Raw genomic sequence first — 110,955 nt, 5'->3', positions numbered from 1 at the left:
TGGAAAGGCATCTTAAAGGCTGAAGTGTATCCTTGAACTATACTGTAGCACTGTCCCATTGTTCATCGATTTGCTCGAGCGGGCACCAATATCGTCTCCATTGTGAGACTTGTTACTGTTTTTGGCATATTGCCAGGCTCTGCCATGCGGGCGGGATACTCTCAGTAGCTTGCTGGGCTCTCCAAGACAGAGGAATGGAACCCAGGTCGGTCATGTGCAAGGCAAACGCCCTACCCGCTGTGCTATCAAAAGAAATATTATTTAAATAGATTGTAGGGCCAGGCAGCAGGTAGGATGCTTGCCTTGCACATGGCCTACCTTGGTTAGATCCCTGGCACCCAACGGTCTCCTGAGCACTACCAGGAGTAAGTCCTGGGAACAGCCAGGTACAGCCCAAAAACTGAAGAAAAAAAAAAGATTGTAAATATCTTTCTGTTTTAGAACATGCAGGTATTTTTCCAGGTGAAAACAGAAGAACTTGAATCTGTTCATGAAATTTGCAGGGAATTGTCATGACATTTTTAGTAATGGTTTTGAACACGATAGTGGTTTTAAGTCATAAATGTCAAATACTAGAGTATGGAATATAGACCAACTTTAATGACAAACCTAAAATTTAATATTAGCCAAGATTTCTAACAGGGTTGAAGGACTACCTGGTTAATTTCTAGGTTTTACGGATGCCAAATGTATAAATTGTATGGATTTGCATATGAGGTTTGTTACTGGGTGACGAAAGGGCTGTGAGTTAACCACCTATGAAGAAATAATCATCCCTGTGAGAGGCACTGTAGCATGTAGGGTGCCTTGCGCGTGGCTGACCTGGGTTCAGTCCCTGGGATTCTGTATGGAGTCCCGCCAAGAGAGATCTCTGAGCACCGCTGGGTATGACCCTCAAAACAAAAGTTGTGAAGTGAAAAGTGCAAAATTTTCTGAAAGTAAAACCTCAAGGGAGAAACTAGGAAGATAGGCCAGTTCATTTCATGCTGCTGGATTCTACACCAGGAACTTACTGGTACTTACGGTAAGAGTTCTTTATGTGAAAATAATTGTAGGGGTCTGAAAGTCCTTAAAGCAACTTTTGAAAAACAGTCTACTAGGGGCTTAGTTCTAATCTTTTTTTCTCTATCCTGTCTATTGATTAAAACCAAAAATAGACCAAATAGGCTTTTGGTCGTGTTGGGATCAAATAGCAGTTTTCCTTTGCTGTAACTTTGGGTTAGTACTTCTTGGGAACTATGCTCATTTAGTAACACAAAGGTATTAGGTGTTGCTTAAGCTGTTTATTGGGGTGGAGGGATGAAGGGGTGGGGCGGGGGAGTTTTCGGGCTACACCCAGTGATGCTTAGGGGTTACTCCTGGCTCTGCCCTCAGGAATCACTCCTGGTAGTGCTCAGGGGACCATATGGGATGCCAGGGATTGAAGTCCAGTTTGGCATATGCAAGGCAAGTGCCTGACCCTCTGTACTCTCTCTCCATCCTTTAATTTCAGAAATTTCAGTTATCTAAAGACTAGAATATCTTCATCAGTTTGTCCTTTTATTACCTGAATGATGGTTCTCATAACCCACATTGTGGAAGTTGCCCTGTTACTGGAAGTGGAGGAAATGTCCACTTTTTCTGACCAATTCCCTGTGTTTTTTCTGGAGCTTGTGAGAACTCTTGAAACACAGCCACACTTTTCCAGGCAGGTGATTTCTAGTACTTTTTTTTGCAAAAATAACATCCTTGGGTCAAAGGTTGTGTTTGTGGTCAAGGATTATCCATATATAATCCTCCTCTAGGCCTCTCTTGACAATCTGTTGCATTTCCTCAACTTCTTTTAGTGACCTCCCCTTATCTTATCCTCAACTCTTTGAGCCTTTCTCCAAACTAGCATCCTGCTGTGGCCCGTACCACCACCATCACCATTTGGACACCCCTGGGTAAACTTTTCCAGGTCAAAGAATCGTGGATTCCTGTTCTGTCTCCCTAACGTCCTTAATTCCACATACCGCACTGAAGGGAAGTCACTGAGTGTGCCACCCTTTGGAGGACATTTGATTTTTTCTTCTTAGGTATTTCTTCTCAGGCATTTCTCGTCAGTGAGTCTTGGAATCTATTGGACTAGGCCTATAAATATTGTTCTCCAGTCAGGACTCTTTCAAGTTCCTATTTCAAATTGCCTTATTTTCTTTTTTTTTTTTAATTGCCTTATTTTCTGACCTCACTAGAGGACATTTAACCCCATATTTTTCAGATTATGTATTTGGGATCTCATCTATAAGATGGAAATGAAGATTGCTAAATATCAAGGAATTGAGACCTGGAGATACTGTGATTAAAAAAAAATTTTGCGGGGGCTGGAGTGATAGCACAGCGGGTAGGGCACTTGCGTTGCATGCGGCCGACCCGGGTTCAATTCCCAGCATCCCATATGGTCCCCTGAGTACCGCCAGGGGTAATTCCTGAGTGCAGAGCCAGGAGTGACCCCTGTGCATCGCTGGGTGTGACCCAAAAAGAAAAAAAAAAAAGAGAGAACTACCATAAAAAAAAAATTTTGCTTTCCTATGTAGTGACTCTTTAATTTTTGTTTTCTGGCCACACCCATTTGTGCTCAGGCTTCACTCCTGTCTTCACGTGCCTTACCCACTTATCTCTCCAGACCCTCTTGGTTTTATTTTATTTTTTTTTAAGCCTAGATGACTCCCACCCCAAAATAATAACGTGCTATCAAATAGTGATGTCATATCAGCTTAAATTCTGTGGGCTTATTGTTGGATTATCCAGTTAGGACAAAGTGAATTCACACACCTAATCATACTCATATTTCATCATCACCACTAGGCCTGGAGATAAACTTGTTAGCTCCATTTTGCAAAGAAGCAAGTTGAGCTTCAGAATTTAACTGCTTTGGGGACTGGAGAGACAGTACAACGGGTAAGGTGCTTGCCTTGCATGTGGCCCACCCAGGTTCGAGCTCCCGCATCTGATATGGTTCCCTAAACACCACCAGGAGTCATAGCCAGGAGTTACCCCTGAGCATCGTCAGGTGTGGCCCAAAAACAAAACAAATTTAACTGACCTGGTAAAAATTAAAATCTTCCAATCAGAATATTTTCAGAAAGATTTCAAGGGAAACATCTCTAAATTGCTTAGAAGTGAGCTGCTTTATTTCACTGGGTTTGAATTCCTAGGCATGCTGATAAGATTTCCAGGGGCCAGGTCAGTAGTACAGCAGGTACAACGCTTGTCTGCACAGAACTAACCGGAATTTGGTCCCCGGCACCCCAGATGGTCCAGTCAGCACCACCAGGAGTGATCCCCGAGTGCAGAGCCAGGCGTAGCCCCGAGCACTGCTAATTGTGACCCCAAAACAAAACAGAAAAATATTTCCAGAGCACCTCTTGGTGTTTATTGCTTATTTCTGTGTCACGCCAGGCAGTGCCCAGAGCTTATTCCTAAACCCCTTGAGAGAAAGACTCTCTTTCTCTGGTTTGTTTCTGGTTTTGAGGTCAGACACAGGAGCTACTCCCAGTTAGGTGCTCAGGATCATTGCTGGCAGTGCTTGGGGGGTTGCTGGGTTGCTGGGGGTCAGCTTAAAAGCTATCTCCCGGGGGCTGGAGCGATAGCACAGCGGGTAGGGCGTTTGCCTTGCACGCAGCTGACCCGGGTTCGATTCCCAGCATCCCATATGGTCCCCTGAGCACCGCCAGGAGTAATTCCTGAGTGCAGAGCCAGGAGTAACCCCTGTGCATCGCCAGGTGTGACCCAAAAAGAATAATAAAAAGCTATCTCCCCAACCTTAAGAGAGCAGATGACCATACTGGGCACCAGAGTGCTCTGCCAAGCAACTGAAATGCTTAACTTGGTTGAAACTGCACAAAATGGGATTTTTAACTTGTTTTAAATGTTTCATCTTTGTGATCATAGCCATGTGCAGATACTGGCCCAAGCTGATAACTTTGTGGACTTTCTGAGGAATTGGTCTTTTTAGAATCAAGGAGTCTTCCCTTCGTTTAGCACTTAGAGTCTCTGATATGTCGTTTTCCTTATGTTGAAAAAAAAAGGGGGGGGTTGGAGCTGCTGTGTTTGGCTGCTAGGTGTCCTTTCTTCTCACCCCAAACCCGCATCTGCTTTCCCACTTTGTCTTATTCTTATTGTTTTCTCACCACTTACCAAACGGTGAAATCTGTCAGCTGACCGTGGCGGTGACTTCTGAATCCCAGGTCTCTGACACCCTGCGAGTTCTCACTGCTGAGATGAGGGTTCCCTTGCCGGGATCTTTCACGCAGTGCCAGGTTCCAGGCTCGCCAGCCTGTTTGCTCCCTCCCATCCCTCATCCGGGCAGCCTGTGCCAGCCTCTCTGCTGCAGAGGGCTTCAGTCTCAGGCCGTTGGTGTTTGGGACTGCATCCTCCGTTTGTGGGTGAGTGCTTGCACATGTCTCTCAGCATCCCTACCTGCCTCCAATTCTGCACTAGCTGTGACAATTCAAGAAGCTTCGGGCATTGCCTAAAATTTTCATCTTATTTTTTGGGGGGTCAGGGGATGGGAACCACACCCAGTGGTGCTCAGGGCTTGCTCTGGGCTCTGCTTAGGGATTACTCCTGGTGGGCTCAGGGGACCATATGGGATGCCGGGGGTTGAACCCGGATCAGCTGCATGCAAGGCAGGTGCCTTTCCTGATGTGCTATCTCTCTGCTCCCCTGCCCCCACTGAGAAACATTTGGGTGCCATTAGATTAGCATTGGCCAAATCCTATAGCCAGTCAACAGCAAGGCATGAATGCCAGACAGTCTAGGAGCAAGAGCTAGAAAAAATGTGTTTTCAAGGCCAAAACAGCCATCATATGTGACCTAAGCCCTACTCAAGCCTGCTACTAAAAAATTTTGTGTCCTCTCCTTTAATTCTTAAACTCTACCGTGAAAGTAGTATTCCTGTGTATTCCATCTGGTGGGGCACTTGCCTTGCACGCAGCTAACCTGAATTTGAACCCCAGAACTCCACGTGGTCCCCAGAACCCTGCCAAGCATGACCCCTGAGCGCCACCAGGTATGGCCCAGAAAACAAAAATAAGTAAATCTGGCCACAGGGGAGGCACACTCTGGCCCAAGGCCATAGGAAGGGAAGGACTGGCATTCAACTCAGCCGGGTCACCCCGCCAGGCCACGGGGGCGGGGGTGGGGTGGGGTTGGAGCCCTGTTCTGCACCTGCCCTCTGCCCAGCCTTGCCCAGCCTTGCCCGCCAACCACTGACACCCTAATCGAGATGCCACAGTCCGCTGCTAAGCCCCGACCCCTTTTGCCCAGCTGTCTCCTGCCATTTCCGGCGGACACTCCCCAGAAAAGCCGGCTGCCAAGTGCAGGATGACTGTGCCCTGGCACCTCCCAGCACTGTCCCCACAGCTACTGAGCCACTTTTTCCATGGCACCTCCATCTTGGGCCACAGACTGACCAGACGCCTGGAAACACCTCCGCCAGGTGGCCTTCATCTGCGTGGTGACAGATACTACCTTGTCTGTGGAATAAACGGGAGCAAAGTTAACAGCCCCAGCTCTGAGAACCAAGCTTTTATTTGAAAACTCAGGCACACCCACATCGTTCTGGGAGTGTCCCTGGCCTTCCCAAGGACCGGGGTTCTTTTTTTTTTGAGGAGGGGGAGAAGAATTTTCTTTAAGAATTGTCGGGGCTGGAGCGATAGCACAGTGGGTAGGGCGTTTGCCTTGCACTCGGCCGACCCAGATTCGATTCCCAGCATCCCATATGGTCCCCTGAGCACCGCCAGGAGTAATTCCTGAGTGCTGAGCCAGGAGTAACCCCTGGGCATTGCCGGGTGTGACCTAAAAAGCCAAAAAAAAAATTGTCAAATTGGGGGGAGGGTGATCACACCTGTAGGTGCTCAGGGCTTGTTTTTGGCTCTGTGGTCAGGGGTCACTTCTATGAGGACCCGGGTTCTTAAAGGCGCCAGAGGCCTGGGAGAGCTTGGGCTGGGGCATGGGGGCGCTTTGCCGGGACCATCTTTGCCTGCTCCCAAGGACAGTGGCTCGGGACAGGCTGTGCCACACCGAGGTGCGTCGAGGCTGACCGCACTGGAGTTCCCATCCCCCGGGCTGGATTTCCCGTGGGGTGAGACCCAGCAGAGCGCCCCGGAGGAGCTGTCACCCTGTCCGTCCGTCCCTAGTGACAAAGTCGTCAGTACGTGGGCGTGCCGGGAAACAGGGCCAAGGGGAGGCAGCCACGGGCCTTTCCCGCAGCCCAAGTCTCAGGGCAAACACTCCGTCGTGTGCACTGCTGGCTTCTGCCTGGACCCGAGCATCCCCCGGGACCCTCCAGGTGAGCTGCAGCCGCTCAGGCCGAGCTCAGCCAGGAGGGAGGGGGCCCAGCTGGCCACCCCGCTCAGCTGCGAGTGGTTGGTCCTGTTCAACTCTGTGCGTTTTCCCTCTCGGCAGGTGTCAGCTCATTGCAGGCCCTCCCCCGAGTAGGGCCGGCTGCGTGCCACTTTTCCGTCACCCCATACCTCTGTCACCGTCTCCCCGCTCCTCCGGGAAATGCTGCGGCATCACGGCACCGGGGCTTTTCCTTGGGCTGCTGGGGACCCCTTTCTCGATTCTGTCAACACGAGGGTTTCCCCGCGAGGTACTGCAGGAGGTCGCAGGGAGTGAGCGGAGTTGGCGTCACTTCAAGTACAAGAGGAACAGGAAGCCCTGCCAGAGGAACCTACGTGGGGTGGGAAATAGGGGGTCAACTGCCCCCCCAAACACAAGGGGCTCCAGGAGAGAAGCTCCTTGGTCTTCCGAGGCTGAGGACCCTCCCTCAGAATCCCTGTGACTTCTTTCTGCCAGCCCTGGGAGGCACATCAGGGGACCCTGCAACCCAGGGGCCCAAGGACTAGTGGCAGTGCCAGAGGCGGAACCCAGGACACGCCGTGACCACGGCTGCTACAGCGGGGAGAACCTGCTCTTCTCGGAAAGTTTGCCGCTTTGCAGGGTCTCAGGGTTCACAGCTTCTGTCCCAGCGGGCGGAGAAGCCTCCGGGTGAAGGGTTCCATCCACTGGAAGCCCCTGTCTCCACGTGGTGGGCGCATCTGCCTGCCGGGCCCAGACGGTGTGGACCAGACAGAAACAGAGGTGGCACCAGTCGGACCCTGCAAGGCCAGCCGGGATCTCCATCCTTGGCAGGTACAAAGTGGTGATGGGCGGGGGGAGGCAGGTAGAGAGGTGCTTGCCTTGCCCCACGCTGACTTGAGTGTGATCCCCAGCACCCCATAAAGTCCTCCGAGCACTGCCAGAAGTGATCCCTGAGTGCACCTAGGAGTTGCCTCTGAGCACTGGCAGGTGTACACCAAAAAACACTCTTTCGGGGTGAACTTTCTCCCTCTCCGACCCCAGGCCCCGTGCTTGGACAAGGCCCAGCCAGCCCAGCCCTGCGCGCCCCAGGACTCTGCAGGAGAGAAAGATCTCCCGGGGTGGGGGGGTGGAGGGGGGCAGAGGGAAGGGCATGAGAAAGGGATCTTCCCACCTGTACCCAGATGTTCACTAGTGGGTCCAGTAAGGAAGGTGGTTTGTTTCCAGATGTTTGCCCCTCTGGGTGGGGCTTCCTGTCAGGACAATGAGCATGGTCCCGCCTGCACACCTTTCTGCCAAGGCCAGTTGCACCTGGGTGAGTAGGAGGACGGGGTTCTGGGCTGCAGCTGAAAACAGCCAGGATGGATTCCAGGAAGCCCCCCAGCCCCTCCAGGTCGGTCCCCCAGAGCCCCTCCCACTCAGGGGTCCGGGGAACATGCATGGACTCCCCGCACTGTCCCCAGGTCTCCCCTGGAGCTTAGGAAACTTGACTTCTCTGATGCGGATTGAATTCCTTCCTCCGGAGCAGATTCCTGTGGCCTTGGCACAAAGGAGAAAGGGCGCGGGGCGGGTTTTAAATAGCAGCCACCGGGCAATCTGCAGCCGGCTCGGGGCTGGCTACCCTAAACAAAGTAATCCAGGTGATGCAATTTGTTGCAACTGTATCTGGCGTGGGCTGGGGTGTGGGTTTGCATTTTTCAGAGCTCACAAGTTCCATTCCTAGGCTAGAAAGAAACGCACCACGTGCAAATCCTGCTGCATGCCAGAGACGCCGGACAGGGCGTGGCCGTCCACACTGGCAACGTGCTTCGGGGTGCACTTGAAAGGTGCTTGCCCTCCAGTCCCGTCCCCTGCCCCATTCAGGTGACTTGTGGACATCAGGTGGTGCTGGACTCAGCAATTTCTAGGAACCAGAAACAGATTGCCGTAAAAGGAAGTCACTTCCTGGAATTGCCCTTAGTGGCCCTCACAGGCCGGAGTCTCCTGATAGCGAATAAATACTTCGCTGTAGAATCATCATCCAGGGGCAGATCATGCTGAAAAATAGAGCATTTCGTTACACAGGACATTTTTAATGACCGCTTTATTTAATCTTGTCAAAGGTAGCACAGGGGCTGTTTGTCTTACCTGGGTGCTTGTCTTACCCGGGTCCCATCCCTGGCACGGTATGGCCCCTTGAGCCAGAGGTGCCCCTGAACGCCACCAGGCGTGGCCGAACCCCCTTAGAGTGAGCGGTGCGGGAGGTGGGTGCTGGGCCGGCACAGGGCTCACTCCGTGGTAAATGAGTAACAAACTCTGCCCCAGCAAAATGACAGATGTCCCCATCAGGAGCCTCCCAGGCGGCCTGTGAATGACTGAAATGTTAGTTGCGCAAAAGCCAAGGGCCTCTAATCATCTGTCAAAGCACCAAAGGTCTTGACCAAAGGTGAGAACAGGGTCACCAACACCTGTTGGCATTGGCCTTCACCTGCCTCAAGGGGGCCCAGTGGACCTTCCATTCGGCTGAAGTTCCAGGAAGGTCGGTGGGGGCCGAGGCCGACAACCCCCACCCCAGGCCCAGAGCAAGAGGGAGCCGGCCACCCCGCCAGCCCCAGGCCTGACAGCCGGGGTGGGGTCTTCTGCCCTGGATGGGGTCTCCGGCGGCGGCCAGCACACACCGTCCAGGCTGCCGATTTCTGGAAACTCCGTCTCTTCCGGGTTCCAGCTCCGGCGGGCCAGATCCTTCTGTGACAAAGCACAGGGGAACAATAGTACTGTGGGACTGTGCGGGAGGGAGGGGGAGATGCGGGGGCTCCCATCCCCACCCCCACCCCAGGACCTTTGCCAGCAGACGGGGTGTGAGGGGAGCATCCTAGTGCTCACAGCTTCCTTCCCAATGTCCCCCGTGCCGATAGCATCTCTTTCCTCCCCCATCCCCCGTTCCCATGTGCCCAGTCCTGCCACCAGCCTTGGCACCCCCAGCCTTGCACACTGCCCCCTCGATGAGCCGCGCAGACCTGAGCCCGCAGCTGCGGGGACACCCCCTTCCTCCGAAGGCAGTGAGGGGATGAGAAGGAGTAAGAGGGCTTTGTGCTGGCACTGAGGGGTGTGGGGGACCCCAGGCCTCAGCTCTCACCCCGGGTCTCGGCTGCCAGCGTATCCTGGGCCTGGGGGTCCAGGTCATTGCACACGTCCTGCCCATGGGCTGTGGCCATTTCTCCAGACTCACATCCTGGAGGGAATCTGTCGGCCCCCAGGACCCTCTCATGTCCCAGCCAGACCTCTGACAGGGGGAACCCAGCGACCCGTGTTTGGACAGACCCCCGGAATGCTGAGGCTCACACACCCTGCATCTGGACCCCCAGTCTCACCTCCTGCACCCGCCCCAATTCCAACGAGGCACCCAGTGGGTGAGGCACCATGGTGTCCCAAGCACTCAGAAAGGCACAGCGGGTGAGTGGGACGACTGAAGGTGGCCGCTGGATGACCCGCTGCTCTTGGGCCCCCGTATCCAGCAGGACTCCCCGAGTCGCTTCATCTCTTGGTTTAATGGATGGTGTCCATGTGGGCCAGCTCGTCGGCAGAGCTGCTGGCCACACTGTCGTCTCCCCAGCACTGCCCAATAATCGTGGAGGGCTGGGAGGAGGGCTGGGAGGTGTGCGGGGAGGAGGGCTGGGAGGTGTGCAGGGAGGAGGGCTGGGAGGTGTGTGGGGAGGAGGACTGGGAGGTGTGCGGGGAGGAGGGCTCGGCTCTGTCCTGGGGGCTGTCCTGCTCTTAGCCTAAGCCTGGACACTCACCTGCAGCCTATTTCGGTATTGCTGGACCATATGGGAGCTAATGTTCTAGTTTTTTTTTTTCGGGAATATTCATATTGTTTTCCAAAAAGGTTGGACCAGTCAGCAGGGTGAACTCAGCGACCAGAAAGGCCCAAAGCATGGGCGGGACGGCCTGAAGGAGGTCGCCGGATGAACGAGAGTTCCTGTCTCCCCACATCTGTGCCAGCACTGGTTGTTCTTGTTCTTTCGGATGTGTGCCGTTTCTGGGGTGTGAGATGACCTCTCACGGCTGTTGTGGTTTGCTGATGATTAGTGAGGGAGAGCACTTTTTCATGTGGACTGCTTGACTTTAAAACAAATGATGGGCCACAGATAGTTCAAGGGGGCCGGACATGCCTTGCATGCACGAGGCCCTGGGTTCCGTTTGCTCCCTGTACACAGTCCCGTACCCCCAGCTCTGCTGCGTGTGGCCCTGGTGGGCTGCAATCAGGCAAGCCCCACCCCCCAGCACCGCCAGAAAGGCTTCCCCACCCCACACAGAGTCATGGAGCGAGGGAGGAGCTCAGAGGTCAGGGCCACACGCCTTGCAAATGCAAGGACCCGCCTGGCACTGCCGTCGTCCTGAGCACCCCCAAGTGCCGCCTCAGTGGCCCTCAGCACCACCAGGCCCAGATCAGGGTGTACCACCAAGAGTGACCCCCGGACCCAAAGAGCACTGACTAGGAGTTCCTGCACCCCTTCCCCCCCAGCCTCCTGAACCTCTCAGCGCTCCATCGGGCAGTTGCCAGCAAGCAGCCCACGCCCTCCCCGAGCGCCCTCGGCCCCAGTGCCATCCGCCGCCTCGCTCTGGAAGGAAAATGTGGTCCCACAACGGGCTGTTGGCGGCTTTCTCTCCTTGAGCCTCTGCACCCCTGGCCCCGGGCTGGACACAAGCCCCTCTGCTTCTGTGCCAGGCTCGAAGGCAGGCAATGAGCCGAGAGGACTGGCCACTAGCTGCCCTTCCACCCCGGGGAAGCTCCATCTGGTGGGTACTAGGAACCCCCTCGACCCAGGAGCCTGCGGGGGGTGGGTGCAGGACTCAGTAGCTCAGCATCCTTGATCCCAGACCTAGAGGGGCCTGGGGCTGGGAGCAGCCCCCAACCCCACCCCAGGAGAACCAGCTGGGGGCTGGCGGGGGGCGCTGCAACCTGCCGGTGGCGTTTCTGAGACGGCATTTCCGGTGTCGTCCGAGCAGGAGTATGCACGAGAAGACGCCGCGGTGGTTCCCGTCGAGGCTCTGGCTTTGCCCATGGAGACCCGCTATTGTCCCTCGGCAGCAGGCCAGCAGGCCCTGGCCAGGGTCAGCAGGTGGCGGGGCCCCTGCCTGGGCGACTGCTGGGGAGACTGGGGAAACGCCGTGAGTACCAGGACAGCTCAGCAGAGTGGGGAGCACTCCCTGGGGCTGCAAAACCACCCTCGGGGGCTGCATGAAATCGCGTCAGTAATGGGAACATGGCCCCACCCAGGAAAAGTCGCACAGAAATGAGGCAGACACAGGCCCCGCACTCACCTCCTGCAGGAGCCCGCGGTCAGGGTCAAGGCAGAGGGCCTGGCACGTGAATGCTGGGCCCTCAAATTCAGGAATGCTAAAGCTGGGGTCTCTGAGCACCCCCAAGAAGGACCAGATCCATTCTGAAGGTCTGGGGCCCCTCTAAGAGAACTTTTTCATTTTGATCTGAATGAAAACCTTAGCTCAGAGAAGTATGTATGTCCTACAATGTATGAGAGATTTTCGGAGCTGCTCTAGACATTTTTCTTTTCTTTTTGGGTCGCACCTGGCGATGCACAGGGATTACTCCTGGCTGTGCACTCAGGAGCCACCCCTGGCAGTGCTCAGGGGGCCATATGGGATGCTGGGATTCAAATCCAGGTTGGCAGGGTGCAAGGCAAACGCCCTACCCGCTGTGCTGTCACTCCAGCCCCTGCTGTAGACATTTTACTGATTTTGTGGACAGTGGGGAGAGCGAGGATCCCCTGATAATCAGCCTCCTGGAGCCCCGTGGGAGTCCGGCAGAGGAAGTGCAGGGACCACCTACCACATCTACACTGGGTGGGGTCCCTGAGCACCATCTTCACTGAAAACAGACAGGCAAATCCCACGAGAGGACGTGGACGCCAATCTCACCACTCGAAACTCAGACTCTAGGGCCGCGTGGTTCTCCGAGCACCTCGGCGGCAGGAGCCCCTGCACCCCCGAACAAAGATCAAACTTACACAGTGTTCATTATCAATTCCATGTCAGTTGCTTTTTTCTTAGAATCACTGTAAAGAAATTAGATGTGGAGAAACCGAGAAGGTGATGCCTGGCACTTCTGTGGCTTAGTATTACACTTCCGGGAGCTTGGTGTTATAGTCTCTGGATGTTGGCCGTTGATCGTGGATGGGATTACACAGGGGCGTGGGGGGTCATAGGGCAGGCGGGGGGCAGTTTCTGGGTGTGACCACCTAGCTACTGGAAAATGGGGGATCTGGGGGGAAGAGGCCCAGTCCTGATCCAAGCAGGCTTGGAGATCTCAGCCCTGGGTTCCGCACACCTGTGTTCCTCTGCTGGTTCCTTCATGCATGAGGCTCATCCAAGCAAGTGGAGAGGGGCCTTGCGCATGGCTGTGACTGGGTTCCAGAGGTCTTCGACTGCTGGGGCTCTGCTCGAGGGAGTGAGACTCAACCCATCCCCTCCGAAGACAGCCAGGCACGAGAGCAAGAGACTCTGCCGACATCTTATAGCCTAGTTCTCCCTCTCGGAGAACCTGACAAGCCACCGAGAGCTTCCTGCCCACCTGGGAGAGCCGGGTAAGCTCCCCATGACGTATTCATATGCCAAATACAGTAACAATGCTGGGTCTCATTCTCCTGACCCTGAAAGAGCCTCCAATGCAGCACCATTGGGAAGGACGAGTAAAGAGGGGCTGTTAAAATCTCAGGGCTAGGATGAATGGAGACATTACTGGGCCTGCTTGAGCAAATCGATGATCAATGGGATGATAGTGATAGTGACTGTAAAGAAAGGTAAGTGCTGTGCTGGAGGGGCCAAGTCCGTGCTTGTGTCCTGCCAGCCCTGGTTCAAATCCCTGCACCCCCCCCCCCCGCCCCGCCCAAGCGCTGCCAGTGGTCACTTGGGAGTACAGAGCCAGGAATAGCCCCTGAGCACTGCCAGCGGAGTCTAAACCATTCACCCTGCCCCACCCCCAAATATGCCACCTTGTTTTTGAACGATGTTATAAGGACTTTATAAATCATATGTACACTGGTCTGGATCTTAGGTTTATGCAAGAGCTGTAAGTGTACCCTGTTTAAACAACCTGTGCTCGGCCTGACGCAAGTGATCATATAAGCCAAATAAGTTGTCAGCCCAGGGGGATCATGAGACATTGAGTCTCCTTGGTTTTCTTCATTTTTTTAATTTGATTTTTGTGGGTTTGGGGTGGCAGTGCTCAGGGCTTACTCCTGGTTCAGGGGACTGTATGTGACACTGGGGAGCGAAACCTGGTCGGCCACTAGCGAGGCAAACGCCCCTTCCTGGCTGTCCCATAGCTCCAGCCGCTCCTAACCGGGGTCGGTGGCCAGTATCACCGTCTGTGCCCCGAGCCTCTGTCTCTAGATCTTCGGGGGCCGGTAGGGAGAGAGTGAAGTTCATGCCTTGCCTAAAGGAAACAGGATTAGAAACCAGGGCCTCGGGGAGCAGCCTGTGGTGATGGCCTCCTCAGGGGGGTGTGGCCGAATCCCAGCCTCCGCCGTTTGGTTGGGGTCTGTCTGGGCTGTCACGGTCCCCGGGGCCACAGCTTGGCGTTGCAGGAGCCGCAGTGTGTTTCAAAGAAAGAGCAGGGCAGCCCCGAGAGAAGGCAAGAGCACCAGACGCTGAGTCCATGCGGCTCGGAGATCGGGCTGGGATGCAGAGAGCTGTCCCGCTCCCCAAAGGGTGAGGACCGGCCCCCTGCCTCCCGCCTACAGGGGACCAAGTGCCCTCAGGATGGGACAACCAGTGCCTCCGCCTTCCCAGACGGAAACCTGCTAGAACCTTCTCACTAGGAAGGAAGAGGCATTGGTTGAAGAAGAGTTCAGACGGGGCCAGGGTGGACGGCAAGGGGGCGGCAGGTGGGAGGGGGGGTGTCCAGGAACCAAAGGTTCTCCCCATTGTCACCTACCCGGGGGTGCGCCGGGCACCCGAGCTGCCCCCGTCTGCTGCTGTGAGCCACACCCGCCTTTGCTCAGTGGGCACATCCCGGGGTGCCCTGCCTGGCGCCCCGCCACACATCAGCCCCTTTGGTTACACACCTCCAGGTGGCTTCAGTCACGCTTGTGCCCGCTTCTCACTCAGAGGGGGCTTACGCCTGTGAGGCCAAGGGACGCACAGCAGACCTCATGTGGCCCACGCGCGCACCCCACTGGGTCTCCGATCCCCGCCGGCAGTGACTCCTGAGCACAGAGCCCGGAGGACGCCCTGAGCGTCTCCAGGACCCCCACCACCCCGCAAATAAAGAAGACTGACAAACGAATCGAGGACACGCTTGAGTCCCCGGTGCCAAGACACCGACATTCGGGGGAGGCCACGGAACTGCAGGGCACAGCTGAGCCCTCACGTGACCCCAGCCGGCCCTGGCAGCTGCCGGCACAGCCTCACCTTCCCCAGCTGGCTCTGACCCCCCGACCTCTGACCTCTGACCCACACGCCCACCCCTGGCAGCAGCTGCAGCAGCACCAGGCGCCGCCTTCTACCTAGGCGAGGCGGAACAGAGGATTTTCTCAGCGCCAACCTGGGCAGCCGGGCAGGGCCCCTGGCCCTGGGCCCTGGCACGCAGCCCGCGTGTGCTCGGGACACGCAGCCACCTCAGGTGCCCTCGGGACCGTGTTGACTCAGACGGTGAAGCAATCCGTCAGCTCCCGCCCGGCCCAGCACTGCCGAGGCCCCGTGCCAGGCCTGCAGGATGCCACCCCTCCAGGGCAGGGGGCCCCTGACAGGGGGCCCCACAGGGCTCCGCCGTGGCCAGGGAGAGCAGGTGACAGGCCGGCGGGAAGGGTCCGGGCAGTTGCTGGACACAGAGAGGGCCGAGCTCGCCGGCTCCCAGGGGTGCTCGGCCACCCCAGAGACGCAGGACAGAGGCTTTCAGTGCCCACCCGGCAAGCAGGCGGTCCCAGGTTCAAACCCTGGCTCCCCATTCTCCCGGCACCATCACTGAAGAGTCTGGACAGCCGGACTATTGGACTCAGTCCCCAGCACCTGCAGTGATTCTGGCCAAGCCGCAGCCGAGCATGTGTGAGCACCTCACAGCGGGGCGTGGGTCCCAGGGAGCAACTGAAAACAAACAGGCCACGGAGATGTGTGAGTGCCCTGGCCGGGAGGGCTGACCCTGCACCCCCAGGGTTCAGGGGTCTCAACCAAGAGCCAGACAGCTACGAAGAGGCTGTGTGCAACCACCAAAGCAAAAGACTCCGTGAGCACTGTGGTCACGTGTATGAGCACTACAGGCTGGAGTGTGAGCCCCGGCCATCACAATGGGAAGGGACCTGGGGGAAAGAAAAGTTAAAAATTAAAATAAAATTATTTGGGTGTTTTGGAAGGTGGGTGGGAGGGAGAAACACACCCAGTGGTGCTCAGGGACTCTCCTGTCAGTGCTCGGAGACCTTATGTGGCGCTGGCCATTGAGCCTGGGTTGTCCAGCTACTCTACTATCTCCCAGCTCCCCCAAAGTGATTTTTATTTTATTTTATTCTGATTTACCTGCATTTTTTAAGTTTTTTAAATTATTATTATTATTATTATTATTAGTGAATCACCGTGAGATACAGTTACATACTTACAAACTTTCGTGCTTGCGTTTCAGTCATACAATGATCGCGTGCCCATCCCTCCACCAGTGCCCATTCTCCACCACCAGTGTTTCCAGTATCCCTCCCACCACCCCTACCCGATCCCCCCCCACCCCGCCTCTGTGGAGGGCATTCCCTTTTGCTCTCTCTCTCCTTTTGGGTGTTGTGGTTTGCAATAGAGGTATTAAGTGGCTATCATGTTCGGTCTGTAGTCTACTTTCCACACGCATCTCCCATCCCGAGCGGGTCCTCCAAACACCCTTTATTTATTCCCTTCTCTATCTGAGCTGCCTTTTCCCCCAGCATGCAAGGCCGGCTTCCAAGCCACGGAGCAAACCTCCTGGTACTTATCTCTACAATTCTTGGTTGTTAGTGTCCGATTCTGCTACTTTATATTCCACAGATGAGCTCAATCTAAAGTAATTTTTTAATGTTAAAAAAATAAAGACACGAAAACAGGGAACAATGGTTTTTCTAAGCCTCTTCTAAGAAGAGGTGAAAGTACTAATTTCTTTTCAAGTTTTGTAACTTGAAGTATAATCTACAAGTTTGCACACCAAAAAATAGGGGGGTTTTGTTTTTTTTTTTGTTTGTTTGTTTTTAAGAAAAAGGATCACTGTTGAAGAAACTTTTTGAATGAAGTCACTTAAAGAGAAGTGAAGAAGGTGGCTGGAGCAAGTGTGCAGCGGGCAGGGCTCTGGCCAGGCACGCAGCCGACCTGGCTTCAGCCCCCAGCAGCCCTTCTGGTCCTCTGAGCCCTGCCAGGAGTAAGCCCCGATGTGGCCTGTAAAAAGAAAAAAAAAAAAGGAAATGAAAACAGATAAATTAGGAACCCAGTGCAAATAATACTTAAGCTTAAGTGATACTTAGTATTCATATGTTGATTCAAGTGAATCATTAATTATAGTCAATGTAAATGGACTAAATATCCCCGTTAAAAGATAGTCCAGGCCTGGGGCTGGAGTGATAGCACAGCGGGTAGGGCATTTGCCTTGCACGCGGCCAACCCAGGTTCGATTCCCAGCATCCCATATGGTCCCCTGAGCACTGCCAGGGGTGATTCCTGAGTTCAGAGCCAGGAGTAACCCCTGTCCATCACCAGGTGTGACCCAAAAAGCAAAAAAAAAAAGATAGTCCAGGCCTTTCCGCTGCTGCACGAGCATGATCCCAGAGGCCAACTGAACTACTTTGTGCACCAGCAGCTCGCAGAAATGTCTCTAGACGGTGAACTGAGCCACTGCCCCATGAGGTGCCAGGGGGGTAGGGTTTTTCTCTCTCGGCTTTTCCATTTTATGAGCACCACAAAAGGGAAGTAAAAGCTTGCAGTGATGCAATTTCTGGCAGAAATTTCCCTGGACTTTGTTACTAATATATAGAAATCCAAAACCGCGCGACCTCATATCTCTTAATTGTCAGCAATGGAAAACATCATCAAATGGTTCCTTTTCAACAGGTCTGACTTTGGGGGGAAACTCCAAACAATAATAGTGAGTTTTTTGTTGACATATTGAAGGTAATCAAAGTAAAGTGAAATCTGTCAGCTACACAGGCGGGGATGGGGTGGGGTCGGGGGAGGTATACTGGGGCTCCTGGTGGTGGGAAATGTGCACTGATGATAGGATGGGTGTTGAGCATTGTATAACTAGCGGAGACTTAAGACTGAAAGCTCTGTAACTTTCCACATGGTGATTCAATAAAAAAAAAAAAAGATAGTCCAAACTGATAAGAACAAATCCCAATTATAAGGGCTTACTAGAAGCGCACCTTATGTACAAAGATGCAGGAAGGTCAGATGTGGCAGTTAAAGATTTCAGTAAAGTTGGAGCCGCCTTCACTGACACTGGGAAATGCACACTGGTGGAGGGACAGAGTTAGGATTCTGTACGACCAAAATCCAATCACGAACAGCTTTGTCAGTGTCTGTCTCACAGTGATTCAATAAAAAACTTTTTAGGGGCAGGAGTGATAGCTCAGTGCATAGGGCGTTTGCCTTGCACGCGGCTGACCCAGGTTTGATTCTAAGCATCCCATATGGTCCCCTGAGCACTGCCAGGAGTAACTGATTTGAGTGCAGAGCCAGGAGTGACCCCTGTGCATCGCTGGGTGTGACCCAAAAAGCAAAAAAAAAAAGTTTTTAAAAAAGATGGAGTCACCTTATAATAGCAGTAAAAAGTAGATTTCAAATTAAAAAAAAAAAACTTGACAAGTGGTAAAGAGGCATTTTGTCATAATGAAGAGTTGATCCAGCAAATCTAGATTTGTATGTACATAATAAAATAGCTCAAACCGTGTAGAAAGCAAAATGTTGACAGTTGAAAAAGTAAGGACTCCGTAAGAATCGTTAGAAGATTGTGACAATCTTCTCCCAGAACTTTGATGAAAACAAAATGCCTGAAAAATAACTGAAAGGCACATCATTCATTCACACAGAATGACCAAGAGTTAACATGATGGGGAGGGGGGATGGGGACAGGGAAAGTAAGGGGGAAAGAAAGGGCAGAGGGAAGGAGGGAGGGAGGGAGGGAGGGAGGGAGGGAGGGAGGGAGGGAGGGAGGGAGGGAGGGAGGGAGGGAGGGAGGGAGGGAGGGAGGGAGAGGGAGAGGGGGAGAAAGAGTGAGAGAGAGTGAGAGTAAGAAAGAGTGAGAGGGCTGGAGTGATAGCACAGCGGGTAGGGCATTTGCCTTGCAAGCGGCCGACTCGGGTTCGAATCCCAGTATCCCATATGGTCCCCTGAGCACCGCCAGGGGTAATTCCTGAGTGCATGAGCCAGGAATGACCCCTGTGCATTGCCAGGTGTGACCCAAAAAAAGCCAAAAAAAAAAAAAAAGAATGAGTGAGAGAGAGTGAGAGTAAGAGAGAGAATGAGAGAGCAAGAGAGAGTGAGAGATAAAGAGAGCGAGAAAGCAGAGAGAGTAAAAGAGTGAGAAAGAGCAAGAGTGGGGGAGAGCAAGAGAGAGAGAGAGAGAGAGAGAAAGGGAGAGAGAGACCCGCACTGAGCAAGTTCCTGGCTGTGAGCAGGGGTTTGTCACTGCAGGGCTGGCCAAGGCCCCTGGACCTGGGTCCCCTGCTGAGGGCGGAGGTCTGAGGGCTGACTGGGAGGCCAGAGGGAAGGCCCGGCCCAGGAGCGAGACACAGGCTTCCTCTGGGCTCCCTGCAGTGTTCTGACTTGTTCCTTTGGTTTGTGACGTATTGAACTCATTAAACCCGCTTAAGGGTCCAGTTGGGTGAACAAGAAAACTAAGAATTCGGGGCCCGAGTGAGAGCTCAGTGAGTAGGGCGCTGGCCTTGCGGGAGACCCCCAGGGCTTGATCCCTGGCACCCCAGCTGATCCCCCAAGCCTGCCTGGAGTCATCTCTGAGCGCAGAGCCAGGAGTGATCCCTGAGCACTGCCGGGTGTGTCCAAAAACACAACAAGACTAAACCAAGGATTCTTAGCAAATGATTGTACTTCCTTACGAATGCATCTGCTCCCGTGTCTTTTCCAGCTTCCGTGTTTATTTGGGCCATTTATCAATCGCCATAAAGCTGAGTTCTCTCCGGGGAGCCCCGGGCCAGCTGCTGCCCACTGGCACCGACACCCCTGCAGGGCACCAGGTGATGCATCTCTGCCTCCTGCCTGTTTCCAGACGCCAGAGAAGCCCTTGATGTCGCTGTGGATGGCAAGAGTAAGGCTGGAAAACGTTTGGACAGGTTTTATTAGTCATTCACAAATCTGAACAAAGTGGTAAAAACATTCTTTTGTTCAAAATAAGACTTTGAAGATGGATAAAGAATAAAATCTGTAGCAACATTGTCACTGTGTTACCTAAAGTATAATAATAATAATAATAATAATACCTGGTGTATAAGAAATTGGTATTAAATGATTTAAATATAGTATAAATGGACAAATGGTAGAGCTGAAAAAAAAATAGAAAAAATGTGCCGGGGAACAGGAAATCTAAAACCCTGTTTCCTTGTATGTACAGGTATGCATGCCAGTGTAGATGCATGTCCATATGTGTGCCTGTGTGTCATGCATGTGTGCATGTGTACATGCATGGCTGTATGTCCATGTGTATGTTATACAAAATGCCCTAGGCATGCGTCATGTATGTGTGTCCATGTGCATGTATATATGCCTTGTGTACATGAATGTCCATGTACGTGTGCCTGAGCGCTCATGTGTGTGAGAGACACTCAAGCGTATGGCAGAGGTGTCGTTAGCAGCCACAGCTGGAGTGGTGCTGATCAATGACTGTCCACACTGCCGGCAACCCAGTTCCATATAAGCAAGATTAAGTCACCGCCGTGTAGACTGCGAGACAGACACACCTGAGCATCAGATACAGAGCAGTATCCTGGGAGCCACGTAGGTGGGAGGGGGGTGCTGCTTCTTGGGGCTCGGGTGGGCAGCGTCCGGCTCTGCTCCAAGCAGCAACTGTGGGCCCAGCTCTTATTTCCACGGGCGCGTGCCATCCACCCCAGCTCCAGCTTGCTTTTTCTTTTCTCCTTTAACTTTTGGGGTCACAACCAGCAGTGCTCAGGGGTGTCTCTGGCTCTGCACTCAGGAATCACTCCTGGCAGTGCTCGGGGGACCCTATGGAATGCTGGGAATCGAACCCGGGTCTGCCGCTTGTCAGCAGGTGGGCCGAGGAAGCTTCAGAAGTGGCCGGAAGCGCTCTGTCCCTTTGCTGTTCCTGGGCTCCCTGGCCAGGTCGGGAGGGAGTCAGGGAGCAGACCCAAGGATGAGAACGGTCACCTCACTGCCCCGCTTGGCTGTCCCCGCCTTGTCGCACAGTGGGGACCCTGGATTTGGCTGAGTGTCCATGGCACCCCGCAGCTGCCACCACCCAGATCCTGAGTGTCCCAGCTCAGCAGCCGGCGAGGGCTGGTCACCAGCGTCCCTCCCTGCAGGCCCGTCTCTGCAGATCTGTGAAAGGCCCGCACCCAGGATGTCTTGTAAAAAATGCAGCGGGCACAGCTGGGACGAAACGACAAGCTCAGCACGAGAGGGGGCAGGGGGCCACGGGGAGACTGCGGGGGTCTCGGGCGGGTTCAGCGTCTCCCTCTGGGGCACGTGTGGGTGCGAAGCCAGGGCGGCCTGTCTCCATGGGCCGAACGGCAGGACTTGGGTGACCGTTCCCAGGGGAAATGGTGCGGCGTGCACCAGGGTAGGGACCCCAGCCCGGACCGCAGGCCCCCAGCCAGTGACTGTGTGTGCCCTTCGCTCAGCTGGTCCCGGGGATGACGGCCCTGCTGTGCTGACTCCCTTCCAGAGGGCTGACGGTCACCCAGAGCTGCCGCCTTACTCAGGGCCTGAGTGGAGTCTCAAGGCCCTGCTGGCCTCAGCGTGAGGTGCAGCCCAGGGGAGGGCGGGCGGATGGGGCCGGGCCCAGCGCTGCCCGGGGCCCAGGGCTGGCTCAGAAACCAGCTCCGAGGGGTCTGTAGGACAGACGGTATCGCACTTGCCTGGGGTCCTGTTGGCCTGGGTTCAAGTTTCTGGGCACTGCCTACGGTCCCCGAGCACCCATAGGGGGCTCTGCTCTGTTCTGAGCACAGACACCCCGAGCACCTCGAGGTGTGCCCCCAAAGCAAAAGGGATCTGCTGAGATCTTCCGGAGCTGGCCGCGACGCCTGGCCCCAGCGGGCTCCGGGGGAGTCTGGTCACTGGCGGAAAACTGCCATCGTGGAAATTTTCATACGGGACCAAAAGAAAATGGTATATTGAACCCCCCCCAGGTAACCAATCTAGCTTTAACAACTGTCAACAGTCACACATGTCTGCTCCCAAACACACATACAGACACACACCCACAGGCACACACACACACACACACACACACACACACACACACACAAACACACTTTGTTTTTGCTGGAATACTTGGAATCCTTTCAGGAAACGAAAATAGCGGAGTTTCCTGAAGAGTAACCCAGGCTGGTGGAATGATCCGAGTCTTCCAAATTTTGTTGCAATGGGAAGTTTTGATTTCCCCTGAGCTGCTCAGGCCTGGGGGCTGCTGAGTGTGTCGGGCTCCCAGCTGCCTCTGGCTCCATCGGAATGGGGGGGGAACCAGTTCTCGCATGCACCCCCAGTCATGACAGGGGGCGGGCCAGTGGGAATACAGCTTCGAGGCTTTTCTCTCCCGGAAGCCAGAGAGAAAGCCCCCACTTCGCTTTCACGATTTTTTAAACGTTGAATAATGTATTATTTTTTATTGATTTTTTAAATTTTTAATTCTTTTCATGAATTGCCATGAGATACAGCTACAGACTTACAAACTTTTGTGATTACGTTTCAGTCGTACAATGTTCCAGTACCCAACCTTCTACCCCATTCTCCACCACCAACGGTCCCGGTATCCCTCCCGCCAGCCACCCCCACGCACCCCCCCCTCACCTCCCCCCACCTCCATGGAAGGCACAGTCCCTTTTACTTTCTATCTCCTTTTGGGAGTTTTGGTTTGCAATACAGGTAGTAAGCGGCCATCCTGTTTGATCCATCGCCTACTTTCCTCCGCCTCTCCCATCCCGAGCGGGCCCTCCAACCAGCATGTACTGACTGCTCCTTTCTCCATCCCAGCTGCCTTGCCCCCACCTTTCACGATTTTTACTTGAAGATGTTTACTTCATTTTTCGGTTTGTTTTCTTTGGAGGTCGCACTGGGCGTTGCTCAAGAGCTTCCCCCTGGCTCTGCGCTCAGCGATCACTCCTGGTGGGGTTGGGGGACCTTATGGCAGATCGAACCCTGGTTGGCTCCAGCATCCTAAGATAATTCTTTCTTTCTTTTCTTTCCTTTCTTTTTTTGCTTTTTGGGTCACACTCAGCGATGCACAGGAGTTACTCCTGGCTTTGCACTCAGGAATTACCCCCTGGCGGTGCTCAGGGGACCATATGGGATGCTGGGAATCGAACCCGGGTCAACCGAGAGTGCAAGGCAAACCCCCCCCCCCCCCCCCCACTGTGCTGTTGCTCCAGCCCCCTTAGACACTTCTTATCTGAAAGTAATTATAGATGCCCCTAGCAGCTTCAAAAACATCCGCAGACACCTCAGGTCCCCTCCCCCCAGGCCCTCCCTCCCCCAATTGTGTTTTAAGACTTTGAAATCCTCTGTCAAAGCCAGGCCTGGGGCAGGAACTCGCTGCAGGACACGTACCTGCACCACCACCACCACCAGCAGAGGGCGCCATTCCAGCCTGCGGCGTATTTCCCTTCTCTCCCCGGGGCCCCTAAATCAGAACTTCAATTACCCGGGTTAATGGGAGAGGCGAGCATGAGGACCCCCACCAATAACGCTGCTGCAAGCGCTCCTGTGCCGGGGTGGGAATGGAGGAGGGGGTTGTTTGGGGGCCACCCCCGACGGTGGATGCTCAGGGGTCATTCCTGCTGGGGCCCGGGGACCCTATGGGATGGCGGGGATCCAACCCGGGTGGGCGTTGTGCAGGGCACGCGCCCTCCCTGCTGCCCTACGGCTCCGGGCCAGTTTTGCGAGGGTCCGAGCTCCACGTGTTTGGGCCCGCGGCCCTGACTGGGTCCCGTGGCCCTGGACACCGGCCTGTCTTTGTGGTCCTTGTTTGACACTGCCCCGCTGGGCTGGGGAGGCAGGTGGGCACCGCCGCGGTGTGGGCACTCTGGCCGTGGACCCCAGGCCCAGCTCCCACTCCCAGGTCCACTGGCGGCGCGGAGGGAGCCGCGGTCCTCACAGCGGCCGCGAGCAGCGAGTCCTCCTCCTCCTGCTGCATCCAGGAGGATGCTCTGGCCGGCCTGATGCTCGCGCCAGGAGGAGCCAAGCCCTGGAATCCGGGGGCAACCCCCTTTCCCCGTGCAAACTCACCAGCCCCGCCGTGCCCCCCCCCCCCCCGTCTCCTCTCTACGGGGGGCCTTATTGCCCAGCACGGTCACCCCCAGGTCCGGAAGCAGACCGACAGGGGCAGCCCCTGAAATGATTCCGAATGCCCTCTCCTGGCGTTCCTGCCCGCGGGGCCTTCCCCCCACTGCTGCCACCCGCCATCCTGTGCTCCCGAAGGCCCCTCACCTGGGAGCAGGGTGGCCAGCTGTTGGCCTCACCCGAGGGTAGGGTGGACGTGGAGACTCTAAGCCCAGGGCCGTGTGGGTATTTATAGCCATGGCCAGGGATCCCCCCGGCAGCCAGTAAGAAGCATCTGTGTCTGTCCCATCGTGCACCGGGCCCTGTGATGTGCGGGGTGATGGTGGGGGGGATGGTGCCCATCTCTACCCTATGGGTAGAACAGCAAAGCCTACACTTTGGGGTGGGGCATCCCCCCTTGGTACTCAGCGCTTACTGCTGGTGGTACTTGGGGGACCACATGCAGTGCCTGAGATCAAATTGGGGGTTTAGGGGTCAAAGAGATAGTATAGGGTTTAGTTAAAGCACATTTGCCTCGCACAGGGTTCAATCCCTGGCCCCCGAAATGGTCCTGTGCACTCCCCCCCCCACACACACATACACATACACGCAGAAGTGGTCCCTGAGCACTGCCAGGTGTGGCCCCAAAACAAAACAAATAAAAAACAAACCAGAGGCTGGAGCAATAATATAGCAGAAAGAGCATTTGCTTGGTACACGGCTGACAGGGGTTCAATCCCTGGCATCCCACATGAGTCCCCCAAGTACTGCCAGGAGTGATTCCTGAGTACGGAGCCAGGAGTAACCCCTGAGCATCTTCGGGTGTGGCCCAAAAAGCCAACGTAAAAGGAAAAACAAACGAGTCCTCAGATACCCTCAAGTCAAGCGCCTTACCCACGGCTGTCTCTCTGTCCTATAAGCATGAGGACGATGTCAGCTGTTCATTGCTGACGTTCTTCCCCCCTTCCACGCCCCCAACTAACTAACCAAGGGAGGTGCACCCCTAGTCGTGTCTGAAAAGCACCCTGACTTCTGCAGGACAGGGAGTATGACGTTTGCCCAAAAATGTTCAGTTAGGCTCTATTTTTTTTTTAAAACTTGGTTTGGGTTGGGGGCTACTCCCAGTTTGCTGCTTAAGGATCTTTCTGGCATTGACCCCGGGGGCGCCCCGGGGCCTTTGAGCTGCCTCCCGGGCCTGAAATGGGTCGAGTTTTCTGAGTGAGGCACATCCTGACTGAGGCACAGACGCCCCTGAGCCAGGAAGGAAGGGGCCGGCGGGGGCGGCGGGGGCTGCAGCGCCCTGAGGGGCGGCCTCCCTGCAGAGGGTGCTGGTGGGGGGGAGGGGGGAGAGGGGCAGGGGCCTCCCAGCCGACCCGCATCCGCCCCCTTCCCAGGCTCCCTCCAGCTTCCCGCATGACCCTCCCCCTGCATTGCGCGCTGGACACCCCCAGCTTCGTTCTGGGGCCCGTCTGCGCCCACCGCAGCCGCCAGGACCAAGCCTGGGGCCAGCTGGAGCCGGGAGGAGCAGAGCGGGCGGCTCCCCTGGGACAAGGCAGGAGGCCTGGGGACCCCTGGGTGGAAAGTCCTTTCATCTCCCGGATGCCCCGCCCCCTGTGCCACCTCCACTGTGTTAGGAAGCTCCCGCTTCCGCCCAGGCCCCACTTCAAAGCCCCAGTTCCTTTTACGACCCTCAGTCTGCGCCCCCCATCCCCACCCCAATGAATGGCCCAGTTTGGGGCCCCCCCGGGAGGGTGGGGGCTGGCCACAAACAGCTTCTGGATGAGATCAAGGTGGGGGTGTTGCGGGGGTGATGCTTTGTAGGGGGGAGGCATGCTTCGAGACCCCCAGTGTCAGAGCAGCCCTTTCCACGGGTCCCCCCTAGGCCAGGCTCAACGGGTGAGCCTTGAACCTGTTCCCAGGGGCGTCCCCTTTTCCAGGAGAAACGCACCCCCAGTCTACCGTCAAGCCGCTGGCACATCACTCAGACGCCCACCTGCACCTCCTCCCGCTGCCCCAGGGGTCCCGGCCTGACACCCCCAGGTCCTCAGAAGTGCCTGCTGAACCCATGGGTCCTGGGCAGCGCCACTCCCCTATGGACCCGGGGCTCTGAGCGGGGGGGGGGGGGGGGGAGGGGTGGGTGAGAGGAGTGGGAGGGCGTACAAAAGTAGACCTAGGGGCCAGAGCGATGCAAAGTGCTCAGGGTGCCTGCTTGAGCACTTTGAGTCAAACCGGGCCACCTGGTTTGGCTCCCCCAGCGCCCGCAGGAGTGCTCCCTGCGCGCGCCCCGAGCACCGCTGGTGTGGTCCCAAGCCCAAAATAATGATATTCATCGGGACCCTAATTGGGCCGGAGAGCTTGGTCCCTCCTTCAGACCCGCTAAGCCACGCCCACCTCCACCGATTCCCAGGGCACCACCTGTCCGGAGCGGCCCGCACGGATGGCCAGTGGGAGTGGCAGGTGAGTGACCCGTCCGGCTGGCCCGCGCTGCACCGTCGGGCCCTGCAAGGACCAAGAACCAGCGAAGCCGCGACAGGTGGGCCGCCTTGCGCGCTCTTCTCGCCAGGGGGCGCTCTGAGAGGATAAACGCTCTCGGGGCGGATCAGAAAGACCCAGGATCGCCCGCAAAGCGTCTACTGCGCTGCCATGGCAGTGAGAGGCAGCCGGAAAGATGCATCTTGGACTCGCGGCGCTGTTCAAGGTCTGGAAGTAACCCAAGTACCCAAGGAAGAATGAGAGGATAAAGAAGCTGGTACCTCCCCCCCCCCAAAAAAAAACACACACATACTCTCTCACACACATTCATGCACATACATACACACACAAGCACTGTCACACGCACACACACACACTCATGGACATACACACACTCACATACACATGCACATACACCAAAACACATACACACACTCAGATGCACATCCACTCACACACTTACACTCACATACACACACATACACTTATGCATACACATACACTCACACGGGCTGGAGCAATAGCACAGCGGTTGGGTGTTCGCCTTTCACACGGCCGACCCGTGTTCGATTCCTCCGCCCCTCTCGGAGAGCCCGGCAAGCTACTGAGAGTATAAAGCACGCACAGCAGAGCCTGGCAAGCTACCCGTGCATATTGGATCTGCCAAAAACAGTAACAATGTCTCTCAATGAGAGACGTTACTGGTGCCCGCTCGAACAAATTGATGAGCAACGGGATGACAGTGACAATGATACACTCACACATACACATTCACACAGTCACAGATATACACTCACACATACGGACACACACACAGACTACAACTCAGTTGACAGGTGCAAACACGGAGGAAAGCGGAGGGGATTAAACTGAGTGACGTCAGAGGGACAGACTCAGAATGCCCTCGCTTGTATGTGGAGCGCACATGTAGCAAGGAGGTAACTAATGGCCGGTGGTCAGAGGGTTGGCCTGGGAGCACAGTACACCCAAGCACTAATATTAACACTGCTGTGAATCACAGAAGTGAAATAAAAACGGGGAGGTAAAATAGATGTCATGGGACCAGAGGGACAGGACATGGGCAGGACTTGCCTCGCATGTGGCCAACTCCAGTTCGATCCCCAGTGCCGCATCTGGTCCCCTGAGCAGACACCACCCCCAGCGCCTGGTCCTCTCAAAGCCCTTTCTCATCTCACCCCTCCGTGTCACCACTTACCCACCACGAAACCCCCTGTCACCCGCTTGCTCTCTGTTGCCCTGCTTTTCCCGCTCTCATTAATTAAGCCTGTGTTCTGTTTTGAGATTCTCTCAAATCTAAGTATATTTCATTCGATGAAAACTGTCTAGCTTTGAGGCTGGAGCAATAGCACAGCGGGTAGGGCATTTGCCTTGCACGCGGCCAACCCAGGTTCAATTCCCAGCATCCCATATTGTCCCCTGAGCACTGCCAGGAGTTAATTCCTGAGTGCAGAGCCAGGAGTAACCCCTGTGCATTGCCGGGTGTGACCTAAAAATATATATAAATAAATAAAAAATAAAAAACCCTATCTTGCTTCATTGAGGGGGAAAAAACCCAACTTGCTATCTCAGTGAACCAGCGTCTGTCGAACGTGGTGGGATGTTTTCCCTCCAAACGGCCGAGTTTGCAGAAAGAGCTTCCTTCCCTCGCCCGGCAATCACTGAAACTCCCCTGTAAAGCTTTTGTGAGGACTGTGCGTCCTTAATGACAAGGGCCCAAAGGCCGTGCCTAGACCAATGGCCAGTCATCACCACGTTCTTTTTCAAGCCTGTAGACTCTTCTCTCCGGCTTATTCAGAGGGGACCTGGGCTGGTGACAAAGTTTCCCGGGTGGAGGGCGGGCACTGAGAGCCAAGTCACTGCATGGCGGGGCTTAGGACACCTGCAGGCCTGCAAGGCAGAGAGCGCCCGGCCAGGCCGCCCCGCCAACTCCACGCAAGGTCGCAGCTTCCGAAGCTGATTCTGCACCTTCACGTCCCGGCACGGAAACTGGCAGCTGTCCCGGTCCAGATCCCAGGCCGGACTCGCTGCCCATCGAAATCCAAGAACCAGGTGTCAGGCACATCGGTGCGGGTCTTGGCTGGGGCGTGTCTGGAGACGCAGCCCGCCCTCCACCGCAGCCCCCCACATCCAGCCCCTTCCCAGATCTGCAGAGCGGAGGCTGGAAGCTGCGACCCCGGGGGCCCAGCCTCACTCAGGACCGATGCGCTCAGAGCGCGGCCTCCGCGGGGCAACGGCGACACCTGGTGGCCATCTCGGGATAAAGCTCGCCGGGAGAGGCCGCCGCGGGCCGTCCCTGGGGAGGACCGCTCGCTCCGCGCTTCCTGCTTCCCAGCGCAAAGCTGGCCCAGTCTTGGGGTACACAGCTCGGTTCCAGGGTTCCAGCAGCCGGCAGAGTACCCCAAACTCTCTACATTCTTAGACTTCAGTGCTGGAGATGGTGAGGGTGGTGCTGGTGTGAGGATGATAAAGATGATGCCGAGGTCCTGAGCATCACTCAGGGACCACTCCTGGTGATGCTCAGTGGACCATAGGGGGTGTTGGGGATCAATCCCCTGCCAGCTGGCCACTAGACAAATGGGTTTTTTTTTTCTTTTTGGGTCACACCTGGCGATGCACAGGGGTTACTCCTGGCTCTTCACTCAGGAATCACTCCTGGCGGTGCTCAGGGGACCGTATGGGATGCTGGGAATCGAACCCAGGTCAACCGCGTGCAAGGCAAATGCCCTACCCACTGTGTTATCACTCCAGCCCCCTAGACAAATGTTTTAAAACAGTATTTTCTCCACTGTACTATCTCTTTAGCCCCACTTGTTCTAACTTGCCCTGTGTGTAATTATGTATTCCACAACAAACAGTAAGTGTACAGGTGCTCGCCTCCCAGGACAGATGCCCCCTCAAATCCTTCATGATAGCACTAAAGGCTAGGAACATCTTCCCCCAAAACACTGATCAAGGAAAGCAAAGGGGAGAGATTTTCTCTAGAAGGCATTCCAGCACAAAGTTGGAAGAAGGGAACTGGTCCGACAAGGGACCCTGGGTGGATGGATCGCATCGACTGCATGCAATGACTGACCCAGACTAAACACATTTCTTCTTTTTGGGTCACACCCGCCGATGCACAGGGGTTACTCCTGGCTCTGCACTCAGGAATTACCCCTGACGGTGCTCAGGGGACCATATGGGATGCTGGGAATCGAAGCCGGGTTGGCCGCGTGCAAGGCAAATGCCCTACCCGCTGTGCTATCGCTCCAGCCCCTAAAAACATTTTAATGACATTTGTGTTCACAACAGATGAGACACATCGAGAAAGAAATCAGTATGGGGCCGGAGCAACAGTCCAGCAGGTAGGGTGTTTGCCTTGCACGCAGCCGACCCGGGTTCAACCCCTGGCATCCCATATGGTCACTCAAGCACCGCCAGGAGTGATTCCTGAGTTCAGAGCCAGGAGTAGCTGGTTAGCATCACTGGGTGTGACCCTTCTCCCCTAAATAATAATAATAAAATAATTAATAATAATAATCAGTAAGCACGTTGCTGCATAATACATGGTGTTGACTCAGCTCCATGGGCATTTGGGAGCATTAGTGAAGCGTCCCGGCCTCATACCCTCCGCAGTTACAGATGGACGAAAGGGCTGAAATGAGCAGGAGCCCGGTCACCACCAGAGCAGGAACTGCAGTGTTCTCAGCGTGCAGCAGGAACGTGGTGGGCCTTGCCCTCAGCAGAACAGCACCCCCCAGGCCTCTGCTGACTGCAGGCACACAACCACCACCCAAAGCCAGCGCCATGTAGGAAGGGGGGCACTGTTCAGACACACCCAGGGAGTGAGGAGCGGAGTGCAGCCTGGAAAAGAGCATGTGGCAGTTAAAGAAGCCCCCGGGATGGTGAGGGCCAGGAAATGCTTCTCACCTTCCTCGCAACACTGTGCTCTCCACGCCCGGGATTCTGTGATCTCCAGAATACCCCGTGCTTGGGTAAGTTGTCGTCTTTGGAGGACTGTGTTATTTCCATCCGCAGCACATGTCTGGGGGCTCATCCAGGGAGCTGCATGTATCAATAGTTTGCTCTTTTTCATTGCTGCATGGTATTTCCATGAAAAGGATCTGGGACAATTTTAGGTTTTAGCCATTACCAGTAAAGCTGGTATGAAACTGAACATGCAGGCACAGATTTTTTTTTTCATTTATTATTATTTTTTTTAATTCTTTTATTGATTCACCATGTGGAAAGTTACAAAGCTTTCAGGTTAAAGTCTCAGTTATACAATGCTCAAACACCCATCCCTTCACCAGAGGCACAGATTTCTTTGCTGATAGCTTTTTTTTTTTTTTTTTTTTTTTTTTTGCTTTTTGGGTCACACCCGGCGATGCACAGGGGTTACTCCTGGCTCTGCACTCAGGAATTACCCCTGGCCGTGCTCAGGGGACCATATGGGATGCTGGGATTTGAACCCGGGTCGGCCGCGTGCAAGGCAAACGCCCTACCCACTGTGCTATCTCTCCAGCCCCATACAGTTTTCATTCTTTAGAAATAACTACCCAAGAATGCATCTAGTGGGCTGTGTGGCAGTAGCCTATTTAGTTCTCCCTCCCTCTTTCCCTCCTGCCCTTCCTCCTTTCTTCCCCGCTCTCTCTGCTCAGGAACAGGCTTGGGGGAACAGCTGGTGCCCGGGGCTGACACCTATTGGCTGCATGCAGGGCAAGAGCCTTACCTGCTGCGTTACCGTCCAGCCTGTGTTTAATGTTCTTCCTGAGAAACTAGGGCCACGGAGACTGCAGACGTCAGGAGTGCATGCTTGACCTGTGCAGGACTCAGACTCCATTCTCGGCACCCCCCGGGGCCCTCATGACCCCCGAAGCAAGCACTGGGCTTATCTCTGGGGGCCCCAAAGCAATGCCAGGGTGGCCCTGTGGTCCCAGCACCAGAGAGCCTCGGGCTGGTGTGCACGGCTGGCTCCAGGAGCAGGGCCTGCCCACCTCACCCCCACTACAGGGGGAAAACGGAGGGGGCACCTGTCCAAGGCTCGCTGGCATGGCTACACTATTTTACAACCCGATGGCAAGTGGCCCACTTTCTCCGCACCCCCACTAATACAGGACGCCGTCTCTAATGCGGCTCTTCCCCCCACCGATACATGATGCTGTCCCTCTTGTCTCACCCACCCCGACAGGTGTCAAGTCCGACCTCATTGTGGTTTTCATTTGCATTTCTCTAACGGCTGATGGTGGACATCTTAAAAATGTGCTTACTTGCCACTGTATAACCTCTTCAGTCAAACGGCTCTTTGGGTGCCTTTTCCATTTTCTAATCGATGTGTTGTTCAGGGGCCACACCCGGCAATGCTCAGGACTTACTCCTGGCTCTGCACTCAGGAATCACTCTTGGTGGGGGTCAGGCCCACATGGTGCCAGGGAACAAAACTCAGCATGGCTGCACGGAAGGCAAGTACCCTGCCTGCTGTATTGTCTCTGCAGTCTCTTGATGAGTTACTTTTTTAATGACTACATTTGATAATTCTTTATACATTTTAGATACTAGTCCAGACAGGACACGACTGGCAACATTTTCTGCCAGTCTTTCTTTCATCCCTTTGATTTGTTTCATTTTGTTTTTTTCCTGGGGCCAGAAGGTGGTGTGGTGCCAGGGATCAAAGCTGGGTCTCCGCCATGCAAAACATGCACACTGGCCCCTCTGAGCTCTCTTCAGCCACAAACAGGATTTTTTTTTTGGTTTGTTTTTTGCTTCTTGGGTCACACCCGGCAATGCACAGGGGTTACTTCTGGCTCTGCACTCAGGAATTACCCCTGGCAGTGCTCAGGGGACCATATGGGATGCTGGGAATCGAACCTGGGTCGGCCACGTGCAAGGCAAACGCCCTACCCGCTGTGCTATCGCTCCAGCACCCCCAAACAGGAATTTTAAACAGGAATCTTCACCAAGCAAATGTTCTAAATTTGGTTTGTTTGGTTTTGGCCCACACCTGAAGGTGCTCAGAAAACTATGTGGAGCTAGGATCAAACAGGGGCCTCCAACGCAAAGCCCGTGTCAAGTCTGTTGCGCTCCCAGTAGGCTGGAGGTTTTGTAGACACTGTACCAAGCAGAGTAGTTGCTTAGCAGGCTAATATTCTCAGAGGAAACCCCACGAGATCATGGTGTCTGATTTTAAACATTTTGTTAAGAATATTTGCATGCACATTCATGAATGATACTGGTGTGTAAGTTTTTTTTTGTATTTTTCTATTTATGTTTTGTAAGGATGGTGCAGTTTGTATTTTCTGCTTGAGAAAATGTGAGGCTGGAAATCTCTCTTTTTGGCAGGGTGTTGGGGGGGGGATGAGGCTGGAGATTTCTTTTTAGTGATTTCTTTTAAAAAAAGTTTTCATTTAGCCATCTGAAATTATAAAGTCTGACCGAGAGGAGGCTTTATCCTAAGTTCCTGCAGTGGGATTCACAGCACTGTTACTGGGAACACTTGACCACCTTTCAGCATCCTCCCCCCACCCCCACCCACCCAGGGGCATGTTTCCTGCTGAAAAACAATTCTCACTGTTTCCATTGTCTGTGGGAATTATTCCACCACTATATTTCTTTTTGTTTGCTTTTTGGGTCACACCCGGCGATGCACAGGGGTTACCCCTGGCTCTGCCCTCAGGAATTACTCCTGGCGGTGCTCAGGGGACCATATGGGATGCTGGGAATCGAACCTGGGTTGGCCGTGTGCAAGGCAAACGCCCTACCCGCTGTGCTATTGCTCCAGCTTCACTATATTTCTTTATACCCGACATATGAGAGAGATCATTCTGTGTTGGTCTCTCTCCCTCTTACTAACTTCACTCAGTATGATCGTCTCCAGGTCCCTAAACGTAGCTGCAGACTACATGGTTTTATCTTTACTTCTGGCTGAGTAATATTCCACCATGGATATGTACCAGTTTCTTTTCCAGTCCTCTGTTCTTGGGACATTTCAGATTTTCTTCCCAGACTTTGGCTTTGGTGGACAGTGCTGCAGGGAACAAAGGGGTACAAATGTCTTTTCTCCATTTGTTTCTGGCCTTGGGGCATATTCAAGAAGTGGAACAGCTGGGTCAAATGGAAACTCAATTTCCAGTTTTTCTAGGAATGTCCATGTTATCTTACACCTCAGTCCCCAGGAGACCCCTTCATAGAGGAGAGGAGACACGGAACTTCCCTTCCCTGGGCAATCTAAGGAGCTCCAGCTTCCAATTTGTCTCTTTTTTAAGCATTTTGGTTTTCAGGCCAGGGAGAGGGCTTGTATGCTCTGTGTGAACGATACCCAAGTTCATTCATTTCACACATGGTCTACGTGTAGCACAGCATGGTCCGATTGCCAGGAATAACGCCAAGCACGGTAGGTGTGGCCCCATAGGTGTGGCCTCGAGACAAAAAGCAACAAAATGAAAAAGTACCTTGATTCTTCTAAGTACCCATCATGTCTTCTTCAACCACCATCACCCCACCTTCATTTTTTTAGAAATAAGGAAACAAAAGGCACTATTCTTCCTTTTTATTTCCATATTATCTTCCAGGATATTTGAAATCTTGTATATCTCATGTCAATGGCCAAAAAACAATGAAGGAAGAGGTTGACCTCAATTTTGAGAATTCTCAAGTGGTTAGGAACCCTTTCCAGATCCCAAACACTGACAGCTTAAGAAAAAGAATGAGCACATCGTGATTTAATTGGCTTTCTCTTTTAATCGAAAACATACTTTGTTACAGAGTTCTTAGGAAAGGTTCAACTATTTTTCGCCACAGACTTCAACCAGGCAAAAATATACAGAGAGCCACAAAGGAACTACCGGAGCTTTAGCTGACCAGTTTTTCCAAAAGCAAAAAAGCTAAGTGTGGCTCTTGACTGGGTTTTGGCATAGTGACATCCCTCTGACTTCAGGGAGGAGACAGAATTGAGAAATACCGTCACCAAACCAGTCCCCCCGCCCCCGCCCCCACATACCTTCCTTCAAATGGCTCTGCACAGCACTAGGCTTTCACCACCTACAAGAGTCCATATACCTTCCGGCACATGGCCGTGGGAACCCAATGTTTGGTGGAGCTTGTCAACTCCCTGTTTATCTTTGACCCGTCCAAGCCATGAGTCCTTCTATCAATGACAAACAGCCAGGGCAACTGCCCCACCTCCCCTCTCCAGCTCTGAGAGCCGGCCTCTACCAGGACTCCCCGGACCCCTTCCCCTTAACCGACCCCTAAAAAGTCTCTCAAGGTCCCTGCAACTGCCAAGTTCATTCTTACTCAACCAAAGACAAGCTGGAAGAGAACCCTAAAAGGAATGCTCCAGCCAAAAGTCTTCTAGTCAAAATGGACCTAAAAACAACCCAGAATAAAGTGAATAATCAGCTCCTGTTTTTGTTTTTGTTTTTTTCCTGTAGTCATGTAAGCCATTCAAACTGAAGCAATTTAGAGGAACTTTCCTGTTTTGAATATAGAAGTGTTAAGAAATTCAAGAAATCAAAGACCCAAAATAATGACTTCTATTATCACTGACCAGTGACAGTAAGTTTTCGATCCATTTTAATTGAAAAAGACATTATCAAGACACATTAAGAGAATGGTGTCGCGCACATACCAACCCAAAGACAGAATTTTATTATGTCATGACACAAAAGCAGCCTTAAGAAACCTTGAACAGAGATGATGGAGAAACAAAATGTAGGCTACCCCCTCAGTTTAGTTTTGCCTTTTTTTTTTTTTTAAGTATTTATTGCAGCCCCCGAGATGGTGCCAGGCCTTTGGTAAATTTAAGCCTTAAGGACATAGTATGTAATATCTTGTCCATATGAGAAGAGTAATAAAACATCAAGCATCAAGCCTAGTCTCATGTGAATAACATGAAGTAAAAAGCCCCCTCAAACAGCAAAGGTAAGGAAGAAATCAAACACTGCTGCAAGGTAGGCAAGGTCACTTGGAACTTCAGAGCTGGAAACTCAACGAGTCCAACTCCCTCATTTTACAGATGAGGCAACTGAGGCCCAGAAAAGGTAAATGACTTGCCCAAGGTCACATATCGATCAGTGGCAGAAGACAAACCAGAGTGCTAATGTCTGGCTCCAGCCCAAAGTCAAGAGTTTTCGGCTGAACAAGAACAATGGCTCTGAGATCTATTGAGAAAACATCTGAAGCATGTAAAAACTATCCACACAGAGAGAAATGATTGTCTTCACCAGAATTCTCACCTCAGTCCTTCCTATATTAAAAAAAGGAAAAGAAGGTGGGGGGAAGGCGTCATTCAATCAAGTCTGATGTTAAAATCCCTGAAAACATCAGCAATACCTTAGTTACTCCTTGGGGCAGGATGTCAGACGCCCATCCTCATAAAGGCACCGATAGGTCAAAAATACCTGTAGACAAGGAAGACCCACAGAGAGGGCTCAAACTGGGACCCCAAAGCAAACCAAAAACGACCCTCCTGTTTTCCCAAGGTCCTTTCTACTGTTGGCTGCCTGCTTGCCGCTGGCGTCAGCTGGCCAGCAGCACTGCCCGCAGCTCATGGTACTAACTCAGTAAGTCCTAGGACCCATTCTGTCTGGATGAACAGTATTCAAGAGGAAACAAGTCAACTCAAGAAGCTTTCCAAGAAGGAAACGGGTGATGACTTCCCTTCTCATTACTTCCAACTCCCTGAAACCCAGAAAGCAATCAGGACGAAGAATCAGACAATTTCAAAAGTCAAAGTACTTATGTCCTTTATAAAACAACACCTTGCAGCAAAGTTTCTTGGGTTCTATCCCAGTTTCTCTTGTGTTCTAAATACAATTCTAATAAAGCTGGGTTATCTGGCTTCTAGCCAAAACAGTATAAAAGAATGAATTTAAAAAAGGAAATGGCAAATACTAAAGGGAGAGATACTAACACACAGGAAGTAGTTATTATCAGAAAGATAAGACTGTGGGAGTAAAAAGAAAAAATTTAAATAATACCAGTCCGTGATCATTTAGTAAAGGCAAAATAGTTGTCAGTCTCAATAGCTCCTGAACTCTAAAAGACATCTAAGTATCCCCCCAAAGTTGTGTAACTTCACACACAAAAAAACAGCTAAAAATGTTTTATGGCTAAACTAAGGCAAGTTTGTTTTATGTGGAACACTGCTTTCCACTGATGTCAGATCAACAACCTACAGCACTGGGATAGTGTGAGGCCAGGGCTGGACCTGAAGGACAGAAAGAGGACCACGAGCTTTCACTCGCTTCCTGACAGCTGAGAGAAAAGAAATTACCTACCTGTGAGAGAGAGGAAGAGAGAGAGAAAAGGAAGGAAGGAGGAAGAGGGGGAGGGAGAAGGGAGGGAGGAAGGAAATAAGATAACCTGGCCTGCTCTTCAAGCGCCTGTTCTCCCTTGGAAATGCATCTAGCTTGCTTGTCTCTTTGCTTGCCTATTTCTGGAGAAGTCTGTATTCTTCTCCCTTTCTCTCCCCTCACAATCTTTCTAAATAAATTTCAATAAAAAAAAACAAAGAAAGAAAAAAAGTATCTCCTTAAACTGTGATCTGATAAGGCTAGTTATCAGCTGACTCTAGGTAATGACTTTCATACACTCATTTACTTCAGTGACAGACAACGTTCACCATTTCCTCACAGTGAAAAAAAGAAAGAGTAAAATGACTTAAATGGAAATAGGAAACTATTAACAAAATACTTTCAAAAAGATCTAATCCAACCTTACACTATAGCGAGTAACTATTAACCACTTACCATCAAACTAATAGAAATAATTCACCTTTTATGCTTTAATCCTCCAGACAGTTAAGGAGCATCATGGGAAAATGGGACATGTTCCTCTCCAGAAGAGCATGGCCAAAAAAAGATAGCTGCAATGAACTTGAAGGAAAAAGGTATTTGTCATCTCAAAGAAAGGACATTTTGCCTTTTTTTCAAAATTTCCTTTACAAGTAGCTCCCCCAAAAACACAAAAAGTGCGTGTCTGACTCCCCCAAAAACACAAAAAGTGCATGTCTGACTTCGAAAGAAAACTCAGCAAATTATGCTCAGCTTACTTGGATGTTCAAATATTGTCCTTCTTAAGCCCAGACTACCCTACCTGCAGATCTGTGATGTTCATGAGAAGAATGGGACAGGCGGCCTACTTAGTGGGTGGGTCGATATAAACGGGTCATGCTTCTGGAAAAACAAGGTGATATGGCAGTGATTTATCATCATTATTTTCTCTGTACAGCAGGGTAGTATATAATATTAATAATAAAGAGACAGACTACAGCCCACTAAAGAACCAACTCCCTGGAAAATAAAGGCAACACCATTAAGGTTTCCCTTTGATAATGCACTGAAAGGCACTGGGCGAGGGGAGTGGGTCTCAGAATGGGCTCTAAAGGTGTGTACTTGGTTCCTCTCACACTCTAAAGTTCAAAGTTATTCAGTCTCTGAAATGTGATCGAGCTGAACCACGTCTTTACATCTAGGGAAGCTATTCTACCCTTAAAGTAGCCATAAAAACTTAAAACTTATTTGCAATTCTCTAGTCCTACCCATCAAACATGAGACTACCTCTAAGAAACGGATTCATTTAAACTCTCAGAAACCATGACACACTGGCCATTTTCTCAAAAGCACATGACTGAATCTCGGTACAAATCTAAAGCAATGAGTACCCAGAAGTACACTTCTCTGTACTTGCAGTACTTTATGGCTCTTAGCATAAAGAAACTAAGACAGGTGGCTTGGCTTCAAAGACTTCTTCATAAGTATCTTTCACATACTTTCCCCAGATGATTAAAAATGAAAATCCTCCTTAACACAGAGAAGGAAGGAACAGCTTATATCATAGCTAGCATGCTTACGGTTCTAATAAAATAATCTGAATTTTTTAAATCTACTATTCTAAAACCCTCCTACTGCTACACTCACATTAAAGAGGACCAAAAATCAGTGATTTCTATAGAGTATCTTTAAAAAAAAAAAAATCCGCCAATAAAACTGCAACCACCAGAGGCTGGATACCTTAATGTCTGAGCACATGCTCTGCTCCACACGTGGGAAGCTGGGCTGATCCCTGGCACCACATGGTCACCGAGGGCTGCCAGGAGCAACCCCCAAGCACTGAGTTGAAGTAGCCCTGAGCACTGCCAGGTGAAACCCCCCCCCACCCACAACCCACCCCACCGATCCAAACAAGCCCTTAAACCACCAGACTTTTTACAAACTAAATTAGGGCTTTTAAACAAAAGCATTGCAAGTACTCAAGGATACAAGTAAGTTGGTAGGGAAGTTAATTTGGAAAGAAAAATAGATAGCTGGGATCAAGATCGTATTTTAAATTTTAGCAATAAGCAAACTATGATGGGCTAATTAAGACCTTCTGAGCAAGGAAGTATATGACTTACTCAGTTAAGCTGGTATAAGGATGACTATCATGCATAAGTGTTTCTTGTATCTCAAATTTGTAAATACACTTTGTAAGTGAATCTACTTACAAAGGCCCTCAAGGAAAAAGTAAAAAAAATTCTGTAAGATAATTCTTGGCTTTACCTCACACTACTTATCCTGTGTATAAATAACCAGGTCTATTTCTGCTACAGTAAAATAAAAGTTAAAAAAAAAAACAAACGAACAATCCAACTCTCCATGATAGCTACTGTCCCTGGAGAAGTCCTGGTAGAGAACGAGGGGGGAGAAAAGAACGGTGAAAGCTGCCCAATAGTGCTGGCTGTTGCCTGCCATTTAGTAGAAGGTGTCTTGCCACTGAGGTTGGACAGAAAAGTGCAGAAGAAAAAAACTTAAAATCAAACCTAGAATTCAACTTTGTATGATGAGACTCAGTTTTATTTAGGCTACTGTCTAAGTAAAAAGCATACATATTGTATCTGTGGTACAGTCAATACATTTGCAATTTTTCTACTTAAATTCTCTATACAAAGTCACTGCCAATTGATATGCTCATAGATGGGCAAAAGGGCTTAGAATAACCAAAAGGTATAAAAAAGTTTGCAGTCTTGCCCCAAGATACAAAAACTTAATTTTAAACAATATCATAACATACATGATTTAAACAGTATACGAAAAAAAAGTCACACATCAAATCAAGTACAAAAATATTTAAACTACCTACTATGAACTGTAATGTTCCATTATTCTGCACAGTATTTAACATGGAATTTAGCAGTTTCCAAAATGCTCATTATTTAGTTTAAGCATTGCCACTTTTGCAGAGCAGAGAGATATTAGGTGGAGTGGCATGCTTTTAGTGTTTCTAAAATACAAAACCTTTCCCTATGCATTAATGAAGGAAAGAAATTCTTCTTCTAGGCTTCTGAGTAACCAACCTTAAGCCTAGAAATAGAGAATACATGTTTAACAGGGCAAAGTATCCAAAGGGATAACAAAATGTAATTTTAAATGATACTTTTGTCAGATCATTTTAAGGAAATCTCACTATACACAGAAATTAGTGTTTTGTCTTGACGAAAATAAAACCAAGGTCGCAAGACAATCTGAATTGAAATCTTCACTAGTTTAACTTGCAAAAAATATTTTGAATAAAAGGTTATAATACATTACTATCTTATTCTTAAAACAGAGAATCAAGTTGCTCTTGGTAAAATTAACTCACCCACATGGCACAATATTTTGGAGGAAAGTATGTTCAACAGTAACAACTTGCACACAAAATAACATAGGTGAATTAACTTTGAGAACTTCTCTGCCTTTAAAATCACCAATATTGAATTTATTCTGTAGAATAACACACGTGTCGATGTTCTGCATATAAAAGACTCTAAGATGTTTGAAAAGGGCTAAAATTTCCAGCATTGGGATGATTCCTTCATTCATAACTGGTGAATATTTTATAAGAATGTGTTTTTCCTGATCTTCAAGCTCTGAACCATGCCTGAAAAAAAGTTCTACATAGGAAAAAAAATTGTTTTAATCCAGTTTCTGTCTGCTAGGAGCAAGGCAGCAAACACATCTTTCAACCCTTTATGAAAAGATAAAGCAGAACCAAAGTGAAATATGTCTTCAGATTACAAACAGGACTGTACTGTGTAGTTCACCATCCTGATACTGAAAGGGCCCAGCAGTAACAGACCTCAGTCTAAAGGCTGCGGGTCGGCAATAGGCATGGTGTGAAGCACTTCGTCGAGGAGCTGGAGGGCCCGGTGCAAGTGAATCTCAATCCAGCACGGGGTTTCTTTAATGCTCTGTCTGGGGTAATCTGGCCCCCAACCTTTCACAAAACTCATCCTGAGTATGCATAAGCGCCGAAGGTCATCAACACCAATCCCGGCTGCAGCTGACAAACCTAAGGAAAAGATTTGAAAGAGGTCAGAGGATAGGCTGGTCTCCTTGCATCCTCCCTAGATTTACATTCAAGTGAGCCGCTTTCTTTATTCCTTCTCCTCAGCATAAAATTTCTGTCAATGTGCCAAGAAGTGCAGATCTAAACTTTTCAACGGGGACTGAAAACTTTTGGTTAAGACAATTTACTTGGGTCTTCTAGCTACCATCAATTATCAATTCAATGAGCACAATCCACCAACACTCCACCAAGTTGCTCTGTTTAGAAGTGGAGATGAGGGGATTTAAAAAAAAAAAATCAGTTACTAAGAGGTAGTGCAAATTCACAGATTGGTTCTAAGAACCTTACTGTCTGTCCAAACACCCTAGATCAGACACGACAGGATTAATAGTCTAGTTCTGCTATGACTTCTTGGAAGACCCATCTGATGTCTGTCTCAGCTTCACAATATAACAGACATAATATGCAACTACTCAATGGGGACAACAGATGAGAATGAGAAATTTAACAACAGTTCTGGATTCTTCATAAAAGTAGGTTTATAACATCGAAACTAGCAAATTAACAGTTTTAGATGCCTGGATTGTAAAAAAAAAAAAAAAAAAAAAATTCTCTAAATGAATATGCCTTATTTGCCTCTAAATTGTCAACTCCTGAACATAAGTCACAATGGAGACGCTGCACTGCATCTAAGTTCCAGTCAGAACATACAGTCATATAGTCGATCTGCATTCATCAATATTACAATGAAGCTAATGGGAGGAATCTGCATGTACTGTAGAGAAACCTGCAGGGCCACTGCAGTTTTCTTAGCCAGTGTGATTTGCTTACCACACTGAAGAGGTTAAGAACAGGGGTTGAATGAATCACTAGTTATGCCTTCAGACGTGGAAGATGGGTGCCACGTGTTTCCATCATAAAAGTCTATAGTCAGGAGTTTAACTCTGCAGTAAAAAATTCCCCATCAGTGTGAAACCTGGCACACAGTTCAATTTTACCCTAAAATTAAAAAAAAGTCTACAAGTTATCAAAATACCACCCTCACTTAATTTTCTCTCCATGCTTAGCATACATTAAAAAAAAAAAAACTGGAAAGGTGCCTAATTCTGAAATTTAAATATACTCTCCTAGAACAAAGCCAAGTACAACGCTGATTATAACCCACCCGGGCTGCTGAGGCAGGAATTAAAAGCATCAATTTGGGGGGAGGGGGACAGGAGAGCAAATGGCCAATATAACAATCACCCCCTTTCTCTGTTACCCCATACTCCCTTTTTGATACAAAACGAATGGAAAACAGGGTCCAAGACAAAGGGCAATTCCTACAGGAACAGTTTTACAAACTCAAGTATGTTAGCATCCCAGTTTAAAACAATTTTCCACTTCTATTATTGCTTAAAATAACTAATCAACTGAGTGAGTCCATATAAAACAACGACTATCGCAGGCACGAACAACGAAAGCATACTTACTGATAGCTGGAGCTATTCCACCTACTGATCCTGGGCCCGGGATGTTTCCGGCCACGGCTGCGGCCTGGGCAGCGGCTGCAGCTTGAGCAGTGGCTGCCTGCTGCTGCATCTGGCGATGACACTGGCGCAAATCAAAGACCTTAAAAAAAATGCATATTTAATGCGATGAGTCCATCGGAAAAGATTCCATACTTTAAAAAGTAATGCGGTTTATTTATAATTCATGGCTTCGATTAGCTCTTGAAGAATTAATTTACAAGCTGAAGTTTGCTGCGAGGAAAGACGTGGCTCAGAGCTCCCCCAGAGGCTCGCTGCTACGGGAACAGCTCTGGTTGTCATACGCTTCTGCATCCTTTATCCAGTTCACTACGGGTCAGCTGTTATTGCCACTGTGAAAAACCCTGCCTCTCTACGGAACAGTCAAATAATATCAGCAATCCAGGGCCAGAGCGATAGTATAGCAGGCAAGGGGCTTGCCTTGCACAAGACTGACCTAGGTTCGATCCCTGGTATCTCATTCAGTCCCTGAAGCCCAGCCAGCAGTTATCCCTGGGTGCAGAGCCAGGAATAAGCCCTGAGCACTGCTGGGTGTGGTAGCCTTCTCCCAAAGAAAGAAAAGAACCAATTCAATGGCTCAGAGTTAAGTACAGTTGATGACTTTGATCATATATCAAATTTTTTTTCTCATTTTAGCTATTTGGAGAAGTATAATACATGGCATTGCCACAATGTAAGAAAAATTATTTGATTTTCTGGAGACATTTACTTCAGTATATAGGACAAAAGCCCCATAATATCTGGACATTGCTATAAAATATTTAAAAAACAATTATCAAGCAAATGTAAAATCTTAACAAGTACTAAATCTACTGGGTATCTGGGTTATCCCTAAACAGATTTTTTTCTTTTTTGTACATTCACAAATGCTTCTATGTTTTTTAGAAATCAACTATTTTAAATCCTATCATTGGTATTTACTAACTAGCCAAGTCTACTTTCACTTGTATCTACAAATGACATCAGTGATGTTCCTTAACTACTCTAGAACTCACAGAAAATTTACAAATGCTTTTCTTACCTATAAAGTGAGAATGCTAAGTGTACTGACTTTTTCACAGGGCTTTTATGAAAACGATTCCATAACAGTTTTCATAAACTACTCAATAAACTATTCCATAATGTAACCGTGGAACAGTACATGGGGAGCTGTGGTCAAGGCTACTGACTGACCCCACCATGGAACAGTACACGGGAAGCTGTGGTCAAGGCTACTGACTGACCCCACCATGGAACAGTACACGGGAAGCTGTGGTCAAGGCTACTGACTGACCCCCCAGCCATCCACCTTTCGGGACCAACAGCCACGTCAAAGGTGGAACAACAAGGAAGGGGCTTGCTACTTTTATCTTTACCTTCGTAAACATATGGGATGTTCTTTCCCATATGTTTCATAAACAACGGATTTCCCATAAACAATAAATTACAGATGAAAAATAACATCACCTTTTTTTTCTTGGAAAAAATACCTTCTTAAATATACAACGCACTTTTGCTTTTTTCTTTCCCCCTTAGTACTGGGAACAGAACCTTGGTCTCATGCGTGCAAGGCATAAACCCTCCCAGTGAGCCATATTCCTGAGCCGAATACTTTTGCATTTTTTAAGCAACCGGAAGCCTACATAGACTGGCCATCCACAAGAGATGTGGGAAGAGTAGAAACAAGACTGTTCGATGAAAACTTAGTATTTCAATTTTCGAATCATGTGACTATGGTCCCTACCCAGAAAGTCAATTTAAAAAATTCTCCTTGGCAACCAGAGACAGTACCAGGGCTAAGGTGTTTGCCTTTCTATGACCGACTCCAGGTCGGAGCCCTTTACTAAAAGGTCCGCCAAGCATCGCTGTGGAGCTGCGGAGGCCCAAGGCACTGCTGGTGCAGCTTAGATCCCTGGCATCACCGAGTCTGAGCAACACTGTATTCTTAGGTTCTCTTTGAACCATTGGCCCTTTTCTACCTTAAAGAAGTTAGTGGAACATCACCAGGAGTAGTCTCTAGGCTCCCCAAAATCCTACGAGGCACAAAACCAAAATATGAGCAAGTGTAGTTATCCTTGACAATACAGATGAGCCCAAGGTGTGGCCGGAAAGGTGGCTCAAAGCTCTAAGAAAGCATATGCTTTGTACGCAAGGGGCCCAGGTTCAATCCCTGGCACTGTAAGTTCCTGCACACCAGTAGGAGCAACCTCCACCCTAGGCCAGCGCTGAGAGCAAGCCCTGAGAACAGAGGGGTGTGCCCACCCCACCCCAAAAATCAAAGACTGCATGGTATACTACTTTATCAAAAAACAAAAGACACACTTTCAAATTAAGACAATTCTAATAATGAAAACATTCTGGTAGTATCTAACTTGGTATTCACACAAACCGTAAGCTCATAGAGCAATTAAAAAAAAAATAAAAAGGCAAATCTTGGGGCCAGGGAGATATTCAAAGGGCTGCTGCACATGCCCGGACATGCACCAAACCCTGGGTTCAATCTCGAGCACTATGTGGCCGTCCCAGCACAGCTGGGGAGACCTCGGGGGCCCCCAGCACCTCTGGGGAAGAACTAAAACAAAAACAAAGCAGCCAAGGGAATTCTCTCCAGACAGCAATGACAGTCCTCTTTGCCGGACTCAGTGTCTGTATCCAAGGTTTTCCTGACTAGCACCAGTCAGGAAAAGAAGGAGTCAGAATTTTGTCAAACATTGATGAAATGTATTACATAACAAACCTATTATTCCTCAAAGTTTTTAGGGCAAAAAGAATTTAAAAAGCTGGATCTGGAAATCAGAAGTTGTCCAATGACAGAAGGAGCCTTTATTTCTCAGGATTTCCCAAAAGTATTAGAGTATATTGGACTATGTCTTATCTTATGAATGTCATTAACTACCACAACACAGAGACTCAAATATCTGAAAAGAAATCGATCTATAACTTCTCCATTTACCCGGTAGGAATAAATTGCTTTTTAAGAGTAGCTTTAACAATAGAAAAAAAAAAAAAACAGAGTAGCTTTAACAGGTGAAACTGAGCAGAAAGCAGAATTAATTCTTTGTCCCTATCCAAGTAACTCTACCAAAAACATCTTACCATGTTGGTACATTTCTTATAATCAAAAAGTGTCGATTTATTAACACTAAAGTCCATAACTTACATTAAGTCTCTCTCTTGGCTTTGCAAGTTCTCTGGATTGGATGAAAGTATAACAATATGTATTCAACATGCAGAACCATATGGAATTATTTCACTGCCTTAAAAACCCTGTGCTGGGATGTAGAGATGCAACAGCGGGTAGGGCATTTGCTTCACATGCAGTCCCCCCAAGCACAGCCAGAAATAATCCTGAGCACTGAGCCAGGAGAAACCTCTGAGCATTGCTGTGTGTTCACTCCCCGCCCCCCATAACCACCACCACCACCACCATCACCTGTGGGTGCTATGCATCCTTCTCTCTTATCCCTGGACATCACTAATCTTAGTAGTCTAATGAATAGACTCTGAGTAAAACCCTGGAGGTTTTATCTTCCCCAGAATGTCAAATAATGTAATTGCATAGAATGTGGCCTTTCAGACTCTTTTTTCACTTTCTATGTGCATTTCAAGATTCCGGTTTGTATGACCTGCTATTTATTTTGTATGTTTGTTTGTGGGCTATACCTGCTGGTGCTCAGGGCTTACTCCTGACTGCACTCAGGGATCACACCTGGTGGACTCAGGGGCCCATATGGGGGTGCCAGAGGTTGAACCTAGGTTGGCTGTGTGCAGGGCAAGTGCCCCAATGATTATACTCTTGCCTCAACTGTTCATTTATATAAATTGGTGCAATTATATTCCATTGTGTGGACAAATCACAGCTTACCCATTCATACCTTCTGAAGAACATATGGGTTCCTTCCAACATTTAGCAATTATCAATAAAGCTACTATAAACATTCACAAGCAGACTTCTGCCGGTCTTAAGTTATTAATTCATTTGGAAGCATGACTGCTAGATTCCATATTACCAACCACTAGTTTTGTTTCTTTGTTCTTGTTTCCCATGTAAGAAACTGCCAGATCTTTCAAAGCAGCTGCAGCCATTTTGTACACCCATCAGCAATGGATCCAAATTCTTGTTGTTCACGTCCTCACCAGTATTTAGTGTTGCTACTGTTTTGAATTTCAGTTATCCTACCAGGTATGTGGTGGTATCTCTTTGTTGTTTTAATTTGTAACTTCATAGTCACATCAACTGTTGAACACTTTTTCCATATATTTACCTGCTAAACACCTACACTTCTTTGCAGAGATATCTGTTAAATTTTTTTTGACCATCTTTAATAAAGTTGTTTTCTTATTACTGATTTTTTTAAGTTTTCTAAATTTTTAGATAATAGTCATATCAAATAAGTCTTTTGCAGTTATTTTTCCCTAATTTGTTACTTTTATTTGCTTTCTTCAATCTTTTGCAGAAACATTTTTAATTTTAATGAAGTCGGGTTGATCATGGCATATGACCTTGGGATATTGTCTAAAGAGTTAAAGAGCCATACATTTTCTGTTATGTCATCTCACACTTTTATAGTTTTATGCTTTACATTTAGGTCTATACAACCACTCTAAAGGAGCTGTTGTTGTTTTTTTCAAAAGCTATCATTAACCAGCATACAAACTTATCATATGTGATTATAAAGATTACATATGGACATATAATCTTATTACATATTACTTTACTCTAGGCAAAGTTAAAAAATGCTCTCAACAATAGCCCATCCCCTGCCTTTACCTATGAGTCATTAAAATAACAAACATCCTCCCAGCAGGTTCCTTACAAAAGATCTTGGAGGGGAGGGTGAGAAAAATCACTTATGATTATCATAATCTAACTGCAAATCAAAACCACCAAATAAACTACACCTTATTTGGATGGTTAAATAAGTAGGATGGTTAAAACTGTGGAGTCAAGATGTACTAATGATGATGTAGAAAAATTTGAAACCATCACATGCTAAGAGAAATGCAGAATGGCACAGCCACTTTGGAAATAATTCGGCAGTCTCAAAAGTTACACACAATGTTACACTTTATGACCCAGTAATTCCATTTCCAGATATGCAATAGAAGTGAAGGTGGCATATGTGTGAATGTTCACAGCAGTATTACTCATAATATAGTCCCCAAATGGAAACCCATGTGTTTACCAAATAATAAATGAATAAAGAAAATGTGGTATTGGAATATTATTACCCATAAAAAGGGATGAAGTGCAGAAAAATGCTACAGTGAAGTTTGAAAACATTACACTGAGTGCAGGAAATCACTGAAAACCACTTTATATGACACTACACAAAATTCACCCAATAGGCAAATATAGAGCAAGAAAATAGAAGTTGTCTAGGGCTGGAAGTTTAGTGGAATGGTAGCTGAAGGACACAGATCTCTTTATTGAGTGATTAAAATAAAGGAGTTTTATAAAATTGTGATGACTGTACAACCTATGCATGTCCTGTGAATTTCCGAACTGCATACTTTCTTTTGTTTTTCTGAGTCACACCTAGCAATTCTCAGGGCTTATTCCCGGTTCTGTTCTCCGAACAGAACCTTTGGTGGGGCATGGGGATGTAATGGGATGCCAGAGAGCAAACAGTGGCCAGCTGCGTGAAAGGCACGTGCCAGAGCCACTGTACAATCTCCCAGCTCCCTCAATATACTTCAGGTGCATGGATCACATAGTTTGTGAGTCATGTCTTAGCATCTCAATATAGCTGTTACAAAGACTGAGTGCTAGGGCTAAGAAACATAAAATAAAATAGATCTTACTTTTGAAAGCCAAAGAACAATACCTCTTATAAAGAATTCACCTGAAACCTGTAAAATGCCATTCCAAATTCATCATATTCTCATGAACATAAGATGAATTTTCATCTCACATGACATAATGGGGAAAAGAAAGTATATTAGAATAAAAACAAAAGCATAATTAAATTTCAGCTTTTTGGTTTAAAAAGCTGAAGGACAGTTCTCCAAACCTGTTTCCCTTGTTTTAATGGGGGTGGGAGAAAGAGCTTTCACTCCTCAGTGCGAGCACTCCTAGCTGCATTCTTCATGTTACCTGAATACAGTTCTCTCACTGGTGAGACCAAATTTTACGACCAAAACAGCACATAAGGAATTAACAAAACAAAAAATTGCCAACAGCTACATTTAGGATATAAGAAGGTTTATCTGAAGAAGAAAAATACTATATTTGGTAACCTGTAATGACGTCTTTGAAATATTTTTGAGGCACTCTGATTTACAATACTGTTTACGACAGGGTTTCTCGAGCATACAACGGTCCAAACACTGTACCTTCCACCCGAGTATCGCTTTCCTCCACTATTATCCGGAGCATTCCAGCCCACCCACATATTTTCAAAATCTGACCATTTAGAGGTCAAGGAGACACAGGGCATACAACCCAGGTCCAATCCCAGGGAGAGCCCTGAAAGCCACCTGGCACTGCAGAGTCCCAAAATACCCAAACCCTCAGCACTCCACCCTATCAGCGCCACGGTGCAGTTGACCAAGTGTACCCAGGAGTACGTCCCAGCTCCCTGAGTATTGCATGGGAACTCCCCACCCCCCAAATAAAACCTTACACACAGCTACTATGACATGATAGGATGCTATTTTTCATCACATTCAAACATTGCTATTACTATTCAAGGCAAAGGCTTGAGATTGTTAATAAAAATCTACTCATGTTCACGGTTTCTTAAGAGATGACTTATCTGAGACCTTGGGTAAAGTTTTTCACAGGCAGTCTACACCAAAACAGAAATGCTACTTGCATTAACCTGATAATGCAAGAAATAAGTTCAATAAGATTACACATTTTAAACACACTACCCTAAATCTGGTACTTTCACAAATAAAACATAGTAGTCCTCTGTCCTTCAAATTACATAATTACACAGACTTCAAATCAAAATGAATGATCAGTATATTCTTTTCTTTGTTCCAATCACAAATGTTAGACAACTATTAAAATTAGCTGTCCTCCAAACCAATCATAAAATTCGCTTGTAAGTACCGGCCCCAGGAATAGGCAGAGAATAAAGTTAGAGAGCTTTTACTTCACAATTTCAAAGCACTGCAAGGCTACAGTAAAGATTTTGCTTCTAAAGGGATAGTTCTAGAGACAGTACTTAATTTTAAGGTAAATCTAATCTTTATAGGGATTTTGGCGGGAGGGGCTGAGGGAGTGAGGGTCTCCAAAATGTTGCTCAGGAGGTCCACAGGCCTCTCCTGGAGATTCTTGGTCATCTGAGTTGGCAGTTCAACCCAAGGGCCCAAGAATGCTTTGCTGTTCAAGACCTGCAAATGCCAGGGATTACCTGGGCCACCCCAGGTTTGCTAGGGGACCCCCCGTGCTACACCGAGGGATGCCTGGTAGACTAAGACGTGCCAGAATCAAACCAGGGTTTGCTCAATAAGGCAAGTACCTTATCTATCTCTCTGCTCCAAGAAGGGCATCATTTTTCAACAAGCAGAAGACTGAATATATATGTAGGAAAATGAAATTGGATCCTTTTCTGTATACCCATACAGAAAAACCCAAAATGGATTAGAGTTCAAATTAAAGTATTTAAACTATAAAATCCTTAGAAGAAAACATAAGAGTAAATCTTCATAACCTTACTATAGGCAATGGATTTTTTAATATCCCTCACAAAGCACAAACAACCCAAGACTAGGACTATACTAAAAATTAAAACCTTATGATTGTAAAACAAAAGTACTTCCAAAGAGTACTTTAAAAAGACAAAACCAAATTAAAAATGGGCAAAGGATCTGAAAAGACATGTATCCTAAGAAGATATGCAAATGACCAACAAACCCATGTAAGAATGCTCAGACTATTAGATAAATGCAAATCAAAATCACATCTATGCTTACATGCACAAACATGGCTTAAAATAACAAAGATATGATAACAATCATTGATAAAGAAATGATAATCCTCACATGCATGAGGAAAAAGTAAAATGGCAAAATCCCTTTGAAAAAGTCTGACAGTACCTCAAAAACCTTAACATCGAGTTAGTCTTTTGATCCAGAAATTCAACTCCAAAGTATATAACCAAGTAAATGAAAGTTTACATTGCCCTAAAAACTTATACATTCATGTTCAATAGCATCATTATTCCTAATAATCAAAACATGGAAACAGTTCAAGTATCCATTAAATGGTGATGGATAAGTAAGATCCATCATGGAGAACAGGAACTAAGAGAAGTCTAAGGAGTACTAAGACCAAAAGCAGCAGCAGAGGATAGAATTCCACTCCTTTGAGTAACTTGGAAAGAGAAACAGTGGGTTTCTCTCAGGGCTACAACTGGACATAACAATGCTATAATATCCCTTGACATACAATTCAGAAGTACACTTAGGATTTAAATTATTGCCCTCAGCAAAGGTAATCATCAGAGAAACCTATGCAACAGGAATTAGGCCCTGAGCATACCTGGGGGTTGAAAATCAATTTCCTCAAGAGACAAAATTCCTCTACCTCCTAAATATAAGAATTGGTTCTGAGATGTGGATCCCAGGATGCCAGACTAAAACAAGATGCCCTATAGGGAGAAGCAATAACAAGGAGGAAAAATAAAATGAAATAAATTTATTCTCTCAATAGAAATATGCAACAATTCAGATTACAAAGCACACGAGGAAATCCAATAGACTTAAAAAATTGTAGCAAAGCATAACTAAAATCTCTTGTAGAAAAAATGAAAAATAAGAATACAAATAAACATGCTTCACATCCCAAAGCAATTCCTAATAAAACATTCTATGTTTGTGGGTACATATAAACATATGTAAGTGTTCATGATATTATGCCGTTAACAAAAATGATATCATTTTCTATATATTAATAACCAGCTTTTCTACACCATGAATAATCTATTTATCATGAAGTTTTTAACAGAAAATTCCTATGAATTCTGGGAAATGTGATACACAGCATAGTGATTACAGTTTTCTAGAAGTTTGGATCAAAGTGATTCTTAGTAAAATATTCTGAGTAAATGAGTATGTTTAGAACTGACTTTAGATTACTCTAGGGGGAAAGGATAGCAAATGGAGAAACCTATCTCTAATGACTGGAAAAATGTTCGAAACTGTCAAAACTAAGTAAAAGGTAAGAGAAGTTTTTTATTTTCTCTATACTTACTACCTGGAAGTCTCATTAAATTTGTTTCCACCTTGGGCTGGGGTAATTGCTAGAACACATGCCTGGCACGCACAGAGCCCTGGGTTCAATCTCCAGGACCACGCTGCCTTCAAGCACCACAGAGGAAAACCCACAACAAAGGAAAGCAGGTTAGGAAATTTTCTATATTCTTTAACTGAACTAAAGAGACTAACAAAGAGATACTGGATTTAATGCTGATACAATCATGCAATTCCATTTTGATAGGCACAATTTATACTGTCTGTATGTATTAAGCAATTTCCTGGAAATAAATACTACGTACAATTAATGCCCTAATTTATAATAGTTAACACTGGGAAGAATATTAAAAAATAAAATTAAAAACATACGTAGGGGGCCAGAGTGGCAGTACAGTGGGTAGGGCATTTGCCTTGCCTGTGGCTGACCGGGATTCAATCTCTGGCACCCAGTACGGTCCTCTGAGCCCATCACACTGATCCTTGAGCACAGAATCAGGATATATCTGATGTGATTGAGTGTGGCCGGTGTGGCCCTCTGGCACACCAAAAAAAAATGTATTTAGGCCACATAAATACAGATCTCCTAAAAGTTTAAGAATAAATTTAATTAAGATAGGTTGATTATGAAGTAATTAATGAAAAATACCTCAGGTTTAATTTGCAAAATAATACAGTACATAAAGCACAAAATAACCTTTACAGTATCTGCTATCAATGGATTTTACATCTGACATTTCTCAAGATCCTTAATTTGAAAAATATTAATTTTAGAATTCCCGAAGATTGGTTGAGATAAATTCTTAAAATTTTAAAGTATTTTATATCAAAATAATACAAGTTTGGAGGTGTCACTCAGTATGCTCAGGAACACTGTTACTCAAAAACAATTTACAAATTTGCTAAAAAAAAAAAAAAAAGGGCTTAAATGCAACCACAAAACCAGATCTTGACAATAACTGCCATAGGCAAACATATTTGATTGCCTGGTAAGAAATTTTTCTAATTCTCTACTTCTAACTCACACCTGAAAAAAAAGGCTTTCTAAATCTAATATATTCAAGTAAAATTGCAACTAACCTTTATATATGCACTTGGGTAGATCTTATGAACCGCATCTCCAGGTGCACGCCCGGCTTCTCTGTCTAAGTAGTAACTCTGTACAAAGACTGCGTGGTCGCTAAGGCACCTGACCCAAACATCACCTTCACCTTTACATTCCAACTGCACACCTTTGCCTATGTGCAACCTTTGAAAGAAAAAATAAAATTGTTTTATTTTTGTTAAGTATTTCAAAATAAATTTTAATCTAAATTACATAGTATACCCAGTATTACACCTAGATAGCAATACATATCTTATCATTATAAAAACGTAATTTTCCTTTGTAGTTACACTATCCAAATTAATAACCATTAATAGCTACATTTAAATTCACTATTTAATTTATTAAAATTAAAGTTTCATTACATCGCCCATACTTTAAATGCTCAAAGCTAGCTTCTACTGTAGCAGACACTGTGTAGTAGCTGACCACCTCCTTCATCACAGAAAATTCTATTAAACTGCGCTGGCTTATAAAGCAAGTAATACAGGGCCCAGGGAGATGGCTCAGAAGCCAGGAGTCCATGCCTTGCACATACAAGGACACTAGTTGAACTTCTGGCACCAAATGGGCCCCTCAGTACTGTCAGGTCTATTCCTGGAGGGCCCTCAAACACCTCCAGGATGAACCTATGTTTTTCTGTAATATTTCATCTAATGCACTCAAAACTCATTATACAAACTTTTTAAATTAACGTTTTAAGGATTACATAAGAAAAGATTATCAATATTTAAGCATTTCCCTTTTATCAGTTTTTCAACATTACAACTTTTAGAAAACTTGCCTTTATTTTCTTTTTCCTTCCAACAAGTTTTAGATATATGACCAAAAAGAGAAAATTTTCATACTAGAATCCAATATATCTAGTTTTAACTCAAATTTCAGAAAGTCCAGTTTTAAAAAAGATTATATTTATCTCTGTAATGTTATTTTAAATAATATCTACAATTAAAATAGAACACTTCTGAATTATTAAGATGATTTATTACTGTATAATAAAACTTTAAAAATTTGCAGTAAAATACTACATTCAACGTGATATGTTCAGTTTTTAAAATAACTATCAAACTATATAGTCAATACCTTGCTCTCTCAATGGCTTCTGTCCTGTGGACATTGGAGAGTTGACCCAAGCAAAATCGATCTCCTCCAGAAGGGTCCACGTATCCATCAACAGTAACAATAGGGCAGCTTGAAGGAACCTTAAATGTCTCTCCTACCTGAACATCCATTTCAAAGTAAGCAATGGAACACCAATATTCAGGAGCTACAGGAGATAAAAGGGAGCGAACATTCATCCAGCTGAAAAAGTTGTAAGGCTTTTTCACATCATTAAAAAAAAAAGGTTTACTTGGCCAGAGAGAGCACTCAAGGGGCTAAGCACATGCTTCCCATACAGGAGGCCTAGGTTCCATCCCTGGCACTGCATGGTCTACCCCTCGCATGGGGCATGGTCCAAAACACCTCTGAACCCCCAAAAAATGCTTTTCCTAAAAAACTGTGAAAAGGAAGAATTATCTTAAAAGCAGCCAAAAGAATTTGATTATAATAAGACTGCATTAAAAGGCAGGCATCTCTCTTTAATTTTTAGCTCAGTACCTATCACTTAGAAGAGTTTTTGAAGCTCTAAAATCATTTTTAATATCTGGAATTTGGTTGTTACCTCATAGGTCCCAGTCAACTGAGAATTTAAAGGACAAAGTAATCAGAATCTATAAGGAATTTTTTAAAGCATGCTTCATTTGATTTTGTAATAGTATTTTCTTAAATATTAATTCCATCAAGCTGCCAAGCTGCCAAACCATGCCAGGTGGATGGCTCTCTGGGCTGAAAACTCAGAATGAAGGCAGGCAGACACCCCTCCTTCCCGGAGAAGCCCAGCCGCCCCACACTCAACACCCTCCACCATGTAAATGGCTCAGCTCCAGAGCTCCTGGAGCGTGTGGCTGCATCATGGCTGCACTGTGCGATATCTCCAAATTTCACAGTATGGACAGCCCAATAGGAGCACAGCACATCTGATGGTAAAGTTGTGCAGAAGCCCACCAAGCTCAGTGAGAAAAAATAATATAGTTCATTTGGGTAAAAGTCAGCTGTTTTTAGTTAATTCATATTAACTACTATAATTGTAATCCTGAGTGTGTATTCAGTGTACAATATGAATAACAATATTTTTATAAATAGCAGGTGAGAGAAGATGCATTACCTAATTTAATCTGCAAATAATGGAGCAGATTAAGTAAATTAAAGAAATTTAATTCTAAATTTCATTTTAAAATAATTATTTACAGTATACATACATGAAAATTATTTGGATTTCCTTCCAAAATAATTTAAGAGATACTTAAAGAATATTTAAAAATCTTCCAGACACTGCATACTCAATAGTAGATAATATCTCTATTCTCCTGAGATACACAATTATATAAATAAAAGCACATGACACTTCAAGTAATGATAAACACTGTGAAGAAAATAAAACAAAGGGTGGGACAGAAAAATGATTGTGAAGACTTCTTCAGACTGGATGGTAGGTATACAACGAATGTGTCTGAAATGTTAGAATAGAAGACTTATCTATGTGCAAAGTACAAACAGAACATTCAAAATGAAAAGCAAAAGCTTAGGTCTGGATACGAATGGGACCTGAAGGGAAAAAAGGGCTAGAACCATTGATTAGAGAATGAAAAAATGGTAGGCTTTTCCACTGAAAAAATCAATTATTTACTTGCATCCCATGTGCAATTTGTGAAACCTGACTCTTCTAGAATTGAAGCAATAAAATTTCAACAATTTGAATACATCTTTTCAAATACCCCCCTCCCAGAATTTAAGAAATATGACTAATGCTTAAAATGTTTTATATTTTTTAAAGCTTCCAGGACTAAGAAATGGTATAGCAGTAGAGTGGGCATATGTCAGGTATGTACCCAATCTCCTGATTCCTAGCACCCTTGGAGGCCCCAAGCACTGCCAGGGTGGCCAAGGTAATCCCCAGCGTCACAGTGCCCTAAGAGCATTTCATTCCAGGGACGCTGCACTGATCCACAGACCTAAAAGACCAAGAATGGTCGGTGGAAGCTTGGGCCTCCTCAGTCTCACTTGGGAGACCACAGCCCCCAGCATCCCCCAATCCTGTGAAGTCTAGTCAGGGAATGTAATTCAATGGTCCATCACAGATTTTGTACATATGAGGCCTTGGGCTCTATCCCAAGCATCAAAATGAAATAAAATAAAATCTTGCAAAGTCTAAGTTACCAAAAAGAACTTTACAGAGAACAAAACATACATGAAGACTGTTCATGTTTGTTCAAGAACATTCAAGTGTCTTTTTTTTGCTTTTTTTTTTGCTTTTTGGGTCACACCTGGCAATGTACAGGGGTTACTCCTGGCTCTGCACTCAGGAATCACTCCTGGCTGTGCTCAGGGAACTATATGGGATGCTGGGAATCGAACCCAGGTCGGCCGCATGCAAGGCCAATGCCCTACCCGCTGTGCTATCGCTCCAGCCCCACATTCAAATGTCTTGCCATGCAGACCAAACCAAATCATAAATACATTCTTTTAAATATATTTGATCATGATTAGAACATGAAATCAGTGATATACTAAAGCACCTTCCTAAAAAGTCAATTCTGAAATATTTATGAAGTTAGTTTTAACAATTATTGACATCACATTATATTATAGACAAAAAGCTTCAGAAAATGTAACTAGCAGATACTGACTGAAGTCAACACCAGAAAGTCTATTTGAGATATCAATTACTCAAGGTCTTGGCAACAGTAACAAAAACAAAATGTGTGGAAGAAATCTTTAAACAAACAGTCCAAATCAGTTACAAATAATGCACTGAATCAACATTGCTAAACAAATCCTGAGTATAAAAAATATATGTATATATCACTACTTAACTTGATGAATGCACCTCAATTTAAATAAAATTTTAAAACAGAATTACAGCCATGAAAAATAAATGATTAATCTTTTCAACAAAAATTGCTCAACTTAGTTATCAAAGCAGAGAAATCATCAAGTAAAGGGGGTGGACCAGCTCCCACCTATCGAAGTCCCAGAAGCTGAACCCACATCCCCAAGCCGCCACCAGGCCTCCAGCCAGACTTTACCACCATAGGACTGAGCTCCATGGAGAACCTAATCTGACAAAAAAATTTCAGGTACACAGATTTTTTGGTTGAAAACTATAGGTCTTCTCAGAGTCAGGATGGGTGACCTTCCCCCACCTCCCTGTACTTCCAGAATTCCCAGCAGTCACACCCAGTTAAATTCTGCCCAATTAAATATTCTGGATTTTCTGGAGCAACATCTTCAAACTCGACAATACTGACATCCCAATAGTAGTACATCCGATTGGATGTGATGTAACATAGAAGCCAACTAATCTCGACTAATAAAAACATTAACACAGAAGGCTGAACTTGCAACAATAGCTCAGTAAACCCTGTTATCAGTATTAGGGGCTACGTTAACCATATAATACTGAAAAATGTTCACTTTCATAACTTTTCTATTCATCTATTCATGAAAAAACTACAGCTGACGTTTAAATAACTAATTTAATGGCAAATTAGAAAGTCCAAACATAAAGTATACAATCTATTGGAAAAGACTTCCCAACAGTGGTATATCTGTGCTGAATCTTTAAAGAGTATGCCAGGGCAAAAGAAATAATATAGCAGGTAGCCAAATAGTACTGCATACAGCCAAAATGGGTTTGATCCCTGGTCCCACCAGGAATGATGCCTGAGCACAGAGCCAGGAGTAAGCACCAAGTACTACTCGGTGAGCATACACACATATACATAGTATGCGACACTTACAAGAGTAATGAGCTACACTATGCATGAGCATCAAGATGGCCTCTAATGATTCCTGCCTCCTAATAATCACAGTCTTGTGTAGTCTTCTCGCCACTGAACAGGACCTTATAAAAATGATGACATGACCTGTAAGGCTAGTTTCAAAGACCGTATTGTTTCTTCTGATCATTCACTCTGGGGAAAGGCAGATGTCAGGTGAAGGAAATCAAGAAGCTCAACAGAGATTTCATGTAGACAAAAACTGGAGTGTGCGGACACTATCTCTCACTGTTCAGCTCTGTAGACTTTCCACTGTGAAAGTGAGTCCGCCAGTCTCAGAAAGCCACCAGATGATGGCAATCCGAGCCAACAACCTGACTATATCCTCAGGAGATTTTGAGCCACAGCAAACCAAATAAGCTACTCACTAATCCCTGACCTGTAGACACTTATTATTTCAACCTCCTATGTCTTAGGACTACTTTGTTGTACACAAATAGTAGAGTACTAGACAGATTACGCTAAGAACAGTGTACACAAAAAGAAAACTATATAGCATACAAAGATAAGTTTGCTAGAATGCCTGGGCTAGTGGTCAGAGACTGCTAGCTACGGAATCTGCACTTTACAGTATATCTAAGCAATGAGTAGGGGGAACCAAAGCAAATTCTTCTGCAGAGAAGTAAAAACTAAACTCAAAATTTTGAAAAAAAATTTACCAAGTAGTGGTAAAGAAATAATAGTGAAGAGGAAGTCACTCATATCTCTTTATAAACAGGGAGGCCAGTTAGAACATTCTTGTAACAGTTTCAGAGAAAAACTGAAACTGTGGGTCCTCTAAGGGACATCAGTACTTATAGTCATCTGGTTCCAACCAGCTAACTGCATTCAAGGGACTAATCTGTCCTGCTATCATTTGGACTGAGACCTTCCTAGAATCATCCTCACCACTAAATCACTTTGTTCAGGGCTGCAGCATTAGAACGACGGGGAAAGTGCTTGCCTTGCATGCGATCCCCAGCACAATATACAGTCCCCTAAATTCTGCCAGCACTGAGTGCAGAGTCAGGGAGTAAGCCCTAAGCACGGCCAGGTATCGCCCAAACCTCTCCTGAAATTGATGAATGCTTCCTTACACAATCTCCTCTAGTAGTTTCTGTTTTTGAAATTATATGAAGTCAAATCATAGAAGGAAACAGATATATACCTGACTAGGAACACCTGTAAAGGCGATTAGAGGCTGCCCCCAAAACCTCCATCCCTCTCAAAGAACCCTGCAAGCTACCAAGAGTATCCTGCCTGCACGGCAGAGCCTGGCAAGCTACCCATGGCTTACTTGATATGCCAAAAACAGTAACAATGATAGTCCTCATTCCTCTGACCCTGAAAGAGCCCCCAATACACCATCGGGCTACACTAGCACACGACAGGGACTACTGGCATCCGCTTGAGCAAATCGATGAACAACGGGATGACAGTGATACAGTGATGAAGTCACTGTATCAGGCTTTTAATGTGTGTGAATCTGTCTCCCAATTTCAAACCTCTCTCAAAAAAGAAAAACCACTTTCTGTTCTACACAAAGACAGGATACAGGGTGCTATTGATGATAGCCTGATAACTAGTTAATACTACTCCCTAACCAACAGGAGCTGTTGGACCCTGAAATCAGTTCTACCTTGAGAAGAATGAACCGAAATTATCAAGAGCGCCAGAGCAATGGTTGAATTCAAGAGGGATTCAGGGATTCAGACAGCTCAGGGATTTGGCTCAGTAGTAGAGCATATGCCTTGAATGTATGGAAACTTGAATTCAATCTCTGGATTTGGAAAAAAAAAAAGTGAGTCTGGATGCCCCTTTAAATGATACCAGTCCCAGCCCAACGTCCCCAGTCCGTTCAGTCTGGGTCTCTCTTCAGAGCCTTGAGCACGCCACCTCCAACACACCACAAAGCCGATGAAAAGAGATCCTCAAGTTGCCAGGAAGCACTACTGACTGTCAATGATGCTTGCTTCCTGAAAGCAAGAAAAATTCTCATTCTCTAGATTCTAGCTCTTCCCTCCTATCACAATATATTCACATATTAAAAGCCTGGTACAATGACTTCGTATCATTTCAAAACCAAAAACTACTAGAGGAGATTGTGTAAAGAAGCATTCATCAATTTCAAAGAGGAAAAAAATCAGTAAAAAGCAGGATATTGGGGAGGTGGAGAGAGAGTACAGCAGGTAGGATGCTTATCTTGCACGTGGGTGATCGGGTTCCCCCCTACCCCGCACCCCGCATCCCTGATGGTCCCCAGAGCACTGCCAGGAGTAATTCCTGAGTGCAGAGCCAGGAGTTACCAATGGGCATAGCTGGGTGCAGCCTCAAAACAAAACAAAAGAGGGTATGGTCGAAAGAGACAGTACATAAGAGGTTAAGGCACTTTCCTTTCTCCCACTGACCCTGGTTCCAGGCACCACACATTGTCCCCCATGCACAGCCGGGGACACGCTTGAGCACTGAGCCATGAATAATTCCTGAGTACTGACCAAAAACATAACATGCAGGATAGTGGGTATCTCTTGAAGGAGAGGAAAGAAGTTTCTTGCTGAGACAAAACGCATGGAGTAGAAAGGTTTGCCTCACCACTTGCTTGCATGCGTGAGGTCCTGAATCTGATGACAGATACCACTGAACAAAAAACATGACCACCAAAAATGATCTCTGAGGGGTCAGAGTGATAGTACAATGGATGGGGTGTCTGCCTTGCATGCAGCAGACCCAGGTTCGATCACCAGCATACCAGAGGATCTCCCCTGAGTCTGGGTGTGACCGCCTAACTAGTGGAAATGGGAAATCTGGGCGGAAGAGGCCCAGTCCCGATCTGAGCAGGCTTGGAGGTCTCAGCCCCGGGACCCACGCACCTGGGTTCCTCTGTCGGTACCTTCATGCATGAGGCTCGTCCGTACGTGTGGAGAGGCACCTTGCGCATGGCTGTGGCTAAGGCTCCAGAGGTCTCTGGCCGCAGGAGCTCTGCTCGGGGCAGGGAGGGAAGCGAAGCTGGAGCCCATCCCCTCCGAGAGGCCCTGAGGAAGACAGCCAGGCGTGCAGGCCAGAGCCTCTCTGAGTGGCTCTCTTCCAGGAGCTTGCTTTTAAGTCTCTGGATATTGGCCATTGATGGGATTACAGGGTACCAGGGGGCAGTACCTGGGTGTGACCGCCTAGCTACTGGAAAATGGGAAATCTGGGCGAAGAGGCATCTTATAGCCTAGTTCTCCCTCTTGGAGAACCTGGCAAACTATAGAGAGTTTCCTGCCTGCATGGGAGAGCCTAGCAAGCTCCCCATGGCATATTCATATGCCGAAACCAGTAACAATAATGGGTCTCATTCCCGTGACCCTGAAAGAGCCTCCAATGCGGCATCATTGGGAAGGACGAGTAGGGAGAGGCTTCTAAAATCTTAAGGATAAGATGAATGGAGACATTACTGAGACCGTTCGAGAAATTCGACGATCAACAGGATGATGATGATGATGAAATACGATAAGCTATAATCATAAGACTTTTTCTTTGATATTTTTAATAGGGCCATACCCAGCAGTGAGGCTGAGGGTCTACCCCCCCACCACCACCACTCCCAGCAATACTGGGGCATACAAAGACAGGGATCAACGGTGCTTTGAACCCATTGGGCACGTGCTCCACCCAAGCCATAAATCCAGCTGCAATGTTGCTGAAAGGTAGAACACTGATCCTAGCACAAATAAACAATAGAAAACTGCTTAAGAACATTATGTAGATCTCTGGACCGGTAAGTTACCCTTTAAAATAACAATTACAGGCCAGGAGATAGTACAGTGGGTTTGGTTCCCAGCACCACACCATATATTTCATTTCCAAACTTTTTGTGCTGCTTGGGCTCAAACTCAAGTCTTCTGCATGCAAGGCATGCACCTTGCCTGAATTACATATCCAGTCCCAGACTTTCCTGCTTCATTACTTCTATAGTTTAAAAATTATATTCAGGGGCTGGAGTGATAGCACAGCGGGTAGGGCATTTGCCTTGCACGCGGCCGACCCGGGTTCTAATCCCAGAATCCCATATGGTCCCCAGAGCACCGCCAGGGGTAATTCCTGAGTGAAGAGCCAGGAGTAACCCCTGTGCATCGCCGGGTGTGACCCAAAAACAAAAACAAAAAAAAATTATATTCAAACTCTGAACTAAAGAAATCTACTTAGCTACTCTTTTCCCACAAAATTTAATCAAATCATTTCTAAATCCCTTCAAGCAGTGCTTCCTAAATCTATTTTTTTGTTTGTTTTGTTTTGTGTTTGGGTCACACTCAGCAGTGATCAAGGCTTACAAAACCTGGCTCAGCCTTGTTCAAAGGAACTCCTGAGGTTCTGGGGACCATACAGAGTGCCAGGAATTGAACCTGGGTCAGCTGTGTGCAACTATCACTACCACGATCACTCCAAGCCCCCAGGAATCCATCTTCTAAGACAGAGACAATGAATTCTTTTTCTTGCAACCATCTACTTGAGATTTTTTTTTTCTTGGCTTTTAAAATTTTAGCTCTAAGTCTATTTTATTTTGAAAGCTAGTTTTTTTCTGTTGTACGTTTTTGTGTCCAATGGTGAAACCAGCATTTTGGTACTTTATACTTTAGCTGAAACACAGTTTCTGTTTTTGACTTTAGGAAAAAAAAAAGAATCAACTTCTATGTGACTATACTGGTTATAATATAAACTACTGATGAACTAATGTCATGATGAGTACACTTATTTGAAAAGTTACTTTTATATTAAAACCTTTGTGTGTGCATGTGTACATCTGCACATTATACAATTAATTACCATAAAGAAAATATAAAAACAGGGAATCAATTTTGAATACACTTACCAGGATGATTGGAAATGGGAGGCTGGAATGCAAGCTCATTGTGAACTGGCCCTGAAGAAAAGATAATAAAACCCCATTTTTATTTATTAAAAGTTTTCCGATGCTAAAACTTTTAATAAACCTCACCAAAAAATTTAACTCTCAAACCTTTAGAGTAGGTTAGAACAACTCTAAAGGTATACAACTCTACACTTATGTAATGTCTAAGAATTTAAAAACTAAGATTACTTTATAATTATAATAAACAAATATTACTGAGTTACTTTTGTAGATGTTTAATAGCCACCATTTCAGTGCTATGTGCCAAGTGCTGTTAAGCAGTTTATAAGTTATACACACATAATTTAATGCAAATTATAAATGAATTATTCATGTAACAGATCATACAGTATAATTTATAATGCAACATACAGTAATTAAAATTGTTAGACCCATTCTAAAAACAAGTACTTATGGTTTATTAAATTAAGGATATTTACATAATAAGAAATACCTAACACGAGAGATTATGTGTTAAAACACTGTGCTAAACACCTCACATGAATTATTATATTTACTTCTTACATTTCTTGAGATGGATACTACTTTTACTACCCTTAAGGCTTAGAAAGATTAAATAACTTGGCAAAAGCCTCAAAGACAGTTAAGGGTTCTACACTGGCCCAGGCAGCCAGTAAAAACTATACCTTTTAAGACATGAAAAAAATAGTAGCATAATTGAAAGAATCAGGACACAATATATGCAGTATAATTTTCCCTGGAATTTATATATATATCCACTTAAATGACTGGAAGGAAAAATATTACAACGTGAAGTGCTTATATATCTCATAAGATTTTGGGCAATTTTAATTATTTATATTTTTCCTTTTTTTCTAAATTTGATTTAAGATGATTCTGAGAGTGGAGGAAAGGAATTAAGTATTTATAAGACTTACAGTATTTTTAAGACTTACAGTATTTTAGTAAGTCAAAGAAACAATGTTTCTATTCCAATGCCTGAAACTATGTAGGTTTCCCTCCTAACAGAGCCTACAAAGAGTACTGACAGATTCGACATCTGAGTGTTATGGAATGCTAATCCACTGTAGTGAGCGAAACTTTGAAATCCTGACACTCAGTGGGTTTCAATCCACATAGGGTGAATATAGACACACATGAGATCTACAAACATATACAAAGCAAACAAACAAATGAATGGAAATTTATGTGGTGTTAATGAAACATTAGGGACAGAGAAATAAATGTATTTAGTAGTAAACAACAATCCTCTAAAACAAAAGTATGATTATGAAAAATAATATTCTTTACAAAAAAATACTGAAAAGCACTAATCATTAAATAAAATGAAACTGTGAAATGAATAAAAGGTTTAAAAGAAAAAAAGCTTTTAAAAAATAGAAAGAAAATAAACTTCTCAAAAAGAAAAGGCTCTTACAACGAAAACAAGAGCTTACAGTAATGTCCGGGATGGGGCGGCATAGGCGGGTGGTGCTGAAGATGGCCGTTTTGGTGGTGAGGCAAATTAGGTGTGTATGGTGCAGTCCTACTTCCAGTCCAGGTAGTAGTGCTGTCTAAAAATTAAGGCCCACATGGATTAATTTGTTTTTATAAAGCCTGCCTACTTTTTTTCTCAACTACAGTAAAGATTTGAAAAAGCAAGTACATACTATGATGGTAAGTAGCTGGCTGGCCAGTAAATCCATTCTGCTGCTGTCCCGGCTGAGGCCCTGAAGCTATCTGCAACAGCCCTTCACTATGGCTGCCTGCCAACAGACTGGCAGGCTGACCTAGAGGAACAAGACGGCATTAATATGGCACATTTATAGATGCAATTCTATGGTTTTACACAGCAAATGAAGAATGAGTTTCATCTGATAATTACAACTAATTAAAAAAAAGAACAAAAAGTCAGACTTACTCAAGGCCTATTAAAGATTAAAAAATAATAAATAAACAACAAAGTCATTCATAAAGGAAAACCTTAACTGGAAGTTCACGTCTATTCCATTTCAAGTATCGAATGACAAGCTCTTTTTAATTGCCCATTTTTTCTACAGTGTTCAAATGCAAACGAAACCCACTGGATGTCCAAGGAGCACATCAGCTCACCCCTGACAAGAGAACCCAAATCTGATCCTTTCTGAAAAGGACTCCAAAAGCACTGGTTCACAAAGCATTAGCAATTGGAAAGTTCATTTTTTTTTTTTTGAAAGTTCACTTTTATCAGCACTAGTACATTTTGGTAACCACAGTATGCTAAAATCTGATAAAACGGAAAACAAGCAAATCTACTGCAAATCAGAGAAATTTCAAAAAGGTCCACTCCAGGTGAGAGAGATGGTACAGTGGATAGGGTACTTGTCTTGCACACACCCAATCCTGATGTGTGGCATGGCATCCCATATGGTCCCTACCAGGAATGATCCATAAATGCAGACCCAAGGAGTAATAAGCCCTGAGCACCGCTGGGTGTGACCCAAAACAAAAAAGAGCAAATACATAAAGTATTGCTCCACTGTCCAATCAATAATGGTAGTTTAAAAAGTATAAATAAAAAATTATCTGACCTACTCATAATTTTTTCATGCACTTTTAAAAGCCAAGGATTAACTCATTCTAAGAACATGATTATAATACTGGTGGGTTTATAAGTTAGTTGCCCTTTCTATACTTAGTGTATCAGGAGGACTAAGCTTTTTCTTCTATTCAAAGTCATTCTGTGATGTTACTGACCTACGTCTTTAAGGCCTTTTATTCCTTAGTGGAAAAAGCTTGATTTCTGAAATCAAGCTTATTTTAATAATTTTTTTCATGATATTGGGCTGGAGTGATAGTACAACCAAGAGGTCGCTTGCCCTGCACACAGTCAAGCTAGGTTCAAACCCTAGCATTCCATGTGGTCCCCCAAGCCTAGTGAGCAGTGAGTAATCCCTGAGTGCAGAGTCAAGAGTAAGCACAGAGCACTGCTGAGTGTGGCCCCCCCAAAAATAACAACTTTTTCATTATAGTTTAGGTAGCACAGTTGCAACAGTGTTAATATTTATGGTATTAATATATAAAATTACTGCACCCTACCAACATCAAACTGCTCAAGACCCTCTACTACTCCCATCACTCTCATCCACCTCTTCAAGCTTTAAGTAAATTTTATCATTTTATGTCACAAATCTTAGGTCATTCTTTTCTCATATCAACAGGAATATGGAAGATAATAAATGATACTGCTGTTCAAAGTATCAAGGAAAAGGAGTATTTCTCTCCTTGCTACAGATCACATTTCCTTAAAGACAAATTAAAAGCTAAAGAGGAAGTTTCAATACTTCCCCAATTTTTCAAAGATGTTTTAATACCTTCTCTCTATTCATCTCAGCATTTTCTGAAATTATTTTTAAAGGTTAATTACACTTTTACTCTTGTTTTTCACATTATATATGCATATATTCTTAGTTAAATTACAAACACTATCTCTACACAAGAGAAATTATTTTAACTCATAGATATGTAGAAAGCCCTGAAGATATTCATGTGCTAGTCAACTCTTTCTCTTAAGCTTGCACAATAGGAGACCGAGATGGTAATTAGAAATATTCTAACAGACTGAGCAGAATTCAGATCATGAGTAAACAAAAGCTTATCTACTAACACATTTTCATAAATATTTTAGAACCCTTGCTAACTACTAAAATATTTCTCTACAGTATATCTAGAAGATTAAGACTTTTACTTTAGCATGTAACAGAAAAGTACAAACTAAATCATAAAGTTCTTAAATTATTATAATTTGATTATAATATTATAATCAAAGTTCTTAAATTCCAAGTGACTGTACACCAATATAAGAACCTTTAAATACGTTACAAATAGGGGCTGGAGTGAAAGCCAAGTGAGTAGCATGCTCCCCAGCCTCATATATTTTCTCGAACCCTGCCAGGAGTGATCCCTGAGTGCAGAGCCAGGCATAAATTCAGCAACGGTGGGCGTGGGGCAAAAAACAAAAACAGAATTACAGATAGCATTTTTTTTTCCAGAACAAATCAAAGCCTAATTAATACTTGTTTTCCTAAGAAAGATATAACAGTACATTTAATTTACTGAGTTGGCGTTTTCCTCCCAACAACTACATATAAATACTCAGTATTTAAGGAAATTCAAGTTGCAAACAACGTCAGTCAGATTCTACAACTCACTTGTGGATGCCACAGGAATGTTGGGGAAGTTGGTGGTACTGGTAGCATTAGACTCAGAAGGGGCTAAGAGAGCTGGGGTGCTGTATGTCTCTGTCGATGCACGGTTACTTGGTGGATGCTGGATGGTTTGAATTGAATGGCCTTCAGTGGATAACGATGGCTGTCCCTCAAAGTCATGAACATATTCATCCTTCACCAACATACTTGGTGGGGCTACAAGGAAAATTAGACAAATTTTAAAACCTTAAAAGTTTCTGTACCAGAAAAAAAAAAATCTTAGCATGTAATGCAACAATACTAACACTAACATAGGGTAAATGATTTAAATATTATTTTAAATATGTGCTTTATCACCAAAAGCTATTTAGAGGTAGTACATTAGATGTATTTTTTCAATATAACTGATAATAAAATTTGAAACTAGATTACATTTTAACAACTTGCAGCAATCACCTTGAAAGGGTATCTGTTTCTTGATTAACCTGCAAGTAATCATTACCTTAAATATATAAGAACCCATGGATAGGGAAAAATATTCTGGAAAGACCAATTATTGAATCTAAATTCAAACTGAATAGTTAGCTCTATTTTTTTCTTTTTTTTGCTAACTTCACATCAAAGAGAAGTAGGATCTGATAATTATCCAAATCCAAGACCTAAAATTATTTTGAAAATGATGTATATAAAATGTCCTCTAAGGGGCTAGAACAAAAACAACAAAAGAATCCTTAATGGAAGTTAAATTTCCTTCTTCAAACCTATCCAAATGTTTGCTAACTATATGGTGTGAAAAAAAAACCAAAAACACTTTTAAATTTGGTGGTTACACCTCAATAAGCAAAGCTAGACATTAGCTGATACAACAAAGTTCCCTGAATAAACTAGGGAAGAGTTTGCTTTGTTGTGAGAAAAAAAGTGAACTGAAACTGCATTATAATGACAATTGTTTTCTGCCAGAAGCCTCCCCGTTTGTTTTGTGGCTGTTTTTGGGTTTTTTTTTTAGTTTTTTTTTTTAGTAAACAAACTTTACTGCTTTGAATTAAACTATGCCACAGTTTTACAATCCATTTAACTCTAATACTAGATTCTCTTCCTAGAGCAGTCAATTAATAGCCTATAAAAAAGTATTCTCTGTCATTAAGAATCAACATCTTAATACAAAAAGGAAAAAAAAGAAAGAAAAATCAACATTTTCAAAGTGCTCGCTATTTTCCCGCTTGTCAATGTTTGGAAAAAATCTACTACACATAAATACCAATCACTTACAAGGCTGCTTTTAATTAAACTGAGAATATTTCAGGGGCTAGAGCAATAGTACAGTGGGTAGGGCATTTGCCTTGAATGCAGCCAACCCAGGTTCGATCCCTGGCATTCCATATGGTCCCCTGAGCCAGCCAAGAGTTATCCCTCAGTGCAGAGCCAGGACTAAGCCCTGAGAACTATTGGGTGTGGACCGAGAACAAAAAAAGCCAGAGATATTTCAAAGCTGTAAAATAAATTCATTGTTTAAATTTCTGTGCATAATCTAGAATAATGAAAATGTTGGTATTTTTAAAACTCTTACACTTACTCTGAAAAATTTCTTTCTAGAAAATGTTCACTGTCACTGTCATCCCCTTGCTCATCGATTTGGTCGAGCAGGCACCAGTAACATCTCTCATTGAGAGACTTATTGTTACTGTTTTTGGAAATGTTATGAAAACAAAAAAATCTTCAACATATTATTGTTAATAAAAATTGGAATTAGGGCTGGAAAGACAGTATAACAGCAGGGCACTTGACTTGCATGTGCTGACCTGGGTTCAATACCTGGCTCCATACAAGGTCTCTTGAGTGCTGCCAGGAGTGATCTCTGAGAGCAGAGCCAGGATAAATCCTGCCAGATGTGGTTCAGAAAAAAAATTAAGGCTTGCTCTTTAAGTCTATATCCTCCCCTGAAGACGTATCTCACTTTTTTGTCTTTCTTTGCTTGCTTATTTCCACTCTGAAGAACGCTGTGTTCTCTTGAACACATTTCCTCGCTTCCTCTCAAGTCTCTAAGCAAGTTTCATTCAATAAAATCTACCTTGCTTCACTTAATAGATAAGCTGCCATACCCAACTGTTTGTTGTCTAACATGTTAACCATAATCTCCTTAACCAAGTATCATAAAATGTTTCTTAGGTAAAACTGTAAAAATTAACAGGATAGGTTTCTGCACTATATTTTTATCAAGAAAAAATGGCAGATTACAAAATACCACTAGGGCTGGAGCGATAGCACAGCGGGTAGGGTGTTTGCCTTGCACGAGGCCAACCCGGGTTCGATTCCCAGCATCCCATATGGTCCCCCTGAGCACTGCCAGGAGTAATTCCTGAGTGCAGAGCCAGGAGTAACCTCTGTGCATTGCCGGGTGTGACCCAAAAAGAAAAAAAAAATACCACTGTACATTGTGATCCTATTCATGTTTTTAAAATAGTTATACTGGGGGCTGGAGTGATAAAACAGCGGGTAGAGCGTTTGCCTTGCACATGGCCGACCCGGGTCCAATTCCCAACATCCTATATGGTCCCCTGAGCACCGCCAGGAGTAATTCCTGAGTGCAGAGCCAGGAGTAACCCCTGTGACCCAAAAAGAAAAAAAAAACCAAAAAACCATAAAATAGTTATACTGTCACTGTCACTGTCATCCCACTGTTCATCAATTTGCTCGAGCAGGCACCAGTAACGTCTCCGTTTTGAGATATGTTGTTATACGCAAAAAAAAAAAAAAAAAGGTCTAGACCAAAGCATAATTTGCTTTTGTGGAAGAAAAGAGGAAACAATACATGTACTTTTGCTAAAAGAACCCCTGGAAGAAAACACCAGAAATGAAAATGGATTACCTACAGCAGGGGAAGCAGGGGAAAATGGCTGGGGAGCACTTTTCACTGTAAAGCTTTTTATGAGTATTCTGACTTAGGGACCATGTGCTGTCTAATCAAAAGAAATGAAACTTATCAAAACACAGAATATAAATTTTAAGTCCAGAAAAGCAGCCCATTAAAGTCAATTTCTCTCTTTGGACTATTTAGTCAAGAAGTTCATTCGATGAAAAGAAAACTTATTGAGCACCCATGTTTTAAGAACTATTCTAATACTTTGTATATAAATTTTTTAAAAAGACGTCTACTCTCATGGATCTTGCTATTTTTCACAGTATTTTTTCTATTGCTTAAATAGTGAGTACCCACTAGTCCAGATGTGCCTCGCATGTACTTTGACCAACAATAGTGTGGACAATCTGACCTTCCACAAAAGCTTTATATGTCAACCACTAGGGGGATCCACAAGGCTGACAACAATTGTAGAATCACTAAAAGTTACTAAACCACAAAAGAGATGTTCAGTATTTTAGAATACAGTGGGAGTGAGATGAGTTAAAAAAAAAAAAAAAAAAACTGGACTATAGCTCTCATGCAAGTCTTCCAATGCCTAACATCCTTTGAGCTAGATATAATAAATAATTCTCCAAAAACCTGGACAAAGAATAGTGGAAATCTGAAGGGACAAGGTATCAACTATGTGGTGAAGACGCAGGCCTTTAACCTCAAAGCTACCCTTTTCAGGGCACCAAAACAGCTCCTGTTACCAAGCCAGTTTTCACAGAAACTTACTAAACACTGATTAACAAGTACCAAGAGGAACTACTCGTCCTATACTATTAGTGACACGGATTTAAGAGGAGAATAAAAACAAGTAAACTTCCATTTCTTCCTAAATCTTGCTAGGTGACATTTCTTACACATCTGCAAGGCTCAAACAAAACAGGAGCACAAGTCACTAATTTCCCCCGAACAGTTAAGTATCTTTCTATGGTGATAGTGGCCCTTTATCAGTTTCTCTGCAGATTAAATAATTCTCAAAGAAATCTCAGTTCATTAACATGTTTTGAGTAAAAGCTAAAGTACTAGCAGATCTGTTCTCAAATATTATGCTAAAAAACAAAATACCTCCCAATTTGTTCCATTTCCCCACTTCTAAATACTTTCTCCTTTTAAAAACAGCCTGAGATCATGTGGTTAGCATACTTTTTGAGGAGTCTTCTTACCCAAAACATAACACAGAAAACTGACACTTTCAAATCATTCTAAATTCTCATAAAAATGTCATGCTAAAACAAAAAATATAAAAATGGAATTTTAAGGTTATATGATTTCAAATTTCTAAACATTGTTATTTACTTGTACTTAATTTTATTTACATATCAATAAGAAATATTCTTAATGTTTTATGGTGCATTTTTCCTATCATAATTTCAGGTTACTAGAATTCATAAACAGCAAAACAGCAGTACAAATCCAAAGTCAATAAACTTGCAATCTAGTTACAAATGCTATGGATGCCCCCCACATACACTCACTTCAAATCAGCATAGTTTTTACTTGCGAATTTTACACTGGTATCCACACAACTCTAGGTCAGTCAACACAACAAAGAACAGAATAAAAACCTAAGTTACAAGAAACAGAATACTTACCATTACTCTGCAGCGTTAATCCTGAGAGATCTTAATTTTTGAAGGAGGAAAGAAAATGAAATACTAATTATTGCCATGAACAGTATTTATCTTAAATTACAGAATTTAAGCCAGATTCAAAATTTATGAGCCATTTTAATTCAAGCATAGCAGTTAAATGCCATCTGACAATAAACTAAATATTCATATTCAATTCAGCAAGGTTTTCTACCTTATTTTTCAAAAATGCTCTAAGTGAGCAAAATACCAACTATATTCCTTAACAGTTAAAATTATACTGGTTTGTTTCCAAGTTCAAATTTTAAAAGTTTTATTCCATTAAAAATGACTGGTTCTTTAACCTTACTGGAATGTTAAAACAACCTCCAATTATAGTTTAACTCATAACAACTGAAACACGGAGATTTTTTTCAACCCTTTGGGCTACTAAGGGGAAAAGTCTACTTACCAATTCCAGGTGAAACAACGCGTTCATAGTGATATGGATTCACACAGACACTATCACATTTTAGGTCAAATGCATACTGACAATATTTAACATGTTTTAGCTCATTTTTGTGAAGATCAGGCCACCTCCAAAGGCGGGCATAAATCACATGAGGGAATCCTTTCCTACCAGCCACCTAGAAAATAAATTAAAAACTGCTTATTGAATATCAGTTGTATGTTATATATTATACAAGCATTTATCTGAAGGAGGGTACACTCAATGGTGCTTAGGGGTCCGTGTTGTACCAGGGGCCAAACCCACAGTTCCCACATGCAAGCAGTACTCCAGTCCTTTCAGCCATCTTTCTGGTCCTATACATGGAAGGCATACAGATGTGTTCTCATTTAGTTCTTAGAATTCAGTCATCAGTATTAAAAAAAACCATTTCGCAAATGAGAAATAGCTTTTTTTTTTTTTTTTGGCTTTTTGGGTCACACCTGGCAATGCTCAGGGGTTACTCCTGGCTCTGCACTCAGGAATTACTCCTGGCGGTGCTCAGGGGACAATATGGGATGCTGGGAATCAAACCCATGTTGGCCACGTGCAAGGCAAACGCCCTACCCGCTGTGCTATTGCTCCAGTCCCGAGAAATAGCTTTCTTGGTCACAGTCACAATGCAGTGAACCTAAGTACAATGTCAAACCCATGCTCAGATTTAAAAAATGCAAAATGTATCAATTTATTGTACTATTATGCCCAAAATCTAGAAATAACAAAATTCTCTTTAAAAATATTAAGCACAAGGTACGGTGGGGTGGGGTGGGGTGGGGATTGGAGCAATAGTACAGTGCTTTTGCCTCGATAGCAGCTGACCCACAATTGGTCGCCAGCATCCCATATAGTCCCCTGAGCAATGCCAGGTGTGATTCCTGAGTGCAGAGCCAAGTGTAAGCCCAGAGCATTGGTGGCCCAACCCACCCAAATCCTCAAAAGAAAAATTAAGCATGGGAAATGTGTTATTTAGTTCTGCATATAAAATACAATGAGTAAAAATAAAAGCAAATAAAAATTTTCAAATACTAGTTTTAACTTTAAAACTATGCATAGGGGTGGGGCTGGAGCGATAGCACAGCGGGTAGGGCGTTTGCCTTGCACGCGGCGGACCCGGGTTCAAATCCCAGCATCCCATATGGTCCCCTGAGCACCGCCAGGAGTAATTTCTGAGTGCAGAGCCAGGAGTAACCCCTGTGCATCGCCAGGTGTGACCCAAAAAGCAAAAAAAAAAAAACAAAAAAAAACTATGCATAGGGGCTACAGAGTTAGTAGCCTCTGAGTACTCCTGAGTTTGGTCCAAAAACAAAAGCTAAGAAACTACCTTAAATTTGCCTAGTTCTTCATACTAATGAAAGTACCAAACATATCATATCAGATATCAAAATTATAAAAGGAAAAATTATAAGTCATGTTTAAGTAAGCACATATACAAAGAAAGGTAAGGGGAAAGGAAGAATACCAAAGAGCTAAAGGTATAGGTTATCTTTTTGTTTGTTTGTTTGTTTGTTTGTTTGTTTGTTTGGCCCCAGTGATGCTCAGGGGTTACTCCTGGCTCTCCACTCAAGAATAATTTCTGGTAGTGCTTGGGGTCAATATGGGAAGCCAGGAATCGAACTGGATCAAGCACATGAAAAAGCAAGCGCCTTACCTGCTGTACTATTTCTCCACCCATTCTTTTGCTTTTACCTGCCAATTTTTCTACATTAACCTTTAAAAGTTCTTTATACATATATATATAAAGCACATTTTAAAATGCTGATATAAAATGCTGATATATATATTTTTTTATTCTGTGGAAATATATAGGTACAGGATATACAGTATCTGAAAATCTGAAGCAGTAAGCTTTTTTTTTTCTTTTTGGGTCACACCAAGAGATGCACAGGGGTTGCTCCTGGCTCTGCACTCAGGAATTACTCCTGGCAGTGCTTGGGATGCTGGGGATTGAATCCGGGTCAGCCATGTGCAAGGCAAACGCCTTACCCGCTGTACTATTGCTCCAGCCCTGAAGAAGTAAACTTAAGAACAGAGACAACAGTGGAAATGAGCAGCTTTAGAAAAATTTCAGTTCAAGACTAACCTGAAGTCTTCCATCCAAGGTTCTCTGAATGGTAACACATTTGCTAGGATGAGCCCCATTTGTAGTTATAGCTGTTATTAAAGAATCCAATTCATCTTTTTTCTCCTTTAACTTCTTTACCAAACTTTCAATTGCTCTTTTTGCAAATGTTTCGCTTTCTCCACCTTGTCTATGGCACATCAAACTATGTACAATGCTCAGACAGGCATCATTACTTGTTGGAGTATTTGTAATAGACATATTGTCCATTTGTTAAAGTTATTTCTTTAAATCAGTATGCTTCCAATTTCCAGAGCAATCGTGGTATTTTGGAGGCAGTGAAAAATAATGGCCAATGTTGCAAAGCAAATTGTTCGACATGTGGTATTCAGGATAACCTAAGGGGGAAAAAAAAAGGCAAGACAGCTATTATTAGAACATGTTTTATAAACTACTCAACTAATTTAAAAAGATGGAATTGCTCCCATGAAGTCAAAACCCAATGCATAATTAAACTTTGGTGCTTAAGTGTTCAAAATGACTTAAAATGTTGTAGCTTTTGGGGCTGGAGCAATAGCACAGCGGGTAAGGCGTTTGCCTTGCACGCGGCCCATCCGGGTTCGATTCCCAGCATCCCATGTGTATGGTCCCCTGAGCACCGCCAGGGGTAATTCCTGAGTGCAGAGCCATGAGTGACTCCTGTGCATCGCCAGGTGTGACCCAAAAAGCAAAAAAAAAAAAAAAAAAAAAAAAAAAAAGTTGTACCTTTTGACATCCAAAATAGTTAAATCTCTAAGTCTAGGGCCAGAGAAATAGCATAGGATGTTAAGGCATTTGTCTTGCATCTGACCACAAGGTGTTTTTTTTTTTTATATCCCTGGCACCGCATGACCCCCAAGCACAATGAATGTGTCCCCTCCCTAAAAAGTCTCTCAGTTGATCAATAATACATGTGAAAAAAACATTACCAAGGTACAAAGTATTATTTATAGTTAGTAACACCCTGCTTTGTCAAAAGAAAAAAAGCAACAACAAATATGAACTCTTAACTTTTGAATGGACAAAGAATTAAAAAAAAACACTAAAAATGCTTAACATCACTCTGTCACTAAGGAAATAGAAATCAAAACATATAGGGTGGATAAACCATTAGTATTAGCAAAACAGAGGGGAAATAGAAAGTTCATGCATTGCTTGTAGAATGGCAATATGGTGGTTGCTTTGAAAAGTAATATAAAATTTCCCAAAATGTGTGCAACATTATTTACCATATAACCCAACAATTCCACTATTAGCAATTCTCCCCACATTAAAACCTATGTTTACAAAAAAAACCCACAGTAATATAATTTGTCATAGTACTCAAATGTTCATGATAATACAATTCATAGCCAAGAAGTAGATATAACTCAAGTGTTCACCAAAAGATGAATGTACAAATGAGTATATCCTTAAAACAGAGTACTTGGGGTGGAGAGATGGTACAGGAGTCAGGGAGTTTGCCTTGTAAGTAACTAACCCGGGTTCAATCCCTGGCACTGCCATGGTTCCTTGAGCACTGCCAGGAGTGATCCTTCAATGCAAAGCCAGGAGGACTAAGCCCAGAGCACAGTCAGGTGTGATTCAAGAAAAACAAAAATAGGGGCTGGAACAATAGTACAGCGGGTAGGGCGTTTGCCTTGCATGCGGCCGACCCAGTTCGAATCGCAGCATCCCATATGGTCCCCTGAGCACCTCCAGGAGTAATTCCTGAGTGCAGAGCCAGGTGTAATCCCTGTGCATCACCGGGTGTGACCCAAAAACCCAAAAAAAAGAAAAATGGGAGTAGTGAGTCGAAGCAATAGTACAGTGGGTATGGTGCTTGCTTTGCATACAGACTACCTGGGTTCAATCCCCAGTACCCCATATGGTCCCTTGAGCCCACCAGGTGTGGTCCCTGAGTGAGAGCCAGGTATAAACAGCACTGCTTCCTGGGTGTGGCCCAAAAACCAAAACAAACATAAAACAAAACTGAAGTACTGTTTCAATCATAAAACTTAATGAGGTACAGGTGTGTTACAATATGAATAAACAAGTCTAAGTGAAAGTCACAAAAAGCTGTATACTGGGGGTGTGGTGCCGCCAGCAGGTCAACCTGTACCTGCAGGGCAAGTGCATCAACAGCCTGATGTTACCTTCAGGTTCCCTGAAATCTCCAAATCGCTGCTGTGCCTCTGAATGGACCCCAACAACTCGGGACAAAGTTTCCCAAGAAATTAGATGGTCAAAAGTTAGTTGTGAGCCACACCTACAAACCACCTCCAGCTCAGCTCTACAAGCTCATTTATCAGCCTTGCTTCAGAAACCTATAAATAAATCTAGGCAAAAACCAAAAGCTGCAGTTAATCCCTGGACCTGAGCAAGGCTGAACAGACTGGGGTAAAATGGAGGAGGGGATGTCAGCCTGGAGCCCACCCAAGTAGAGCCCCTGGCAGGAGCTTGCTCCCACAATGCAAAATCGCGGCCATGCCCCTGGCCAGATTCCACTGTCTCAGGACGAACCTCACCAAGATATAATCTGACGAAAATTTGCGTATGCAGGTTTGTGACTGAAATCTCCAGGCATCTCAGGGTCAGGATGGACTAATTCCCCACCACTTCCCTATACTCCTGGAAGCACTGGCAGTCCCCTCATGGATCAACTCCAGCGCCACCATGTAAGCTCTTACTGGCCTTCCTTCAGAGACCCATAAATAAATCTCAAAAAAGATCAAAAGTTGCACTTAATCTCAGATCCGTGCAAGGCTAAACAGACCGGTGTAAATTAGAGGGGGGCAGGTCAGCTGGGTGCCCACCCAAGGAGAGTCCCAAAGACTGCTTGCTCCCACAATCCAAAACCACCATCATGCCCCAGGCCAACCGGACTCCACTGTCTCAGGATGGACCTCACCGAGATAAAAATGCTGAAAATTTGGGTATGGGGGTTTTGTGACTGAAATCTCCAGGCTTTCTCGGAGGCTACCTCATCCTACCTCCCTGTACTTCCGAAAGTCTCGGCAGTCACATCCACATCCCAAAGATGCCACACAATTAGAAAAGCTACTCCAGTCTTACTTTGCCGATAAAAATACTGAATGCCCTGAACTAACATGATGACCTCTTAGTACCTGTACTGCAAACCAGAATGCACAAAAAGAGAAAGAGAAAGAAGAAAAGTGCCATAGAGGCAGGCTGGGGAGGGAGGGAGTTGGGGGATGGTGGGAGGAAACATTGGTGGTGGGAAATGTACACAGGTGGAGTGATGGGTGTTGGATCATTGTATGACTCAAATCCAACCATGAAGTTTTGTAATGGTCTATCCCACGAATATCCAATAAAAAAATATTTTAAGCGATATATTATATAAACCCACTTATGTGAATAAGAAAATTCATAAAGATTAGAAGCTGCCAGAGGCTAGTGAGAAAGGTAAGGAGTAACTGCTAACAGGTACAAAGTTTCTTTGGCAAGTGTATTTAAATTAATGATGATGAATGTTGCACAACTCTATACCACTGAAGTGTACACCTGTTTTTTTTTAACTTCTGGTTTTTGGGCCACTCCCCAAACCAGAGGGGTCACTCCTGCACTGATTCTGGGGATCAAACTCAGGCTTCTTCTATGCAAAGTATGTGCTCAGCTGGTGATCTTCAGAGTTTTTCTTATGTGTCTAGATTCTGAACACTTGTCCACATTTAATAAAAACCTGTTAAAGGAACATATTTCAGGCAGCCAAAGACTACCAGCACGGGGAATTTTAGAGTCAGACTGCATGGGGAATTTTGGAGTCAGATATCTGATTAAAATCCCAGCACTCACAATTAAGAAACTGGACAAATTAAACTCTCTGAACCTGAATTAAAAGGAGAGATGGGTACACTGGTGAGGGGTGTGAAACTGCAATTATGTACATGAGAAGCCATTATTGACTGTATTATAAATCACAGGATCTCAATCAATTAAAAAAATCTAAAAAGAAGAGTGTAGAACCCAAAGGAGAAAATCTAGACAGTGCCTGTATCAAAAGGTAGGTAATGTCTAAATGCTACAATGGTTTAGTTTGTTTTAAAGGAGGTTTTCCCCCTAAAGCACATTATGCACTTTTCTACATTTTCCCCTACTTACATTTGCCAGACGCCCTACCCAATGTGCTATCACTTCCATTTGCCTTGCACCAGGCCAACCCGGGTTTGATTCCTCTGTCCCTCTCGGAGAGCCTGGCAAGCTACTGAGAGTATCCCGCCCACATGGCAGAGCCTGGCAAGCTACCTGTGGCGTATTCGATATGCCAAAAACAGTAACAACAGGTCTCACAATGGAGACATTACTGGTGCCCACTCAAGCAAATTGATGAACAACGGGACGACAGTGCTACAGTGCAGTGCTACATTTGCCAAAGTTTGTTTAGGAGGGCAGGGATAGAAATATACCACTTACTCATGATACACATCCTTCTACAGGAGCCAGGCTAATCACATAAATGAATAAAACAAGCCAGGTATAAAGAAAAGTTCAGTGAAGTACAAGTGCAGGCCCATCTATGGTGGGCAATCATTACTTACTTCCAGAAGAAATGGAATTTGACAGTAATCTGCATGCTACTGCCAGAACTTCAATGCCAAATGAGATACACATCTCATATTTTAAAACTGGCAACCTACTTTGAAATGTTGGAAATTTTCCTTATTGTCTTCATATGATTTACCTCCAACTGTATGATTTAATGGTTAGACAAAATATTTAATATTATATCTATCTTTAATACATTTTTAAATTTTGTCACACTGTGTGATTTGTCCTGGAAACTAGTTCATCTGTGCTAGAGTAGAAAATATATTTTGTTTTTGTGGTAGATGATAGAGGGTGACAAATATGTATAATAGATGCAGTTACCCAAAAAAAAAAAAAAAAAAAAACTGGCAACCTACTTGTGGGAAAAAAGAAAAGAAGAGAGGAAGAAACCACTATGCCAAAAAAGGAGGGAATTTTTAAAAAGGCCACACCTTCAATTCAAATTGTGCTGCAAAGAACCACCGGCCTAAAAATCTCTGAATACCAATTGCACAATAATTTTATTACTGAGACAAAAAGAGACTGCATTTATTTTATTCATCATTATATGCCCAATTTCTGAGATACTTAAGTGTTCCTTGTTGTCAAATGAATGTATTTCTTTGGGGGGGGGGGGATAGTTTGGGCCACACCTGGAGATGCTCAGAAGTTACTCCTGGCTCTGTGTTCAGTAATTACCCCTGCCAGTGCTTGGGGGACCATACAGGATGCCATGGATCATGTCCAGGCTAGCCGTTAGCAAGGCAAACACCCTATCCCTGCTGTGCTATCACTCCGGCCTCAAGTGAATGTATTTCTACTAGTGCTCTCAGAATCATGCTCATGCTATTTCTTTTGCCATTTATGCACCCACAAGAGTCCTAGTCATCCCTCAAAGTGCAGCCTAAGAGCTCAACTTCTCAAGGTTGAAGAGATAATACAGCACATAGGGTGCTTGCCTTGCAAGCAGCCAACCCTGTTTCAACACCCAGCATCCCATATGGTCCCCCAAACACTGCCAGGAATAATTACTGAGTGCAGGGCAAGAAGTAACCCCTGAGTATTGCCAGATGTGTCCCCTAACAAAACAAAAAGAGCCCAATTTCTCCAACAGCTTTCCCTAATAGACTGTTCTATTCCCTCACTCCTGGAGAATTACTTTCCTATTGCATTTATTGTATATTTGCTGATGTTACTTGACCTCTTCCTCAAATTTAAAACACACTCCTAGATATCTTGTTAAATATGTCAGTCCCAACATACCTTATTAGATGTTTGATGATGATTTACACTCCACTGCCATAAAAGCGGAAGTTCAAAAAAACAGCTTAGAGATTCAAGCAACAATGCAGTTTCCAACTTACATATATACGTGTGTATATATATACATATATACACATATATACATATATATGTATACACATACACACACATACCCAGGCAGTGTTTGCAGACTGATTTAGCATTTTGTTTATTCTGCAGAATTTTTTGCTGTGAATTTTGGTTTTTTATTTTTTTACTTGAAACACCGTGATTTACAAAGTTAGTCATCAAGTCAGTTGATTTTTTTGGCATACAATGTTCCAACACCAATCCCATCACCAGTGTCAACTTCTCTCCCATCTCTCAGCCTGCCTCCTTGACAGTTTTATTTATTTATTTACTGGCTTTGGGGACAAACTTGGCTGCGTTCTGGGCTTACTCCTGGCTCTGCACTCAGGGATCACTCATAGTGGGCTCAGGGAACTATATGGGGAGCCAGGGATTGAACCTAGGTCAACTGCATGCATGGCAAACACCCTATCCAGTGTTCTATTGCTCTGGCCCTGACACATTTTTAAAGTTATCTTTTATTTAATTAAACGTGATTTACAAGGTTATTGATAGTTGAGTTTTAGGCATAAAATATGCCTAAATATTTTAGTGCCAATCTGACCACTAGTGTCAACTTCCCTCCACCAGTGTTCCCACACTCCATCCCCTACCCCACCCTCACCCCCTGGCCCAATAGCACACCTCACTTGCCTACTAGCCATCTTGACAGGAACATTACAAAGTTCAGTGGTTGCTTAAATATTGTGTTTTCAGTGTTGCGTGTACAACCAAAGCCTCAATCCTTGTTCCCACATTACTTCCCTTTCTCATCTTATTCCTTCCCCTCTTGCCCCGCCTTGATTTCTTTCCTTCTCTGTCCTTCTCTTCCCTAAGTTCTGGCATCAAAGGTGATCAAGGCATCCCCCTTTACTGTATTTCCTCATCCTGTTATTCCATATACCACAGATAAGTGATATCATCCTGCATTGGTCTTTCTTCTTCTGGCTTACTTCATCAACATGTTACACAATTTCTTTGTTCCTTGCAGCTGCATAGCATTCTACTGTGTATGTATACCACATCTTCATAATTCATTCACCTGCTGTTGGAAACCTAAGTTGATTCCGTATCTTGTACTAAATTGAGCAATAAATGATTTTATGTCCTCAGGGTAGATAACCAAAAGTGGGATTGCATGGGTCAGATGGCTTTGTTTTGCTTTGTTTTTCATTGGGGGTGGGAGCACATCTGACCATATGGGATGCCAGGGATCACACCCGGACTGGCTGCATGCAAGGCAAACCCCTGCCCGCTGTACTATCACTCCAGTGGCAGCTCAATTCTACATTTACTGAGAACTTTTCATACTGTTTTCCACAGGAGCTGAACCAGACAACACTGCTACCAGCAGTGGATGAGAGTTCCATTTTCACCACATCCCCACCAGCAAAGATTGCTCCTAGTATTTTTGACATATACCATTCTCACTGGTGTGAGATGATACCTTGTTGTCTTGATATGAATTTCCCTAATGACAGGCACATTTTTAAACTGGTTGCACTACTGGTTGCACTAGTTTTGTTGGTTCTGTAGTCAAGTGGGTTTTTTTTATGTCTATATGATATATTGAATTTATTTGTTAATAATTCATTCTTAAACATTCATAGAAGATTCAATACCCCACTGTTCATGGTTTTGAATTTGAACAAACTGAGTGTGCATAGATCTGAATTTAAGGAAGCTCTGTGGTTTTCTTCTTCACTAAGCATTATTTAGGGCTTTTTTTTTTTCCTGTATGACTGAAACAGGACCATGTTCAGCTTTATAACTCTCTCACTGTGACTCAATTTTTAAATTTGACAACAAAACAACAACAACAAAAACCACTACAGATACAGTTTTACCCCACCAATGTGTCTGAGGCCTCTGCATCCTGCCAGGTGCCTCTTCTTACTCCATGACCTTGGTTTCCTTCCTTCCCTGTTCTTCTCAGTTCTATAATTTTGGAACCCAGATAACTGTATCCCCTTGAACACCTTATATCTCCTTGTCCGGTTATTCTATATACCACAGATAAGTGAGATCATCTGGTATTTGTCTTTCTTCTAATTCACTTCACTGGGTATCTTTCAGTTCCATCTGAGTTGCAGCAAATTAAATAATCTCATCCTTCCTTGCAGCTGCATAGTATTCCATTACATATTTATATACCATACCTTCATTACCCACTTAGTTGTCCTTGGACACCTAGGATGATTCTATCTACTAGCAATATATCGCGCTAAGTGTACTGGGCAAATGCTGTAATGAATAATGCTGTACCTATATCCTTTTGAATGAATGTTTTTATGTCCTTGTGATAGATACCAAGAAGCAAATTGCTGAGTCAAATGGCAACTCTGTTTTTACTGTTCTGAGAAATCAACATATTGTTTTCCGTTGAGGTTTAACTAGACATCCCCACCAGCAGGGATCAGTTCCTTTTTCACCACATCCCTACCAATACAGAATGTCTTCAAGTTTTTTCCAGTATGTGCCATTCTCACTGGTGTGAGATATCTCACTGTTGTCTTGATTTGGATTTCCCTGATAATTAAGTGATGATGAGCATTTCTTTTCATATGCGTACTGGCCATCTGTCGGTCTTCTTCAGAAAAGAGCTTGTTTTATTTCCTCTCCCCATTATTTGATAAGGTTTTGGATGTGTTTGATCTTTTTGAGTTATTTAAGTATCTTGGGTATTATAAGACTTTTAATCTGATTTGTTGAATCCAAACATTTTCTCCCATTCAGTTGGATGTCTTTTAGTTTTAGTTTGTGTTTCTTTTGCATTGCAAAAATGTCATGGGCGGGAGGGGGGGTTTGTTTCTGTTGCTTTTGCCAATGATGAGTGTTTTCAATCACTGAAAACACCTTTGAGGTGCAAATCTTGGAGCAGTGCTCTGCCAATATTTTCTTCAGTGTACTTTAAGGATTCTGATCTCAAGATCTCCTGCTTCAAAATCTGAAGAGTACAAATGCTTCTGTGACTAAACTTACTTTGCTATTATATTCCAAAAAGTTATACCAATTTATAAAGCAATTAAAGTTTTCGTGAGTAACTATTTTACTACAATCTTACCAGATGTTATTATTTCTAAAATTTAAGATTTTTTTGGTCTGCTTTGGGATTACATCTGGTTGTGCTGAGGGCTTACTCCGGGCAAGCTGGGGGATCATATGTGGTGTGTGGTGCCAGGGATCAAACCTTGAGTTGGCGGCCTGCAAGGCAAGAACTTTACCCATTATACTATCACTTTAGCCCTCCAAATTTAAGATCTTTGAGAGCCTTGTATTCATTTCAGAAGCTGTTCTAATTGCAGATTTCTCTGATAACTAATGAAAATGCCCTCTCATCGTAATGACAAGTAACTGCATATTGATTGTGGTGCTTGCACACACAATTAAGGTGTCTCTGGGGTCCAAACTCTTGAAGTTGGGGTTTTCATGCACATTCTGGTTCTAGGGCTCATCCGGGATCAAACACTGGCCTCAGTATTTGCTCCTCTTTTGGTTGTAGAGCTTGCACACACCTGGCCCCGGTGTCCTGGAGATGACATTCTCTGCTGCAGCACCAGGAGTTGCAAACCACAGCCCCAGGGCCATGCTTCACCCCTGTGGGCAAACGCAGGGGTTAAACTTACCACCTTTGCCCTTTTGCCACGAAATCATCCCAAGGTTCCTGTTCTTTTCTTTCTTGTTTGGTCTGTTCTTACTTTCTATAATAAGGACAGGTTTCTCATGTTGCCTTTCCAGAATCCCTATGACCACAAGTGCCTAAAACATTTAAATTCTGTTTTTAAAAATACATTACCAGCAAGAGTATTTAACTGTTTTCTTACATTAAGTAGGTCTAGATTTTAATTTTTAAAAGAGTGGTATGAAATGGTAATAGACAGTAACACTACACTAAATACAAACTTTATGGGTTTTTTCATTTTTGGATTTATTTTAGCCACTTCCATTTACAATTTTATAATACTATCAATGGTAGGGTTTCATAGATACAATACTTCCAACACCATCCCCATAACCAGTGTGTTCTAGTTAAAGCTACAGCAGAATGACTGGGCAAAGTAACATCTGTCTAAACTCTCTCCTATAAAATGGGAACCGTCTTGCCAACTTTACAAACACTATAACAATCAAATGTAAGTAATACACAAAATCAACTGAGGAATCATAAATTAACCAATTCTGTAAACAATGCATATATATCTACTATATACAAAGCACGACAGGACCAGAAACACACAAATAATCTATCAGAGGAATAAAAAAGAGTACTGGGGTACTCACACCTTACTTGTGGCTGACACGGGAACTGCATGGAACCTGAGCAACACCAAGCCTAGTACTGGAAGCCCCCAAGTATCACTAGGGTGATCTCTGCAGCAATGCCCAGCACAGCAGAGCACAAACATTACTAACTCAGGTGCTAGCACTGAAGTTTTAGGCAGGTGAGTAGAAAATCACCAGGAGTGGCTCCTAGGTCTTCTGAGAACTACTTGGGAGTCACCCCTTTCCATATCCCCCCCTCAAAAAAAAAACCTCAGTTACATTCCATTTTTGTAACAAATAATTCTTATCACCATGTTAGCAATCCTGAAACAAAAGTTTTAATCTACCTACATGTTTTTGAAACTTTAACCAGACCCTAATTGTAATATAGAAAACAAAAAAGATTAATATTATTGCATTTCAAAATACAGTTCCGGTGTATTAGATTCAAAAATGACAATAGGGGGCTGGAGCAATAGCACAGCGGGTAGGGCGTTTGCCTTGCACGCGGCTCACCCGGGTCAATTCCCAGCATCCCATATGGTCCCCCAAGCACCACCAGGAGTAATTCCTGAGTGTATGAGCCAGGACTAACCCCTATGCATCGCCGGGTGTGACCTCAAAAAAAAAAAAAAACCAATGACAATAGGAGGGTAGGGGGATAACATCACAAATATGAAGCTACAAATTCAAGGTCTTCCAAGCCAGATGTTGTTTCAGCAAGTCATAAAGCACAATGGCCCTGCAGTTGGAGACAGGGATTTTCTGAACACAGCCAACTATTACACAATTCCAAATAAAACTTTAAGACATCTGGGAAAATATTATATGGAGTTAAGTTCTAAACTAATTTTATTTTCCTTCTACATGAATTTCTGAGCATTTGAAAATGCTGTTGGAATAATTCTTTACAATCCCTTATACTGCAGAATGGCATCTCCGACCTTTCTCCACCAAAGCTTGTTCCACAATAGCTCTCAGAGAGTAATATTTACTCCGAGAATTACTGATCAAGTTGGTCCCAAGCACATTACTACGCTGTCATAAATACCCACAGAGGTATGCACTAACAGTGATTTAAGGGGCTGGAGTGATGATAGCACAGCGGGTGAGGCGTTTGCCTTGCACGCGGCCGACCGGGGTTCGATTCCCAGCATTCCATATGGTCTCCCGAGCACAGCCAGGAGTGATTTCTGAGTGCATGAGCCGGGAGTAACCCCTGTGCATCACTGGGTGTGACCCGAAAAGACAAAAAAAAATCTAAAAAGAATTACCAATAGTAAAAAAAAAAAAAAAAAAGAATTACCAATAGTACCAAAGTTGAACCCAAGTCATTCTCAGTTTCAAGGTGGGAAAGGTAGACTGCAGCTCTGCCTAGTTACTGCATCTACTAGCATGAGCCATCCTCACACCGGTGGGAGAGTACTGATATAAATGTAATGTAAATGAACTTGCCAAGTTGAAAAAAAATCACAAGAAAAAACAAAAGCTAAAAGAGCAGATGTATAGTCTAACAGGTTTGTTATAGGAAAAAAGAAGTAACAACATCAAATTTGTGTAAAAAAAATAGAGGTTACAAAGAAATTCAAATACTACTTAGGAGACACTGATCAGAAGATGAGCAACAGAAACAAAGGAGAAACTAAAGAGTTATTTCTAAGTAAAACTATCAACTGAACTTTCTCCTTTCCCTTTTCATCCCTTTTGTTGTTATACAGCTCCAGCTTGGTAATGCACTTGCTACAATGTTCCCTGGGTCCATATACACTTTGTTGTAGTACATGGGGGAATGTCGGTTTGATGCTGGAAATCAGATCAGAGAGCCTAGAGTTGCATTTGGTGATTTGGGATGGTACCAAGAATCAAACCCTCAGTCTCACACAGGCAAAGCAAGCACAATATTACTAAGCTATGTCACCAGGTTCCAGACTAGACTTTTTAATCAAACATATGGGGGATAAAAGGAGACAATCAAAAGATGGCATTTCCTAAAGGGGTTAACTGGTGATGAAAAAAATTAAAAAGAGATTAAGTAACAGCTCCCAGCCCTCCAGCCCCTTGTACCAGAGATCAAATCCAGACCTCCCACAAGTGAGGCATGGTCTCTATCACTGAACCACATCCCAGGCCCACAAATTTAATTTTATATACACTGCATTTGAAGAACTAAGTAGACGACATTAGGCCTATCTGAAAGTCTCTAACATGCAAGTAATTGGATAAACGAATAGAAAAAAACATTCCATAGTAACAAAGCTATAGGAACAAAAAGACAGCAAAAGGAACAGCAATTTTCCTACTGCTATCGTGTATTTTTTCTTTTTGGGTTACACCAGGCGATGCACAGGGGTGTTACTCCAGGCTCTGCACTCAGGAATTTATCCTGGTGGTGCTCAGGGGACCATATGGGATATTGGGACTCAAACCCAGGTCAGCCGTGTGCAAGGCAAATGCCCTACCTGCTGTACTATTGCTCCAGCCCCTCAATTGTGTAGTTTGTCTCCAGCCTGGTTATTAATTAGCTGTCACCTGATAATGCCCACAAGCTACTTAAGGTTTTTCTCGTTAAAAAAAAAAAATTCTACCCTGAGAAGAGACTTTCACAGAAATTATAAACTGAATGAATATCTGATGTTTTTATTTTTACTATTTTTTTAATTATTAGCAATATTATAGCTGTAAAACAAGCAAATATGGATACTTTCTAAGAGTTATAGGCATTTTAATCATGTTCAGTAAGCTATTTTAATATGGAACTATTTGAAGAAAGTATTTAAGTTTAACATGGGATAAAAAGAACTTACTCAGCTGTGTTATCACTAGGAAGAAATTCAAACATACATTATACAGGCAGGAAAAGAAGAGATACACAAGCTTAGGTCAACTGCCAGCAGCAAAAGAACAGCCTTGGAGGTTCAGGAGCTAGTCCAAACCTTCACCCTCATGGGTTGTCTGGGCAGTGCTCAGGAAGCACGTGTTGCCAGGAACTGAGCCTGGACTTACTGCAGGCAAAGCAGGTGCTCCAGCCCACAGTGAAGCAAGATAGCTTTTACTGAATGAAACTTACTTAGACAGATGTGAGGAGGGAGAAAAGGGGGAAACGTGAGTTCAAGAGAGAATACGGGGGCTGGAGCGATAGCACAGCGGGTAGGGCGTTTGCCTTGCATGCGGTCGACCCGGGTTCGAATCCCAGTATCCCATATGGTCCCCTGAGCACCGCCAGGAGTAATTCCTGAGTGTAGAACCAGGAGTAACCCCTGTGCATCGCCGGGTGTGACCCAAAAAGCAAAAAAAAAAAAAAAAAAGAGAGAGAATACAGGCTTCTTCAGAGTAAAAATAAACAAGCAAAGAATAGAGACAAGCGAGATACGTGTCCAAAGGAGAACATGGACCCGACAACCAAGTCTCCAATAACCTTTTTTATTTTTTTTCTTGCTTTTTGGGTCATACCTGGTGATACACAGGGGTTACTCTCCTGGCTGTGTTCTCAAGAATCAACCGTGGCGGTGCTCAGGGGACCATATGGGATACTGGGAATCAAACCCGGGTTGGCTGTGTGCAAGGCAAACGCCCTACCCGCTGTGTTATTGCTCCAGCCCCAAGTCTCCAATAACTTTTAAGATAAATCACAAGGGACAAATTTATAAGTATGCTTCTTGTGTACCAAAAGGCATTCGATTATGCTCATATTAGTAGTACACCCACTTCATCTTACATAATCTTATCTTAAAAATTAACTTTCAGTGGGGCTGGAGCGATAGCACAGCGGGTAGGGCGCTTGCCTTGCACGTGGCCGACCCGGGTTTGATTCCCAGCATCCCGTATGGTCCCCCAAGCACCGCCAGGAGTTAATTCCTGAGTGCATGAGCCAGGAGTAACCCCTGTGCATCGTTGGGTGTGACCCAAAAAGAAAAAAAAATAACTTTCAGGGGCTGGAGAGAAAATACAGTAGTTAAGATGCAAGTCTTGCTGATTCCAGTTCAATGCCTGGATCCTTAGATTTCCCAATCATCTCTGAAAATAGTCGGAGAGGTGTTCAAGCACCATCGTGTATGGCCTTCGTAGGTGCTCAGGGAAATCCTCATTACCTCAGGTCCTTGCACTGACACACTGACTGACCTAGTAAGAATCACCTGGAGTGAGCTCCAGGATCCTTGAACATGATCAGAAGGCTCTCCCCAGAAAAGAAATAACATTTTTCTGGATTATTAGTTGTTCAAAGGCATCTGGTCTGTCAGCACATATTTCCTCTTCTGTAACAGTACTCTGACTTTGGAGGAAGAATCTTCCCACTGAGGTAGTTGGTACAATCCCTAGCCTGACTACCCAGAGTCATCTTCTAGCCAGGTGGGTGTTTCAGAGATGGAAGAAAACTCACGTGAAGAGAGCAACATAGTTACAAGAATTCCTATGAAATTATAAAGGGCAAAGAAGATCTCTTCTGCTGGACTTGAAACTAAAGTAGTTAGGTTGCAGATTTAATATAATGTACACAGTAAAAGAGACTTAAATTAACAGTAAATAATGCCAGGAGAGTCTCAGTGATAATAACTGTGACTCCAGAGATAGCCTCTGAGACCAGCTTTATTATTTCCAGACCAAGCCAATCAACCCATCTCCTCCTCCCTCTCTTACTACTGAAGGTTGACTGCTACAGATTCCCTCAGTAGAAAATAAGCAAATGAAAAGTTCAACTAATTAAATTATCAGCAACAGGACAGATATAATACAAGCCATATGACCAATGGAACCAATAAGTAATCTAGTCATAATAAACATAATAACCTTAAAATAGCTTTGCAGGCTGGAGAGAGTACAGAGGGTAAAGTGTTTATTCTGTACACAGCTGTCTCTGGTTCAATCACTGGCACCATACACCACCATACATGCTCTTCCCAAAGACCACCAGGGATCACTCCTGAGTGCCAAGCCAGGAATAGCCCCTAAGCATCACCAGCTGTGGCCCAACCCCCCCCCCCCGCCCCCAATAAATAAATAAAACAGCTTGTCAGGGGCATAGTCAGTGATAGAGTACCTACCTTAAAAGTTAGACACTACAAATGGGAACTGATTCCCCAGCATCTCTCCACAGGCCTAAGTGCAATCCCAGAGGCACCGTAACTTGGGATCCCTGGTACCACAACAAAGTGGCCAATATCTGCCAGAGGACAACCAGGCATATGCAATCCCCAGTAAGCACTGCGATCAATGCCTGTGATCACCACAACTAAAATATATGCAACCCCTGGAAAGCATGTGTACAAACACAGCAAACAAGTGTATGAGGACCAGGTGTGTATGATCCTGAATCACAACAGTAACAAGAAAAAAAGAGTAGGAAAAATAGTATAAATTTAAAATTAAATTTAAATTAAAAAAATAACGTGTCAAACTTTCATTATTTATATCCTCGGCATTTTTTTTAAAACAGGGAATACACTAATGATGCTAGAAAAACAGGCATATGGAACTAGGGTTCAAGTTCAGGGCCTTATTCACAAAGATGTGAATTATGTGCTCCACCACTAGGGCTATCTACAGCACTTACAAACTCTGTCACTGTCATCCTGTTGCTCATCGACTTGTTTGAGCGGGCACCAGTAACGTCTCTCATTGTGAGACTTATTGTTACTGTTTTTGGCATATCCAATACGCCACGGGTAGCTTGCCAGGCTCTGCCATGTGGGCTTGATACTCTCGGTAGCTTGCCGGGCTCTCCGAGAGGGGTGGAGGAATCGAACTCAGGTCGGCCACGTGAAAGGCGAACGCCCTACCGCTGTGCTATTGCTTCACCCCCAATTATAAATTATAAATTATAAATAGCCACTGTTTACATGAGTTATATCTTTACGTTTTATTTTAAAAATTTTTATCACAGTAACAATTTTATAAGTTTCCTCAGTATTGACTTATACTTCTCCATCCTTACCACCAGGGAGTCTCTAACCCTCCACCACTGTCCCAAGGGCCTCCCCTCACCCCACCCGGACTTCTGCAGCCCACTGGCTCTTCTGTTGGCAGTACTGGGGGTTTGTCTTCACCAGGAAAAATCTAATGTCTTGCCTTTTTCAACATTCCACGCATGAGAGATTATCTAGTATTTACCTTTTTTCTTCATCCCCATTTCACTTTGCATGATATCCTTCAATTCCATTCAGGTTGTGGCAAATGGCATGATGTTCCATCCTCATCACTAAACATGTTCCCCCACATCATTGGGTGCAGCACTGGAGGCTCCCAAACACTGTCAAGTGTGGGTGCTCTCTAAGTGAACACTGCTGGAGGTGGCCTGAGTCACCCCTGGCACCAAAGTCTGAGCAGCACCCTTCAGGGCCTCCTTACATTGAACCCTCACCAACCCCGGCTAAGAATCACTGAGCGAGGTTCCCAGGCTTCCTGAGCACTGACTGAAGACACCCCACCCCCCCCAAGTTAAAATAATTATATTCATTTAACGCAATAAACCCATTGAGTTAATATAATGTTCTGTGAAATGTGATTATTTTCCAAAACTCAGTATGCAGAATAACACTATTTCCTATTTCTGCAAGTCTCTTTCACATATAGCTTAAAAAGAAATAGTTGCATTCTCATATCTGATTCTGCATTCAATCAGTTGCCATATAGTGTTTTGGTTAAAGTATATGAAGAAAATGCGTCTCATATAGATAAATAATTCAAAGTGAGAAGCATATTTTAATAGCCATTTTAAATACTAGCATTCATCTTTTATTCAATACCAAAATTCAACAAATAGCACTTCTTAAAGATTAGCGGCAATGTGGAATCTGAAACAGTATCAGTAAACTTTCTGGCTCTGTTATATAAAAATCCCATGGTTTCTATTTCAGGAATCACCTACCCATGCATATTCATATATTTTATATGTTAAGCAAATAATGTTATGTATATATTATTTGTTTATATAAGGCAAGTAAATTTGCCAACACTTGGAAGATTTGTATTACTTCCTCAATCAGTATCTTTTCTGAAAGACCAATATGTGATGCACATATAGGAGATTTATTCAAAGCATAAATATATACTTCAATCATATTCCTTAGTATCACCACCAACTTCATCAGAAAAATATTTTAAATATTAAAATGCTGGAGCGATAGCACAGCGGGTAGGGCGTTTGCCTTGCACATGGCCAACCCATGTTCGATTCCTCCGCCCCTCTCGGAGTGCCTGGCAAGCTACCAAGAGTATCTCACCCGCACGGCAGAGCCTGGCAAGCTACCCGTGGCGTATTCAACATGCCAAAAATAGTAACAAGTCTCACATGGAGATGTTACTGTTACCCGCTTGAGCAAATCAATGAGCAACAGGATAACAGTGGTTGAAATGCTGACAAGGCCATAAAAGCAGATGCATGTTTTCCAAAAACAAAATTTTCACTTCAAAGATCAGATTTTATCATTAACAACAAATCATTTCTTCCTAAAATGGTAGGCTTTTATCAGTCATTGTCAAGAAAATATCTGCCAAACACCCAAATCTGAGTAACTATGATTTATCTGTCAACTTTCAAAACTAAAAGCAGTTTAATTTACCAAAATAAATATTTTTTAAAAAAACAGGCAGCAAATAACTAAAGAATTATCTCTAGCTCAAGTGGCAGAACCCTTCCCCCACCCCACCACAGCACCACAGGGTGTAGTCTGAAGGCAGAGAGCACCACTGCAAGGGCACTGGTGGGGTCTGAGAAAGCACTGTCAACTGAGCAAGGAACCATCAGGTTGCACCACCACCAAACCAAGTGCTGCCTGGAGTGTCCTGATTCCTCCACCAAAACTTTTAGGGGTGGCCCCTAATAAATGTAATAAATGTAATACACACATACATTTAATCACACTGAAAAGACATGCACTCCAGGATGGAAATTTTAAAAATTAAGACATTTTATTGCTTCACCAAGAATATTAAGTGAAACTGATTCCTACCCATGACCCAACACTTAACAGTGTCTGGCAGGGACGCTCCAGTAAGGATGCTTCTAGTTGGGTGTCACTACCTAGACTCAAGTAAATGTTTCAGTGATTTACCTACTGCTGCTGCTACTTCACCACTGGTGCCAATGCCATTTCATCAAAAAGGCAAACATGTCAGTTTTTTGTTTTGTTTTGTTTGCTTTTTGGGTCACACCTGGCGATGCACAGGAATTACTCCTGGTGGTGCTCAGGGGACCATATGGGATGCTGGGAATCGAACCTGGGTCGGCCGCGTGCAAGGCAAACGCCCTACCCGCTGTGCTATCACTCCAGCCCCAAACATGTCAGTTTTAATAAAAACTTTTGGACTTTGTTTCAATTTGGGGGATACACCAGGGGCTGTGCTCAGAGATCACTCCTGGCTGAAGTCAGGGGATCTGGGTTGTCCAGGATTAAACCCAGTTCATCCATATCCCCTCTTGTCCCTTTTTTGTTTTGCTTCTAAACCTTTGACTTTGTAAACTTCCTAAAAGCATTAGGAGGATCACCAAGAGATTGAAAAAATATCGTGAATCAAAAACCCTCGATAACTGAAAAGAAACAAACAAAACTTATTATAACCTTTTAAATGAAGACTACCAAAACATTTAGTGCAGTGCTTCTGAACCTTTTTATGACCACGGCCCCCTTCTAACTTTGCTTCCTTCCTATGGTCTCCCATTCAACCAGATGCACACCCCTCCCACCCAGTTTCAAGCCATAGTCCCCCATTTCTGTGATTTTTTTTTTCATCTGAGGTCCCCTTGGTATATAGTGGGAGTCCACCTGGGACCATAAGGCTCCCAGTGGAGACACAGAGATCAAGCTTATTCTTTCAAAAGGAACACTATCAGAATTCCTGCTAGTTAGCCTACTTCCGCTCATGAAAATCAAGAATAGGGCTCTACCTTTAAAAAGTTTAAGATAAGGAGAGAGAACAAAGGGGAATGCCCTGCCACAAGGGGTGGGGGATACTGGAATCATAGGTGATGGAGAACGGGCACTGGTGGAGGGATGGGTACTCGAGCATTGTATAACTGAAACACAAGCACAAAAATATGTAAATCTGTAACTGTACCTCATGGTGATTAACTAATAAAAAAAATTTTTTTTAAAAAAAAAAGAAAAACTTTGGGGCTGGAGAAATAGCACAGCGGGTAGGGCGTGTGCCTTGCACGTGGCCAACTCGGATTCGATTCCCAGCATCCCGTATGGTCCTCTGAGCACCAGGGGGTAATTCCTGAGTGCAGAGCCAGGAGTAAGCCCTGTGCATCGCCAGATGTGACGCAAAAAGAAAAAAAAAAAAAAAAAAAAAAAAGTTTAAGTGCTATCAGTTTCACAAAGTATTTATCTAACCTACAATTTGGCTCAAAAATCACCAAAAAGGTAGTGAAACAATTACAAAATAAGAAAATGTGCAATTAACTAGCTGGCTATGGGAATAGGGATGTAGTTAAGTGGTCAAGTACACACTTTGCACTATGAGGCCCTAGGTTTGATTCCTGACATACAAAACCAAAAAACTAAATTACTTAAAAGTTAAATCATTTTTTTATTTGGCCAGATGCTTATTAGTCATCTATACACAGAGAATTCAACTAATTTTTCAGTAGGAGGTAGCTAGAGCAGAGATGTAGTTAATTAGATGTTTATGTACAATGAACAATTCCTGGCTATCTTACCCCATTAAATAGCTCTGGTCATCCTTTCACCAAACAATTCAATTATACAGTGACTAGTCATAAATTGATGGCAAATGTTCAAGAACTCACTAGTGATTAGCAAGGGATAAATATCCTTAATCAGTTTGATATTTAGAAATACATTTTAACTTGAAAAAACTAAATTGCAAATATTCATCCACAGTGATACAGAAGTAACACTATACCAAAAAGAAAAATATTCAGTAGGAGTCATTTAAATTATGACTAAAATTTTAACTCTAACTATGTAAATTGGAACAGATACTTTGAGTAAATTATTCCAGTGTACCAATCATAACTCAAAGCCTGTACTATATTAAACAAAATGAAGTAATTAGGATAAGCATACTTAAATAAACAAAACCTTAAAAAGCAAGAGGTACTTTTTTCAGTTTTGGGGCCAGACCCGGCAGTGCTCTGGGTTACTCCTGGCTCTGCACTCAAGAATCATTCCTGGCAGGCTTGGGGGACCACATGGCATCTCAGGGATCAAACCCAGGTCAGCTGCATGCAAGGCCAAGAGCCCTAGCTGCTGTACTATCTTTCCAGCCCCAGCAAGAGGCACTTTTAATCATACAGATTCTCATGCTTCCCCCACTCCATTCCCTTTCTAAATCAGTGTGTGCAATAGACTGGGGAGTGAAGCCAGGACAAAGAATACTGTTTTAGGTCTTAATAGATCCTCCAGAGACGTGGGCACTACCTTCATGTTTTGTAAATGAAGAAATGGACATGCCCCTTAGGTGATCTTAAGAGAACAACTAATTAGGCTTGGTGAGCAACTGTCTCAGTGTACAAATTAACTCCTAACAGCAAAAGCTCAATCAATGTAACTTGCCTCTCAGGAACCAGAGAAGTGATCAGTTAATTGGTAGCTTTAAAAAAATTTATGGTTTTCAAACAGATTAACTACCTTAGACCAAGTCCCATTAAGAGTTTAGATGTTAATTTTGGCATCTAAACAAAGTCATCAGTCTCTAAAAGGAACCCAAATAAGCATTTTAGAGTACTTTAAAAGAAGATCAGCTTCCTATTTATAACAGTAATGATATATATATACTAACTTCTCATGGTAGGAAATATGACTTCCTAAAATTTGCTGCAGTTCAAATGAACTGGAAATTAAGAGAAGGAAAAAAGGAAGACTGGTCAAAAGGAAGAGAGGATAGAGGATAGATAAACTAATGTGGCAACTTCTTCATCTAAGTTAGTAAATTACAGTAACTTACAATAAGTAAATTACAGTGAGTAGTAAACTGGATAAAAAGTTACACTGTGCATATGTGTATCACTATTTTAAAGAATTGTAAAGTGAGACCATTCCCTCCCTAAAAGTTAGAGGACCCTCAAGGATTAACCACTTTAGAATTACGATCTGGCTGCAACCCCAGACCAAGTGAATTACAATTTCTGGGAGTGGAATCCAGTCATCAATATTTTGTAAAGGTCCCCAAGAGATTACAAAGTGCAGTCAAGGTTGAGAACCACTGCCTTTAACTTTAGGAGAAAAAAAGCCCAAATGGTTACACGTTTTCCAAACTGTTACAAACAAAACAAAAAATTATTCAAATGTAATTAATGAAATACAGTCCTTGAGCTCAAAGGAATTTAAATTACCAGTTATTGCAAATTGATTAAGATGTAACAATAGACACTCTATAACTAGTCTCTAGCAGTTATCAATCTGATCTAATGTATAATTTGTAGTAGCAAATAATTAAGACATGATTCTGAGCATCATCTTAGTTTTTACATGCATAAGCATTACCCTAGTTTTTATCCAACTCATGATTAAAACAAATTTTCTCAGATGCCAATCACACCACAGAATAGTGTCAAGGTGACACAACCGAAAATACCTTGTTCCTGAGAAACTGAAATTCAGCCACATTTTCCATTGCCAAAATTACACATTTTATAATGAGAAAAAAAATCCAAAAATTCTAAATCTGACTCATTATCAAGTATGTGTTTAAAAGGGGCTAGGAATGGCACTAGGGTAAACTGCATATTTCGTGCAAGAAAAGGCACCAGGGGGTATAAGTTATACATACAATAGACATAAATTTTTGACACATGATGATGCAAATGTTATCAGTGGTCAAAGTGAATAGTCCTATGCTTCCTTGTCAATGATTTGAATTTCTAGTTTTAAATAATTTTTCATCACTTGTTGGGCAGAAAGCCTAAAATCAGATCATGAAACAAAACTGAACTAAATTCTGTATTACACTGCTGTAATACCTACAGTGTGTAAAATAACAAAATTGTTTTAGTCAAGTTAGTTTTATACATGATCTAAGCATGACCTCTTAGGTCAAGCATGATCTAAGCATGACCTTTTGTTTTAATTAAGCAAAACAAAGATTGATCACAACTACACAATTTAAAGGGGGAAAAGGCAATCAAATGTGCGCAATTTGTGAAGTAATTAATTTTGGAAGTTTAGGGACCAGAGAGTCAGCAGTTGTCTTGCAAGCGACTGCTTGCACCCCATGCGGTCCCTGGAGCTCTGCCAAAAATGATCCCTGAGCACAGAGCCAGGAGTAACCTCTGGGCACCACCAACCATCACCCCAATACGAAAATGATAATGATGATGATGATGATGATGATGATGATGATGATCTTTTAAAGAACTATCCACTCTAAAATCACTGAGTGAAAAACAAAAAGCAATTGTTACGCACTAGACAGAGGACAAAATAAATCTGAAGCAGAATAATCATTTAAACATAGTACAAGAAAAATGTACTCTGTTCTCGCCAAAATAGACTAAGTTTTAGACAAGACTAAATATGCATGCTAAATTAATGGGAGAAACAGATCCTACAGGGTTAACTGCCCTGTAGAGGCCTCAGCAATTCACAGCTCAATTAGAATAGTGTCTAATGATGTTACTATAACACCGGCTCAATCAGATAAAACAGCTTTCAAGCTGGAGAGCTAGAGTGTGACTGGGCAGCATAAATTACTTTAATACTTGCTCTTTAATTTGGGGTGGAGGAAAACTGAAGGGGAATGAAAAAAAAATTTTAAGAATTCACACACAAATGGAGAAACAATAGCCCAAATACAATGTACTTTAAGCATAAGTTTTTGAAACTAAGATTTGCCGCTTCCTTGTATAAGCAGAAATGCTTCACGCAGCAAATCCGTCAGAAAAGGTCAATGATCCACATAAAACTTAACTCGAGATAATTTCAGTGACTTTCTTCTGAGTACAAACTTTCATTAGATCTAGAAGCAGTTAACATTTTTTCCCTATGCGTAAGATTTACAATGTGTATATTTAAACAGAGAAGTTTCTACTTAGGCACTCTAGCTTCAAAATTTTAAATATTAAGATGCCATGCCTCTTTAAAAGCAACCTTACCCAAAAACCTGGAAAGCAATGTTTTTTAAAAAGGCACTTACAGTAATAGACTCCTCGGAAAATGATGTATCAATTTTCTCTAGAAAGGCTTTTGGTTTTAATTCCAACAACTTAAGCCTACAAAATTCATTCACCTTTAAGCCTAAACTTAATACTCCCAAGTCTTGACCACTTAACTCGGCTCGCCTATATTGTAGTTGTTCTGTAACAAACCCACACTTAAGAAAAACAAAATCCTGGCAATTTAATGAAAGATACACTGAAAGGGAAATCACCTTAAAATGTTAATTATCTCAACCGGTGAGAATGTCATGTACTCACCCAAACAGGTTTTTCAAAAAAAAAAAAAAAGGTCTCTAAGTAGAAAGTTACGCTTTCGAATTCCCGACCCTATCTATCTCATCAGACTTAAAATAATACTCCGTCTCCGTACAACAAAGGGAAGGCAACTCACAAAACCTGCTGTAAAAATTATTCAGACTCAACGTTCTCAACCGAATCGCTTTGTGAACGACGAAGCATCCATGTACCTTGCTCGTGGCGACCAAATGGTTTCTGCCAGCCAAAAAAAAAGCACTGATCCTACTTTTCAAACACCAGAATAATCAGGCTGCTGCTGAGACCACTAACAGGATGGCAACTCAGGCAAAAAAAAAAAAAAGTGCAAAAGATCATTCGCGAAATTTCGCCAAGACGCAACACACAAGTCTTTAGGGGTTAAAAAAAAAAAAAAAAGGAAGAAAGAAAAAGTCGAGGCGGACTCGCGAACACTGCTTTCCGCCCTCAGCCCGGCGCTTCTCGCGCACGGCTCCCGGACCCCGACCCACGGGCCGCTTCCCCCAGGTGGAGACGGAGCCGAGGTCCCGCGCGGGCGACCGGCGCTTCTCCGAGGAGGAACTGGGGTTCGGCCGGGGCCCCCGAGAGACCTGTCACGGCCGACGACACACACACACACACACACGCACACACGCACACGCACACGCGCGCTCTCACGGCCCGGGGCGGGGGTCCCCCTCCCCACACGCGCCGCGCCGCAAAGTAAACAAACCCCCCTCCGGAGCCGCCCCCGGGCAGGCGCGCGGCGGGCGCGGGGCGCGGGGCGCGGGCGGAGGGGACAAAGCGCCGGCCGGGCCGGGGCCCGAGGAGCGCCGCGGGCTGGCACCGCGGGCGACCGGGCTCGGGGGCGGCCCCCTCCGAGGAGCCCGCGCGGGGCCCGGCGCGGCCGGGAAACTCCGCCGCCGACAACAAAGAGCGGGCGGCGCGGGACGCCCTCGCCGGGGGAACTCGGGAGCCGCCGAGCGCCAGGGCCCGGGCCGGAGGGCGCGATCCCCGCGGCGGCGGCGGCGGTTCCCCCCCACCCCCCGCCCGCGGGAGGCCCGGCCCGACCCGACCCGCCCGCCGGGGCCCTCGGGTCGCCGCCTCGGGACGGCCCGGCCGGCCGCCCGCCCGCGCGCGCGCGCGCCCCGCCGCCCGCAGCCCGCCCCGGGGCGGGGTGCGCGGGCCCCGAGCGGGCCGAGGGGAGGGGACCCGGGCGCGTTACCTGGACGCGGGCGCTGGCCGGGGGACGCCGCCGCTCTGCCGCCGCCGCCGCCGCTCGTCCGCGGGGGCGCCGGGCCCGTCGCTCCGCCCGCGGCCCCGCAGCGCGCCTCCGCCCCCGCCCTGAGGCGTCCGAGCCGGGCCGCCCCTCGCTGGGCGCCGCGCCGCTGCCCGCGCGGGCCGGGCCGCCTCGAGCTCCCGGGCCGCCCCGCGGCGGGGGGCGGAGTGTGCGGGCCGGGGTGGAGCGGCGGGCGGGCGGGGGGAGCCGGGGCCTCTCGGCCGCTCCCGCCCCCGGGAAGGCCGCGCAGCCCCGGGCCGGGCGGAAGGCGCCTCCGCGCCGACAGCCAGCGGGCCGGAGCGCGGGCTCCGCCACCCGAGCCGCCCCGTTACCGCAGCGGCGGCGACAACCGCGGCCGTGTTGTTGCTGCCAACTTGTCGGGAGGCCACTGAGCATGCGCGCGCGGAGACCACATCCGGGTAATTTCAGGGTTTGGCCCTTTTCCCCCCCCCCGCCCCCCTCCGCCCCCCTCCGCCCCGCGCCGCTTTCCTTTCTCCTGCCCGCCCCCGCCTCCCAGCCCCGAGTGACGGGAGGGAGGGTCCCTCTGCGCAGGCGCTCACCGAGCGGCCGGGACTCCGGGCCTGGCCCCGGCGCGGGCCGGGAGTCCCGGTCCGAGGGCGGAAAAGTGCTCGGAGCAGCGCGTGCAAGGCATCTCGGGCAGCCACGTCCGGAAGGCCTTTCCCAAGGGCCGGCGGCCCCGGCCCTCCCTCGGAGCAGCTGCTCGGGCCGCGGGGAGAAGGGGCTGGAGCGGCCGGGCTCCTGGGGGCGGGCGGAGACACGGTTTTCCAGCGGCGCCGGCATCAGCCCGACTCGAAGGTGCCTGAGACTCGCTCAGACGCCGCACCGGGCAGCCAAGGGATCGCACGTACCAGCCGACCGCCCGGCCAGGTGTCTCCAACAGCGGGTGGTTCCCATCCCATCGGGTGAGCGATTCGGTTTGGAAAGGAGTTTCAAGGCACCGGCCGCCCCGCGACTCGTCCCAGGGAAAAGGCGATTGCTGTGCTTTTGACACGACACTTCCTAATCGGAAGATTTCCCGGGACGGGGTGTATTATTTTAAAGTTCCCGAAAACATATTCGAGCAGCCTAGGAAATACTTCTGTCGCGTGTCCCAGCGAGACCATCAGCGAGTTGCACAGGCTTTCTTTGGAGGAGTGGGGCTGAATACCGCGGGCCCTAGGGGTGGGGGGCGGGGGGTTACCCCTGACAGTCGGATTCCTTCCTGGCATTGCCTGGCGATCCAGCCCGGCCTCCTGCCTGCAAACACGTGCGCTGCTGCCCATTGAGTGGTCTCTCCGCCCCCCTGAAATCATTTCTGAAGTCTTGTTGCCCAGAAACTGTCGCCCTCCCAGCTTGCCACACACATGTCTCACCCACTAGTCCTCACGAGTGGGTCTCCTCTCCGGTACCCGAGAATGTCTTAAACCGTCTTCAGACTGGGATCGTGGAGACTGCAACCCTAGTTCCAAAGGAATCCATTTCCAGATCTTGCACTGCCTCATGTTCAAAAATTGTACGGAGCCACAAATGCTTTTTTTTGTTTGGGGGGCCACATCTGGTGGTGTCAGGGCTTATTCCTGGCTCTGTCCTGAGGGCTCACACATGGCAGAACTCAATCCCTGAAATGGAACCTGGGACATGGGTGCAACGCAAGCAAGGGTGCAAAGCAAGCAAGGCAAGCAAGCACTTACTGTGCTGTATTACTTCTCCGGCTCCGCATCCCCTTTTAAAATTGTCCTCTCAACTTATAAAGGAAAATCAAGCTCTCATTACTACGCTGCACAGACCCAAGGCTTTTAGTAAAACTCCAAAGTGATTCAAAGGGATAATTTAGAAAATTCTGTCTGTGCTGAGAGAGTGAACCAGCCAAATGAATGGGTCGTAAATTCTTTTGCTACTCATTTTCCTTCTTTGCTACCAATAAAATTAACACGTTGGCACTGATGCTGCAATTTGTGTTAATGACCCACATGCAAGTGTGAGCCACCGGTGGTACTCGCCAACATCAGTGTGTTCAAGTAGAGACCAAAATGGCCATGAGACTGGCGGCCTTCTTCAAGGATTCCTGGGCCAACGAGGTGGAGTGGGTCGCGTCCATCACTATTACAGGCCTTGCTACTCCACCCAACCCTACACCAAGTACCCACTGCGACCAAAGAGGTCATACCCTACAAATCCCCAGCACCTGTCTGAGATGAGGGGAACATACTCAACGTGCCGGTCACCAACATGCTAGTCACCTGCCCTAGACCTCCAGGGTCAGGCTTAGAATGGCTGAAGACTCTGAGCCCTGTTGATAGGGAGGAGCCCCTCCCCCAGGATCTCCAAATAAAAGCCTAGCAGAGTCGATACTAGAGCAGTGTATGATTTTTAGGTGATATGTCTCTGAAGGAGATTAAGGGACTGGCAAGATGGCTCTATCTCACCTCCCTTTCCCATTCTGTATTCATTACCTATTGCTATAGATCAAGCGTTCCCACAGATTGTGCGGCTTAAAATAACACACGCATATTGGCTCCCGGTTTCTATGAGTCAGGGATAGAGCCATGACTCAGTGGGTCCACTGCAAGACTGCAAAGTAAGACTTCACTGGGAAGGTGCTTCCGAGATCCAGTGCAGGTTGGCAGCATTCACTTGCAGGCTGCAGGAGAGTTCCTTTGTCCTTGGCCTGCAGTTCACTGAGGCCCCCTCTGTTCTTTGACAGGTGACCATATCCACAGGGAAACTCATAAATATCTCAGCTTCTTCAAAGCCAGCAAGGTGGTAGGTCATTAACATCAGTTATAATCTTGGATAACATAATCAAGTATACACTATCACATCTATCCTTTCACCTTGGCCTTCGTCTTTTGGTCAGAAGCAGACCACCAGTGCCCTCCACCCCTCCTCAGACCCCCTCCAACACCACCACACAGAGACACACTCAATGGCATGGACACAGGCAGGGAATGCAGGAGACGACATTAGAGTGACTAGGATATCAATTACTTATGCAAATGAGAGGTCCTAAAAATCTCTCCCGCCTCAGGATTTCTCCTTGGGTCCCTTCCATTTCTTGCTGAGGGGACACTTGACTGTTGTATGGACTGCTGCTTTCTCTTCCCCCTCTCAAGTAGGAGCAATTGGGTTTTCAAACAGGAACCTCCTAGGCTGTGCCCAGAGGTGAAATACGTTCCCTCTTTGCTCCTCAATATTGCCTTTCTTGGGGCTGGTGTGATAGTACAGTGGGTAGGGTGTTTACCTTGCACGCAGCTGACCTGACATATATGTATATATGCACAGCGGGTAGTGAATTTGCCTTGCATGTGGATGACCCGGGTTTGATTCCTCCGCCCCTCTCAGAGAGCCTAGCAAGCTACTGAGAGTACTCACCCGCACAGCAGAGCCTGGCAAGCTACCTGTGGCATATTCGATATGCCAAAAACAGTAACAAGTCTCACGATGGAGACGTTACTGGTGCCCACTCGAGCAAATCGATGAGCAATGGGATGACAGTGATACAGTGATGTATGTATATACTTTATATATATCCATATATATATTGCATCTCAATTATCAGCCCTCTCTTCCCTATTAACCTGCACCTTTATATATTGTTGTCTCGCATCCTTCACCATTGCTCACATTCACCTTCATTTCTCACCATTTGCTCCTATTAGTTTCACCAAGACTGTGTCCACCTAATTCCTATATGATAGAATGTACACTAGGTGATCTGTCAATACCCTGGCTTCTAAAACCCTTGACAGAATTGTTCATAATTTTTTTAATTGTAAAGTCTTTTTTCTTTAGTTTTAATTTTTATTTTATTGAATCACCGTGAACAAAGTTACAAAGCTTTCAGATTTAAGACTCAGTCATATAATGATCAAACCCCCATCCCTTCACCAGTGCACATGTTCCACCACCAAGAACCCTGATATACCCCCTCCTACACACCGTCCCTACCTGAGTGGCTAATGATCTTCACTTTACTCTCTATACTTTGAGTACATTCAATATTTCAACAGAGAACTCACTATTATTATTTAGAATTTTCCCCCAACAATCAAACCTGCTGAAAAGGCATCATTTGATAATTTGTTTTCCATTGCTGAGAATGAAGAATATATGAGCTCGCGCAGCCATTGCGGCTGTGCGGTTTTGGATTTCTGACATTTTAGTGATTAAGTCCAGAGAGATTTCTGCCAGAAGTCACCGAAAGACAAGGCCGAGAGAGAAAAACCTTTCCCCTCCCCGGGGAGCCTGGGGTTGTAGCTCAGTTCACAGTCTAGATGCATTTCTGTAAGAAGCCGCTGGGTGCCAAAAGTGGTTAATAGCCCTCCAGGATCACAGTCTTTAAGGAGCCGAATTGTTCAGAATTTTATCCTAACCCAACTTGCCATTCATGCCCAGAGGTGTGATCAAAGAAACCTGGTCAGACTCTGTATCTTCAGAATCACAAATCAATGCATCTCACGTTCTGAACACCTTCTTCTGTTTTCATATTTCCCTGCAACAACTGTCCAAGCCACATACTCTCTCACACTCAGCTTAAGTAACTGCCCAATCATTTGACTATCAACCTTGCACACATCCTCAATCCCCTTTTTACCTATACCACCACCACCACTGCCCCCCTTTGTCTTGCTTGTTGGGCAAAGCCACCATCAAGTTTCAGTCCAGTCTCCACGCAATCCATGCCAACACTCATGCATGCAAACCTGGCTAGAGAAAAGCACCCCCATACTGACTTGTTTTTATTTTATCACCCTGAACCTCAAATGGGCCCTTACTCTGGCTAGGAATTGCATTTTCCTCCTTCATTCCTCTAGACTTCCCACATGCTCTGTCCCCTAGTCTTTCAAAATTTTCATTCTCAATTAAAAACCTTGCTTCCCTTGGGGCTGGAGTGATAGCACAGCGGGTAGGGCATTTGCCTTGCACGCGGCCGACCCAGGTTCAAATCCCAGCATCCCATATGGTCCCCTGAGCACTGCCAAGAGTAATTCCTGAGTGCATGAGCCAGGAGTAACCCCTGAGCATCGCCGGGTGTGACCCAAAAAGCAAAAAAAAAATTAAAAAAAATTAAAAAAATAAAAACCTTGCTTCCCATTTCCCTGAGAGAAGTGAAGTGTTGAGATAAATGCTTCCACAGAGTTCCCTGTCTCTCCTCTCCCTCCCCCTGCCTCCAACATCTACAACCTCTTTCACCTTCCCTCCATCCCTGTATATATACTCCTTGGTCATTCAGCAAAGGTCGGATCCAAATTTTACCCTGTCTGTCAAGATCTTCACCATCACTCCAGCAATTATCCCTCATAGTCTATATTACCAGTGTTTATGACATTTTATGTTTGGCTTTGGGGCCACACTAGGGTCACTCCCAGTGCTCCATGGCAGTGTGGTGCTGAATTCTGGCCTCACACATGCAAAAGAAAGGCATTAATGTTTCATTAGTCCTTTGAGTGCACTTTTTAAATTGTGTCTTTCCATCTTTTTGTTTTGTTTTGGGGCCACATCTGGTGATGCTCAGGGATTACTCCTGGCTCTGAACTCAGGAATTAGGCTTGGTGGTACTCAGGGGATCATATGGAGTCCCTGGGAATTGAACCTGAGTCGGCCACATGTAAGGGCACATGTACTGTTGCACATGGACTATTCACTGTACTCTTGCTCCATTCCCCCCCTCTCACCCCCATCATTTTCCCTCCTATAGTACTGGGGATTGAATTCAGTGCTATATACATGTGCTCTAACACTCAGCTATATCACAGGCCCCATTTCTATAATTTTTTAAAGCAGCTATTATTTCTCCAAACCTACAAAACCTTCTCTTTAATTTGCCTGTCCTATTAGCCGCTGTCCAATTCCTCTATATCCTTTGCAACAAAACTAAAATAGTTTGCTGTGTTGTCTGCCTCCAACTCTTCTCTTACTCTTCAGCCTTGGATACAGGCCATAGGATACAGTTTATATGAAGTTTAAGAACATGTTTCCAGGTACATATGTAATAAACATGACATTTACGTATGCATCATCTTTCAGTGCTCCTGCTGAGAAGGTCTCCTACCCTCTCTTAAGCTCATTCATGCTATCAAAACTTAAAAAAAAAAGATAGGGCAGGGCCAAGGGTCATGCCAGTGATTCTGGGGATGGGGGGTGGGCATTGGCGTGAACTCAGGGCTCACTAACTGGTGAGCCATCTCCCTGGTCCCTCAAAACTATTCTTGTCGAGGTCACATTGCCCAAGTTTGATAATGTTCTCAGCTCTCCTCATCTTAATTGCCCTGTCTGTAACAATCGACACAGTTAATCCTGGTTCACCTCTGGCTTTTCCTCCTTCCCTCTCTTCTTCCTTCTGTGCTGATTCCATCTCTTCCCTCTTCCCTCGGGCTCCTTAACCTTGCTGTGACACACAGCTCATTCCTTGGCTTTCTTCTATTCTATCTATATTCATTTCATTGGTGATCTCATCAAGCCTCCTGACTTTCAATATTTATACCATCATCTAAGATTTATGATATCATCTATGATGACAACTCCCAAATATATATCTTGCACTCAGATCAGACCTCTTATCTGAGCTCCAGATTCTGCTGTCCAGCAGTCTGCTGGGCATCTCAGCCTTCACATGCATTCACGTGACTCTCAGCCAGCCCCGACTGTCCCATCTCAGTTGCTGACAAGCTCCTCTGTCAGGTTCCTCCGCCCAGAAACCCAACAGTCATGTGGACTTCCCCTTTCCTTTGGCCACTCCTGTCCAGTAGAGAATCAGAGCACCCGCCCCACTTCCACTGCTTCCCGGGTGGGAACCACCATATCCCCAGCCGGGCTTAGTCTTCTAAAGCTCTCCCTGCTCTTACGCTTGTCCCTAAGAGTCTAGTCTCAACGGAATAGCCAGTGTGATCCTCCCAAAATTGAAGTCACGAGTTGCCTTTCTGTTTAAACATCTGCAATCCCTGGGTTCCCTGGCACTGCCTGACTCCTCCCCTTTCCAGTGTCCCTTAGCGCAGCTGGTGTGGTACTAAGCCCTGAGTACCAGTGAGGGTAGACCCTATTTTTCAAAAGAGTTTTGATAGAACAGTGAGGATGACAGCATGAATGTATGAGCTGTAGATGGCGGGAGACTGCCTCAGCAGATCTGATATATGACATACGTGATCTGCATGTGTAGATATGATAGTAGCATAAATATCTCTGGCTTAGAAGTGTGCATAGTAGGATTCCACCTCAGTCTGGATCGTTCTCTTTCTAACCCCATTTGCTGTGCCTCATGGAGACTCTGCTACAGCTTTATCATCACCTCCATTAGTCCTTGGGGACGTCAGTTATGTTCCCAAAATGGGACCTTTGCTTTAGCTGCCTCCTCTTCCTGGGACACATTTCCCCTACACACCTGCACTGCTAACTTCCTCATCCTTCCTGGAGTTATGTGACCTCCTTGATGAATCCCTCCACCACCACCCCCGCTTTTTAAAAGTCACAACCTGGGGCTGGAGCGATAGCACAGCGGGTAGGGCGTTTGCCTTGCACATGGCCGACCCGGGTTCGAATCCCAGCATCCCATATGGTACCCTGAGCACTGCCAGGAGTAATTCCTGAGTCTAGAACCAGGAGTAACCCCTGTGCATCGCCGGGTGTGACCCAAAAAGCAAAAAAATAAAAATAAAAAAATAAAAGCCACAACCTGGGGCCAAAAAGATAGTTTAGGAGTTAAGGCATGACCCTGCAGATGGTGGACCAGTTTGATCTCTAACACATAATCCCCAAGTATCACCAGCTGTAGGTCCGAGAGCCCCTGAGCATAGCCAGGTGGCCCAGGTAACCCCCAGCACTACATCCTTGGACCCTCACATTGAGCAGTGGGTCTGGTGAGGGGCCCCAAGATCACCTGAGCACTGCTTAGGAGATGCCTCCACCAAGAAGGAAGAAAAGACACTAGAATAAGCACAAACACACAAAATCAAAACCTATCCTACACCTCACTCTACACTCCAGACCCCACTTAATCTCTTCTATCTTTTCCTATAACTCTTCTCACATTGTGTAACTCACATCTGTAGTACGTTTATCTCTTGTTGCCTAGCAACCCACTAGAGTGTAAGCTCCATGGGAGCAGATTTCTCTGTAATATTTCCTCATGTAGCCCAAAGCTTCAAGGAGCAACTGAAACTTACAAGGCGCTCAGTAAATATTTGCTGAATGAACAAATAAGATGCTTCGTGCTTTTAGCCATAAAAATGAAAACTAGGAAGAATTCTCAATGGCTTCAAATTAATTCTGGCCAAAGTGTTCTCACGTAATTTTAGTAGTTAATAAAAAATGTGTAATAGTTTATGTTTTTTGGCTCAATTAAGTACCCATCATTGTATTGATAATGCAATCAAGATATATTTTTAAACTTAGAAACTCAAGAGATTTTTAAAAACATTTTTAGGTGAGGGAAATATGATAATCTAATCAATAAAAGACTTTCCAGTCTAAAACCTTATATTAAAATGAGCAGGGGCTAGTGAAGCAGAAAAACAAGATAAGGAGAAAATTGAGTGATATAAAATTTCTCTTAAAGAAAAGCTTGTTCATGTATTTTTAAACGGATGATAGATGCATTATGATATTTAAATTCCCTTGGATACACTCAAGAAATGATGTAACAATCTTATTTTTAAATGCCAATACTATACCATGCCAGAAATAACAAATTTTGCCATTATTTAAGCTTATGATAAAACATTATTGATATGACCTTTAAAATGTACAAAAAAGAAAAAACAGTTTCTCAAATTTCTTTGCAGAAGTGACCAAGCAAGAAGTTTTGAAGGCCACGACCCTCAAAACACTAACAGGGAGCTAAATTGCCTCCTATCCCAGGATTTTTCCAGAAGAAACAGCTCAGCTCCCAGAACCATCCTTTGGTGTGGGCATGAGAGCCCTCTTTTTCATTTGTTTTCTTTGATGACTGCACCTCACTGTGAATTGGATCTTCCCACAGGGTAAGAAGAATGCAGAGTTTTAATTTTCTCCCAGACTGGAGACTCACCTTCAGCTCTGCCCACCGAAGAAGAAATGGAACAGAATGCTAACGTGAAAAGGATGCAGCAGCAGACAGCTCGAAATCCTTGAGCATTAGGACCTTTTAGAATTGAAGAAAGAAAGAAAGAAAGAAAGAAAGAAAGAAAGAAAGAAAGAAAGAAAGAAAGGAAGGAAGGAAGGAAGGAAGGAAGGAAGGAAGGAAGGAAGGAAGGAAGGAAGGAAGGAAGGAAAGAAGAAAGAGAAAGGAAGGGAGAAAGGGAGAGAGAAAGAAAGGGAGAGAGAAAGAAAGAAAGAGAGAGAGAGAAAGAAAGAAAGAAAGAGAGAGAGAGAAAGGAAGAAAGAAAGAAAGAGAGAGAGAAAGGAAGGGAGAGAGAAAGAAAGAAAGAAAAAGAAAGAAAGAGAGAGAAAGGAAGAAAGAGAAAGAAGGAAAGAGAAAGAAAGAAAGAAAGAAAGAAAGAAAGAAAGAAAGAAAGAAAGAAAGAAAGAAAGAAAGAAAGAAAGAAAGAAAGAAAGAAAGAAAGAAAGAAAGATTAGAAAACAAACAAAAAGTAATCTAAGGGCTGGAGACATAGGTTAGGGGTTAAGGCACTTGCCTTGCAGGCAGTCAACACCTGCTTGATTCCTGGCACTGCCAGGAGTGATCCTGAATACAGAACCAGGAATAAACCCTAGGCCATACCCTGAGTAAGCCGAATGTGCCCTCCCCCCATCAATATCACTCAAATGATTATGTAGGAAGTCATATTTGAGGGCGACTGCTGTACATTTGACTCCCCAATGATCTCTTTTAGCTTGTTCTAGTGGTTAGCTTTGTCACTCTACAGTGATTTGTTTTAGCTTTAGAGGAGATCAAAGACTTGATAAGGAAAAGTGAAGCCAGTGCTCTACTTTTTAATATGTTATTTACTTACTTATTCGTTTTGTTTTGTTTTGTTTTGTTTTGTTTTGTTTTGTTTGGGAGTCACACCTGGCGATACTCAGAACTTGGCTCTGCACTCAGGAATGACCCCTGGCGGTGTGCATGAGACCATATGGGATATCAGGGATTGAACCCAGGTCTGCCATGTGCAAGGCAAGCACCCTCCCTGCTGGACCATCACTCCTACTTATTCATTTTCTAAGCACTGTAGCAGCTGCTATCCGTGCCAGAGCCAGCAAGGGTTGCAATGGCAGCTGGGGATAGAATCCCAGAGTGGGGAAGGGGTGGAGGCAGGAAGGAAGGAATAGGAGGGAGGGGAAGGGAAGCACAGCCCACCTTCATGTGGCCGTGTCTAAGCAGTAATGAGGCTGGAAGGCAGCTGAAAATGAGGGGCGGGAGCTGGGCAGTGCTCCCAGAATGAGCCCTCGCCATTCACTCATTTTGTGAGTGTTCTAGTTAGTACCTACCAGGCACAAGTACTAAGAATTCAGAGGTAAAGCTATGGCACATACCCATGGGGAACTTCAGCTTAGTGGGCAAAAACAGCAGCATTCCCAGACCATTCTAACACTGTGGGAAGGGAGCACTGTTAGTACAAAGAGAAGAAGCGTCCCCATTTTGCATGAAGAGTTTCAGAAGATTTCACAAGAAAGTGACATGTGAGCTGAATCGTGAGGTAAAGTAGGAGTTTGCCAATGAAAAAGGACCAAGCTGGGACTTTCACAGCAGAGAAACTGGCCTAGAGATATGAATGTGGTTGATAGTGTGTTTGTGGAATAGTTGTTGTTTTAATTTAAATCAATTATGTAGTCATAGATATGCTGGCCAAATATATCACTATATCACTGTCATCCCATTGTTCGTCGATTTACTCGAGCAGGCACCAGTAACGTCTCTATTCCTCCCAGCCTTGAGATTTTAGCAGCCTCTCCTTACTCGTTTTTCCCAATGATTGGAGGCTCTTTCAGAGTCAGAGGAATGAGACCTATCGTTACTGTTTTTGGCATATTGAATATGCCATGGGTAGCTTGCCAGGCTCTGCCATGCGGGCGGGATATTTCTGGTAGCTTGCCTAGCTCTCCGAGCGGGATGGAGGAATTGAACCTGGGATGACCACGTTCAAGGCAAATGCCCTACTAGCTGTGCTATCACTCCAGTCACAAAACATGGTCTAGAATAATTTGTGTACTGCATATCATCTGTGATCGGAGGAGCAAAAATAATTATAACAAGTATGGTTGGATGGAGTGGGGTGAATGGAGTGGGGTTGAAAACTAGGCAGACAGTTGCTATAAACCTACAGCTAATGTTATGTCCAATGGTGAACTAAAAGTCTTTCCTCTGAGATCAAGCACAAGTTAAAGATGTCTGCTCTCAACACCACTATCCAACAGAAGATTGGAAGTCCTGTCCCTGGCATTAGACAAGAAAGACTTATTAAGGGGCTGCAGGTTGGCAAAGTAAAAGCCAAACTACTGTCCTATTTGCAGATGACATGATATTACAGTTAGATATTAGAAGACATGATATTACAGTTAGGTATTAGAAACCCAACCCTACCCTCTCACCCTTCCCCACTCAACACCTCTAGCAAACTCTAGAAAAACTCTAGCAACCTCTACCAAAAAACTAGGTTCAGACTTGCAGTTCAGAGTGACTGCGCTGCCAGTTACTCCTCTCCTTTCCGAGTCTGTGATCCTGCAGCAGAGACAGCTTAGGGGGCGAGAGCATGTGCTTCGCATGCAGGAGGCCCTGGATCCATCGCCAGCACCACCTGGTCCCTGAGCAGGCTGTTGGTTCCGCTGGGCTCCCCTCCTTCTTCTCCCAGGCTCAGCTGTGAATTCCGGAGGAATGGTCCTCATCCGTCACTTCCCCCATATGCTTCCATGGGCCTTGCGTGGAGCAGGTGTTAGAGGATGCTTGTTGTGTGAATGCCTGGCAGAGAGAGGCGGGAGCTGAAGGTGGAGAGAGATGTGGAGCTAGACGGTGCAGGGAAACTGTCTCATAGTTGGATTCCACTGGAGTCAGCTATGTTTGGGTTGCTTTTGTCTTTCTTTCTCTTTTATTGAGGTGCATGATTAAAATTTTTCAAGCGCAGAGTTGATGAGTTTGGGTCAATGACGCTCCATGGAACCGCCACCAAAACTGAGTTCGGGGGCCTTTCGTCACTGCTCAAGCTCCCTTGTGTCCTTTGGCAGTTGGTCCATAGCTCCACCCTCCTGGCCCCAGGCCACTACTGACAGGCTTCCTGTTGCTAAGGTGGGTTTTTCCCTAGAATGTCTCATAAATGGAATTTTACAGTGTACAGGTTTTTTGCATGTATTTAAATTTTTTCACTCTGCATGATATCATTTGTGTGTGGGGAGGGGTTCTTCGTGTGTATATGTGTGTGTGTGTGTGTGTGTTGTGTTGTGTGTTTTGGTCACACTCCACAATCCTCAAGGCTTATTCCTGGCTCTGTCCTCATGAATTACTCCTGATGGTACTTGAGGGACTATATGGGATGCTGGGAATCGAACCCAGGTCTGCCCCACATGCAAGGCAAGCACCATACCAGCAAGACTAATTTCTCAACCCCCAGCATGATGTTTTTGAGATGCAAATGTTTTTATAAGTATTTGTAGTTCCTGCTCATTTGTTAGCCATATTTTATTGTATGTGGCAGAGCCAAATCCAGAGGAACAGAAAGTAGATTAGTGGTTGTGGGAGATAGGAGGAGGAAATTGGGAGACATGGAGGTTCTTTGGTGGATATTGGGAATGTTCTTGGATTAGACTGTGCAGATGGTAGTGCAACACTGTCCATTTGTTGAAAGACACTGAGCTGTATTCTTTAAAATGATGGATTCACGTGGCACTGTTTACAAT

At 45.1% G+C, this 110,955-nt stretch overlaps 1 protein-coding gene across 3 annotated transcripts; it reads right to left on the bottom strand.

Annotated features, from left to right (window-relative positions):
* Positions 1 to 33,775: 33,775 nt before the first annotated feature.
* SMAD4 (SMAD family member 4) lies at positions 33,776 to 98,238 on the bottom strand. 3 transcript variants are annotated; one of them, XR_008628494.1, is made up of 13 exons: positions 98,101 to 98,234; positions 73,328 to 73,704; positions 71,212 to 71,386; positions 70,764 to 70,793; positions 66,267 to 66,479; positions 63,747 to 63,866; positions 63,534 to 63,650; positions 62,077 to 62,127; positions 53,452 to 53,635; positions 52,344 to 52,512; positions 42,024 to 42,162; positions 41,383 to 41,495; positions 40,424 to 40,554 (listed from the first exon to the last, which is right to left on the bottom strand). XR_008628494.1 is itself a non-coding variant. In XM_055126072.1 (12 exons), exons 2-12 carry the CDS (start codon positions 73,574 to 73,576, stop codon positions 40,343 to 40,345), a joined length of 1,659 nt encoding a protein of 552 aa, XP_054982047.1. In that variant the 5' UTR covers positions 73,577 to 73,704; positions 98,101 to 98,238; the 3' UTR covers positions 33,776 to 40,342. The 3 variants fall into 3 exon arrangements, 2 of the variants coding, with proteins under 2 accessions (XP_054982047.1, XP_054982048.1); XM_055126072.1 differs by lacking the exon at positions 41,383 to 41,495 and having other exon boundaries at positions 33,776 to 40,554; positions 98,101 to 98,238; XM_055126073.1 differs by lacking the exons at positions 41,383 to 41,495; positions 98,101 to 98,234 and adding an exon at positions 97,091 to 97,243 and having other exon boundaries at positions 33,776 to 40,554.
* Between the last annotated feature and the right edge of the window lie 12,717 nt (positions 98,239 to 110,955).

This window comes from Sorex araneus, chromosome 2 (genome assembly GCF_027595985.1).
Source record: "Sorex araneus isolate mSorAra2 chromosome 2, mSorAra2.pri, whole genome shotgun sequence".
Taxonomy (NCBI): domain Eukaryota; kingdom Metazoa; phylum Chordata; class Mammalia; order Eulipotyphla; family Soricidae; genus Sorex; species Sorex araneus.
Note: the sequence above shows the minus strand (reverse complement) of the source record. Positions and strands in the feature narration are given on the sequence as shown.

Coding starts and splice junctions, on each gene's coding strand:
- SMAD4 (XM_055126072.1), bottom strand. CDS start 73,576: ATGGACAATATGTCTATTACAAATACTCCAACAAGTAATGATGCCTGT. Junction 71,387..73,327: donor CCTTGGATGGAAGACTTCAG/GTTAGTCTTGAA, acceptor TTTATTTTCTAG/GTGGCTGGTAGGAAAGGATT. Junction 70,794..71,211: donor CGTTGTTTCACCTGGAATTG/GTAAGTAGACTT, acceptor TCAAAAATTAAG/ATCTCTCAGGATTAACGCTG.